The following is a 144,179-nucleotide window of genomic DNA, read 5'->3' as shown; positions in this document are numbered from 1 at the left end:
TACAAATGCAAATGTCAATGTCCCACTTTAGTTTCTTGCGTTCATACAATAATTAGTCACCAAATGACAACTGTCCTCTTTAAGTATACCAAGCGTCCCACATGCAATTCACAAAGCACACCTAACAAGTCACTGCCAAAAGTTTATGGATCCCACCGTTCAGTGGTCAAGACAAAACAAAACAATCGTCCTGTCTGCTAAAGACAAAATCTTTTCCACCATTAACAATGTGGAAACACCAGTCCTTCACTTTCCACCTTATGGAGACATACGAGCAGTCATCTTGTTTCATGGCTCCACAGTCCAGTACTAGTTAATAGTTGCTGGTAAAAAATTCCCGCCAGACTCCGCCGCGCATCGTTCATTCTGCCGTGGCGACGCCGCCGCGCAAGCCGTTCCGCAGAAATAAACCACCCGCTGTTGCCTCCGCAGGATACTGTCTCCAGTCGTAAGGGTGGCACAACTTATGAATGGCACCCCAGGCCGTTGACCTGCTGTAGCGGGCGCGTGGAGTGTACCCCGACCGACAGTGGAGTGGAGAGCGCCGCGGCTCTGTCGCCTCTCCCACGGCGACGTCAGCTTGGCCTCCCACTTTGTTTTTGTGTAGGTACGGGCGCGGTCTGCGTGGGCACCTCAGCGCTATGACACCCAATCCGTCAGACCCTTCTGTGCATCTCACAACATTACAGGCAAAAGGATATTCTTACAGTATTTAAATACTCATTGATTACATGTATGATCTATTAGATACATTGGTAATAAAAGAATCTTTGTTCTAAAAGAACATAAAATCATACACCCTAGTTTTCTACACATACAACATCAACATTTATCCCTTTTCTATATACAGCTCACACTTGTGCTATTGATTGTACCTGTCGTCTCTCATACAAAACATGAAAGTGTTCAAAAAAAAAAAAAGGAATAAGAAACAATCTATACAGCTCACAATTACAATATCAAATAGTAGACTACTTTAACATCCTATCACAGTGAAAATATTAGAAACTGTTGATTCTAAAACTACAATATACAATGAACCTTTGTGCTTGTGACAGACTGAAATTAATACCCTTTGAAAGTGTTCTAACAAAAAAATAAGAAACAATCTACACAGCTCACAATTACCTACCACATGATGTTAAATAGTAAACTACTTTAACATCCTAACACAATAAACATTTTAGAAACTGATGACTCTAAATCTACAACATACCATGCACCTTTGTGTTTGTGACAGACTGAAATTAGTATCTCTTTACATATTTTACCTTTTTATTATATATAACAACATTTCTAGGACATTTATGTACCATCTACATGATGTCAGATCCTGACCTGCCATCGAGGTTCATCCAAATCAAACAATAAAGCACAATAATGTTTTAGTTATGGATCGGTAGCATCCCCTTTACAGGAGTGTGCGCATTGATCACACTACTCTACGACTCTCACTCACCAGACATCACATTTTCCTTCTCATTCAATCCATTAATACACTAACAGAATAGGTCTAGAAGTCAGCTAACCTTAACACCACCACACTCACGACAACATACCATACCTTTGCTCCCTTATACTCAACCACATAACACATGAAGCTGTTTTGGAGATAGCATTCCAGTCTCCGAATTCGTCCTTTCACTCTGGCACCTCTCTCCATCGGCTTAACTCTGCATTCACTTTACCGATTATTCATCCTGCTAAATATCAACTTAGAATTGCAACATTTCATCTAAGAACAAAAAATACATAAATTATTCATCCTGCAAAATAACTGTACACATTCTTGGTAGCGTTTTGATTAGTTATACTGGTATCAGGCTTCAACAACAACAACAACAACAACAACAGTTTTTTTTTCATATTGCAAATGTTATGATAAGAATTAGATTTGCACTTACATTACATCTTACGTCAGTATTCCACAACGTTCATCATCTGGATCTCATACTCCCTTTATGTCCCTTCACGTTGTGCAGTTGTCCTCATCTCTTCATTCGTATTTCGGCTCTCCATCAGTCCATTACTCCACCATTTCCTGGTCTTCCTTCGCCATTCGCATCAATCTCGATTGCAGCATACACAGGCCTCTCTGTAACGTACATCTAAGAAATCTCCACATTACTAATTCTACTCACCTTTATTTACCACTGTTTCATCACGTCGAATCTCTCTTTATTAATCACACTGCTTCACGTCGCTTCTCTCCTTAAATACCACTTTTATCCACTACTATTTATCACGTCGCTTCTCTATCTACCATCTTTATCCACTCATTAATCATCACGTCATTTCTGCTTGATCCTTATTCATATGACAAAAAATACGTACATACACCACTCTGTCGACTCCTGTTCATGACTCATTCGACCAGTCTATTCCGTCATACTTCCTGACATCCCGCCTGAAAATTCTTATGTTCGATTTGCCCTGCACAACGTTACACACCACAAATAAATACACTGACTATCTACCATAAATTGCCTACTTTCGATCTATCCTTAACTTTTCCATAATTTGATGTTAGAAATGTGATAAAGCCCACGAGATTGTTTTCCCTTGATCGTCTCAATCAGTACAGCATTTTCATGGACAATCCGCCTCACTCTGAATGGTCCACTATACACCATAGAGAATTTGCTAGTTAGGAATCTGAGTTTACATGAAAATTAAATGTGTGCAGAGAGTATACAAGCTGGGAGAGAAGGGACAGCCCAAGTGTTAGAAACTTTGGTGCTAGTGGCCTCTTTCCCTAACACCAGATTCCGAACAACCATACGCAGCACCTCATTATAACTGTCACCAAGACAATGACATGCTATAGATCAGATGGCATCTAATTTACAAACTTCGATCACATTACTGATGTTACCTGTAACAGTAGTATAAACGTTCCCTATTCCATACAGATCACAATGTTGACTTTTTACATTACGTGTTAAGTACCTGAAATAGTCAAATCGCACTAATTAAACTGGACTCATTGGCATTATTACATAACGTTTTTAGCAACTGGTTTTTTTGAGGAAACAGTCCTTTTACTTTACTGTTCCAAATAAAAATTTGCAAATTTTGCTCTGAGAGACCAGCCTAACAGATTCCATTACTGGTGTTTTATTCTATGATCAGAAGTTAGGTATTTGCATTCCTACGTATCAGTAGAGTATGTCTCCTACATAGACAATTTTCAGTGCTAGTGGCATGTGTTTTAAGGCAAGATGCTAAGGGCTGATATGTTGGATTAGTTTCTCCTATCCATCAATCCATTATGACAAGAATGAAATGCCAGGATTCCATGCTCTTCTGTCATTCTGATAGTTTCTGCTGTTCCTATCCTCGACACTGTCTGACCTATGAGTCGTGTCTCCATTCACGATGTTGCTCTCATTACCCAATTCTTGTAACAAATACTGAAATGACGCAGAATCGTCTAAGCCTCTGCCTGCTATCGCTATATCTCTGCGCAATTTCACTGGCAACTTCGTTATACAGATCCTAATGAGCTCCCCAGGTTCGTATGGCACATCCAAATACCTATTTCGTCTCAGCATTTCCTGATAGCACGCCACTGGATCTCTTATACGACCTTCATTACAATTTGGCATCATCAATATGCTTTGCGTAACCTGGTCCTGCTTACTTTTCGACCAGAATTCATTTAAATAGCTACTACAGTCTTTAATAACTTCCAGCATTTTCGCTTTAGCCTCGTCCGTCAAATGGTTACACACAATCTTCATTTTGAGGAGCAGTCCCCACGATGAAGGCAATGAATCTTGAAATTGAGACAGCCTTGGACTATACCCAGTTGGGTTTGCCACCTATTTTATTCGACACAACCGTTCTTCTGACTCTCTGAATTCGTCTTCCTCTTTCTGCCTATTTTCCTTTTTTGAATTTATCTCACTCTCCATCTGCAATCTACCTGGTGGTGTGTCACCTTCGCTACTGCACGCTAATTTCAACTGTGCTAGTTCTTCCCTAAGTTTCCTACTTATTTCTAATTGCGCCTCTTTAAGCTGTAATAGTGATTGTATCTCCCCCTGGTTGGCATAAACCTCTCGCTGCGTACTGTAAGAGCCTGTCTCGCCTCTTATACTGATCTTTTCTACATCTGCACTAATCGTATTCATTCTGACCACTACCTCTTTGATTCGTTCATCCGGCAACACGTCCCTACGTTCTGTAGTATCACTCTCTACTGCAAATATTCGTACCTCCAAATTATTGGCTTTTTCTTTCACGGCGTCACATACTTGCTTCAACGCATCAAGATTCCTCTCCCCCTCATCTAACCGATTATTAACTACGGGCAGACGCTCATCGATAAATGAGATTAGTTTCCTCATTGCCTGTTTATTTCCCTTATCCATTGCTTCCAATCTTTCCTTATTATCTTTATCCATCGCTTCCAATCTTTTCTTATTATCTCTATCCATCCTCTGTAAAAACTGCAGTAGCACATTGTCATTTGCTACTTTTGGTGCACTCACCTTGTTCGCCTGAGAAACCGTAGCTTTGCTAAGGGTAGCTACACTTTCACTGCATACCTGACCTAGTCCCGGCTCGCCCACGTCGTTGGGAAAAGCCCCCGATTGTGGACAAAGCCCGCCGCTTAAAGGATCACCTAGTCGCGGTCCGCTGACCAATTCAGCCCCTTCCGAGTGTTTGCCGTTCTCGCTCATTAGCCCAAGATCGACACCTACTACCTGCTACACTGCTACGTTCACCACAGAATCACTATTCTCCATGGTGACTACACTTTTCAACTGCGACCTAGGTAATACGTACATTACACAAAAAAAAAAGAAATGCAACGATCTTCCAGCCTAGGACGATATAGCAATTAATTAAATAAAAAAAATAAAAGATCCTCACCAATCCAGAAAGAAATTGCAAACAAAAGAATTTTACTTCTTAGCGCTATCACAATATATTCCATCAAAAAGAAATCTAAACAGCAAACCCTAACAGCAAAATTCTGGCAGGGTCGAAATTCTGAGAGGCACCCACATGCCTTGCTCATACTGTGGCATCAAGCAGTCAGGCCTGCAAGATGAGTGGTCTGCCAAGCGAGTGGATTCATTCTTATTTATCGAGTAACATGAACTCTCGTACTCACAATTAAGTTACAAATTATCCTCCTGTATGAATATTACGCAACGGAAACGCACATCTGACTATCAGTAATTTACAGAACTCTGACTGTTCACTATACACTGGCAATACCACATTTTCTTTCTTATTTAACGGCTTTTATCAACACGTGGCCATCGCACTGAATATGAATGGCGCACACATTATAAATTCTGGATATCATGACAACATACAATTCGAAGTAAAAGGCCACCAATCTTTTTCTTTTCACTATCTTATTTATTCCGATAAATTCTATAACCTAAACACACAAATTCCATAACCTACAACAATAACACATGAGAAATTCCGCCCAGTGGGCATGGCTTTACATTGGTGATTCTCTATCTTATGGTCTCGTAATTATTTAATGCTACAGTGCACTTTCTGGATAGAATGGTGGATCTTTTGCAATATCTCACACTTCGACTCTCACAACCATCATCACGAAACTTTCCTCCAGACCGAGCGGTACAAAAGGAACATGCATAACCCTCTACCCCTGAAACTACCTTGCTACTCTCCCATGCAAACCACACATGCTTAAATTACATGACATACACCACACTGCAACATGGAATACAACACAAGGAATAGTCACAACATTATAATCACATCACTTTCAGCTTTCACACTTCAATTAGTATTTATCCCAGTTTCACACGACACTGCCCCACTTCGTAATTTTTCTTTCCTACTATGAACTCTGGAGAATATATGTACGTCTTCCTGTGCAATGCAAGCCAAGTGGCGTTGCTGGATAGACGGCTGACTCACCTTGCTTATCTCTCAGAGTATTATAGTTTGAATCAAGCGTCACACGGAAACATAACACGCAAAGTAATATTAAGAACATATTCATCACACACGTGAGTCCTCAACTGATACCATGGACGAGTACTTCTCTTTATCCTTTGTCTCATACACAGATTGAGACTCACACAGTACTCACCACGTGGAAGTACTCGTCTCTAATTTTAAGTCCTGCACACGCCATTTCTTAAATATTTCCAACTTATAGTACACATGCTAGTAGTTCAGCTTAACTTAAGCACTCGGAAGTATTTCAACTTATTGCTACACATGGTTTCATTGTGACCGTCGGTCACTTCCGAAGATTACTACGATCCCCTTAATATTACATGCCTGACATTTAATTCTCCCCACAAAACTTCCTGAAATAGAGAAATTACTATTCTAAACTACTCTTAAGTATTTCACATGCATACCACGTCTCCACTCTTTTGTCTTTATAGCGCACACCTAAGACAGGTCTTACCAACACTAGATCCAGCGGCAGAGTGCCGAAACATGGCCGTTCTTCAGGTCCTCTCGCACCTCTGCCGAAGTGGGGGAGCACCTTGCTACCGTATTGGTCAGCCACATTTCAGGCGCTCAAAACTCCGGTAAATTTTATATCTTTGGTTCTACCAAAGGTGACCAAAGGGTCATCTCAAAGATGATCATATATTCACATTCACTATCTGCGGTTAGCAGACGACCATACATTCATTCATTTCACAGATCTCACCAAACTGGATGTAGGGATTTATTTTGTGGGAGTGCACATGTGATCAATTAAATAAATAAATTGTCATTCTTTCCCAAACTGGTATCCAGCGTCGCTGTATTAATTGAAATTGAGTTATTTTTACAGAAAATGTGTTGTTCTGACAAGAATAATGAAGTATGTTGTACCTATTTTCAATGTCGGGCGGTACTCTACCCTTTCAAAGGACTCATTTCAGATTCGAAGCTGAAAGACTACACATGGTGGTGGCGCACATCATCTAATAAGTAGAAAAACAGATACAAAAGAAATGAAACATTTAGCAAAATAACTGCCACATTTTACTCATCGTAACAGAGGGGTCGTATATAGATAGGATGGATTTTTTAACACTGATAGCAACGAAGCAAGTATATTTTATGAATTAACGTCCATCGAATGTCGATATTTCGGTTTCTGGATGTCATTTCCTATGAGTATCGGAAATAAAATCTAAATACATAAATTATCTATATGTGCCACACAAAACCGTTTAGGATTCGTTAAAAAAATGATGTAAGTTCTTTATTTCATGCATCTGTATCGCTGTTCGCGCACGACGTGTCCCATAAACATTAGCAGTCTTTAAATTTTTCCAGGAACTGTGTCAGGAGGTTGGCACGACAATAATGTCGGAAGGTTGACACAACAGTCTTACACACGGCACAATTTGTTGGGTGGAGTGGCCGGGCAATTGGCTGTTTTTTGAGTGGCCCTTCCAACACCACCTAAAGGTGGACGACTACACACGTCCAATTTCTCGGTCGGTTGGCACGTGGATAGGGCCCTTTAACAACACTTTAGTATTCCCCTCCTCCAGCGAACATGCAATGGAAACAGATAAGATGGTGTCGGTAGCACCACAGTCTAAAGCCGTCGGCATACAGACCATGCAGTCGATCGTTGAGCGTTCCAAGTTGAACGTGCTGCTGCATGCTTAGAAATGACGGGACTTGTTTTACGGTACGTGTTCTCAACGGGACACACACGATCGCAGCACGCTCCAGCGGCAGTTGTCGGCTGTATCTGGCTCGCACATGAATATGTTTATGAAATTGATGGACTTAAAATTTCTACATTAGCTCTATTAAAATGCACATTTGCTCTGTCGTCCATGTGCTAGTTATGGTAATGTGTGTATGGTATACATAAACAAAAACTTCAATATCTATGGACATGCTATAAGGCAAAAACGATACTACCATGTCCAGTCAATAAGGACATTGGCTTACAAAAGTTCCATTACAAATAGTGCGATACAAATTCTTACCTTATCACTGGTCCTATTCAGCAGCAAAATCTTCACAAGATGTGAAATAAGAAACTTAAAACAAGAAAGTGCAAATTATATTACAGCGAGTACTGCAAGCTGTCTTTAAGTTACGTCAATTAACAAATTCTTTCATCAAAAGTAGCATACCTATACTTACATAATATCGGACATCAAATGATACACTTTTATTAAACTAATAAGACAGTATTGGAACCTATTAGAAAAAGTGAAGCCGAATAATAAAAATTTTTGGATCTAGTTAGGCTCGAAACAGCAGTACATCATAGGGCGAAGTTACAAATTGCGCTACACCGACCTAGGTGTTCAATAAACAGTTCTTGATGTTACTGAGCAAGTCATACAAATTTTTTAAAGGAACAAACCGCCGTTTGACTATTTTGTTGTTTATTTAAGTACAACCTAGATTTTGGCATTTTATGCCATTTTAAAGTATATGATTTTACGTATTTAACATTTATTGCAGGACACATAAAATGTTTGAGTTTGACGTGTTAAGTGTCCTGCAATATATCTTAAAGACATGAAATCAAAGGCTTGAAATGGCATAAAAAGCTGTAACTGGGTTGTACTTAAAAAAAACAGTCAAATAGCGGTGAGATCCTTTACAAAAATGACGTTCAGTGTCCATATTTTGCATCTTACCGTCTACTGAAAGCTTTAATCGTAGATATGTTACTAACTGACTTTCAATTATAAGCAACCATACGAAGAACACTGCATTTATTATGTATGCTTAGTGTGCCGTTGTCTTGAAGCGTCATACTTTCATAATACGCAAGTTACAAAAATACTTTAACCACCAAAATGACGTTTCACATCATTTCACTACAACAAATCATCCAGTTAGCGATGAATTTTTCGAGAGATGCTCAATTTGCTGATATTTAGAAATGGCGTATATTCGCATACATACGGCTTTCAAATGAAGTGCAATATAGCGTCTCGCAACTCTGCACTGTAGAGAGATGGCGTGGATATCACTTAGATGATGTTCTTCCATTTCGCTGGTCAACGTTGAAACACACGTTCAGAATATATGTCATGCTAGATATTGCCCTGCACGTTCGGAAATACTCCCCATCGTGCTTTTTTCGCGCCGTTACGTCAGAGACTCTGCACGCCCAACATTTGAATGCACGTTGCGTGTGCCGACAGCTTGAAGTAGCACAGCCAGGTAGTGAGGGTAACTGCCGTGGAGGGCGCACGCGAACCGTGGCAGGCAGCCTGGCAGGCAAGAGCTTATGCGGAGTTCAACCACCGCGATCCTCCTTCGTGTCGCGTCTTGACGCCGAGTGCTTAGCCCATAGCTGTCTGCGTCAGCCGGGTGCTGAGTTCCTTCCGTGTCCTTCTCTGTGTTGGGTCAGACTCTCTGCTTTCCGTAGACTGACTAGCACGGCGAGATCGTTTTCCTCACAGAGCGCTGTTGTCCAACAATTTATCGAGCCAATGTCAGCCCGTGAAGTATCCGCACAGACCGTGTAATGTAGCGGTGTTGCCACGCCTGTGCTAATACTAAAAGCATGGTGCAGTTTGTTGCTCCAGATGTTCAACCGTATCAGCGGGAGTGCTGTGCACTTCGATGTTGAGATGACCCCAGACAGAGGAGTTAGAGGGATCAATTTACAGGCTGTGCTCGACATATGCATCCAGGACCATTTTGGCGCGTCGAATAACGACTGATACGAGCAACAAAATGCGCCTGTGGCCAGGGCCTGCTCGAGAAAATGTCTCCACACAATCGACTTATGATTTTGTGTGGCCTCTTCTCCCTTTGGCCTCTTACACTTTCACCCGGTTTCGCCAGTAAATGCGATATGCACTGTATACAAATCTTGCACTTGGGCGCCCACCTCTGCTTGACGCCCTAAGGGGCCATTAATAACTGTGATACGTCTAATACAGAAATGTGGCTTCTCTGACCCCGTTTCAGCTCGAAGCCACACGCGGCGTGTTGTGTCGCTTGAGTCTGAATCCCGCGCAGGTGGCACTTGTACCCTCATGGAATCTGAGTACAGTCATTTTTATTCATTACAGAATTCTCTTGAATTTCTACAAACGAGTGTCTGCGACTCTAATAAACTGAGACGGAACGTCGCCAGTCGCGACAGGAAGTACTGCACCTTTAGCAATTAGTTTATATGAGGGTGGTTTAATAAAAGTCTGGTAAATTTCAACGAAAGAATGGAAGATTTTTGTTGTTCCTTCATGGTTAAAAAGCGCGAATATTCCAAGACTCGTATAAAGAATTTCAACAATTCACAGCATACAGTTCATTGAAAAAGTATTCCAATTATCGTATAAAGAATTTCAACAATGCACAACATACAGTTCCGTATTGACAGCCTTGTGAATTCATCAGAGTGTCGACTGGGATTAAAAATGGAGAAAACAGAGTTTCGTCCATTTTTTAAACATTTTCATTTGAGTGATTGGACTGACGCACAAATTAAAACAGAACTAGAAGAAGTTGACGCGCACTCTGCCCATCATTCAAGAACATTTACTTTTGGATTAATGAATTTAAACGTGGTCGGACAAACACCGAAGACAAAGCGCGCCCCGGCCGTCCAACTGAGGTCACCACAAAACAAACCATTGTCAAAATCCATGATGTGGTAAAGCAAGACCGCCGAATAGAAGTTCGTGAGGTTTATGCATCCCAACTGAGCGAGTTCATTATACAGGGTGTCCAAAAAAAGAGCCGAATACTTTGAGAGGTGGTAGTTCTCATCGAAACAAGAAAAACAAGTCCAATAAATTTGCGTCCTGAAACGCATACTTTCCGAGATAAACAGGTGTTTATAGGAAGGGCTGTCCGACGCTTGGTTGCGGCTATTAGCACAGTTGTTGCATTGGCGCTCCGTCAAATGAGTCGGTAGAGTATTATGATGTCTTACTCACAGTACTCTATCTACAATTAGGTAGTCTGCAGTCAGTTGTGTGGTTCGAGTCGTATTGTAGGCCACGTTAATATTCGTCATGTTTGTGTGCCTTATTGCAGAGTACTGTCAAACCTGAGAATGTGTCATGGTGCAAAAATGGTTCAAATGGTTCTGAGCACTATGGGACTTAACATCTGTGGTCATCAGTCCCCTAGAACTTAGAACTACTTAAACCTAACTAACCTAAGGACATCACACACAACCATGCCCGAGGCAGGATTCGAACCTGTGACCGTAGCAGTCGCGCGGTTCCGGACTGCGCGCCTAGAAAGGCTAGACCACCGCGGCCGGCTGTCATGGTGCTTTACCTTCTTCCAAATGCGGATTCACATACGTGTTTACTTTTTTTACGCTGTTTGTACGTACAAATGTTGTAGTACATATACATTTTCTCTCTTACACCACTTGTTGGCAATGGAAGCCTACTGCTCAACAAGTGGAATGGCGGATATGATATTCTGCTATGGCTTAGCAAATGGATGTAGCCCGCTAGCCCGTGCCCTCTACACTGAAAAACATCCACAGAGCAGAGTGCGCTCTGATAAGTTGTTCGGCAAACTTTTCCAGCGTTTGAGGAACACAGGTGCCTTTGCTTTTCGTAAGACTGACAGCAGAGGGCCCCGGGCAGTCCACACTCTTGACATGGAAGAGCGTGTGCTATGTTTTGCGGAATAAACTCCCGGGGCTAGTGTACGACGATTAGCAACAGTAGAAGGTGTGTCTCACTTTCTTATCTGGGGGACTGCCTCCTAAAAAATTGCTCTACCCATATCATGTACAGAACGTTCAAGCGCTAAGGCCACAGGGTCATCAGATGACATTTCTGTCAGTGGCTGTTGCAGAAGTGAGGTGCAGATCAGTCGCTCATATTTAGGATTTTATTTAACGATGAGGCAGGGTTCACGAGAGATGGTGAAATTCCATAACCAGCACGTGTGGGCAGACGCAAATCCACAAGCAATTCGGGGAAGAGGGCATCAACACCGATTCTCAATCAACCTTTGGGCTGGTGTACTTGGCGATAGATTAATAGAGCCATACGTGTTACCACGAAAGTTAACTGGGGGGGGGGGGGGAGGGCATTATTTAGACTTTCTCATTAATGTAGTGGCTACCTTTCTGGAGGATGTGCAATTACAGTAACGAATATAAATGTGGTTCATGCATGTTGGCGCACCAGTACACTTTCATCACAATGTGCGCCAACATCTGATGCAGGCATTTAAGGTTTTTTTTGGATTGGTCTGGTGGGAGGTGGTACATCTTGAACTGCTCGTTCCCCATACCTCAATCCCCTAGACTTTTGGGTTTCTACACCATGCCAATCAACGATGTGCGGACACTACAGGGTCACGTCCTAGACGCGTGCCAGCCGGTACAACAACAAGCAAGTACACTTCAAAGGGTACGTCATTCCTTATGCCAGAGGGAAGAGGGATGGATGCATTTTGTTTCTCGCAAAAGGTATGCATTTATGGACCCATGTTTGGTGGACTTGTTTTTCTTGTTTCGATCGGTACTACCACCTCTGAAAGTATGAGACACTAATTTTTTAATATCATGTATATTGCATAGAGAACTGGCTATGAAGAAGCTTCCCTCTTAGTCGACAAAGTCGCATCCAGCACAGCATTTCAGCACAATGAGTGGCGATGTTTAATCCCAATCTGCAAGGCGTTTTGCGCCAATTTGTGACTGCTGATGTAACCTGGGGGGCAACGGCCTTGCCGCAGTGGGTACACCTGTTCCCGTGATATCAGCGAAGTTAAGCGCTGTCGGGAGTGGTCGGCACTTGGATGGGTGACCATCCAGGCCGCCATGCGCTGTTGCCATTTTTCGGGGTGCACTCAGCCTCGTGATGCCAATTGAGGAGCTACTCGACCGATCAATAGCGGCTTCGGTCAAGAATACCACCATAACGACTGGGAGAGTGGTGTGCTGACCCCATGCCCCTTCTATCCGCATCCTACTCGAAGGATGGCACGGCGGTCGGATGGTCCCGATGGGCCTCTTGTGGCCTGTAGACGAAGTGGTTTTTTTTATGTAACCTGGATCCATCATGACACATCACAGTCAAAACGGCAATCAAAACAATGGACAAAGTGTGGTGAAGGTGTACTGAAGAAGGCAAAGACCATTTTGTCTGGTGGTAAGGTGATGGCCTCTGTTTTTCCCAAGGAATAAACGTCACAGATTGCTTGGAATAAGGCAGAACCATTACTGGAACCTATTATGCTTCATTGTTGGATCATTTTTAAACTTTCACCAGACTTACCCGCAAGTGAATTTTTCCTGTTCCTCAATTTGAAACTTTTGCTTGCTGGGAAGAAATTTTTATCAAATGAGGAATTGATAGTTACAGTCAATGAGTATTCTACAGAGTTTGGCAGAAACTCTTTTTTCCCATGGGATTGGAAAGGTAGAAATCTCTGGAACACGTCCTCAGAAGAGAGAAGTCAGGTGAGATGTTTACGGAATAAAAATTTTTTCCAGTATTTTTGTCAGACTTATCAAACCACCCTCATATATATCTTTGGTTTTCTTAGTTGTTACTGTGTTCACTGGAAATTATGACGATTCCTTGGTGCGACTGCGATTTCGGGGCTTATCTGTAGTTAGGACGGACAGAAACCTTTACAGAACGGGGCCTAAGTAATGACGTCAGTTTTATTCTGTCCCATTCTCGTTCAGTCCTTGCCGAAGAACAGCTAGGAGCCGGCCTAACACCCTTGCGCACGGATTCCGTCGCCGATCCCCAACACAATAAACATGGCAGCAGTGTATGTACCAAACCCCTGTCGTCATTTCTCGTACGGACGCTCTCTCCCCTTAATGCGCAACGAAATCACAACTGCCGTTTGCCAGTTGCCAGTGGAAAGAGTTTTAAGTGACAGCTCTGTCACGTGGTACACTAAAGAATACAGCCATGCTAAACCGTAGGTCTGTACATCTACATATCTTCAATCCCAAACGCCGGCCGAAGTGGCCATGCGGTTAAAGGCGCTGCAGTCTGGAACCGCAATATCGCTACGGTCGCAGGTTCGAATCCTGCCTCAGGCATGGATGTTTGTGATGTCCTTAGGTTAGTTAGGTTTAACTAGTTCTAAGTTCTAGGGGACTAATGACCTCAGAAGTTGAGTCCCATAGTGCTCAGAGCCATTTTTTCAATCCCAAACACATCAGTCGAAGAAAGAAAATACCATTTTATGCATTAGCGGAAAGTGAAAAAAGTTTGAAATTTCATTATCTTATAAGTGTGCTCACCAGGATTGGAACCTTCTCAATGACTAGGAATGCAACATTGCACCATGTGCAGTCACAGATGTACCAGATCTGCGAATTCTGAATTTCAGTTGACACGTTGCACAGCAAAAACTGGATAAGCGACGACTGCCTCAGCTCTGTCCTAGGCTGCTAAAAGATGTTTGCACCGGCCAATTCCAGGATGATTTCGGCAGGTTTCCACATTCATCTAGTCGTTTATTGGCCCTAGACTGCACTTCACCTGAACAACCCAAGGAATGTAGTTTTCAAAACACATTTCAGTTATACGATATTTCAGTGCCTTCGTTGTTGAGAAGTATGATCCCGTGCTCCTTCAGACATGCATGCATGTCTGGAGGAACCAGCACTGCGGTGACTACAGCCGATATGAAATTCATGAAACGTATTCGCAGTTGCGAATATGGACAACCATCCGCTGTATAAGGGAATGAAGACAATGAAAAGTTGTGCCGGTAGAACATGGCGACCACGAGAAAGCGCCTGGGAGCACAGCCGACCAAACTCCGGAGGCCCTAAACGGTCCACGTCCACTTCTTCGCATGCTCGCGGGCCACACGGCGCCACAAAAGCATCCACCCATGACTCAAGGTAGCGGACGTACCGGCACTTCCGACGAGAGTGCATTGCACAACCGACTGCGCTGGTACGCGGGCTGGGCAGTCTAGAGGCCGAGCATCGTGGTCTGCTTTACTGCTGGAAATAAACACTTAATGCTAAATTGTCTCACTGTACACCCCGGCGTAAATCAGCCCTCTCCCGCACCACTTCTCTCATTATTCCTGAGGCGTAGTGGCCGGAAATGGGTCAGGTCGTTACATTTTATTACTGATTCCGAGTACAAAAATACTGTATATACTTGATATAATTCTGAAGGACAGACATCAGTTTAACTTGTAACTTTGGACACACATCTGGCTTACAATACAAGCACTGACACATCTGAGCTAAGCTGAACCTCTAGTCTTTTTGACGACCACAGAGTGGGGGCCAGTGGCTGTGCTCTCTAATGTAAGTAGTCTCCTGGCAGCGGCGACGTATGGAATCTCTTGAGGGGTGTGTCCTTCCCGTCTACTTTCATGCGTGGCTGGGTCTGGCAGCGACTGTCTTTAGCTTATGGTGCCATTGTAAGGTACCAACTGTAGCCTGTGACCTCACTCTTTGGACGACACCACAGAAACAGCATTTCTCGCAACAGGAATTTTTGAGCAAATTTTTGACGCACCGTTGTTCATCCTCCTTCTTTATTTTCTTTTTAATTATATTATTAGTTAGTTTAGTCATTGCCGAGTGTCGTGACCTCATTCAGTCATTCATTTCTTAAGCAACTGAATCTTTGACTATACTGTTTGCACCAAAGTAGAGCAATAACCACGCCAGCAGTGCCTTGAGGGTCCAACATTTCGAACGAGACTGACTTTCGCACAATACTGTTGCACGTGTTTGTTGAACAACCTAAGAGAAGTTGCGCTATATATTGCGCATTATTATTGTACTATATGAAGACGGGCGCATTAGTTGTAGAACTGATTAGAACTAGTTGCAATGTAGTGCCGCAGTATGGAGGTAACGTTGTCCGTGTACCAAGGATGAGATGATGGACGCTGAGGCGCCCCAGTGGAGAAACGTAAACTTCTCGAAACACTCGCTCTACCTGTAGCGGGGCAGGTTGATCTCTCACTATCCTTTAAGTCATCAGTCCACCTACCTGGGTAGGTTTCAAGTTGTCTGCTCCTTCACTCTACGATGGTAGATACTAGTTTAGCCGACAAAAGCAGCGTTGACGAAAATTCAGCTAAATTGAAACGTCCCCTTTAGAAAAATTATACAGGACTGTGCTTAAACTGACACACAATATATTTTTTTTTTTAGCGCAACGCAATCTGACTTTCAAAATTCCCTACAAAAGAATGGCCCTGACTAACATTAAACTATACCTTTCACAAATCACTTACCTCACAAAAATCTTCGCTGCTCAAGCTACTGCAATACAGCGAACGCCACTACTGCCAGCTAAATAAAAGATTCAAACTATGGAAGGCACTAACTACTGATAGGGATAGTTAGCAAATGAAAGATATTAATAGAGAACAAACAATGTATTTACCTTGATATCATCATATATATAGCAGTTCATGACAAATTACAAAACTCCGCCATCTCTCTCCCCACATCCACCACTGCTGGCGGCTCACCTCCAACTGCCCAACGCTACGCGCTGTTCACAGCCAGCTGCCTAACACTACAATGGCAAGTATTACAACAATGCAAAGCAGCCACAGACTGCACACAGCACAGCCAGTGATTTTCATACAGAGGTGGCGTTACTAATAAAAAAACCTAAACAGCCTACTTACATAGCCCCCATGCTCCCCACAAAAAATTTTACAAATTTTGTTGGGCACTGGCCAATACATATTTGTTAAAAATTTTTTTCACAATTACAATAGCAAAGAAATCAAATGCACACACTTATTGATACAATGTTGGTCAAAAGCTAAAATTTTCTCACAGTCCATAAAGACAGTCCTGATCGTTGATCACACTAAAATTGCCGTGTTTTTCTCAAAGTCTGAGCAGTAAAAGACAATGCACACAGACGTAGTGGATTTCCATGCAGTCTTGAAGAAGTAGTGTTGTCCTTCCAACGGAAAGACAGTGCTGACTCGACATGCAGACAGGTAATGGGCCACAACAGAGCAAACCCACAGCAGAGTCAGTCGAAGTTTTGAAGAATATTGGTAGGTAGGTCATCACAGAGCAGACCCACAGTGGTGCTGGTAGAGATTATGGTAGTGGTGGGCCACCAGAGGCGCAGACCCACTGCAGTCCTTGCAGAAATAATGGTCCTGGTGAGTTAGCAAAGACGCAGACCCACTGTAGTCCTTGTAGAGATAAAGGTACTGGTGGGTCATCAAAGATGCAGACCCACTGTAGTCCTTGTAGAGATGGCCAGCAGCCATCTGTTGCGACTGTGCAGGTGCACAATCACCATCGTAGAGTCTTGCGGAGAATATAGCAAGTCCATAACCACCACTTGTGCACTCACAAAGTTTTTGGAATTGTCCTTAGAACCAGCAATGCTGTTATCCAGTCCCTTGCTGAATTATGAACACACATACAAACACTAACAGTCCCTACTTCTCACATATTGTCCATATACTATGACCAACAGAAACATGTGCAGTGAAATGTAACTTACAAGTTAATAATATGATGAACTGGTGACATGTACAATTTTATAACATAAGAACACAATAACAAAGGTACAAAACACATCATTCAAGAACATAACAATACAGATAACATTTGTAGTACAGGCTTTACAACAGAATAGAAATAAACATATACATCAATGCTACAGGAATTATGAGATAAGTAGATAAATAAAATAATGAGAATAGTTTTCGAAACATTAATTGCACACATGAGAAGTACCAGAAAAATTCTACAACATAAATCTTATCAGATAAACATATTAATACAGGAAAAACATAAATACACAAGGGAACACAAACACATAGTGGGATAACACAAGGAAAGGACAGGGTTCGTTTTCAGTGTAACTTTTGGTACTGCAGTATTTTGCGAACAAAACCTTTTTTGTTCTTGGAGATCTCCCATCGTTCTTCATTATTTCCAAAAGTCCTATCTATACCTGCTTTCTGTACTTTACTCGTATAGCTTCTCAATGCATTGCTTCCAATTCATCATAGTTAGTTTCTTATATATTCTACCCCCTCTTAAGCTAACTTAAATCTACTGAGCTCAGATGCTAAACTAAGGGACGAGGCAATGCAGCAGCAGCAATTAACATAAACAGCAATGACAAAAAAGTGCAGATTTGCAAAGGAAGCAGCATTTTATAAATTAGCGAAGCAATTGCAATATTACAACTAATCTAAGGCAATGTGCAGCAAACAATAAAAATAAATCATTAGTAAAACTGGCTTAACAGAATAAAACAAAGTCAAATTCAATAACACTATGCTTGGCAAACAGCAGCAACTTATACCTAAACATGACATAGCTCAAGCAGAAAAAAATAGTACACTAAAGATAACAATGCAGATAAGTGAAATGTATAATCACATCTTAATGTCTAAGTAATTGAAGTGGTGCACCACAGAAACTAATTCTACAAAAAATTACTCAGTAGTTGAAAAGAAAATTCCGTATGCAATTCCTGTGAAGGGAAATATCTTTTTACGCTCCTTCGTTTTTTTGAATAGATCATAAAATTATTTACTGGATCTGTAGGCATAAAATATTTATATTAGTACATCTATTAAATTTTATTTTAACCAATGCTGCAGTGCAGCTAGAAACTAGATATTAAACAAAATGAGTAAATAAATACATAAAGCAAGCCATGTGGCATTTCTCTCAATTCTCGTAGACAGACACTTGTCCTAATCAGGTGTGCAGATGTAAGAATATTTCCAAGTTATTATTAGCGTATCGTATTTACGATGCTTTCTACAAAGGAACGTCAATAGCGAGGATAATGACCTCCCTTTTTTTTTCTACCTGTGCCACTGGAAGGCTAATGGCTTTTTTTTTTTTCGGGCGGCTGTCGCCCAGGTGGGTGCCCTCGACACATTCGTGCAGGTGGTCACTTAACTTTTTACGTGCAGGTGGTCACTTAACTTTCGTAGGGAAATATTTACGACAGCAGTTTGCGCTACAGTGGCAGTCTCATATAAAAATATTTCACAGGTCAAGAATTAGCGTTGCAAATCTGTAGAAACAAAATCCTATAAATATAAGTGTCCAAAAAAATATTCGTCAGCATTGTGATACATTCACGCATTTACACACATTTCATAATTCTAAAAGTACGATTCTCGGTTTCCAACATATGTCTTCACAAGGCAGAGTTCCTAACCGCTACTCATTACTCCTTACCTTATTACACATATACATATTCATCGACACTTCTACAATATTTCATCTTAACAAATGCATAGCATAATCAAATTCTTCATATAACATCAGCTTATTAATCATAAACATACCTCAACAGCATAGTACACATCGTCGTCGTAAAAATAACATCATAACATCTCAGTCAAATCTCAAAATCGTCGTAGCTTCCTCCAATAATTTCAAAACCTAGAAAAATTCTTTGCTCATTTCAGTAGTGTCATCTACCTCAAACGTACTTCAAAAATCATGATCTCATACCAAATACATCATTCAAAGCTCACGTAGTATCACAATGGTTCTGAAAAAATATGAACAGTTTACAAAGTACAGACAAAATACAGTTTCATAAGTGTGAAGTTATCCAACTGTGTAATTGCGTAAACATCTGTCACTGACGTAGTAAAAAGAATGTTTGTTTCTCTGTCAAATAATCAGATAGCTGTGTAATTCTGTGTTAGAGAAATATGGTACCGATGTGTAAAGTTGTATAAGCAAATACCATATTAGCTAGGGCTCCTTGTGCGTGCCAAACACATGGTACACAAAGTAGGCGTGTACCCCCCTGAGGAATAATGTAATTATACCCTCAGGAGTTACAGATTACAGCAATAGTGAAATGCTTTGCGTATAGATATCGTAGTTATTACGCTTATTGGCGTGATGAAGAAAGTACTGTACAGTAACGTATTGTTGTGCCACGAAAAAGGCTGTCTCATTGTTGCTATACCACAAAAGTTACTACTAAAACATGTTTTACTTTCCAGAACAATACAGAAAAACTGTGCAGATATAAAACAGAAACACTGCAACAGCAACATTGTAAACTGTCACTCATTAGTAGCGTCGTGATAAAAATCGTGTAGCTGTCACATAATCTAACCACTGTGTCATCTGGTATCTCACAGAAAGTACTTTAAATCCAGAATGTATTTTCAAGTGAACCAAAATGTTGCATTAAATCTCAAGTTAAAAAAGCACATTATCTCTCAATAAACGGTTTTACATGTGAAATGTGGTGCAAACCTTTACTCTTCCTAGTACTCAGACTTTCAACTGAAAAGCGATTGTCATGTTTTATACATCGGTAAATAATGCTAAAATTTTTCTCAAGGCTAGCGTCTTATGTTATTTTTCTCGGAGCCAGCGGGCGCACGCGGCTGCCTGCTGTGTGAGTCATTGTCTGTCTCTTTGTTGGCGCGCGCCGTTATTGGGATTAGGAGACCTAACTTCTACAAATTCACTCTGACGAGAAGGCCCTGCCCTGTTTAAATCCCGCCAGTTCTGATGCAATTCAGGTCTGTCGTTACGAATATATCGTCTGTCGTCATGTCGGTAGGTTCCGTAGTTTCTTCCTTGTCCGTCACGTGGTGGAGAATTTCTCCCTGAATCGTAACTGCGTGCTGAACCGTTGCGTCTGAAATTATTCTCTCCCTTGATAATAATAGTTCTGATTCCCATATTGTCTGTTTCTATGGTTATTTCTGTCATATTCATTACTACGGAAATGCGATCTTTCTCTGTATCTATTATTCTGCCAGCGGTTGTCGTAAGGGTGGTGTCTGTTTTGGTCACGATTTGTGTTGTGAGAATAGCCTTGTCGTGTCCATTTATTATTTCTTTCATCGCGGAATTGCGACGGATGTGATCTGTAATTGTTGTGCTCCTGCGTTCCGCAATTGTCAGTGTCAATTTCCAGTTCTTGTAACAGTCCCTGAAAAGCCTCAGTGTCTTCTTTGCAACGTCCTGCTAAAATAATATGTCGTAAATGTTCAGGTAATTTGATTAAGCAAATGCGGATGAGTTCTGAGGGGCTGTATGGGTTTGACAGGTACTGATTCTTGTGCAACATGTCTTCAAAATATTTCACAAGACTGGAAAATTCAGATTGTTCGAAATGTTTCATCATTATGATGCTATGTTTTACTCGGTTTTGTGTAGCTTGAGACCAATATGCTGAGAGGAAGGCATGGTAAAATTCTCCTTCACTATGACAATCGTGAATGACCGAACGCATTCTTACAGCTGGTTCATTCTCTAAATAGCCACACATAAATTCTAATCTGTGTTCTAACGACCAGTTGGGAGGAAAACAATGAGAGAATTGATGAAGCCACGCTTGTGGATGAATGTCGTTGGCAGAATTCTTAAACGTTTTGAATTTACGTGTAGTAATGAACAGCTTATAGTCAAAATCATCGTGTCGGCGAGTAGCATATCGATCATTGTTACGTCGTGTCGGCGGTTCCATCTCAAAATTCGGTGTGCCTTGCCAATTTCTTTCATAATTTCCGAAGTGTCCTGTGTTATTACTTTGTGGTTGTTCCGTATTTCTAAGTCCCTCTTCCCGTATTGGGGCGCGAGTGTCCTCTGAAATACGTAATACTTGTACTACTTGTGCCAACTGATCTTGCACTTCCAGGATTTCTCTTTTGTACTGTGTATTGATTTGATTTTGATTTTGTTTGAATTTTCTAATTTGTTCATACTCTTCAGTGTCAGTGAAGGCTACAGGTGTTGTGTCATTCAGATCATCATCTACCTTTGTAGATAAGTTAGTGAACTGATCTGAAAGTTCGGCTACTTTATCCGATAGTGTACTTATTTCCTCAGTGTGTTTTTCTGAACCAAGTTTCAGAGTATCTACTGTGTCCTTTAAGTTTTCCTGAGTTTTTGCAAGTTGCGTAACCGAATCGGTAGATGCAACTGAGTCAAATTTAGCTTGCAAGGTCTCATGATTTTCATGAACAGTAGTTTGCAGTTCTTTTATGGCTGCTTCGTGATTCTGTAGTGCATTTTCATGACGCGAAAAAATAGGTTGGAAATGCTCACAAATTTGTGTTTTTACGTCATTACAGACTTTTTGACATTTCGATTCAATGTGATGTAACTCATTAGTTAAATCCTCACGTGTTTGTTCAAGAGTTTGCTCCAATGAGTCTAACTTTTGAAGATTTTGTCCCATTTGTTTCTGATTTTGTTCAAGCGTTGTGTCTAACTTTTGAAGATTTTGTCCCATTGCGTCTAACTGTTGCTGTGTTTGACTCTGATTTTGTTTCATTTGCTGCATTAATTGCAATAATAATGTGTTAGTGTCTGGAATCTGTTTCTCTACACTTTTCGGCAGTGCATTTGCACCGGCAACATTCACATTTTGACAAGCAGAAAATGTGTTTTGACTTATTTGAGAACACGGTGATGACCCAAAACCTGAATCTACAGTATTTGCGAAATTGTGTCCTGTCATTTCGGATTCCTGAGGCGAGCTGTTGCCCACCGACCGATCGATAATGCTTCCCTGCTCACTAATTGTTTCACTGTCTACGCCATTGTTTGCCGCCCGCTCCATTTCCCTATGCACAATTACCAAATTACTACTTTGAACATTAGTTAATTCATTACTCTGAGGCGCTAACACACTGCTTTCGTCTTCACTGTCATTTCTCAATTTAGTTTGGAGCCTAGTATTACGTTTTTCACACGCCATTATTGTCACAGTATTTCACACGACAACACAGAAAAGCACAATTTGAAGAGCAAAAATAAGAGAACACATTAACATAACACTGAAAATAATATGTAGTTAATTGCAAGCGCAGCTGCGAAATACTTGGTGCAAATCTACATGCATGCCACAACTGTTTTACTGTACAACAATGAAAAACTACAACTACAAAGGAGATTCTCTCTACAATTACGCGCTAGCAATAAACAAAATCTACACTAATTACACAAACTACAAGAAAAAAATCAGAAGATTCCAGTGAGGTATCCTAGGCTAAGGGTCGACATATGAAACGTCCCCTTTAGAAAAATTATACAGGACTGTGCTTAAACTGACACACAATATATTTTTTTTTAGCGCAATGCAATCTGACTTTCAAAATTCCCTACAAAAGAATGGCCCTGACTAACATTAAACTATACCTTTCACAAATCACTTACCTCACAAAAATCTTCGCTGCTCAAGCTACTGCAATACAGCGAACGCCACTACTGCCAGCTAAATAAAAGATTCAAACTATGGAAGGCACTAACTACTGATAGGGATAGTTAGCAAATGAAAGATATTAATAGAGAACAAACAATGTATTTACCTTGATATCATCATATATATAGCAGTTCATGACAAATTACAAAACTCCGCCATCTCTCTCCCCACATCCACCACTGCTGGCGGCTCACCGCCAACTGCCCAACGCTACGCGCTGTTCACAGCCAGCTGCCTAACACTACAATGGCAAGTATTACAACAATGCAAAGCAGCCACAGACTGCACACAGCACAGCCAGTGATTTTCATACAGAGGTGGCGTTACTAATAAAAAAACCTAAACAGCCTACTTACAAAATATCTACCATGCAAAAGCCACAGAACTCCAGTCCGTGGGCAGTAGTAAACTATCGAGCGTTCGTGTTTCTTGCATGACTCGTTTTAAAAAATGTCTAAAATTTCCTTTAAGTTGGTTTATTGTCTTTAAAACATGGAAAATGGCTATCTAGTCCGTATCTAATATCCCAACATCTATCATGCAATGTTAGTATGTCTGTTCCAAGTTCACATCCGAAAAGAGCTAGATGATATTTCGTTCTACCCCATATTTCAAACGTCCTAAACAGTCACTGACCCACGACTACTTACGAGTTAACACAGTTGTTCAGTGGGCTTCTTGTAAAGAAGTGCTCGCCATAATATCTCGTAATCTGTGCGAAACACGCCACGCGGTTTTTGTGGACGACGTGAAATGTTCACTCGTGAATATCTGCTAAAATAAACCACTCACAAAGCTCAAACTTTCACAAAATACTCAACACTACATCCTCTTTTCGTCAGCGACACGAGAACCGATCAAACGCGCGAATTTCTTCATTTTGGTAAAATCTGATCAGCACTATTTAACAGACGTATTTAGCAGAAGACTGCTCCCGAGCGACTATCTCGACTAAATAGATATGAGGCACAAAGCCCTACTCAAACGCGAAGGAAATGCTGAATTCCTACTGGCTAGTATGTTCAGCAGCCAATCAGATCATGTCGAGCACTTCTATACTCGCGGTATTTCTAATGCCAGCCAATCAGATTACCACAAGTAATTTAGACTAGAAATCCCATAATTACGAAAATAAATATAAGTTAATGAAAAAATACGTTTCCTTTCCGAAAAATAAATTACTAATAAATTTAATCCTCAATTCACCTTCTGGTTGCCTTTCACAAAATCAATCTCACTAGAACACACGTCATAAATTCCCCTACTGCACAGCAACTTTCTCATGCATACATTTAGATAGTTCTAATAAAATATCACATTCTCACTTTACGTATGTTCTCCATTCACTCTCAGTCTCTCCAGAACACTAACACAATCAAAACACGATGAAATAATAATTTTCCAAAGTACTTTTAACTACGTCAAAAATCTGTGGTAATGAAACTAAAGAAAATTCCAGAAAATTATATTACATGAAACTAACCTCTTGGTTGTAGTTTCAGTTGATACTATATTAAATACATTACAGTCTATAACTCAGTTTCACAACGCTAGCACGGTTATTATGTGCTTTAAGTAAAAATTTGTATCTTCAAAAGTATTGAAGTTACTGATTTGAAATATTAACAATACGGCTGTATTATAAACAGAATTTGGTGTACTAAGTATGAAAAAGATCGATTAATATTCGGTAGTACTTCTTCAGACTCATAGAGAGCGTGTGTAACGTACTGCACGCAGTGTTAGAGAAGTACACGGCTCGCTCGGCCCAGTGGCCACCGTCAACTGTTTTCCTCCCGACTCCACGGCAGGTTCGCTTTCAATGCAAGATGATAAGTTGTAATAATTTGCTACGTTACGTACCGAAACTTGCGATTAGTCGACAGCGGCACAGAACATTGTACTATTAGAACTGACCTTGAAAGCCTTCATGCGCTACATCTGCAGTGACCCTCTGTTTGACCACGATGGTGTTTCTTACGCACAGTTCGGTTGGTTGCTGCGATGCAAGTTAAGTGACCCCCACATTATGTCTACTTAGTCTACTCCTCAGTGCCCATGCACCGTAGCATCTCGCAGCAGGAGTTAAGTACCTGTCATCTCGTCATAATCGGAACACAAGATCTCACGTAACTATTACCATAGCGATGCCAAACCATAAAACAAAAACATTCGCAAATTCCTCTGTTGCTGGTATCTGCCCACAGTTAAATACTGTCGTACTTTTAAGCACAAGCTAAAGCACTTCCTCCAGTCGTCCTCATAACGTTTCCCCAAAATTCACACGTATCGCCAGTTTTCCCTTCTGTCAAACAGTAAAGCAAACGATCTCATCTATTTATGTTTCTTCCTGTTTCATTTCTCAGTCAGTCACGTCGCTTTCTTTTCCCCTATGTTTTTCTTTTCCTTTATTGAGATTCGATTCCCCCCGAAGGGGGCGGTCTGGCAGCAGCTTAGTACGCCGCTCTTCAGCCTACAGAATTAAAAAAAAAAATGAAGATAATAAATAATAAAAGCAGGCAATAAAATCGGCGACTTAAGCGGTAAAATGACGGAAAATTGTGGAACATAAAACATAAAACAAAGGGTTGGCGATGCTAATAAAATACACAGGAAGCAGACAGGTAAAATAATAATCAGACAATTAAAAAACATGGTGACAGTCTGGTTTCTGTTCGCAAGAGATATAAAAATCACACCTAGGGACAGCATGATTTCTGTTCGCAACACTTTGGATAAGAGGCACAACACTGAACACTCACTTGAACACTACACTAAAAAGTTGGCACAAATATGACACATCACAGCCGAGGGCAGATGGGGGGAACCTGGACAGATGATGGGAAAGAAAAGGGGGAAGGAGAGGAAAAAAGAAGTGGGGGGGAGGGGGGTTTTGTGGTCACCGCCAGACACCACACTCGCTAGGCGGTAGCCTTTAAATCGGCCGCGGTCCGTATAAGAATACGTCGGACCCGCGTGTCGCCACTATCAGTGATTGCAGACCGAGCGCCGCCACACGGCAGGTCTAGTCTAGAGAGACTCCCTAGCACTCGCCCCAGTTGTACAGCCGACTTTGCTAGCGATGGTTCACTGACTACATACGCTCTCATTTGCAGAGACGACAGTTTAATATAGCGTTCAGCTACCTCATTTGCTACGTCCTAGCAAGGCGCCATATTCATTTACTATAAGTTGAACCGATAATATTGTGAATCATGTACCGTCAAGAGCGACGTTCATAATTAATGGATTAAAGTTAAGTATGAAAGTAATTACGCCCGCTTTCTGAATTCTCATACCTTGTCATGTTCCAGACCTCAAGTCAGTATAGTTCTTCCCTCCTCACGCCAGCCTGCGTGAGCTAAAACGCATGTATTTGGGCCTCCCCTCGTAACACAGTGTTGGCGCTTCTGCCAACACGTTTCCCCTATGTTCATTCAATGTCTTTTATCAACTTCTTTCTCCACTTCTTTCTCCGCTTCTTCCACCCTTTCCCCTAAGGTCCATAGTTGCTACCGCTTACAGTTTGAAAGTACCTCTAAGCTGTCTCTGTTGTATTCGTGAACGAATATAAACTTTGTTTATTCTTATTCCTCTTTCTGTACTACAGTAATTGTGAATTCTTTTACAACGTTATATATTACACGGTCCAGTCAGATTACAGTGACCACCACCTATGTTGGACGACAACGTGCAATAACCGCTCACAGACGGCAGATGGCAGCACTAGCAACGGAAAGTATATACAGTGTGTCGGGGAGACACGGAAAAGAGTGCAGTAGTCAAAATGCGAAAACAGAGTAATTCATCTGATTTCCAAACGGGCAAGACTATCGGCTTTCTGGTGAAGTGTGGAACCATTTCCGAAACGGCGAAGTCTGTAAACTGTTCACATGCCGTCCTGGTTACGGTATATAAAATATACCGTGCTTGGCAAACTGTTGCTATGCAAAACTTGCACCTAGGCAACCTTGGTGCACCACGGGCCGTAGATTGGGGCGAAAGACGGTTGAGCATCTGATCACCCAGATAAACCAAGGGGCTACCAACAGTGTTTTCTCAACCAGAGTTCAGCGAACATCTCTGCGTATGAGCCTCCACATCAGGCCTCTGGTTCATGCACCCATGCTGACTGCTGTTCATCAGCGACGAATGTCTGGAATTTTCACGCCAGTCCCCCAACTGGACTTCCACTGACTGGCGACGTGTGAATCACGTTTTATGCTCCATTGGACAAACGGTCGTTGGCGTGTACGGCATGAACCACCTGAAAGCAAGCACCCTGCAAGAATCGTCGGAAGGGAAATGTTTTCGAGGCATTCCCTGGGTGACATAGTTATCCGAGAAGGCATATTGGATCAACAAGAATCCATCCTTGGGGACCACATCCAACCCTACATACATTTTGTTTTCCCTCGGCACGATGGAATCTACCAGCAGCACAATGCAACGTGTCACACAGCTCGAAACGTACGTGCGTGGTTCGGAGAGCACCAGGATGAATTTACCGTACTCCCCTGACCACCAGCTCCCGGGTTAAAACCCAGTCGACAATCTGTGGAACCTCTTTGTGTCGGCTGTTTGCACTATGGACCTTCAACCGAGAAACTCAGAGCAGCTTGTCATGGACTGGAGTCGGCCTAGATCCATATTCCTGTCGGCACCTTACAGAAAGTCATTGACTCTCTCCTTGCACGTCTCGCGTCGGTCCACGCTGCAAAAGATGGTCATTCAGGCTTTTGGCGAGTGGTCACATTAATATGACTAGACAGTGTCCATGCAACTTACAACATGCTTGCCGTAATGAATGAATTTCAAAATGTATTGAATGTTTAGTTAAATGTAAGAGTGTGGTTCAAATGGCTCTGAGCACTATGGGACTCAACTGCTGAGGTCATTCGTCCCCTAGAACTTAGAACTAGTTAAACCTAACTAACCTAAGGACATCACACACATGCATGCCCGAGGCAGGATTCGAACCTGCGACCGTAGCGGTCTCGCCGTTCCAGACTGCAGCGCCAGAACCGCGTGGCCACTTCGGCCGGCTGTAAGAGTATGCCTGACGGTTAAGTGCGTTTATGTAGGACCTTGGGATGGGACCTCCCATGAAGCCATGAAATGATGTGACAACTGGTCTAAAAAAAAAATCGCTTCAGGCAAATGCCAGGATGGTTACTCTTTCAAAGAGCACTTCCGACTTCCTTCCCCATCCTTCCCGAATCTGTTGGGACTGATGAACTCGCTGTTTGGTCCCCTCCCCCAAATCACTCAACCTACGTAACGGCATAAGGTATATCCGTAAGCGCCCTGCATATATCATTCCATAGTTAACACAGACAGATATGGTCGAGACGTATCATGGATTTTGTATATGCCATTGAAGTGCATCTTAATAAAGTGTATTCGATATCTGAATTGGACGTGGTTCAAAGCTTTAGAGAGATAAAAGAAAGGGCATCTCGCTTCGTAATGACAAATGTTACAGCTGAGGTAACGGTAATTTTTTGTTTTGTTTTAGAAAATAAGGTACGGATACCAGTACTTTTTCAGTTTTTTATTTCACATCATTATGTTACTGAATGTTTGTTTTAATAAATTATACTGTGGCGGCGTTGCGAAACTGCTTCGTAGAATGTCAAAGTTGCAGCGCCCGAAAAACTCGATTTGGAGCTATGGCATGCAGAAAATTTGCGATTTATCAGACTTACACATTTAAGGACGAAAACCTTCCGTTATCACTTTGCAGGATAATCTTCTTAACATTTGTTCACCCGTAGGGAAACTTAAATATTAATCACACATAGTTGATAATAGTACACTTCCATAATGTGACTGATTTAAAATACGAATAGCTTGGAGATCTGTATGAGCCAGAGGAAATGAATAAGACTGTCACATACAAGTCTTATCTGCATGGGAGCACTGCTCTAAAACGCGCCACTTACAAGAATGATAACCAAGATTGATCTGTGTGGACTTACCTTTGAAAAGTCACTTTCTGTCATTCGGTGTGCTTCGATTTGCATCCCTAACAGCAACAGTTATTCGTCATTGCTGTTATCAACAACAAAAACGTGTGGAATGTGGGCAAATACGTGTAATCTGAAACCTCCAAAGTACAAAAAAGCAACATTATACGAAAGTCAGGCAGTGCTCTGCTTTGCCCACGCACGTGAATCCGTGAACATGTAAAATAAGCGTTTTACAGCTACGGCTTCTTCAAAATTATCGATACTTGCACTTTGCACCGAAGATTATGAAACGTGGTACGGTCGAATGTTTGCATTTCATCTATTCACTATGTGCATCTATCATACTTCAGCTGACAAGCAGAGTACTGTTCGCCCCAATCCGCTCATGAGATTACTAGATTCTGCTCCTGATATTAGAATTAGTACTGGCCTCAGCACAGTACGTTGAACATCTAAATGCTGTCTTTATAACAATGTGTTATCCCGAATAGGAGTCCTTACCTTAATTTTTTCGACCCCATAAATTTATACATTGTCATGTTGGAAGTCAGATCTGGAAGCTGGAGAGATCTGTAGAGATTGAGTAAAAGTCTCTAACCGGTCTTTCCACGAACCTGTCGCCCTTCTAAAGTTGAGTCCCCCAGCGCAGAAGACAGCTCGTCAATCGTGGGATCTTCTTCGTCGGAGGCAGCTATGCTGTCATCTCGAACTTGAACTTGTGTTTCCGCTTTTTTTTTTTTTTTTTTTTTGGGATGCCACTTGCCCAGGTTAGTCTCTGTATCTACAGAGGGCAAGATCTGTACTACTGACAATGATGGTAGGGGACACCTCTCATTAATGTATCCCGCTTGTTTATTTTTTAAAATATCACATTTTACACTGTCTTCTACAACACTCGACATAGCTTTCTTAATAGTACGGTAACTTTTCTGACAACTTCCGATATAGAGTACGACTTGTCCTTCCAAAACAGAGATACGCGTCCGGCTCCGAAGAACATCCGAAACAGAGTGACTAGCGTAGCCGAAGTACTTCGTCTCCCAGGCGCACCAAAGCGTCTCGAAGGTGTCCGAAGCACTTCCGTTGTAATATCATTACTCTCACGTTTCTCAAAACTAGTGAAATTTAATAACCAAAAACGGTAGGCTCGTAGGGTAACCATGAGAGATTGTCATACTGAAAACTGGGTTAAATACAATGAAAAGTATATAAATAATTAATAAGAGAAGTTAGACGTTTTGGCCCTAACGCCCGACCTATCAGAAGCAAGTTCAGTACAATTGGCGGACTCTCCCACGGGAATGGTGTACCACACTCACACTACTTCACGTGCATCACGCTGCATCAAGGCGAGCTTCTAGCAAGATAAAATACTGGCGGCCATAGCCAGGAATATCATAATCCTCCTGGCCATTCCACGACAATGCGTCCATACTTCAGCAGCGCCTGCACTACGGCAGCACCGATGCCGGAACTGGCGACAGTAACTAGGGTCATGCGTACCTAGTATTTCTCGGTGTCCATCACTTGGCAAACTCCGCTTATTGGCTCGGTTGTGGGACTTGTTAGACGAGTCCACGAAGACTGCGAACATTTCTGCCAGTACCGGCGATTTGCCGATGTAACGATAACGGTATTACGTCACGTGTCAAGGCCACGTGCCCGGTTGTCTCGGAAGCATTGTGTCGGTATCGGCGATTTGTCAGAGTAACCATTGGCGATAAGCGTGTTACGGCACGCGACAAGGTGAATGGTTCGTCTGTCTCTGGAACTCTGTGCAGCCAGCAGCACAGTCCTGTACACTGCAAACTCTTATACATATTTGAGTTGCAATTATTCTTGTGTCAAGAGAAGTTCTTTTTCCATGTCGCTGAACAGTAGTTCAGTCACGACCTAGTAAATGACTTATGCGATTTATCATTGGGTTAATTGGTTTTTTTTTTTTTTCTTTATTGTGATTTCATTCCCCTGCCCCATACGGGCAGGGGAGGGCTGTCAGCAGCACAATCCGCCGCTCTTCAGCCGAGTGATATGACAATTAAAACAAGAATAAAATAATACATACATAAGGAGGTAAAAAGGGGGAACATAAAACAGAGTAAGGGGAGAAAATGGAGGTAAAAATACACTGACATGTAGACGTTCATTGGGGACAGTTAAAAAAAAGTCACCAGAAAGTTAAAAAACACAATTGGTGATTCGTAAAACACATGGAAGTCACTAGATGCACAGGCACAGGTTAAAAGTCGGCCACAGTATTAAAAACACTCCGAAACAACACACTTAAAACCCACTCGGAGCACACACGACGAAGAATAAAACTACCAGGTGGGACCTGCCGAGGGAAAGGGCAGAGAGGATGGAAAAGGAGGGCAGAGCATGGGGCAGCTGGGGAAGCGGCGGGAGGACGGGAGGAGGGGTAACCGTGGGTTCACGAAGAGGCAGGAGACACATGGGGCGGGAGAGGAAAAGGGAAGACAGGGCAGGAGGGAGCGCAGAGACACTGAAAGAAGGCACAAGAGATGGAGGGGGAGGGGAAATCCGCTCAGAAGGAGGGAGGGGGAGGAGAGGGAGCCCTGAGGAGGAGGCAGGAAGAGGGGGTTAGAGTTGGTAGGAAGGGTAGATGTCAGGGCGAAGCTCATCATCCGGGAGCGGTAGATGGTGGAAGTTGTGTTGGGAAAGGAGATGGAGGGTGTGGAGATGGAGAGAGGGAGGGACACAACGGTAAAGGCGCGGCAACTGGTCGGGAGTGGAGAGGAAGGGAGACACCAGGGGGTGAGGGGGATCAAGGCGACGGACAACATAGAGTGTGCGGATGTGTTCAAGGAAAAGGAGAAGGTGGGGGAAGGGGATGAGGTCATAGAGGATGCGCGTGGGGGACGGAAGGCGGATGCGGAAGGCGAGGCGGAGCGCATGGCGTTCGAGGATTTGGAGGGCGTTATAGAACCGGGGAGGGGCGGAAATCCAAGCGATGCTGGCATAACAAAGGATGGGGCGGATCATGGATTTGTAGGTGTGGAGGATGGTAGAAGGATGCAGACCCCATGTCCGGCCGGACAGGAGTTTCAGGAGGCGGAGGCGGTTGTGAGCTTTGTTTTGGATGGTAAGGAGATGGGGAGTCCAGGTGAGGTGGCGGTCGAGGGTGAGGCCAAGGTATTTGAGGGTAGGAGTGAGGTGGATAGGACGGCCATAAATGGTGAGGTAGAAATCATGGAGGCGGAAGGAACGGGTGGTGCGGCCTATGATGATCGCCTGGGTCTTGGAGGGATTAACACGGAGGAACCACTGGTTGCACCAAGCGGTGAATTGGTCAAGGTGGGTTTGGAGAGTACGTTGGGACCGTTGAAGGGTAGGATAAAGGGCTAGGAAGGCGGTGTCATCAGCGAACTGGAGAAGATGAACAGGAGGGGGAGGTTTGGGCATATCAGCAGTGTACAGGAGATAGAGGAGAGGGGAAAGGACAGAACCTTGGGGCACGCCGGCAGAGGGGTAGAAAGTACGGGAGTTGGAATTGTGGATAGTCACATAGGAGGGACGATGGGAGAGGAAGGAAGCAACGAGACGGACGAAGTTGATGGGGAGAGCATAGGTCTGGAGTTTGAAAAGGAGCCCGGGATGCCAGACACGGTCATAGGCGTTCTGGAGGTCAAGGGAAACAAAGATAGCAGAGCGACGGGAGTTAAGTTGGAGGGAAAGAAGATGGGTAAGGTTAAGGAGCTGGTCGTCAGCAGAGAAGGAAGGCCGGAAGCCACATTGGGTAAGAGGAAGGAGGCGGTGCTGGTTAAGGTGGCAGGGGTTAATTGGGTTTTAAGGAGATATATAAAGGTTTTTCACAAGTTACGGGATGTACGAGGGCCGTTCAATAAGTAGTTCAAATGGTTCAAATGTCTCTGAGCACTATGGGACTTAACATCTATGGTCATCAGTCTCAATAAGTAGTGCAACAAATGTTTTTCTCGGCCAATTTCTGTTGAAAAAATGCAGAATTTGTTGTAGGACATCGTGGAATATTGTCACTTGAGACCCTGTAGTTCTATAAAGTTCCAATAGGTGGCGGCGATATACGTAGCTTTCAAAATGGCGTCTGTAACGGAGGTAATTTCCCAGCAGAGAGCTGATATGCTTTGGTGGAAAACAAGAGCATTGGAGGTACTCATAGGTCCTCGAAGAATGTCTACAGAGACCTGGCGGTGAACAAAAGCACGATGACTCGTTGGGAGAGGCGTCTGTCATCATCGCAGAAATGTCGCGTAAACCTGTCCGATTTCCTGTGTGCCGACCGGCCGCACACAACTTGCAATGATGGAATGTGCAGACACTCTCATTCGCTTTCATCGACGGATCACAATCAAACATCTCGCTGCTCAACTGGACCTCTCTATTGGTAATACTGACACACTCGTCCAGCTATTGGTGTACTCAAAGCCGTGCGCCCGCTAGGTGCCTCGTGGCCTAACAGAAGACCGTAAAGAACAACGAAACACCATCTGTGCAGAATCCCTTGCGTGTTACGAGGCTGATAGTGACAGTTATCACTCCGAACCAGAAACAAAATGGCAGTTCTAGGAGTAGCGGCAAACGACCTCCCCTCTGAAGAAAAACTTCAAAGCCGGACGCTCAGCAAGTAAAGTTATGGCGACGGTCTTCTGGAACTTTGAAGGGGTTGTTCTATTTGATGTCCTCCTTCATGGTACAAAGATCAAATCGGAAGTGTATTGTGCGACCCTCAGGAAATTGAAGAAACGACTCCAGGGTGTTCGTCGCCGCAAAAATGCAAACTAACTGCTCCTTGTCCATGACAACGTAAGGCCTCATGCAAGTCTGCGCGCTCGAGAACAGCTCACAGAACTATTGGACTATGCTTCGTTATCCACTCTTCAGCCCGGATCTCGCACTTTTCGACTTCTACCCGTTTGGAAAAGCAGTAAGTGGACGATGGGGAGGTTGCTCATCTAGCAACACAATGGCTCCCACGTCAACTAGTAGAGTGGTACAACGCGGACACGCAGCTTTCCCAGTAAGGTGACGTAGGCCGTCGCACTGAACGGAGAAAATGTTGAACAATAGGGTTTTGTAGCCAAAAGAGTGGGGAATAATATGGTGTATTGGAATCTTGAACAAAACTAACCTAATCTCAGGAAAAAATGTGTTGCATTACTTATTGAATGCCCCTCGTATTAATTGTAGTTAAAGTTTGTGATCTCTGTTACACTGCTCTTTATTTTCAATTAGTTATTACTTACATTTTTCGTTCTGGTGGTTCTATCGTTCCTATGTTCTTGGACGCAATTCACTCAAGAAAACAAGTAAAATTTTAGGTACTTCGTGAATTGTAAGACAGAACTGCATATTGTTCGTAAAGCTTTTTATTTCAAAAAAATGGTTCAAATGGCTCTGAGCACTATGGGACTTAACAGCTATGGTCATCAGTCCCCTAGAACTTAGAACTACTTAAACCTAACTAACCTAAGGACATCACACAACAACCAGCCATCACGAGGCAGAGAAAATCCCTGACCCCGCCGGGAATCGAACCCGGGAACCCGGGCGTGGGAAGCGAGAACGCTACCGCACGACCACGAGATGCGGGCATTTTTATTTGACTACAGCATTTTTTGTCCATATTTAGAATTCGGAAGAACAATACTAGAGAATTATATGAATTGTCAAATTAATTTTTATTTGGCAGACTTCCAGGGTCATCTAGTAATACACTAATTTAAATTTGTTTGTAAAAGAAAGAGAAGTTTCCATAACGCATTTGCAGTCACACGAGCTGTCATTGTATCCTTGTTGCTCCTATTCTTAATTACATTAGCACCCCTGCTAACGCAATACCTGACGTTTTTGATTTCCTGTCCCATTACTCGAGAAACATTGGCGCACGAAAATTCCTTTCTTTTCAGAATACCTTAGATATGCTTTCCTTTTTCCTTCAGTCTTATCACTGGTTTGATGTGGTCGGCCATGTACTTTTCTTCTGCACCAAACTCATAAACTCCTTACTAGGAGTAGTACTTACACACAATATCTTCCATTACTTGTTTGATATATTCCAATCTCTTTCATCCACTTCAGCTTATTCCCTCAAGTACCACAGAATTTATTCTGTGATGTCCTATGATCTTTTTTTTATTTATTCGTTCTGCATTTACAAGGCAAATACTAAAAGAGATTAGAGCATAAAATAACACAGAGTCAGTACTACATAACACAAAATTTTACACAATAAGACTTATTTTTAGGCCACTCGATGGCATTATCCGGAGTTAATGTGTGCCCTCAAGTTCACCATTAAAGCCATGCAGAGTGCACTCGATCAGGTCGTCCATCGATTGGTTGAGTTCACGCTGGCACTGGAGGACGTTCGAGAGTCTCCGTATCGTCATAATCTTCCTACCTTCTCTGACGTCTGTCCTCAAGCGGTTTACGGTATTCCATACTCTTCCCAAAAGGTTAAAGCTCTCTGCTAGTATGTTTGTATCGTCAACCAGGCTTCTATTCTTGACTTTGTGTATACTCCACAATCTTTTCCATTACTTTCCTGGATCGCAGGACAACACCTCTTCACCTATTTTCCATATGGTCAGGCCCTAGCGTTGGGAAGAGTTGGATTCGACAGTATTTTACTATATTGTCTGAATAGTAACTGATTTTCTCTGATTTCAGGTGGTCCTACTTTAGAAAGGTTCTCTGAAACTAGTATACAAACCAGACTGCGGTTTTAAGACTCGACGGAATTGATAGTAAGGCAGAACTTGGGCAAAGGTGCGAGACATAGTTAGAGCGTAGCCCTTGTGTCACTCTATCTGTACTATGAGCGAGCCGTTCAGGATACCAACGAGAAATTTGGAATGGGGATTAAAGTTTAGGGAGAAGAAATAAAAACTTCGAGGTTAGCCAATGACACTGTAATTCTGTCAGAGACAGCAAAGAACTTGGAGGAAATGTTGAAGCGTGAAGAGTGGTTACAAAATGAATATCAACAAACATGAACGAAGATTAATGGAACGTAGTCGAATTAAATCAGATTATACTGAGAGAATTAATTAGGAAATTGCAACACTAAAAGTAGTAGATGATGTTTGCTATTTGGGCGGCAAATAAGTGACAACGTGAGAAGAAGAGCGAATATAAAATGTGGACTGGCAAAAGCAAGAAAGGCATTTCTACGAAGCAGAAATTTACTAACACTGAAGTAACGGGAAGTCTTTCCTGAAGGTATTTGTGTGGAGGAATTGACAAGTGTACGATTAACGGGTGACTCCGATAACTAATGAATAAGTACTGACACAATTGGGAAGAAAAGGAATTCATAGATAAACTTGGGTAAAAATAAGGGTGCGACTGACAAGATATGGTGATGCATCAAGGAACTGTCAGTTTGGAGCTGGAGGGAGATGTCGGTCGTAAAAAAAGGGAGACTGCGGTTTAAATACTTCAAGAAAGTTCGAATATTCGAGGTTGCAGTAGCCACACAGAGATGAACAAACTTGTTCCGTTAGTCTAACGCGAAAAGCTACATCAAACCAGTCTTCAGACCACAAAGATAACAACAACAACATATGGAACACAAAAATATGAAGTACCTACTCAGTGTCTGATAAAGTGTTTATGTGTGAAAAGAGAAAAATCGACTGTTTGTTCAGTTCCTGCCTTGTACGTACTTGTGCAGAAGTTATAGCTAAATTAGTAGCTATATTTGGCACATTATACTAAATAACACTTGCAAAGTGTTAGCCTGCGCTTATCAATGTGGACCTAAAAGAGCACTGAAAACTTGAACCGACAGTTTTAGAAATTTCGGCTGTCGTCCTATAAACATTTTTTGGGTCTACTGATGAAGCAGCTTTCACTCATCTTATAAAATTTGCCACAGAGGGACTGGAAGTCCAATATGTCATAATCTAGGCATGAAACTCATCGATTACCTACGTCCTCTTGCCTTGAAACAAGTTTGAACGACATAAGTTATCAAATACAATGTACAAACTCGCATGATGTAGACGAACATTCTGAAATGTAGTATACTTGTACCTATTTGTGGGAAGTCTGGCTGGGTATAAAAAAATAACGCACAGAGACACACTATTTAACAAGGAACTATTTATTGTATAAAACATTTCCAATTATAAATAGTAATATAGCATTATTGTTCTCACATCAGCACTAAGAAATATTTGGTGCTATGCAATCTTTAACAGATGGATACAGGATGTATCTTTATCTTAGATCGGTTGGCCTGTTGGCAACACAATTACATCGTGCACCTGCAACAAGAAGTGAGAATGGTGTTAAGGTCTTGCAAATGATTAAGTTTTATACCTTTATACGCTCAAACAACTGAAGAAAAAGGACTGCAATTTTATAAAAAAATTTGCCCTCTCTATTTTATGGAAGTGGATCGGAAGTGAATTATTGGTATTGAATAAATAGGAAGGAAAACAAATACAAGAAATAAAAATGAGATTTATTAGAGCGGCGAAGGAATGAAAAAGAATAGATAATACACGAAATGAAGATATTTTCAGGAGTGCAATAGAATAGGAACTTTAAACCAAAAGGAAAACGAGATCCTGGCAACCCAAGAAGGAGTTGGAACCCGTAACAGACCACAATTAGCCTAATACTAAAAAACAGCCCTAGTTTTTACAAGACAGTCCCAATTTTTTTATAATAACCTCCATCATATTTGTTTCATGTTTTTATCAGTGGAATCCACTCACTATACCATTTTTCTCTTCAGATGTTTTCTGATAACTGAGCATATTAACAATTGCACGACCATAGTAGCCCTTTGTTCATTGAAAATTACTCACCTTCCAGACGAGTCACTGTATAAGCGATGCATAGTCACAAGCAGCAATGCCTGAAGACACAAGACGTATGACCTAGAATTTTTGGAGCCTGTTACAACTAAATATAAAAGTAAATACTTGATTGGTAGCGCCGAACATTATTGTGGCTAAGGAACCAGCTGTCAGGTCTTTATGTTTACTAGATGGCTATGAGTACCTGCTGTGAGTCTTGACGATCTCTTTTTAGTGCGCCGAAATTTTCCTTCCAATGCACCTTCCTCTTTGCTACTAGAATTGTGACAACCTACGAACATCACTGCAACGAAGAGTGGTTTCGTCGTCTGAAGCAGGTGTGGTAAAAATTCGGTTCACTAGCTGTGTCTTGGTGTGTGTGCCATGGCGCTCAGCCTTGATGCACACTTCCCCCACCAGCACATCACGCTGTCTAGGCATTAGGAGGGGGAAAACTGTGAGCACACTGCATTTCAATGGCAAAGCAGTCACACTGCAAATGACTTAGTTTTGAATTTCACATTTCTCAAATACAAAACAAATTTTCTGTGTTATTTAATTATTTTTGGCATGCTGAATACTTAATATAATTTTTATCTGGTACAAACTGTCGGCTTGTAGGCAGACGCAGACGATTTGCACTCAAGTTGCGATGTAAATCTGACTTACTTAGATTCATAATCGAGAAAAGGCCTCTCACACACATATGGTGATCGAAGTATTGTATCCCTTTTGCAATCTAATTACGGAGATGTGGAAACTGCACTTGAGGAAAACAAGTAGACGTCCTGCAGAATTTTAGCATAAACGGATTTGTCTATGAAATGGGAATTACGCTGCAGACCAGCCAGTTACATCTACAAACACACAGGGCTGCTTTCAACTGAAAAGGCAAACGGTCTCGGAAACAGCTTGAAAACAGATGTGGGATTGGCAGTGCCGTCAAAAAGTTTAGAAAAATATCCTTGTAATTCTTTCAAGGCGACAATGGATGCTTCAGACCTCTAGTTTTGAAGTCGGTGAGCTTAGCGATCTGGTGTGTGTTTGTCAGAATTTGTCCCATCTACAATGCGAGGTCTGCAATCCATTCTGGATGTTCTCATTTTCACACTTCTATCTTTGTACCCACTTTGCTGCAAGGGAAGAGAGACCCTCAAGTTAAGTTTCACAATGTTGTTTCAAAGTCTAAATTGCTCTGTTATTGTTCTACAACAGTGAAAAACGCATGTGCCTCTCTTTATGGATACTGTGGCTGTAACTTATGCGTTTAGTTACACATGCCGACTACAGTAGTTCAAGCTTTGCACCCCACATGGTATGGTGCACATAAACCCTCAAATACAGTGCTAAAATGTTAGTTCCAGATCTAAATTGTCTGTATTATTTATTATAAAGTCGCCGTAGTCTGGATAAAACTGAAACATCACGTATAAGAGTCTGATGATCAAAGTGCATGCAACATGTTTGTTGATCGAAGGTTCCGCCAGCCCAAAACATGGAAGCCACATATACCACACACAGCACTTGCAAATACGCTGTCTATGAAACGCAACACAGTTCAATGGAAAGTGACAGATCTGTCAGTAAGTACGTGATGCGGAATACCTGGATACGCTACAGGCAACAACTCACGTAAGGAAAGTTTGGGAAATACTCGGATATAGTGGTGAAACTGGGACCCCACATATTTGGTAACATTGTTTTTTGGCCTTATACCATGAAGACAGCCAGCAATTTCATTACCGCCATGAGACTTGGTAGCGTCAGACGCATTGTTGTAGAGCAAAATAATTTGTTAGATTTTTGTAGTTGTTTACGTTATTTCGTGATGTTTGTATTCAGTAAGGGACTTACACAGTCGTATTACAAGTAATATAATTAGAAAGACTTTTTAACAGGTTTTATGAACGTATGCCATGTTAACGATTCTTCACCTTCTTTCTTATGCAGAAGGAATTTTGCAGATAAGGTACAGCAGGGGTAAAACGGGTAGGAGCAATGGTGTAAAACCGGAACTATCTGATACATTACCCCATGACTTCGTTACATATAACTTATATTTGTAATATGTTAAGTATATGCTTTTAACGGCGTAGTAGTTGTATGTGCACGTCTTAATAACTACAGTTTAACAATTATATCTAGAGTTTACATTATTTTGCGCTCATTTGTAGATTAATTTTGTCACTAATAATTTGATTAACTAACCATTATTGCAGAGGTATATTTTAATTTGAGCTGGGACCATTAAGCGCTTTATACGGTCAGGAAATTGAGACTTGGCTTATTAGTCTCGTGGGAACGATGGTAACCCAGTACCAGATAGCTCAGTTGTTCGGACTTGCGTATAGGAGAACAGCAACAATGCAAAATGACCTATTTGGATTTAAAGAGACGAGTATTTTCCCGCTTAATGTAAATCCATTTGGCAATGAGGAATTTGCACCATCAGATACAACAGAGAGAATAATGCCAGATTCACAGAATACGACAGAGTCAGTTACTGCTTCTTCTTCACATCCTGATCCGTCGACTGATATACGAACACTGTCCTAATTCAGTGTATCACCGCAGAGTGTAAGGCCAGTTCCTCATTACGACGGACCATGACCAACCAGGTGAAGAGGAAAATGCGCCGTAGTCACAGAGTCTCCCAGCAAAACTGAACTCAGTGCAAGAAAAGCGTCTTCCCGCCGGGTTAAAAGAAATTCTGGAGGACTCCGGATCTATAACGTAAAAAAGGGTCAGAAGAGTCTGAAGACGTGTAAGGCAAGCAGCTCTTCTGAAGATGGGAATGAAACACCTTGTCTTCTTAGCAAAGAGACCATCTCGTCAACAAAAAATTCATATGTTGGGTAAAATGTTTATAAAGTGTGACCATGAGGCTCGCACAGGCTGGATCGAAGATGACTTGTGTACGTATCGGTGGTCTCATGCCTCAGACAGAAAATGGAACATCGCCCGTTTGTTCTCCACAGAGTACTTGTGTATGTTGCATAAGGGTATATTGCATAGCGCTGAGTTATGTCAAATATAATTTAGTCCATCAAAATATGTCCTCATAATTCATATGTGTTGTTCATGCCTTGTTTATCTATCACTGAAATTAATTAGAAGTCCCAGCAATGAAAACTGTCATTGTTATCTACCTTTCTCCTTAGCTACCCGATCATACCCCAGTTTTCCCTACGAAGCCTCCTAGCTAAGCAACATAAATCCATGGTAATCTTTATGGAAAGTCACAGAAGTGCCTGGATTTGTGCTGTTGGATTCCTTAATACTAGATAGTTACCCTATAAACATCTCACTACCCGACATAACTAGGAAAAGATGGACGAAATCCCAAATTATTTTAGTAAATTTCTATTAATGACAATGTGTTCTTCATACTGTTTTGTGATAGACAGTGCACTAATTTGTTAATTGATCTGAAGATGACTGATTGTTGAGCTCAAACCTGTCACCAATAACTGTTAAAATATTGCCATCTTGACTGTTAAAGTATTTTATATAAGAAATTGTTAACATTAGGCAAAGTTATCAATCCACAAATAGTATGCATACAAATTTGCAGCCTACTGATTCTATATTGTATGTAACACACCTGAACGCGAGGATGCTGGGACAACATGTAAACAACGGCTTCCGCTATGTCTCCTGATTCCAGGGCTGGCATATCCTTGAATTTGTCAGCCAAATCCTTTGGAATAACAGCCATTTCGTTTGACACACCTTCAGTTTGAACTAATCCTGGAGAAACTTCCTGTAATAAGAAGACGTGTTACACAAAAAGTAAGTACAGTCACAGAATTCAAATTATGAAAATTCAAATTTCCTCTCTCTCTCTCTCTTTGACACACACACACACACACACACACACACACACAGAGAGAGAGAGAGAGAGAGAGAGAGAGAGAGAGAAAGCCACAAGCCACGCACGCACGCACACACGCGCTACACACACACACACACATATATGCCCAAGCTTACATACAGAACACAGATAAACTAATCAATATATTGTCTCACTACGCCACTATTAGTGGGTATAATTTCAGAGTGTAAGAAAAATGTTAATTTATGAGTAATTTAGCATTCAATCGTGTTTTGTGGACTACTCTCTGTGAACTATTCGAAGATGTTTTTGTTTTACATTCACTTTTTCTGTCATAGGTTTTTTATGGTAGTCATCACATACCTGACAGGGAGGCGCTGATTGCAACAGCATGGCCCTTCCGCCATTTCTCAAATCCAATCAGTCACAGAGAGTAACATGGATAGCACACATGGGACACATAGGGCACGTGGTTCTGAACGCGGATATGGATTTGTCTGGTTTTTTCCCGGGACTTGTAACCAGTGCTACGGGACTTTGTATGTCCATCTTTTCAGAGAGGGTTGGAGGACTCGGCTGTTCAGTACAGAATGTCAAATCAAGCGCACCTTTCAGCTGTCTAATTTCCGAACTGTTATTTTATTGGGCTATCAATTTCGGTGATTTACTAGCTATCTTCAGACCCTTGTCCGCCTGCTTAGCTAGGTGGTAACGTGCTCGCCTCCCATACAAGCGACCCCGGGTTCAATTCCGGGTCGGGTTGGAGATTTTCTCCGCTGGGACACTGGGTGTTGTGTTGTCCTCATCATCATTTCATCCTCATCACCGGCGCACAAGTCGCCCAATGTGGCGCCGAATGAAATAAGACTTGCACTTGGCGAAGGAACTTCCCCGAATAGGGGCATCCCGACCAACGACGCCATACGCTCATTTCCCTTTTTTTTTTTTTTAGTTCCCTTACCGGCATGTAGGAAGATACCAACCTCGATTCCGGCTAAAATGGGGGCCAGCATTCAAAGACTGGTATCTATAGATTTCTGATTAAAATAGCGATCATTTCAATCATCATCTGCTGACTACTGATGATGGTTGAAGTGGTCACTGTATCAAGCAGAAATCTACAGATGCCGATCTTTGAATGCTGGACCCTATTTTGATCGGAACCGAGGTTGGAATCTTCCTACACGTCGGTAGGGTGCCTGAGGATAGCTAGTAAATCACCGAAACTTATAGCCCAATAAAATAACAGTTTGGAAATTAGATGGCTGAAATGTACTTGATTTGATATTCAGTGCTGCGAGGGTCCAAGTTTATCACGACGACAGCGCCGTAACTTCAGACTCGCCTATGTTGTCCTCATGGACTGTGCTCCAGCATACGTGAAAGGAGGTGTACAACTCTTCTAGTAACGTCAGAGTCTGAGTTCTGTTGACAGGCACAAGCGGTATGGCAATTATAGTTCCGGTGCGACTTCCAGTATGAAACTATGCTGCAGACGTTTAAACCGTCATACACGGTGCACTTCACGTATATTACATTACACCGTAAAAGAACTGAAAAGGGGAAATAAAAACTCTTCGGAAATATTGCTTTAAATGAAAATTACCTTCAAGGCGATTTCTCGCTTTGTTTTCGATCTTTGCAGCCTTAGATCTTGATCTAATGTAAAAAAAAAAAAAAATACAGCTTTTGAATCTCGTTGTACAGAAGAACAAACATTCACGAGGGAAAACTATTAAGGAAGAGACTAAGCAGTAAACAAGAATCTGATTTTACTTGGAAAATTTTAGTAATTTCCGTCCGCTATTATTTACATGTCGGTTGATCCTTATTATATTACTGTATATGAAAAATTTCGCAAAATGTGACATTTTTAAGCGATTTCGTTCACATCTTTTCCCCAAGCACGTATCTCAGAAAAAAGTACAGTGTTTCCAGAAACTGTTTCAACATTTCTCCGTGACTTGCGTTGCTTAGGAAAACATATTCACTGTCATCAAATACTAGTGTTTGAAACAGATGTTACCTGTCAACAACACAGTTGGAACAAATATGAATTAACACTGCTGTTTATCTCACTTGCACTGAATTCATCACCACTGGCTACAAGTACTTTACATTTATCGCACCCGATTTTGTGTTTTAATAAATAATGTAGAAGAGCACACTTGTGTCATTCTTAATTGAATCTGTTTTACTTCCGTTTTCCTTATTCGTCCTGTAATTTGCCTTACAACTTGGTACATAACAGGTACGCCCCATTTCATTTACCTAGATCAAGTAAGAGATAGATTTATGGTCTTCAAAGGCAAGAAAAAACAGATAAACAAGGACTACTTATATAAAGGAAAAAGTAAAGGATTGTGCATACCATACACAAATCTAAAAAGATATAACTCTGACGAATCTCAGACACACCATATGGTTCTCGCACAGACTTTCATCACTGACTGAGGGTATGAAGCGCTCAACCGGATCCTTTCGGACATGTCTGAGAGAACAAACATCACATACGTAATTAAGGTGAGGCTGGCCAATGATCCCTTCAGGTGCAGATGCACACCACCCTCGAACTCTTGCAGGAATCGGATAAACGCAGGGGTTAATGAGGATAATGGGGGGGGGGGGGGGGGAGGTGACACTACGTCAGTAATGTATGGATAAGTTGAGAATTTTGGCCTGACGGGAGGCGTGCCAGGGTAGTCCATACAGTTTCGAAGACCACTGTGTCCGGATGGCTTGGTGGTCAGAGCATCTGCCTAGTGCGCAGAAGACCCGGGTTCACATCCCACTCCGACACAAATTTTCAACTTCCGCATTGATGTAAATCAATGCCTACTAGCATCTAAATGTCATGAATTCTTTTGTGTCCGTATCCTACGGGGTTAGGATTCGGCCGTAGCTTACAGGATTCCACATAGGTCTCACTGGGGCGAGGCACCGACTTCGGGAAGTCACGAGTGCTAGCTGCCAGTTGTCACTGGCTCTGTATCTCACAGGATACGACTGTGACAAAAATTATGACAGCCGAAGTTGCAATACGCTCTGTGAACAACTGCTACGGCCCTGGCTACCTCCACATTCAGAACTGTCTGTGCTGCGACAGTTCTGCCACAGTTTCTTCACAGATATTTACAACGAATTTTCTTCTGATAATAAATACAATTTTAACGCCTACAATTATTTTTACACAACTTCATTTCTACGAATAAAAACTGGACTGCACTCATGTGGATATTCATTTTGGAAAAAAAAATGTCAGTAACGTTAACTCTCGTATACGTAAAGTTATTAACAACGACGTGAAGTGTGTGATCACGATGTCAGTTCTGCGTAAAACTATCATACGTAAACCAGTAACTCTACAGCCTGTTTGTGTCATTTGTAAAGTGAAATCGTTTGTTTGAAACAAGGATGGCACTTGGTGTCCTGAAAATGTGGGAAGGCGAATGTGAAATCAACTGATGGAAAGGTGTCAATGTCTCATTAGCTGTGTGATCTGCAGATAAAGCCATTGGTATACAGGAGACAGGTAACACGTGCAACTGGAAAAGCTGTCAGATATAGTCACTTTGTGGATGGTGGCAATAGTTTCTCATCCAGAGCAATTGGATTGGAAACCTTAATCGACTACAGTGCACAGAGATGAGATGTATACGAGGTGATGTGGGAAGAATCATAGAAGAAAACAGTAGACTCCCTACAATTTGCCGAGTGGACTGCAAGTCAATATAGGGTAGGGTGACCAAATTATTTTCGGTGAAAACCGGGACACATTCACCCAGGTGTCAATGGACACCTCATTCCACATGTACCCAGGTTTCTTAATTTTAAATGTTATAGTTTTGTTGATACATTTTGTTAACCCGATTATTATAACTAATAAGAGGATACAAAAGATTGATGTAATCTAGATTATCTGTATAATTAATGACATTTAATAAACGTATACAGCAATAAAGAAATGTATTACGATTTTACCAAATTTTACAGCCACTCAACTTTTAATCAATTAATATTAACATGAGATTTAATATTACTGAGCACTTGTAGATGGAATTGACTGTCCTTGGAGAAAAGGGTATTTTTCACTGCCTCCAGCCTTCTTGATCATGTCTTTGTTCTTTGAGACACAGTGTTAAAACTCGGCACTATCCATTTTGTAGTTGTACAGGATCTGCAGGATTGCTTCAAGAGAGTCCACCTCCATTCTGTTTCTTCCATCAGTCCACTGCATATTCATGAACGAAAATATTCTTTCCACATTGGCATTATGGGCTGGGATTGCAAATAAATACCTTGCAATTATTGCCAACTCAGAGTAATGCTGAAGACAGTCACAGCTTTTAAAAAAACTCACCCACCTCTCATGACATTCCAATGGTGTTTTTTTTTTTTTTTTTCATCATTCCACTTGTGAAGACTTTCTTCAACAAAATTTGTCAGTATGCCGAACTGATCAAAGAGAATGGAATCATCGATTTCAATCTCTTTACTCTTCAAATAAGAAACTGTCTCTTCAACACTTTCCCATTTTGGCACTCTCTTCAGTAACATCCAATCAAACACCGGCGATGAGGGTAAAAATGAGGCGCTTCACTTGCCGAGATATTCTACACAAGTGTCAAAAAACTTGTTAACTTCTTCTCTAAAACTCCTTTTCGCTGCTTCTGATACTTCTGCTCTTTTAAGGACAGATTTAACATTAAAAGAAATGAACTGCTGTTCTCTCCTCTTAGTAATAGTTTCCAGAGTATTTTTCAAAACATCATTTACCTCTATTACACTTTTCGTGCTTCCCTTAATTTCCTCTATCCCATGCTGCAAAGTGCTATGCTGACTGTGAATGAACCATAAGTAGGCTTCACTTAAAGGGTTACTGAAAAACTGAACCAATATTTTGGGGGCTTTGTCTTCATTTAGGAAAGAATCTTTTAACGGTTCAAACAGGCAGATTACTCTTTCAACTGCTGGAAACAGTGATAACCAGCGAGTTTTCGAGTGACACATTACATTCATATATTCAGTTCCCATATAATCACAGAACTCCTTAAGCCTCTCTGTTCTAACAATATATATGTAAAAGTGTGAGTATACCTTCATGACGATAGTCTCAACATCACAGCTTAAACTGTCAGCAGATGTCTGCACGCTATTGTGTAAAACATGTGCAGGGCACCCTATGCCTTCAATGTTATCATGCAATGTTGCCTTTAATTTGGTAAATACGTTGCATTTGCCTTGCCTTTTTAAACCACCAAAGTTTGTGTTGGTGTTGTCTCCACAAAATGGCACACATTTATTTTTCTCGAGATCAAACATTTCGATAGTATTCATACAAAATCTTGAAATTTCGTCAGATGATTCATTAGGTAGGGAACTCACCTTAAAAAGTTTGGTCTGAATTCCCTGATTAATATCGAAAAACTGAACAACAAACGGAAATGTGAATTTGAGCGTTTGAACAACAAACGGAAATATTTTAGTGGCCTTATGATTGCTGGCATCAGTGGATATCCCGTAGAAAGAAGACTTTTTGATGTATTCAAGGCTTTCCTTTACACTCAGTGGAGCAATAACTCCTTTCACTGAGGCTGACACTTTACTTCTTGCTGAACTAAACTTTTTTGCGATGGAAGAATCATCAAACATAATGCTGTTAAGCTTATTAATACAATCACTAGATCTATAAGTTTGGTGATGTTTTACCGTGTGCCGGCCGAAGTGGCCGTGCGGTTAAAGGCGCTGCAGTATGGAACCGCAAGACCACTACGGTCGCAGGTTCGAATCCTGCCTCGGGCATGGATGTTTGTGATGTCCTTAGGTTAGTTAGGTTTAACTAGTTCTAAGTTCTAGGGGACTAATGACCTCAGCAGTTGAGTCCCATAGTGCTCCGAGCCATTTGAACCATTTGTTTTACCGTGTGGTAGGCTAGTATAAGCTCGACTGCCCGAACTTTCGTCTCTTCACTTGACTGACGTTGTAGAGTTTCACTGCAGCTCGGTGCACTGTATCTGTTAATGTGTTTCTTTGACATGATGTGATCAACTATGTCGGAACGTCCACTATGACTCATACTAATAAAACAGTTACATACGGAACACTCTGCTTCGTAATCAAAACGACCTTGCTTAGTGAAATTCCATTCCTTGGAATAACAGTCACTGAATTTGCAGGCACGTTTCGGCATTGCGTTTCACAGTACTGCAGCAATAATACCACTAATGTGAGAAAAAACTACTGCAGTTTGCTGACAAAACATCAACTACTACACTGTTCTGACAATGAGTGTGTGTAAGTGGCGCGACAATCGGACAGTTTCGTAGCTCTGTTACAATAATACAACTTACTACTTGTTGGCCAAAGTACCGCTCAAAGTAAATTATTGCCTGAGTGTATCAATACTGATACTGTGATTACTAGAATGGGACAACGGAGGTTTTAGACAAATAAGCTAAAATATATTAATTTCTTGTTTTGATTTCCTTTAATATAGCGAAATCACTAAAATTTGAGAAAGTTTCACGAAATGTATTTAAAAACTGAATTCCGGGACTTCTGAGAGTCCCGAAACAAATTTTCGGAACACCGGAACACAGGGATGAAAACCGGGACAATCCCGGTTTTCCGGCACGTTTGGTCACCCTATATTATAGGAACAAAGTTTCTTGTGACGACATTATGTTTAAGATATTTTCTATTTTCTTGCTGCATCAGATTAGAGTATAAAGATAAATTTTCGACCATTACCTCCATCACCTTCATCAGAAGTAACTAGCTGCTAATGTGCCAAGAATGCTGTGAATATTTTATACACAACATTGTTATAGTTACTGTTGTAAACTTTGATTTGGTCCAGTGATCGGAGAACGTGAGAGAGTCCTCTTTGATTTGGTCCAGTGATTGGAGAACCTGTGAGAGGTGTCTTTACTATGACCTGCTAGATTTTGCGATATCGTCCTGAGCAAGGATTCACACAAAACTGACCCGACATTTTTATTCTCTAGTACATTAGTACTTACAACTGAGGCACCACCTGGCTCTTTAGCAGTTACACAAAGTCACATAACTTGTTTGAAAGATTTAGTAGCTCGAGTGAAAGCAATTTGCACCGAAATAATCAACTTAGTCCGGAATTAAGTTCTTTACTTTACTGTTACGGCGTTGGTTGCTGTCATTCTGAGCATAACAGCACACATCTATCTTAAATTGCACGATAAAAGACTGAGTTACAATATCTGAGCAAGATTTATATACACTCCTGGAAATTGAAATAAGAACACCGTGAATTCATTGTCCCAGGAAGGGGAAACTTTATTGACACATTCCTGGGGTCAGATACATCACATGATCACACTGACAGAACCACAGGCACATAGACACAGGCAACAGAGCATGCACAATGTCGGCACTAGTACAGTGTATATCCACCTTTCGCAGCAATGCAGGCTGCTATTCTCCCATGGAGACGATCGTAGAGATGCTGGATGTAGTCCTGTGGAACGGCTTGCCATGCCATTTCCACCTGGCGCCTCAGTTGGACCAGCGTTCGTGCTGGACGTGCAGACCGCGTGAGACGACGCTTCATCCAGTCCCAAACATGCTCAATGGGGGACAGATCCGGAGATCTTGCTGGCCAGGGTAGTTGACTTACACCTTCTAGAGCACGTTGGGTGGCACGGGATACATGCGGACGTGCATTGTCCTGTTGGAACAGCAAGTTCCCTTGCCGGTCTAGGAATGGTAGAACGATGGGTTCGATGACGGTTTGGATGTACCGTGCACTATTCAGTGTCCCCTCGACGATCACCAGTGGTGTACGGCCAGTGTAGGAGATCGCTCCCCACACCATGATGCCGGGTGTTGGCCCTGTGTGCCTCGGTCGTATGCAGTCCTGATTGTGGCGCTCACCTGCACGGCGCCAAACACGCATACGACCATCATTGGCACCAAGGCAGAAGCGACTCTCATCACTGAAGACGACACGTCTCCATTCGTCCCTCCATTCACGCCTGTCGCGACACCACTGGAGGCGGGCTGCACGATGTTGGGGCGTGAGCGGAAGACGGCCTAACGGTGTGCGGGACCGTAGCCCAGCTTCATGGAGACGGTTGCGAATGGTCCTCGCCGATACCCCAGGAGCAACAGTGTCCCTAATTTGCTGGGAAGTGGCGGTGCGGTCCCCTACGGCACTGCGTAGGATCCTACGGTCTTGGCGTGCATCCGTGCGTCGCTGCGGTCCGGTCCCAGGTCGACGGGCACGTGCACCTTCCGCCGACCACTGGCGACAACATCGATGTACTGTGGAGACCTCACGCCCCACGTGTTGAGCAATTCGGCGGTACGTCCACCCGGCCTCCCGCATGCCCACTATACGCCCTCGCTCAAAGTCCGTCAGCTGCACATACGGTTCACGTCCACGCTGTCGCGGCATGCTACCAGTGTTAAAGACTTCGATGCCACGGCAAACTGGCTGACACTGCCGGCGGCGGTGCACAAATGCTGCGCAGCTAGCGCCATTCGACGGCCAACACCGCGGTTCCTGGTGTGTCCGCTGTGCCGTGCGTGTGATCATTGCTTGTACAGCCCTCTCGCAGTGTCCGGAGCAAGTATGGTGGGTCTGACACACCGGTGTCAATGTGTTCTTTTTTCCATTTCCAGGAGTGTAGCTGATCTCGGCTGGTATTGGGTAGCTTTCGCTTTTTTTACTTAGCGTACACGTCGTCGGCCGTATTACACACTCAGATGAGAACAGTCATGAGATAGCAATAAGTATAATGACAAGAGTGTGCGGAGAATACCAAATTTCAGGCACAACGCAGCGGCTGACAACCTTAGCAGTGACGTTTGCATGGAGTTCTCAGCGCTAACAGACAAGCAACACTAACAGCACATTGCCTGCAGCGCCTCTCCTGGGCTCTTGAGCATATCGGTCGGGCCCTAGACGACTGAAAAACCGTAACCTGGTCAGATGAGTCCCAATTTAAATTGATAACAGCTGATGGTTTCGAGTGTGGCGCAGACCCTGCGACGCCATGGACCCAGTTTGTCAACAAGCCTCTGCGCAAGTTGGTGGTGTGGTGGTGGCTCCATAATGGTGTGGGCTGTGTTTATATGGAATGCACTGGGTCATTGATTGGAAATGTTTATGTTGAGCTACTTGGAGACCATTTACAGACTTCATGTTCCGAAACAACGATGGAATTTTTATGGATGGCAATGCACCATGTCACTGGGCCACAATTGTTCGTGATTGGTTTGAAGAACATTCTGTACAATTCGAACTAAAGATTTGGCCAGATAGATCGCCCGACATGAATTGCATCGAATATTTATGGGACTTAATCGAGAGGTCAGTTCGCGTACGAAATCCTGCACCGACAACAGTTTTTTACTACTGGGCGGCTGTAGAGGCAATATTTGTACAGGGACTTCCAATGGCTTGTTGAGTCCATGCCACGTCGAGTTGCTAAACTACACTGGAGAAAAGGAGGTACGACAGGATATTAGGAAGAGTCTTATGATATTTGTCACCTCAGTGTATTTTAAACTTCATTAACGTTTGTCGGCTTAAAAATCTAAATAGATACGTGTAGATGAGCTTGCTCAGTTTTTTCTCATGTCTGAAGGCATTTTTGCCTGTAAAAAGTGTGCTGAATGTTTACGAGATATTATGTTAGGGCTTTACGTAAAACTTATCCGCGAGAAAACATTTTAGCATCGACAATGATCTCTTCTGCTTTTTTTGCACCCGATGCAACTGGTGCTCACTAAGCGTGAGAAACTCCTTCAGGCGTTTTTCTCACGATCGAAAATCTGTGCCAAAACTATGTATGTTAGACTGCAAGCTACAGAAACAACATAAATACGCAACTGAATAAAATTAAGATATATTCCTGGCATAGGGCCTGCCACAAGCTCACCTGTTGATATGGATGATGAAGCTGTCCTCGACGCCCCTGCTCAGCATGTCCTGCACGGCCTCTCTGGTGCAGATGCTCAGACCCAGCACGTTCACGTCCAGGATACTCTTCCAGTCTTCCGTCTTGCCACCTGCTCACAAGAATAAAAAGAATTTTTACTGTACTAGCTTAAATGCGATGTCAGCTAACTCATACAACTGCTTTGGCGGACGCTACAAGACAAACTTACTATTAATATCCAGAGAGTATAGGTTCAAAGAAGGGTCAAACAACGTATTACTTCCTGCCACATAAACTCTGTGAACCGTCTATGGGCAGAAATTTCAATGATACAGAGGCTCACAGACGTTTGTTCTTTCTGTGCACCATCTGAGAATGGAACATCAAGTCGGGCAGATGGTAGTGATGCCTGCCGTGCTCTTCACCTCACTTCGTAGGATGGCTTGCAGAGTGCAGCACAATTAAGAAGCCATGATCAAGATGTCCATCGACCAGTGTGATTGAGCACCGCAGGATATTTACACATACATGGTGGTCCATTGATCGTGACCTGGCCAAATATCTCACGAATTAAGCGTCAAACGAGAAAACTACAAAGAACGAAGCTTGTCTAGCTTGAAGGGGGAAACCAGATGGCGCTATGGTTGCCCCGCTGGATGGTTCTGCCATAGGTCAAACGGATATCAAATGCGTTTTTTTATATACGAACCCCCATTTTTATTGCATATTCGTGTAGTACGTAAATAAATATGAATTTTTAGTTGGACCACTTTTTTCGCTTTGTGATAGATGGCCCTGTAATAGTCACAAACATATGGCTCACAAGTTTAGACGAACAGTTGCTAACAGGTAGGGTTTTTAAATTAAAATACAGAACGTAGGTACGTTTGAACATTTTTTTGGTTGTTCCAATGTGATACATGTACCTTCGTGAACTTATCATTTCTGAGAACTCATGCCGTTACAGCCTGGTTACCTGTAAATACCACATTATTACAAATGCTCAAAATGATGTCCGTCAACCTCAATGCATTTGGCAATACGTGTAACGACATTCCTCTCAACAGCGAGTAGTTCGCCTTCCGTAATGTTCGCACATGCATTGACAATGCGCTGACGCATGTTATCAGGCGTTGTCGGTGGATCACGATAGCAAATATCATTCAACTTTCCCCACAGAAAGAAATCCGGGGACGTCAGAGCCGGTGAACGTGCGGGCCATGGTATGGTGCTTCGACGACCAATCCACCTGTCATGAAATATGCTATTCAATACCGCTTCAACCACACGCGAGCTTTGTGCCTGACATCCATCATGTTGGAAGTACATCGCCATTCTGTCATGCAGTGAAACATCTTGTAGTAACATCGGTAGAACATTACGTAGGAAATCAGCATACATTGCACCATTTAGACTGCCATCGATAAAATGGGAGCCAATTATCTTTCCTCCCATAATGCCCCACCATACATTAACCCGCCAAGGTCGCTGATGTTCCACTTGTCGCAGCCATCGTGGATTTTCCGTTGCCCAATAGTGCATATTATGCCGGTTTACGTTACCGCTGTTGGTGAATACGCATCGTCGCTAAATAGAACGAGTGCAAAAAATCTGTCATCGTCCTGTGATTTCTCTTGTCCCAGTGGCAGAACTGTACACGACGTTCAAAGTCGTCGCCATGCAATTCCTGGTGCATGGAAATATGGTACGGGTGCAATCGATGTTGATGTAGCATTCTCAACTCCAACGTTTTTGAGATTCCCGATTCTCGCGCAGTTTGTCTGCTACTGATGTGCGGATTAGCCACGACAGCAGCTAAAACACCTACTTGGGCATCATCATTTGTTGCAGGTCGTGGTTGACGTTTCACATGCGGCTGAACACTTCCTGTTTCCTTAATTAACGTATCTATCCGGCGAACAGTCCGAACACTTGAATGAGGTCGTCCAGGATACCGAGCAGCATACATAGCACACACCCATTGGGCATTTTGATCACAATAGCCATACATTAACACGATATCGATCTTTTCCACAATTGGTAAACGGTCCATTTTAGCACGGGTAATGTATCACGAAGCAAATATCTTCCGCAATGGCGGAATGTTACGTGATACCACGTACTTATACGGTTGTGACTATTACAGCGCCATCTATCACAAAGCGAAAAAAGTGGTCCAACTAAAACATTCATATTTCTTTACGTACAACACTAATACACTCCTGGAAATGGAAAAAAGAACACATTGACACCGGTGTGTCAGACCCACCATACTTGCTCCGGACACTGCGAGAGGGCTGTACAAGCAATGATCACACGCACGGCACAGCGGACACACCAGGAACCGCGGTGTTGGCCGTCGAATGGCGCTAGCTGCGCAGCATTTGTGCACCGCCGCCGTCAGTGTCAGCCAGTTTGCCGTGGCATACGGAGCTCCATCGCAGTCTTTAACACTGGTAGCATGCCGCGACAGCGTGGACGTGAACCGTATGTGCAGTTGACGGACTTTGAGCGAGGGCGTATAGTGGGCATGCGGGAGGCCGGGTGGACGTACCGCCGAATTGCTCAACACGTGGGGCGTGAGGTCTCCACAGTACATCGATGTTGTCGCCAGTGGTCGGCGGAAGGTGCACGTGCCCGTCGACCTGGGACCGGACCGCAGCGACGCACGGATGCACGCCAAGACCGTAGGATCCTACGCAGTGCCGTAGGGGACCGCACCGCCACTTCCCAGCAAATTAGAGACACTGTTGCTCCTGGGGTATCGGCGAGGACCATTCGCAACCGTCTCAATGAAGCTGGGCTACGGTCCCGCACACCGTTAGGCCGTCTTCCGCTCACGCCCCAACATCGTGCAGCCCGCCTCCAGTGGTGTCGCGACAGGCGTGAATGGAGGGACGAATGGAGACGTGTCGTCTTCAGCGATGAGAGTCGCTTCTGCCTTGGTGCCAATGATGGTCGTATGCGTGTTTGGCGCCGTACAGGTGAGCGCCACAATCAGGACTGCATACGACCGAGGCACACAGGGCCAACACCCGGCATCATGGTGTGGGGAGCGATCTCCTACACTGGCCGTACACCACTGGTGATCGTCGAGGGGACACTGAATAGTGCACGGTACATCCAAACCGTCATCGAACCCATCGTTCTACCATTCCTAGACCGGCAAGGGAACTTGCTGTTCCAACAGGACAATGCACGTCCGCATGTATCTCGTGCCACCCAACGTGCTCTAGAAGGTGTAAGTCAACTACCCTGGCCAGCAAGATCTCCGGATCTGTCCCCCATTGAGCATGTTTGGGACTGGATGAAGCGTCGTCTCACGCGGTCTGCACGTCCAGCACGAACGCTGGTCCAACTGAGGCGCCAGGTGGAAATGGCATGGCAAGCCGTTCCACAGGACTACATCCAGCATCTCTACGATCGTCTCCATGGGAGAATAGCAGCCTGCATTGCTGCGAAAGGTGGATATACACTGTACTAGTGCCGACATTGTGCATGCTCTGTTGCCTGTGTCTATGTGCCTGTGGTTCTGTCAGTGTGATCATGTGATGTATCTGACCCCAGGAATGTGTCAATAAAGTTTCCCCTTCCTGGGACAATGAATTCACAGTGTTCTTATTTCAATTTCCAGGAGTGTATGTGATAAAAAATGGGGCTTGCTATTAAAATAAAAAACGCAGTTGATATCCGTTTGACCTATGGCAGCGCCATATAGCGTGGCAACCATAGCGCCATCTGGTTTCCTCCTTCAAGCTAGACAAGCTTCGTTCTTTCTAGTTTTTTCGTTTGACGCTTATTTCGTGAGATATTTGGCCCGGTCACTATCAATGGACCACCCTGTATAAACTGACTATGACATCCCTCAATACAGTGTAAGTCGCCATCTTAGTGAGACAGGATGACAAGATGAACGTCGTAATATGAGGATGTCCCATGTGCTTTCTTGTTTTTCACCATACCAGTGTTGGATTTCTTAAATGCCACTGATATTCTCACTCCATTCGTTATTACTGCCGAAAACGTGTCGCTGTGGAGTGACTGTAGCAGCCAGACTTTTCTCGTGACTGTTGCAGGTCAACATATACACTCCACGCACACGTCACGAATGTACTTTCCACTCGCCTTTTGTCATCTAAAGTTGTGTCCCCTAACCATAGTCACTGGTCCATTGATAACAGTCATCTTCTCTTTAATGAAGATCGCTACAAGTTTCATGGCTGTTGGGAATGTGTATTTAAATAATTCGTTAGGAACCTGAAGATAATTCTTATTTATCATAAGAACAATTCTTGCGGAATGTGTACTGTTGGCTTGTCGCCAATGGACGCAACAAAAAGAGCTGGAGCGCTGAGACAGTTCCCAATTGGAGCCATGGGTGGCGCTTTGAACTTCGCAGCCAACCACAAGTCGGCCCAATCAGCAACCTCCGCGCAGCCGCCAGTGAGATGGACTTTCGCGTCGTGATACGTGGCAGCCACAGGTAGCAACAGACGGTTCACGTTCAGCGTTGACGTACGACAGTTCCAGTACGGATTTCGAGGGTTGCAGTTGGTAACTTCAGATCATAGTGGAGAACAGCCTCAGATACTTAGTCTACAAGTGGAGTCACCTATAGCCTTCATATAGGGACAAATGTTTACTATATTGATTGACAGTGTGACGCCCAGGGCATAGCCTTGTTGACATACTGAGTAATGTATGCCTTGACAGGTCACTGCTTATTTATATCTGTCTGCAGGCACATCCAAAGAGTTGTTGTACATCTTAAGTATTGCAGTGCAATAAAGCGTATATTTGTGTGTCGCTACTTTGTTTGCACTGTCACAGTCTCTCCATCCATTTCGGAGCTCTTAAACCAAATACGATGTGTGCGAACTGCTCTACCCAGACGGCCCGTACACTTCGTATGGCGAAGAGAGTTCCAAACTCACTGTGGCGCATCATTTATTATGTCACTTTGCTATTCCTTGCTTGGTTGTTCGTTAACTTTTCGTGTTTGTGGAAACGTTCTGTTACAGATTGGTGCTCTTCGTTTTTGCTATGTAATTGCTGTGCTGTGGTAGTTTATAAGTTAGCTTTAGGATTTCTTGTGTGTCTGTATTAGCATTTGTTTACCATGTCAAACCCACCGTTCCAAACTCCTTATTTGCCTGCCTCACAATTAGCGGCGCCACAAACGCAACCGCCTGTGGCACCGCCGCTCCACCTACATCAGTTTCTTCAGTTACAGATGCAGTCAGTGAATCAGCTTACGCAACTGATGAAAGGGTTCATCCAAACGCAGATGACAGCAGATAAGATGCGCAATCAGACCGTCACCCACTACACCGCCACAAGTAACACAATCTTCCTTCCTACCTGAAGCACACCTGGCTGCTCACCAAATTCAGGATACTGTGCAGTAGTGTTTTACTCTGTCCACCGTTGGTGTCACCGTTTACCGCATTTGTGCGAAGTTATTCCCTACTACGAGGCCAGAACTAGTTACCTATGAGAAGCTTGTTCAAGCACCGAACAAATACTACGACGATATCAATGTGGGGGCTGCCAGATTTAAATTCTTTTGGCTCGAGAAACAACCACGTCAAATGTACAGGCAATTGGTGAAAGATCTGCAGGGGCTCAGAAGAGAGTGCAAACTTAAGTGTGAATGTGGAAAATTCTATAGTAATTTGATGATTTGAGACGCTATTACTCAAAACATGGCAGATAGTAGAATTCGTGAACTAATTTTAAAATGCCCTGACCTCACGCTGCAACAAGTTCTGCAGATTATTAATTTTCAAAATTCGTGTGACAGTGCAGTTGATAGTTTTAAAGCAAGGAACATTTGTGCCGTAGCCCGAAGAGACAACATTGTAGCGGGGTAGCCGTGCGGTCTTAGGCGCCTTGCCACGGTTCGCGCGGCACCCCGCGTCGGAGGTTCGAGTCCTCCATCGGGCATGGGTGTGGGTGTTGTTGGTTGGTTGGTTGTTTCGGGGAAGGAGACCAGAGAGCGAGATCATCAGTCTCATCGGATTAGGGAAGGACGGGGAAGGAAGTCGGCCGTGCCCTTCGAAAGGAACCATCCCGGCATTTGTCTGGAGCGATTTAGGGAAATCACGGAAAATCTAAATCCGGATGGCCGGACGCGGGATTGAACCGTCGTCCTCCCAAATGCGAGTCCAGTGTCTAACCACTGCGCCACCTCGCTCGGTGTGTGGGTGTTGTTCTTAGCGTAAATTAGTTTAAGTTAGATTAAGTAGTTTGCAAGTCTAGGGACCGCTGACCTCATCAGTGTGGTCCCATAAGAACTTACCACAAATATCCAACATTGCGCAGCAACGTAAGCAGTCCACTTCGAAGGCAAATACACAGCGTCCCAGTCGGGTACGCCACAGCTCGCCACGTAAACAACCTGACCGGAAATGTACCGGCGTGAAATCTTGCCTGCGCTGTTCCAGTCCCACAAATGTGACCGATGCCCTTCGCGTTACGCGACTCTTTTCGCATGTGGTGAGAACGGGCACATTCAAGCTGTTTGTCTGTAGATGACAAAGACTTATGCTCAGAACAAATGCTCTCATAACTCGAACTTTCAAGTGCATGTTTATTCTGAGCCGAGCTGTGATGCTAGTGTAGAACATAGCTGTGAAACTGTGCAACACAAAGAATCAGTAATTTCTTCAGTGCAATGCCACTCCAACAAACTTTTGGTAGATATTATTGCTGGCCAAAGTGCTCTGTTTCAGTTGGACACGAGTGCTTCGGTTTAATTACTAAATCGCAATACTTATGATCTGCTTGGCAAACCCAAGTTATAGAAGTCAACAATTAAGCTGACAGCGTACAATGGACGAATATTCCAGTATTAGGATCTTTTAGCTTCCTGCCGTCTACCAAAATTTACAAAAGACTGTGTCATTCCTGGTTTTGCGTTCACGGGTCAGTGCTAATATTTTTGGCTTCGATTTGTTTCATTTCTTTTGACTGCTTATAGAAGCCAATGTGTTAGCAGTTACATCGTTTGACCCTAGAGACAGTGTTGCTCAGTTGTGTGACGAATTTGAAGATTTGTTTGCTGACGACTTAAGTAAACACACCAGTTTTGTTGCTCATGTAAGGATGAAAGACAATGCATAGCCCCGCTTTTGCAGAGCTCCTGCCATACCATACATACTTCGTGAATATGTTGCAAAGGAACTTGCACAGTATCAAGAAAATGGCGGAATTTCACACATCACAACCAGTTTATAGGCATCCCCGTTAATCTTCGTGAAGAAGCCTTCAGGGAATTGAGAATCTAAGCAGACTTTAAGGCGACAGTGAATCCTTGGACAGTACTTCATTCATTCCCACTGCCGCGACCTGATGAGCTTATGGGCCGCTTAGGAGCGGGTAGCTACTTCTCCAAGATCGATCTGCGCGATGCTAACCTACAAATTCCATTAGATGAACAACCACAGGAAGCGTCTGTGAGTAATACACACTTGGGACTCTACAAATTCGTTAGCTTACCTTTCGCTAGCGCATCTACACCAGCGATCTTTCAACGCTATCTGGAGCAGTTAACTGCATAGATGCCTCCATGTACAAACTACTTGGATGACATTGTGGTATCAGGCTGCACAGCAGAAGAATACGTTAGTAACTTACATACCCTGTTCAAAGTGTTGTCAGAAGCAGGGCTAAATGTAACAACGACAAATATTTGTTCTTCCAGACTGAAACTGACGTGAGTACTTAAGTTATGTGATCAATTCCCAAGCCGGCCGAAGTGGCCGTGCGGTTCTAGGCGCTGCAGTCTGGAACTGCGAGACCGCTACGGTCGCAGGTTCGAATCCTGCCTCGGGCATGGATGTGTGTGATGTCCTTAAGTTAGTTAGGTTTAACTAGTTGTAAGTTCTAGGGGACTAATGACCTCAGAAGTTGAGTCCCATAGTGCTCAGAGCCATTTGAACCATCAATTCCCAAGGTGTTCATCCGACGCACTCGCAATAGCAGGCTATTCTTGACCTCAAATGTCCAAGAAAACTCTCTGAACTGGAATCAGTACTCGGAAACTGACCTGCTAGCGACGGTTTGTGGTCAGTGACTGAGTAGAATTTCCCTCAATACAGGTACTGGTAAATTTAGTCACTCCATAAATTATTGCAAGAGCCATCTTCTCTACCTGCGAATAATTGGTCTGAGCCTCGTTGAGAAGTTTGGAGGCGAAAGCTTTTGGTCTGTGTGCAGAACCAATTCTGTGCGAAAGAACAACAACAATGCTGTATGAAGATGCGAGCGTGACCAAGACAACTGGTTTGCCAGTGCAACAAATCGCTGAGCAAACCGTGCTTCTATTTCTGAAATGTGATGTCACATTCATGGGACCACACGAAAGGTACATTCTTGCGTCGAAGACGATGTAAGGCTGCCGCGATTTGAGGTGCGTGAGGAACTGCGTGAGGAACGAAGCGGATGTAGCAGGTCAGTTTCCGAGTACTGATTCCAATTCAGAGAGTTTTCTTGGACATTTGAGGTCAAGAATAGCCTGCTATTGCGAGCATATAAATCCCGTGCTGAGCAAACCTTAAATCGCTGGAAGGTCGCCCAGCAACGGCAGCGGATCTGGACTTGCAGATTTTGTTGCGCTACGTCCTCACAGGTTGGCCTCGCTCAGTGCAACAAATCATTAGCCCAGCGATCCGCCGATACGTTGCACGTCGGCACGACTTGTCAGTGCTTCAGGGTGTTATTTTCCTATGCAATGAGTCTGGCCGGCCGAAGTGGCCGTGCGGTTAAAGGCGCTGCAGTCTGGAACCGCAAGACCGCTACGGTCGCAGGTTCGAATCCTGCCTCGGGCATGGATGTTTGTGATGTCCTTAGGTTAGTTAGGTTTAACTAGTTCTAAGTTCTAGGGGACTAATGACCTCAGCAGTTGAGTCCCATAGTGCTCAGAGCCATTTGGACCAATGAGTCTGAACAATCACGTGTGGTGATCCCAAAGGCTCTCCAGAGACATATATTCATCTTTCTCCACCAGGGTCTCTGGGACATGGTCTGCATGACACAATTAGCCCGCAGACACTGTACTTGCTTTGGTGTGGCACTCAAATAGAACAGACGAAGGCACAGTGCCATTCTTGGGCAGAACACCGGGTAGCCGCTCGTCAACGCTTCTCTGATTGGCCAAAAGCAGACTTGCCTTGGCAGTGCTTTCATTTGGACTTTGCTGAACTGTAGTGCAACATTCGTTGACTGGCTTTCGTCGATACATACAGAAATTTCCTTTTGTCTTGTCCATGAACTCAACATCGACATGTTGCACACTCCACTCGCCGGCCGCTGTGGCTGAGCGGTTCTAGGCGCTTCAGTCCAGAACCGCGCTGCTGCTACGGTCGCAGGTTCGAATCCTGCCTCGGGCACGGATGTGTGTGATGTCCTTAGGTTAGTTAGGTTTAAGTAGTTCTAAGTCTAGGGGACTGATGACCTCAGATGTTAAGCCCCATAGTGCTTAGAGCCATTTGAACACTCCAGTCTTTGCAGTCCATATTTTGCACTGAAGATCTTCCAGAGTTGCTAGTGACTGAAAGCAAACTTCAATTTGCGTCGGCAGAATTTGAGAACTTTTGTGATACCAACGGTGTACGTCACATCACCAGCGCACCTTTTCACGCTGGATCAAACGGAGAAGAGGAGCGCTTCGAGCACCATTTCCAACAGCGGATGGGCAAGCTACGCGCCCACCATACATGAGAACAAGCTTTGCTGCTCTTTCTCCCGTGTTACCGCTCCCAGCCCCACAACGGCCCTTCACCAGTGGAACTCCTCCGTGGACGGCGCTACCGCATACCCACCATGGCGGCTGGCGCCAACTCCGCCCACTATGCAATGTATGAAGCTAATCAACAATTTGTTGTCAGAATGTATGGCAGAGAGAAGACCTGGGAGCGTGACAGTATTGTAAAATCATTATGTAGGTCCATGTTTCTTGTGCAGGGTCCAGGGGGCTTGCAGCAGCAGCACTAGAACCAACTCCGCCCTTGTAATTTGCATGATCCTACCACCTAGTCTTTGTTTACAGATTATTTGCCTATCCTGACGAGGCAGCCTACACTCCGTCCAGCGACCACTATCAGGCTCCAAATCCATGGACCTGGACCCAACACCTCAGCCAGCATTGAATGGACAACAGACATCTTCCGGGGATGGTCCACTCCACGCCGCAGCCTGCCACTGGGCCACCATCCCACACCACGACGCCGATGTGGGTCAACACCATGAAGATTGCACTCCATTGTCACATGCAAGAGTGTGCCCTCTGCCTCGTTTCTTGGCTGGCGTTCGAGGACGGTAGCAAGGCGAATGTCACGGCATGAGCAGGGGCTTAGCACCAGCTACAGACTTGGCTCCTGTTCCCTAATCGCTCGCCGCATCCACACCTCTCCCCGCCATCACAGCAGCAGCCGATGCCACACGACGACTGTGGTTTGTAGAGGAAGGAGTGTTGTGTAGCCAGTGGACGCGGCCGGTGCTGGCGCCACGGTCGGTACTTTGAAATTCGCCGCCAGCCACAAGCGTGGCCCAATCAGCGACCTCCGTGCTGCCGCCAATGAGATGGATTTCTGCGTTGTGATACGCGGCGGCCACAAGCAGCAGCGGACTGTTCATGTTCGGCCTTGGTGTACAACAGTTATATCAAGGCGTTTCGGGATTGCAGTTCGTAGATACAGTCCATAGTCGAGATTAGCCTGTGAAACTTAGTAGCCTATAGCCTTTGCGTAGGAACAAGTGTTTATTACAGTGATTGACAGTGTGGCGTTCGATACAGTTCCGCACTGTCGCCTGATAAACAAAGTAAGAGCCTACGGAATATAAGACCAGCTGTGTGGCTGGATTGAAGAGTTTTTAGCAAACAGAACACAGCATGTTGTTCTAATGGAGAGACGTCTACAGACGTTAAAGTAACCTCTGGCGTGCCACAGTGGAGTGTTATGGGACCATTGCTTTTCACAATATATATAAATGACCTACTAGATAGTGTCGGAAGTTCCACGCGGCTTTTCGCGGATGATGTTGTAGTATGCAGAGAAGTTGCAGCATTAGAAAGTTGTAGCGAAATGCAGGAAGATCTGCAGCGGATAGGCACTTGGTGCAGGGAGTGGCAACTGACCCTTAACATACACAAATGTAATGTATTGCGAATACATAGAAAGAAGGATCCTTTATTGTATGATTATATGATAGCGGAACAAACACTGGTAGCAGTTACTTCTGTAAAATATCTGGGAATATGCGTGCGGAACTATCTGAAGTGGAATGATCATATAAAATTAATTGTTGGTAAGGCGGGTACCAGGTTGAGATTCATTGAGAGAGTCCTTAGAAAATGTAGTCCATCAACAAAGGAGGTGGCTTACAAAACACTCGTTGGACCTAAACTTGAGTATTGCTCATCAGTGTGGGATTCGTACCAGATCGGATTGACGGAGGAGATAGAGAAGATCCAAAGAAGAGCGGCACGTTTAGTCACAGGGTTATTTGGTAAGCGTGATGGCGTTACGGAGATGTTTAGCAAACTCAAGTGGCAGACTCTGCAAGAGAGGCTCTCTGCATCGCGGTTTAGCTTGCTGTCCAGGTTTCCAGAGGGTGCGTTTCTGGATGAGGTATCGAATATATTGCTTCCACCTACTTATACCTCCCGAGGAGATCACGAATGTAAAATTAGAGAGATTCGAGCGCACACGGAGGTTTTCCGGCAGTCGTTCTTCCCGCGAACCATACGCGACTGGAACAGAAAAGGGAGGTAATGACAGTGGCACGTAAAGTGTCCTCCTCCACACGCCGTTGGGTGGCTTGCGGAGTATAAATGTAGATGTAGATGTAGACATAACCTTGTTGACATTGTATTCAGTAACGAACGCCTTGACAGGCTATTGCTTGGTTGTATCTATCTGCAAGCTCATCCAACGATTTGCTGTACGACTTCAGTTAATTATCACAGAGCAATAAAGTGTATATTTGTGTGCCACTAATTTGTTTGCACTGTCACTGTTCCTCCATCCGCCTCGGAGCACCTAAAACTGATACGAAGCGTGCGAGCCATTCTACCCAGACAATCCATACACATAAAGTACCACTCGCTGTCACAAGTGGAGTCTCTGATCTCAAAAAGTGGCCAATGAGAGAAAAGAAAAGCTACATTACTTTTTAAGGGTATGCTCCAGACAGCCATTGGGAGACAAGAAACCGCATTTATCAGTCGTTTCCCTTCTTTAGGAATTTATTTTTTTCATTTGGCCAGAAAGGTTATCACCTCAGGTTCAGATAATATCCAACCACTTTCTAGAAAAAAAAAAGCACGCAAAAATCATTGTTGTCAGCAGTGATAACTTCTGTTTCTGTTCAGCTCACACTGAATGTCGTGGTGTCATGCTTCGTTAGTGGTTTCCATTGTCATCACCTCTTGCACGATCTCTGAGATAATATCATTCTTATCACCACTAACCACTATCCTCCCTCACAAACACTTTGACACGGTTAACTGTTGGTCCAACAAGAAGTGAACATTTAGTTGCACTCAACGATTAGTTGTAACAGTTGCACTGATAAGCCGAAACATTATGCGAAATGCCCACCGCTACGTTGGATGCCGCCTTGTGGTGTTGCGAGCATGTGACGCGATAACGAAAGTATGTAAGCGGATCTGGCACGGACGGGGAATCACCTTAGAGGTGATACGGGCTACAAGTGGGGAAATCCTTTGAATAAGCGAATTGGACAAAGGGCAGATTATTATTATGCAGAAGTTGTGAACGAGTATCTCGATAACGGTGAAGCTGGTCGAATGTTCACATGGTTCTGTCGTGAACATCTACGAGAGAGGTAGAAGGACAGTGAAACTCACACTAAGTGCCTGAGCATCTACGGAAAGAGGTAGGATAGTGAACCTACCACTAGGGGCTAAATGGTTGGACGTCCACGACCCTTCACAAATCGTGGAGTTCGGAGGCTTATTTGCTCTGTAAAGTAGGACAGATGGTGATACGAGGCACCTCTGCCGAAAGAGCACAAAGCTGGTGCTCGCAAAAGTGTTTTGGAATTTCTCGTACATTGTTGGATATGGAACTCCGCAGCAGACACCCCCTATGTGTTCACGCTCCCTGCATACCTTCATTGTTGATGTCTTCCTCTACGGCGATGTCATCTTTCTGCAGTGTAACTGTCCGTGTCTTGGAGCCGGAATCATGCTGCAGTGGTTTTAGGAGCATTATGTGAACTCACATTGACGTCCCAGCGACCAAATTCGCCTGATGTAAATCCCATGGAACCCATCTGTGTCGTTATCGGGCGCCATCACCAAGTACGCAAATCAGGGGCCCGTTATTTATGCGAATTACGTGACCTGTACGTAGACGTCTACCGCCACACCCCTCCAGAAACCTACCAACAAACTGTCGGATGCCTGAAACGCAGAATCAGTGATGTATTTCGTTTCAAAAACGAACAAAGACGCTATTAAATAGATGGTGGTAATGTTTTGGCTCAATAGTGTACAACGAACGCTCAGATTTAATATCAGTTTCTACATGGAAGACAAACTAGAAGCTTCATTGTAGATAAGGAACAGTGTTGTATGCAGGGTTTCATTTGCGACCAATACCTATTTTTCGCCGAAAGCCGGGCTTAGGCAACCACATAATCGCTCGCTGGGTGTGCTGCTTCGTGACTGGCGCCATGGGTCCCTGGTCGTTCGATACAAAAGTAAAATCCTTTGTATGGGTGATTTACGGAGTTCATTTAACATGTGAAGAGTTTTTGGAAATATGTTTAACAAGTGAAAAATTATTTTTGAGGTGAAAAGACGCCTCACTCTTTATGCAACGTACATAAAGTGATGGACGATTTATATCAGCATCAGAGACAATTTTCGGCTTACATAGAGTGCTCGGGAGCTAGGAGATGCTGCAGACGGCTGAGTCCAAAGTGGCTCAAAAGCTCTAATTTCTTGACGACATTCCAATACTGTCATTAATTCCTTGTGACTGCGACTCCAGGATTTACTTGAGATTAGTGTTGCTGACTATGTTCAGCTGACCTGCTGAGTCTTTATTTAAATCGGAGTTCCATGATTGTCCCTCGTCTGTGAAGGATGGGAAGTCATTCATTTCCGTGTCCGGTCAGCATTTCCAAAAAATAGCAGTTGCGATAGCTTTGTCATTTCCTTCATAAACTTCTTGCATTGTTCACGGGATGTCCACGAGGAGGCAAACAAGTAGGTGGCTTGGATCTTCTTCAGCCCCGCAGTCGCAAGAAGTGTCTGCGCTCGCTGGAAGGATTCCCCATTTCTTCAGATTGGTCTTGCATAGGGGGACGCCTACTCTTAACCGGTTGAGGTACCTCCATACAGGGTATTGTAGGTTTGCGTCAAGAGCTAGTTTTTCTTTTGGTGATATGTTTACGGGCAGTGAGCTCTTCCACGTTGCAAGGCGAATTGCCTCTGGTGCTCCCTCCAGTGGCGCAGTCCTAGCAAGGAAACTCTTGCGCGATTTAAGATCGTGCTGCCTGATGACCATACAGAGGACGTTGGCGGTCATTCTCCTACTTTGTTCTCTCATTGTCTGCAGCAGTGGCCCTCCGGATATTGGTTGGGGCAGGATGGGAAGTGATACGCTGGGAGTCTGTAAGTGGGCTTCTCCGCCACCTGCATAGGCTATATTTTTCTACTGTCTCAGCTCTCATTGTGTATCTGGTTGCGATGTGACTACTGTTTATGCTTCTTGTTGGCAAACTGGTGCTACCTGCGGTGCAACGGCTTTCTCCAATTGCAAAAGAGCACAAGGCAAAGACATACAGGAGCAAGTCTGGGAATCACGAACAGAAAATCCACAGCGTCCAATAATCCATTGTTTATTCAGGGAAAGCGGAACAGCTCAGGATCATTCAAGCCATGCTGTTGCTGTTCCAACAACGTCAGGAAGTTGGGCTCCCAGCAAGACACTGTGACCATGAACACACTTCTGTGCCTGCTCTTTTCCTGAGCTTGTAAATAGGATGAGCTTTTATAGTTGGTAATTTTTCTATGTTGGAGGGATAGAGAATAATGATGATATCATGTCTGGCTGATTGATTTGAATGGACGCGGATGTGTAGTACTTGTATTTAGTTTGGGGACGTAGGATATTGCGCGCATTTCCGTCGAATGGTCAAAGTACGCTCCTGTTGCAGTAACTCTGGTCGTTCTGTTTCTACATGGAGTGCTGAATGTGTTGGGTATGTGTTTCTCCGATTTCTGCTCAGTTCCCACTTAAATTGGAACGTACACTTGTGGTAAGCTGTAGAAATGGGTGCGACTCCAAGATGTGTAGGGTGTCACTAATAGGAGGTTGTACTTTTCCTGTAGCAGACACGTTCGAGGAAGGTGGCTCATTTAGAGATATGAGAGTGCCTGAAATATGATTCACTTGTGGGTGTGACGCTATGCAAGTATGTGCTTGAATGGAAAACCTGATTCCAGATGATGGACATAATTTCTAACATATAGCGTAACACTAGAGATCTGAGAAGCTAGTGTACATTTTCCCCCTTAGGACTTCAGTCGACACATAATCTACTACTACTGTTTGTGCTCCTTGTCAATCAGTCATCGCCTATAGCTCAGTGGGTATATCGTGAAACCTCATCATCTCAAGACAGAATGCGATGGAAATAGTATAGAATTATAAGTTTGAGGGAGTCGCAAATACCTCTTACATACCACATTCCTTAGCCGAATCACTTTCAAAGTTCATTGATTTTATCACGAGGTTGCATCGTTGGCTGTGCGGCTGATCCCGGCGGAGGTTCGAGTCCTCCCTCGGGCATAGGTGTGTGTGTTTGTCCTTAGGACAATTTAGCTTAAGTAGTGAGTAAGCTTAGGGACTGATGACCTTAGCAGTTAAGTCCCGTAAGATTTCACACACATTTGAACATTTGCATCATTGGCAGATAATACGTATTCGTACGGTCACTGTCACGGTATTTGTCCGGAAAACACCACCTCATTCAGAGGTAATGTCGTACCTCGATTTGTAAAGCGGGTATAGCGTTTAACATGGATACTTGTGTGCAGCTGTAGAACGAAGACTGCTTGTGACAGTAACATGCAGTAGCTGTTGGGATAGAGCTTTTTCTTTAATATCTCGTCGATTTCGCCTATGACATGGTGGTAGGACTAGCAAGCAGAACGTAAGAGACATTCACACGACTCGTTGATTTTGGGTCAGGATTATTTCGTATCGTAGGCAAACAGTTATTGACGAAATTATTATACTTAGTGTTAGTGCTGGGTGCGTGATACATTCGCATTTGAGCATCAGGTTTATAAAGTATGTGTGTTTGTGCAAACGAAATGACTATGTCCAGTCGATAGGTGGGTATGGATTTGACCTGGAGGACTGTGATAGCAACGGGAAGAGTATGTCCAGTCGTGAGGCAGGTACAGATATTTCTATTTCCAGAGCCACCGCCTTCGGTGGGGTGTATTTTACGATATGTGGCTCATTGTCGAATGACGTTCAATTGAGATCGAGATCATAAGATGGGAGCTTTCGTGATCAAGTGGAAATCTGAGAAGATGGTACGTTTGCACTGGACCGTTATTCCCTCCCACGTAAATTGTTCGGTTGACTGCTTCTGCACATTTCGCGCCAATATTTAGTTGAGAGAAGATCGATTGTGGTGTGTGCATCTGACATATGGAAGACACGTTTGCCTGTTGTCTAGACATGGGAAACACCTTAGTTGGCATGTAAATAATATGGATGATTTGGAGTATTTTAGATCAGCGAGATCGGTATTCGCGGGTGGAAATATGATTTTTAATGTGTTTCTTTCTAGTTAGTCAGTGGTCTAGAGCACGCTCCACTTAGCTAAAGTTTCATGTTTGTAGAGAAATGATTTCGAGACTATATGTCGGGAATTAAGTTGCGTTAGCGATCGGTAGGACGCCGCTTAGTGCTTGATATGGAGAATTACCGCGAAAATTGTATAATATTATGGCGAAAATAAGTGTGTTCTTCTAATGGCTGAGTCTCGATATGAGTATAGAAAAGCGAGCAGGGGAGGAAGCAGAGACAGTAACGCGTTTGTGTCGAGGGGAAACGATCGCGAATTTGAAGAACAGTTCTGAGAGCGACTTCGGCCCACTGATGTAAAAGCAATGATCTGTATTGTGGGGGATATGAACTGTGTTTGCTAGATCGACACGGTACTCGCTGATATATTGCAGGGATGGTGATCGGTTTCACGCTCCAATATTCTTGCGAGTCTGGTATGTATTTGATGACCTGTAGACAATTTTGCGAGGTTTAGTTGTCGGTACGAAATAGTCAGTCATCAGTGTAAAATAGTCTATTGCGGCTGAATGTCACATCCGTAGAAAGAAAGAAAAGGTGGACGGTGCTTTCCTAGAACTAGGGAGTATCGTGACACATAGTCTGTGTGAGTGTAGGCATAAGATAATTTTTTCGGGTGCTCTACAGATATAAAGATAATTGCACTGTTTGTCTAAAATGTTTATATATTGTATCCTGAAATTACTATGGTTTATGTTATGGCATGACTAGAGAGGATGACTGTGTATCCTATAGTGAGGGAGGTATAGACTGAGCACTTCGATAACGGCGAGAGATTTTTTTGTGGAAAATTATATGCGCTATAGACACTGAAGCAGAGTAGTCAAGAGGTGACATTAACTTAACATTGATGGATGTCAGACTATAGCATGAGTAGTAATATTTAATTGTAGTTACACTGGTAGATATGTTCCTGGCTTCCAATATCATTGTGAGTATGGTATGTACACTCCTGGAAATTGAAATAAGAACACCGTGAATTCATTGTCCCAGGAAGGGGAAACTTTATTGACACATTCCTGGGGTCAGATACATCACATGATCACACTGACAGAACCACAGGCACATAGACACAGGCAACAGAGCATGCACAATGTCGGCACTAGTACAGTGTATATTCACCTTTCGCAGCAATGCAGGCTGCTATTCTCCCATGGAGACGATCGTAGAGATGCTGGATGTAGTCCTGTGGAACGGCTTGCCATGCCATTTCCACCTGGCGCCTCAGTGGGACCAGCGTTCGTGCTGGACGTGCAGACCGCGTGAGACGACGCTTCATCCAGTCCCAAACATGCTCAATGGGGGACAGATCCGGAGATCTTGCTGGCCAGGGTAGTTGATTTACACCTTCTAGAGCACGTTGGGTGGCACGGGATACATGCGGACGTGCATTGTCCTGTTGGAACAGCAAGTTCCCTTGCCGGTCTAGGAATGGTAGAACGATGGGTTCGATGACGGTTTGGATGTACCGTGCTCTATTCAGTGTCCCCTCGACGATCACCAGTGGTGTACGGCCAGTGTAGGAGATCGCTCCCCACACCATGATGCCGGGTGTTGGCCCTGTGTGCCTCGGTCGTATGCAGTCCTGATTGTGGCGCTCACCTGCACGGCGCCAAACACGCATACGACCATCATTGGCACCAAGGCAGAAGCGACTCTCATCGCTGAAGACGACACGTCTCCATTCGTCCCTCCATTCACGCCTGTCGCGACACCACTGGAGGCGGGCTGCACGATGTTGGGGCGTGAGCGGAAGACGGCCTAACGGTGTGCGGGACCGTAGCCCAGCTTCATGGAGACGGTTCCGAATGGTCCTCGCCGATACCCCAGGAGCAACAGTGTCCCTAATTTGCTGGGAAGTGGCGGTGCGGTCCCCTACGGCACTGCGTAGGATCCTACGGTCTTGGCGTGCATCCGTGCGTCGCTGCGGTCCGGTCCCAGGTCGACGGGCACGTGCACCTTCCGCCGACCACTGGCGACAACATTGATGTACTGTGGAGACCTCACGCCCCACGTGTTGAGCAATTCGGCGGTACGTGCACCTTGCCTCCCGCATGCCCACTATACGCCCTCGCTCAAAGTCCGTCAACTGCACATACGGTTCACGTCCACGCTGTCGCGGCATGCTACCAGTGTTAAAGACTGTGATGGAGCTCCGTATGCCACGGCAAACTGGCTGACACTGACGGCGGCGGTGCACAAATGCTGCGCAGCTAGCGCCATTCGACGGCCAACACCGCGGTTCCTGGTGTGTCCGCTGTGCCGTGCGTGTGATCATTGCTTGTACAGCCCTCTCGCAGTGTCCGGAGCAAATATGGTGGGTCTGACACACCGGTGTCAATGTGTTCTTTTTTCCATTTCCAGGAGTGTATTTGATGATCTGTAGACAAGTTTAAGGGTTTAGTTGTAGTGCACTTTAGCGATCTGTGCAAAATAATGTTACCGCTGAAAGTCCCAGAAAGAAGAGGTGGATGGTGCTTGGATACCGGCGGAATCATTAATTCGGCGAGTAAATTCGATAAGAGCAAATCATAATGTTGGATTGATTAACATGCTTGGTGCTGGGATATGGGAGCCTCTACACAGCTGTGCGAACATTTGCGTATGTTGAGAGCAGGGCTGGTATAACGTGATGGGGTTAGGTCCGCGAGGAAGACTACATTGGACGTTATTGTGCGTTATTTTCGTAAAGAGGTTCTGTTACGGCAAGAATTTCCGTGCATAAAAGCTGAGAGAAGACGAAAACTAGTACAAAAGCGCACGTTAAGTATTTCTGGAGGACTATGGAATTTACTAGAGTTAGACTTGGTTATTATTTTAGATAACAATGTGACTTGAGTACAAGACTCATAACGTTGTTAGATGTGTTTGCGATGGTATGTAGCTGCGAAGTGTCAGTCAAACGTCACTTATGGTCCGTTAAAATCGCTAAGGAGACAGCATGTTCTGCTATTCTGGAATGGATTTCTGCAGCGACAGCAGTTAGAGTGAGGGTAGCAAGGAACGCCCCACTTGCGCGGTCCTGCTTGGAGTACACGCTCTGTAAATAAGCCCCCGCCCCTGTCCGGTCGCGTCATCAACGGCACCTACATACAACTTTCGCCTGCATTCGGCTGCAGCTCTCGGCTGCGTTCCCGCCCGATCACGTCAGCACGTGTGCCTAGGTGAACACGTATTTGCAGGAACATCTCAGAAATGAAGTATGAATGAGATCTCGCCGCCTCATGCTTGTGGGACCCGGGTGGGGAGTCCGTGCGTGGTTTGACAGCTGACAGCCGCACAACGTAGTTGGGCTGGCTGGCTCTGAGCACTATGGGACTCAACTGCTGTGGTCATCAGTCCCCTAGAACTTAGAACTACTTAAACCTAACTAACCTAAGGACATCACATACATCCATGCCCGAGGCAGGATTCGAACCTGCGACCGTAGCAGTCGGTTGGGCTGTCTGTGCGCTCTACTGGAGAGGGTTTGGCGGAGGGTGCTTGCCTGCGTTGGTTGAATTATTTTGCGAGCAGGTCTGTAGGATGTGCTATTAGTTATTTGGACAGTTTAGGAGTACTTAGCGTGTCTAGAAATAACTGTGCTGAATTATTTAGGAGGAGTTTGAATGTCTATACTTAAATTATTTGCTTAAATTAGGAGTTTTCTGCGTGTCTGCAGACTGCGTATTGTGAGCGCAAGCATAAGATGAAGAGTGTTTTGCCTCAGTGGGATAAATACATTCGACCTCTAAATAAAATATTCGAAAGTAAATAGAGTGGACTCCTTCCTTACTCTCCCCAGCAGACTAGCGGAGCCTGAGTAATTTTTGCATAATTCTCGCCCCTAGAGATCACAATCTGGGATTAGGTCATAGGAGGGATGACAGGATGATCTGATGGCAGTAATGTGTACTATGTCATTTGGAAAGTAAACCTCGTGGTGGAGACACCACCTGCAAAATAAAGACTTGTGTTCAGATCTGTTTTCCCGGCGTGGTGCTGGGTTGAGGATCGTGGATGAGAATTTAACTATTTGATTCCAAGTCCAGGTGGGTGTGGCATTGGTGACAATTGATTCCAAGTCCTAGGTTCTATGAAGTCGAATCACATGACTAATGCAGTAGCCAATAGGATTGCAGTATTCTAGGGGTGGGGGGTGCTAGGTCATGAATGAACACCGCGCTGATAGTGGGAAAATGTGGCACTTCTTATTTGATCATTGAATATTGGACTTATAAATTGACTTAATGAATATGATTAAAATTGAAATGTAATTAAGTACTTAGGTAATTGATAGGTTAGATGCGCGATTGGTGTTACTTTAGTTAGCTTATTTGCAGAAGACTATGTCCAGCGCTGGTATAAAGGTGCGGGCTTGAGGCTGTGATGTAAGCGGTCGCTCGCGGGCCGCTGACGCGGCGCGTGTCCGGTAATAACACGAGCGAGCAAGAGATCAGACAATCTTGTGTCATCACCCAATTTTACCGTAGCACCCTCTGGTGGCCACGATATGAACTAAGTCAGTTGGGATCTGGAGCTCGCGGTGAACACAGTGGGTGCCGTCATCTTGAATACCATTATTTGCGTCATGATCTGACATCAGGAGAGTGCCATCTGGTGGCACCGATATGAACTAAGCCAGTCGGGCTCTGTAGCCCGTGGTGGATACACCGGGTGCAGCCACCTTGAATGACGGTACTTGCGTCATGATCTGACGTCACGGTGGCGCTCTCTGGCGGCTGCGATATGAACTAAGCCAGTTGGAGTCCAGATTCAGTGGCGAACACATCTGCTTGAAATTGGTTAAATAATGAAGACAAGTACTTTTTTCCTGCCATCTTCCTTTCTTAGTATAGATAACAGGGGTGTGACGCATTATCATGTTGGAATTTGAACTTCCCACCATTTTTCTTGGGGAGGGGGGTTAGGTTATTGGAGGTAGGCCAAGTGACCTATCTTCTCGCCAAAATTCAAACTTCTCGCCAAAATCCGCCATCTTGATTGACGTCATCGCCACTATCTTGGATGACGTCATCGGCGCCATCTTGGATAACTGTACTTTGAACTGGTGCTCGCCTTGTTCCAATACTATTATGGACGCACAACGGAAATTAACAGACTCTGAACGTATAAATGAGTCAAGGCAGCAAACGACCTACGTTAGTTTCTTTGCTAACAGCACAACATCGCCTGCAGCGCCTGATCTGGACTCGTGACCATATGGGTTGGACTCCAGACGATTGGAGACCTGTGGGTTGGTCAGATCAGTCCCGCTTTCAGTTAGTAAGAACTGTTGGTAGGGTTCGAATGTGGCGGAGACCCCAGGAAGCCATGGACCCAAGTTGTCAACTAGACACTGTGCACACTGATTGTGGCTCTGTAATGGTGTGGGCTGCGTTTATATGAAATGGGCTGAGTCCTCTGGTCCAACTGGCCGATAATTCACTAGAAATGGATATTTTCGGCTACAAGGAGACCATTTGGAACCATTTATGGACTTCGCATCTCAAACAACGGTGAAATGTTTGCAGATGATAATGCTCCATGTCACCGACCCACAATTGTTCATGATTAGTCTGAAGTACATTCTGGACAGTTCAAGAGAATCATGTGACCACCCAGATCGTCTGACAAGAACCCCATCAGACATTTATGGGACAGAACTAAGTTTATGCACAAAATCATACACAGGCAACGCTTTAGCTATTATGGACGGCTATAGAGGCAGCATGGATCAGTTTTCCTGCAGGAGACTTCGAACGGCTTATTGAGTCCATGCCACGTCGAATAAATGCACTACCTCGGGTTAAAGGAGGTATGATACGATATTAGGAGGTATCCGATGACTTCTGTAAAGAGTTTATTAGAAAAATTTTATGTAGTATTGTCTTATGCTGACTCACGCGAGAAAAATCGGAATACACTCGCGTCATTCGTTCTTCCATTGGTTGCTGTTCCCACTAGCGATAAATCGTCAGGCCTCTAGTTTTGGACGAGCAGGAATGGCGTTTCTCATTCCCGTACCTGTTTTCGATATTTTATATTCAATTAAATCACACAGTTAGTTAAATTGCCCCACACTCATTCTCATAATTCTCTTGTATTCTAGAGAATCCTGCTCGGAAACTTCCCGAAGTACTGTAGACGAAGCTCTCAGCTTCGCACCCAGTCTTTAATCCAGCACGACCTATTATTGGTTTATATTTCTTGAAGCTCTTCACTAGCACAATGTTCAGTTTCACCCTCTCAATCACAGCCTCATGAACAGCTTCCTCTTACTCATCAGTCTCCTGCATGTTCTCACACATCCTCACACAAACTCGCACTTATTACATCCGTACACAAACCAGCTACTGCCTATTACTAGAAAAGTTTCACTGGAACCCATTCCTGTCTTCTTGTGTAAGCCCACTGTCCCAGCCAGTTCACTGGGTGCCAATTCTGGTTGCTAGTGTTGTTCCTGTGTACAGTGGGCTTTAGAACAGTATGACGAAATTTCGCGTTAATGGGCTAAGGCAGTAGACGGCCAACGCGACTGCCTTTGCCAGCAGCACGTTGTCTGCAGCACCTCTCCTGGGCTCGTGATCATATAGTTTGGACCCTAGAAGACTGGAAAACTGCGGCCTGATTAGATGAATTCCGATTTCATTTGGTAAGAGCTGATGGTAGGGTTCGAGTGTGGCGCAGACTCCACGAAGCCATGAACCCAAGTTGTCAACTAGGGTTTGTGCAAGCTGGAGGTGGCTCCATGTTGATGTGGGCTCTGTTTACATGGAATACTAGGTGCGCCAATAAAGTAATGAGACTGATTTTCTTTGCAAGATGTGGCAACCCTGCAGGTTTGCGTAGGCACAATGCCTTTGACCTTGGTCTATAAGCTGCTTCTAGTCCAAGTGGCACGTCGATGCAACTGCTCAGTCGTGAGTTGTGCTGTAATAAGTTAACACGTGTTTCTGTCTCTCGTCACGGAAATGGAACCGCATAATATTTCGCAAAGGTATGCCATTTCTTTTTGCGTTAAATTGGGTGAAAACGCGACGACAACTTATAGTACGCTTCAGAAGGCCTTTGGAGAGGAGGTTATGTCAAGAGCTCAAGCTTTCCGTTGGTATAAAATGTTTAGTGAAGGCAGAACGAATATTGAAGATGAAGACCGCAGTGGACGACCATCAACCTCACGGTCGGATGTCAACTTGGCCAGGGTGTGTGAACTCGTATGATCTGATCGAAGATTATCCATGAAAATGATTGCAGAAGAACTGAATAGCAATCGAGAAACGGTTCGTCTAATAATAACTGAAGATCTTGGTACGAGAAAGATTTGTGCAGAAATTGTCCCCAAAAATCTCACACCACAACAGCGAGGAACACGAAAAAATGTGGCAGCCGAACTGTTAGAGCAAACGGAAATCAATCCAGATTTGTTGAGCCGTGTTATCACTGGTGATGAAAGTTGGTGTTTTCAGTACGATCCAGAGACAAAACGCCAAAGTCCGCAATGGTGCTCAAAGGAATCACCCAGACCAAAAAAAGCTCGCTTGTCAAAAGTCAAAAGTGAAATGCATGCTTGTGAGCTTCTTTGATTCCAAGGGAATTCATTATTCATAAAGAGTGGGTGCCTTCTGGACAAACAGTTAACCAATATTACTACAAAGAAATCTTAGAAAGACTTCATAAAAGAGTTCTTCGTGTCCGTGCCAACATTGCTGATAATTGGATTCTGCATCACGATAATGCGCCATCCCATAATGCACTGTCAGTACAGCAATTTTTAACCTCAAAACAAATTTCAGTACTACCACAGCCACCTTATCCACCAGATATTTCTCCGTGCGACTTTTTTCTACGAGTCAAGAGACACCATTTTCAAATAACACAAGATGCCCAAAAAGCTGTGACAAGGGTCTTCGAGGATATTACAGAAGATAAGTTCCAGAAATGTTACCATCAATAGCAGAAGCGCTGGAAAAAGTGTGTGCAATCAGAAGGGAACTACTTTCAAGGAGACACTAAACTTGACTAAAACGTTAAGCAATATTTTTTTTGTATCAGTCTCATTACTTTATTGTCGCACCTCGTAGAAAGCGTCCTCTGGCTCAACCGAGACAGCTGAGACAATTTGCAGCCGATCATGGACTTCATTTTTCAAAAAAATGGTTCAAATGGCTCTGAGCACTATGGGACTTAACATCTATGGTCATCAGTCCCCTAGAACTTAGAACTAGTTAAACCTAACTAACCTAAGGACATCACACAACACCCAGCCATCACGAGGCAGAGAAAATCCCTGACCCCGCCGGGAATCGAACCCGGGAACCCGGGCGTGGGAAGCGAGAACGCTACCGCACGACCACGAGATGCGGGCGGACTTCATTTTTCCCAACCACGGAATTTTTATGATGACAATGCGTCACAACTGTTCGCATTTGGTTTTAAGTGTATTCTGGACAATTCTAGCGAATGATTCGACTACTCAGGTCGCTCGACATGAATCCCATCGAACATTTATGGGGCATAAACGAGAGGACAGTTCCTGTACAAAATCCTGCACCGGCAAAACGTTCGCGGTTGTGATCGGTTATAGCCCCCTATATATATAGGGGGCTTCCAGCGACTTGCTGAGTCCATGCCACTTCAAGCTGCTGCACTACACCAGACAAAAGGATGTCTGACACGATATCTGAATATACCCATGGCTTTTTTCAACTCACTGTACGTCCCACAGAACGACATTTGAATATATCCCATGGCTTTTTTCACCTCACTGTACGTCCCACAGATGGCTGCGACCACACATGGCATCCGGTGTCTCTAAGACACACACTACCTTGTATGTTGGTATGTTGGGTCCCATCCAAGTTGCATCTTTGATTTCATGGTTTAATGTATCCAACCTGATGATGTGGTTTGTAGGCTATAAAACCAGTGATTAAATAAATTAATTACAATAGCTGCCAAGCGGTTATTACTCAAGATGTCTCTAACATAATCTCTACTAACGATTAGTGCAGTTGTAAATGCATCAGACTATACAAGGTAGTGAAAATGCTGTCCAATGCAGTGTGAAACTGTTGTCCAATAAAATGCAACTATGCGTGCATAGCTCTCTCATTGCAAATATTTGAATCTACAACATCGACACAATGTAAAAAAGACGTTATTTGTTTAGTCTAATTGTTGCACAATGATAATTTATATTTTCATATTTGTCAGTGACCATGTGCTTCTTACAGGGGCAGCTGTTTTTCTATAATAGTGTTTTATTGATCACAGTACAGGCAACTGTAATGAAAGGAGGTTTCATGCTTCATTGCAGTAGAACTTGCCGCTCACAAGTCATTGGTGGTAACTGACCTCACTGTAAGTGAAATTATAGTAGATCTGCGACACAACAGCTCCGACAGAAGTCCAACATGTTTTTTTCCATTGACGCTGAAAATCTTCTGCTGCCGGCAACTTTAACGTCATGTATTCATATGCGAGTCGATAAACACATGTACGTCTCGAAGAGCCTATAATGAATGGTTCCATCTGCTAGAGTAGTTTTATCTGTGGGTGGGAATTGCATGGCGTATCTCTAACGTACCAATCGTACTTTTTTTCGTCTTTCTCTCTCGTCAATATTCTGACGGGTTTCATTCAGCCCACCACGAATTCCTCTCTTGTTCCAACCTCTTTATTTCAGAATGAACTTGCAAACTACATCCTCAATTACATGTTATATGTAATCCAGTCTCTATTTTCCTCTTCTTCTTGTCACTGTTTTTCATATGTACCTTTCATCGCCGAGTTTGCAGAGACCTCCTCATTCGATACTTTATCAGTCCACATAATTTTCAACGTTCTTCTCTAGCACCACATATCAAATACTCCGATTCTCTTCTTTTCCGGTTTTCCCACCACCTATAGTCCATGATTCACTACATACATTGTTGTGTCCCAAACGTACATTCCCAGAGATTTCTACTTCGAATTAAGGCCTATGACTAATACTAACAGCCTTTTTTGGCCAGAAATGCCCTTTTTGCCTGTGCTATTCTAGATTTTACGCCCTTACTTCGTCCGTTACAGGTTATTTTGCTGCGCATCACAATTCCTTAACTTTCTCTAATTCGTGACCAACATTTTTTATGTTCAGTTTCTCGCTATTCTCATTGCCGGTACTTCTCATTACCTCCGTCTTCTTCGGTTTACTTTCAATCCACATTATGTACTCATTAGACTGTTCATTCCATCCAACATATCCTATAATTCTTCTTCACTTTCACTGAGGATAGCAATGTCATTTGCGAATCTTATCATTGATATTCTTTCACCATGAATTCCAATTTCACTCTTGATTCTTACTTTTGTTTCCGTCATTGCTTCTTCTATATATATATTCTTTTTAATACAAGCTCCCCTTCCGTCGTCTTCCAATCTCACTGCTCCCTCTTGGTTCGTGTACATACTGTATATTGCCTGTCTGTCTAGTTTACTCCAATTTTTCTCAGACTTTCGGTCAACTTGCACCATTTTACATTACCGTACGCTCTGTCCTGGTCGACAAATCCTACGACCGTGTCTCGATTTTTCTTTAGTCATGCTTCCATTACCAAGTGCAACGTCAGAACTGCATTCAAGATGCCTTTACCTTTACTAAAGCCAAACTGGTCACTGTCTAACAGATCCTCAATTTTCTTTTCGTTCTTCTGTATATTATTCTCGTCAGCAACTCGAATGCATGAGCTGATAAGCTGATTGTGTGATAGTTCTCCTACGCATCAGCTCTTGTTGTCTTCGGAATTGTGTGCATGATGGTTTTTCCGAAAGTCTGGTGGTATGTCGCCAGTCTCATAGACGCTGTACTCCAATCTGAATAGTCGTTTGGTTGCCACTTCCCCCAGTGATTTCAGAAATTCCGCTCGAACATATCATTTCGGACCATGATGTAGTCCAGCTGGAATCTTTCCGTGTCTTCGGATTTTGTCCACGTGTACCTCCTCCTCTCGTGATTCTTGAACAGAGTATTCTCCACTACTAGCTGAAATTTATTGCAGAACTCAGTCTTTCTGCTCTCTCATTCCTACTGCCAAGCCCCTATTCTGCCTTGACCATTTCTACTCCTTACCGTACAACTATATTCGAATCCGCCATAATTATTAGGAATTCATCTCGCTTTACGTTCTGAAATACTCGTTCAATATCCTCGGATACTTTCTCTATCTTTTCATCTTTTGGTTGCGACGTCCGCATGTATATCTGAACAGTTGTCGGAGTTGGTTTGCTATCGATTTTGATGAGAACAGTTCTATCACTGAACTGTTCACTATAACTCATTCTCTCCTCTACCTTCCTACTCATAAACGAACCCTACTTCGATTGTGACATTTTCTGCAGCTATTGATATTACCTCTATTCGTCATGTCAGAAATCTCTGTCTTCTTTCGATTTCACTTCACTGACATTCACTTTACCCAGTTATAGCCTTAGTATTTCCCTTTTCAGATTTTCTAGATTCCATACCAGGTTCAAGTTTCCGATATTTCACGCCGCGGCTCGTAGAATGTTACCCTTATGTTCAGTATTGCGTCTTTTTCTCATAGTCACTTCCCCTTTGGCAATCCCCTCCTGGAGATCCGCACTGCTTAACGCGCCTAATTTCGTTAGCTAGATGGGCGTGGTTGAGTGTACAGACACTCTCTCGTCTTCCGACTGCCGCTGTGAAAAACTTTCTTCGCTTCCTGCCGTGAACGTGCTGACTTGTAAAAAATAAATACATTGTCTTTTGATATTGAAATAGGCACACTGAAGCTATATCGTCCTGGTTTTTTTGTGTGTTGGTTGCTTGTTCACATTCCACTTGGGTAATTATGTATTATGGATTTCTTCTTCAGGTTTATTTATGTGTGGTACTCTGCAGTTGTATTGCCTGTGAGCATTGCTAGCTGTTTGTTCTAATACCCATCTTGATTAGTACACTTGGGGGTCAAAATCTAATCTCCCTTGAGGATGCAAGTCGCTTATTCCGTTATTTCCCCACTCATTAAATAATGTTTCAGGCATTTGTATGGATATGAGGTTATTTTTCTGTCTTGTATAAAAATACAATTAATTTTTGGGGAGAGAGAAAGGTATGATGGTAATACAGTACTCAGCAGCACCAATTAGCGGGTGAAGTTTATTCTTTTACACAAACACCATGCAGGACTTGACGACAGGTATTGCTTTCAATCTTGTGCAACATGAATTAGAAATGATTAGTCTTCAAAGTTCTCTTCCTATTAATGATAATCACCTCATAGTGTCGATGACGATGCGGCTGTCGTCATCTTGAGGATTATTCCCGTGCATCCGAAGATTTTCTGCAGTGGTTCATGGTGTGTACAGAGGGGAACAAGTGTTCTTGAAGCTCGTAGAAATAAATTACTTTTCTTTCACGAGCTATCCGCTTTTTAATAGATAGTCACATAGCGAAAAAATTCCTCCGTACAGCACGATGGACGAGAACAGAAGAGCGTTGTTACTTGCATTAAAACAGCAGAGGTGCTGTAAAACATCTGAAAGTATATAATTTTTAATTTTTCCGTCGCCCTTTAGATTACATTAATGCCGCGTAATACGAATTAATATATCTTTGGTGCAATTAACTGGCGTCTGTATGATTTAATACATCTCACTTTTCTATGCAGAGAAAACTTATAGATACCTATACAGTCACTTGTAAATGATGTTTCTGGAAAGAAACATGGTCTACCAAACGATATTTGTACGTATAATTCATGAGACTTTGCAGCCACCCTCGTAACAATATAACAATTTTTGTTTAATTTTCATATAATTTGGTTTTGTTATGGTATTATTTGTCACTCCTCTGTCATTGTACAGAAATTCTGAGATGTGCTCACTTAAAGCAGGTTGGTGAAAGAACCACACTCGAGCGCATCATGTTCAAATAAGTGAGAACGTGGATTGTCTTCAGCAGAGATAGTCTTTCTTATTTTAAATGAAATTTTCAGTTAACAAGGGAATTGTGGGTCGCAGTGCATTTTCAAGACACGTATTTTTGCAAAAACGAAGACCTCGAGATTTTGCCACTAAATGAGTAATTTTGAATTAGAAAAAAGAAATGTTTCGTGTGCTCATCTTCACTGCGTATATCCTGCAGGAAATTGACAAACATTTGCAACACCATTCGCGAAATCTGCAGCCTCCCCCTTCCCCTCCCCCCCCCCCTCCCCCTGGAAGAAAGAGGCCGTATTCATCACTGCTTCACGGCATACATTCAACTTTCCCAACGGGTATCGCTAAGAGGTTTTACGGTAAAGTGTACATCTTCAAAATTCCCCGTAGATGCAGAAAAAAATTGGAAACTTCTTGTATTGTTCTCAAAATGTTGAGGGAATCATTCACGGCAAGATTAAACCAATTACCCGCACATGGAATGAAATATGTTGGAGGATTAAGGCGTTCAGTTCTTTTTTTAAACTCATATTTTTCCGTTTCATACTCGAACCGTTATCATATTCTTGAGCTTTTTCAAAGCAATCTGCCGTCTTACCAACTACTTTAAGACAACGCCCGTTAGACATTCAGCAGTTGTAGTTGTAGCTGGCATAATGGCAATAAAATGTTCTTCGAAAATTATTTCTATCTGAACAAAACGAACGGCCATTCACACGCCGGGACGCACGCCAGGAATACGTTCTAAAATAACTAAATAGCATGTTACTTTATAAAGTTCATTTAAAACGAATCCTGGAATACATGGTCATAACGCGGCGACGAATTCAGGCAGTGAATACTGGTTTCATGAGAACTCACTCTTCGCACACCTGCGTGCCCAAGGAACTGTGCTTCGCAAAGCAAACGTTTTGAAACTTCATAGCAATGCTATTCTCGGCCGGAATAAGTTTCTGATTTTCTTCATAAAGCATTTTACTAAGACGCAAATGCAATTGTAATACTCACTATGACTGGTATGCATTCATATGGTTTGAGATTTTTTCGTGTCAGCGTTGACATCGCGACTTATAATTCCAAGCTGAAAGCCCTGACATGCCAGCAAGTGACGTACGAGCAGTTCCAGCACTGAAAAACTTGCAAAAAAAAAAAAAAAAAAAAAAAAAGAGTCATTCTTTGAAGATGTTTTCGAAGTTAGGTTGCCACAGTAAATCTTCTACGTAACTTACCCTGCAGGAAACTTAAACATCAACTACTTGAAAAAGGCCTCGTTCTACATGAGTCTGTCGTGAGTCATCAGTTATTTCAGCTGACTATTGAGTGCAGTCAGCCGATAGGTTAACATGTGTGCAGTGGATTTAAATGCATTATAAAATATAGTTTTTAATGTGTTAAATAAACTGATAAGCAGTTCATACACCTATCAAAGAGGCGAAAAAATATGTTCTGTGCACAATGGAAACCAAGGCAGTACTTTCAGATCCTTTTACAGTTGCCTGTCCTAAGGTATGACACGGAACAGGAATAGATTTTGGTATAACTGTGACTTTTTACATAGTCAAAGAGTGAAATAATTCCAACAAGTGGTTAAAAGTCAGTTTGTCTATTCACCGAATGTTAACATGGCAGTAACCATAAGGCTCGGTGCGTAATATTTCATTCATCAGATTTTCACAGTTATAGTAATCTCTTAACTTTATTGATTGGCGACTGCAAGTTGTCTTGTGCACTACGACCAGATAACAGGTATACTTGAAAAAAGAGACAGCATTGGTCGTATATTTATTACTATTGCAAAATCGATTTTCTGTCACTGAGTGACCATCTTCAGTGCTAGAAGTTAAAAAAAAATTTTCACATTACGATCAGAGAGTACAACATAGAAAATCACAATTACATCTGCATATGAACATAACACTTGTTAGAAACAAACCTATATTGTATAACTTAAATTGGGATGCACTGTCACTAAGCTTACGGCAATCACATAGACTGAGGTCGCTATTTACCTGCACTTGTTCAGCAGACCTCGGTGTGACGGGGCTTGACACGCCCTCTATGTGACATGTGTCACGTGAAGACATAGTATTATTGGTTTTGCGAATTATTAACACTAAATAACTCTTGTACTTTTGCGAATGGTTTTTTTTTTTTTTTTTACTTTATTGTTATTTTAATACTTGTACAAAGCAAGTAGGCTGGCAGCGGCACACTACGCCGCTCTTCAGCCACAGCGGTTTACAAAAGTAGAAAAACGGAGAAAGGCAATGAAACAAAGTGACGGGCAAAAGAAAGATGTCACATAGACACAAAAAACACGGAGTCGTTCACACGTGACGATAACAACACTGATAACACATTGGCACGGCGCACACAACACTGACGAATCCGACGGCACAAGTGAACGTAGTAGTGGGACGGCGGACACCAAAAACACTAAACGGCGGCACACACACGAGACACAGAAGGCGATGATCTCCGGCGCGCGAATGTTCACTAAGCGTGTGCGAGTCCGGGGACCTGCCAAGAGAGGAGGAGGAGGAAGTGGAGAGGGAGAGCGAGAGGGGAGAGCAGGGATGCCATGGGCAAAGGAGAGAGGGGGAGGGAGGAAGGGGGTGGGGAAGCCCGGGGGAGAGGGGAGGAGGGAGGGGGGAAAGGAAAGAGAAGGGAGGGGATAGGAGGGAGGGAGGGTGCCTAAAGGATAGGACACAGGAGGAGGGGGGGGGATCAAAGTTGATAGGAGGGGTAGATGGAGGGGAGGAGGACATCATCAGGGAGAGGGAGCTGGCGGAAGCCACCTCGGGAGAGGGTAAGGAGGGTGGAGAGATGGAGACCGGGTGGGACATGGGAGTACAGGCGCGGCAGCGGGCGGGGGTGGGAGAGGATCGGGGAGACGAGCGGGTGAGGAGGATCGAGTTTTCGGGAGGTGTAGAGGATTCGTATCCTTTCGAGGAAGAGGAGGAGGTGGGGGAAGGGGATAAGGTCATACAGGATCCGCGTGGGGGAGGGGATGCGAATGGTGTAGTAATTCAAATTTAAAATGTACGTACAACACATAGCAGACGCAGGAGAATATCTAAAATACATTGGCATATTGTTTTTTATAAACTATAAAACATAAAATAGATCGATGATAAGTTGTTAGAGTGCAGAACATATAAAAAGCAAAAGATAATGCCAAAAAATAGTAAATGAACAACATAAAAAGAGGCGCAACACAGGTCTTTCTTAAAAACGTAACACCCACCATCTGGCGTGGGAAGTCAAAAGTACAACGTTCGTAATTTATGTAACAAACGTTAATACCAAGGAGTCAATACATAAAAAATAATAACGTTAATACCAAGGAGTCAAATATATAAAAAATAATCACAGTACGAAACTGCCGTTACTTAATAATTAAAATGCTGTGCAAATGTAAGGTGCGAACAAGTAGTATACATCAATCATCGAGAAACCATCATGAGGAAGGACAAGTAATAGTGTCACTTATACCAACATGTACATCGTACTTTAGAGAAATAAAACATAGACTATGCACGATATCAAGCACTTATTCAAATAGCAAAAGAATTGTTAACATACATTAAAAATAATTACGTAAAGTGATAACCGGTTTGTATTACTTTGTGTCAACGCCTACGAGATGTCGACTGTCGTAAAATTATGTTCAGTAGGCGTCCATAAGTTCTGTAAATTACAGAACAAAAAAGAAAGAAGCATCTTTTAAAAAACCGAAATTAGTAATGTTATTAAAACAAACTGAAAACATGTGTGTCAATGTGTTGAGATAGTTGAAATAGCGGCCATTATACGTGTTCTCGTAGCGACTATGACTGAGGCGTTGTATATAAGGGATAACAAGCAGCTGACTATGAGCACCTTCTCCTTTTCCTTGAACACATCCGCACACTCTATGTTGTCCGTCGCCTTGATCCCCCTCACCCCCTGGTGTCTCCCTTCCTCTCCACTCCCGACCAGTTGCCGCGCCTTTACCGTTGTGTCCCTCCCTCTCTCCATCTCCACACCCTCCATCTCCTTTCCCAACACAACTTCCACCGTCTACCGCTCCCGGATGATGAGCTTCGCCCTGACATCTACCCTTCCTACCAACTCTAACCCCCTCTTCCTGCCTCCTCCTCAGGGCTCCCTCTCCTCCCCCTCCCTCTTTCTGAGCGGATTTCCCCTCCCCCTCCATCTCATGTGCCTTCTTTCAGTGTCTCTGCGCTCCCTCCTGCCCTGTCTTCCCTTTTCCTCTCCCGCCCCATGTGTCTCCTGCCTCTTCGTGACCCCACGGTTACCCCTCCTCCCGTCCTCCCGCCGCTTCCCCAGCTGCCCCATGCTCTCCCCTCCTTTTCCATCCTCTCTGCCCTTTCCCTCGGCAGGTCCCACCTGGTAGTTTTATTCTTCGTCGTGTGTGCTCCGAGTGGGTTTTCAGTGTGTTGTTTCGGAGTGTTTTTAATACTGTGGCCGACTTTTAACCTGTGCCTGCGCATCCAGTGACTTCTATGTGTTTTAAGAATCGCCAACTGTGTTTTTTAACTTTCTGGTGACTTTTTTTAACTGTCCCCAATGAACGTCTGCATATCAGTGTATTTTTACCTCCATTTTCTCCCCTTACTCTGTTTTATGTTCCCCCTTTTTACCTCCTTATGTATGTATTATTTTATTCTTGTTTTAATTGTCATATCACTCGGCTGAAGAGCGGCGGATTGTGCTGCTGACAGCCCTCCCCTGCCCGTATGGGGCAGGGGAATGAAATCACAATAAAGAAAAAAAAAAAAAGCTGACTATGAGTTGCAAATTGTGATAAATGACCACAAGTTGACTTTATTTCATAGTAAATCGGAGAAGCATTCCCAAAAATGTGTGCTTCTCGATATCGTTTGATCGTTAAGCAGCGTGATATCTGGAGCTTTATTATGACAAAAGATCTCCATCTCTTCCATAAGGTCGAGAAGGCGACCTTTTTTACCCTTGTGCAACAATTTCAATTGCGATGTCAAATCTGGAGTTGTATGACCAGTTGCTACCAGATGGGCTGCGAAATTCGATTTTTCAGCAATATCTTTCCTCTCAAGTGCAACGTGCTCACGGAACCTTGTTTCTAATTTTCGTCCTGTTTGCCCTATGTAACCTGCATTACACGTGGCACACATAAGTTTGTAAACACCTGATTCATGTAAGACTTTGCGTTCATGAATGTTATTCCTTAAAAGCACGCCCAGTCTGTTCGCCGTCGAGAAACCTACATTAATATTTCTCTTCTTGAATACACTGGCAATTTTATTGCTAATGGGACCATAGAAAGGCAATGCGATAAATTTTTGATTTTTTGTTTCGCTTGTCTCATTCCGCCTTAAATTGTCTTTACTATATTTTTTGGATGTCATCTCATAAATGTTCATGACATATTTCAACGGGTAATTATTATTTCTTGCAATTTGTTTAACTATGTTTAATTGGAAGGGAAAATGGAAAACTTACATTTGACATTTACAGAAAATCAACATTCACAGACATCATCTTAGATTATCGTTCACAACACCCAGACCAACACAAAAAAGCGTTTTTCCTCTTTGCAATTTCATCGTATGTTCCGATTGCCATTATCTAAGGAAAACCATGAGAAAGAGTTAAACATAGTTAAACAAATTGCAAGAAATAATAATTACTCGTTGAAATATGTCATGAACATTTATGAGATGACATCCAAAAAATATAGTAAAGACAATTTAAGGCGAAATGAGACAAGCGAAACTAAAAATCAAAAATTTATCACATTGCCTTTCTATGGTCCCATTAGCAATAAAATTGCCAGTGTATTCAAGAAGAGAAATATTAATGTAGGTTTCTCGACGGCGAACAGACTGGGCGTGCTTTTAAGGAATAACATTCATGAACGCAAAGTCTTACATGAATCAGGTGTTTACAAACTTATGTGTGCCACGTGTAATGCAGGTTACATAGGGCAAACAGGACGAAAATTAGAAACAAGGTTCCGTGAGCACGTTGCACTTGAGAGGAAAGATATTGCTGAAAAATCGAATTTCGCAGCCCATCTGGTAGCAACTGGTCATACAACTCCAGATTTGACATCGCAATTGAAATTGTTGCACAAGGGTAAAAAAGGTCGCCTTCTCGACCTTATGGAAGAGATGGAGATCTTTTGTCATAATAAAGCTCCAGATATCACGCTGCTTAACGATCAAACGATATCGAGAAGCACACATTTTTGGGAATGCTTCTCCGATTTACTATGAAATAAAGTCAACTTGTGGTCATTTATCACAATTTGCAACTCATAGTCAGCTTTTTTTTTTTTTTTTTTTTCCTTTATTGTTATTTTAACACCTTATACAAAGGCGGGCTGTCAGCGGCACAATACGCCGCTCTTCAGCCTTGAGTTTGGCAACAAGTAGTACAGAAAGGTGGCACAGAGCAGACAGTAAAAACGGTGGTCAAAAAAGGTAGACACTAAAAATCGAAAAAACATGGAGCCGTTCACGCTGGACGAGAAACATCACTAACACTGGGCGACACGATGCACAGAACACGGATGATGATGGCAACGGCACGTGAACGGTGGTGGCGTGACGGCGAACAACACTACACACAAACGAAGGCACACACACGAAACACTGACGGCGATGATCTCCGGCGCGCGAATGTTCACTGAGCGTGTACGAGTCCGGGGACCTGCCAAGAGAGGAGGTGGAGGAGGAGGAAGGGGAAGGGGAATGGGAGAGGGGAGAGCAGAGATGCCATGGGCAAAGGAGAGAGGAGGAGGGAGGAAGGGGGAGGGGAAGCCCGGGGGAGAGGGGAGGAGGGAAGGGGGAAAGGAAGGAGAAGGGAAGGGAAGGGAGGGAGGGAGGGTGCCTAAAGGATAGGACACAGGAGGTGGGGGGGTGGATCAAAGTTGATAGGAGGGGTAGATGCAAGGAAGGAGGACATCATCAGGGAGGGGGAGCTGGCGGAAGCCACCTTGGGAGAGGGTAAGGAGGGTGGAGAGATGGAGACCGGGTGGGATATGGGAGTATAGGCGCGGCAGCGGGCGGGGGTGGGAGAGGATCGGGGAGACGAGCGGGTGAGGAGGATCGAGTTTACGGGAGGTGTATAGGATTCGTATCCTTTCGAGGAAGAGGAGGAGGTGGGGGAAGGGGATAAGTTCATACAGGATCCGCGTGGGGGAGGGGAGACGGATGCGATAGGCAAGGCGGAGAGCATGGCGTTCAAGGATTTGGAGGGATTGATAAAAGGAAGGGGGGGCGGAGATCCAGGCTGGATGGGCGTAGCAGAGGATAGGGCGGATGAGGGACTTATAGGTGTGGAGGATGGTGGAGGGGTCCAGACCCCACGTACGGCCGGAAAGGAGCTTGAGGAGACGGAGTCGGGAACGTGCCTTGGCTTGGATTGTCTGGAGATGGGGAGTCCAGGAGAGGCGACGGTCGAGGGTGACGCCAAGGTACTTAAGGGTGGGGGTGAGAGCGATGGGACGGCCATAAACGGTGAGATAGAAATCAAGGAGGCGGAAGGAAGGGGTGGTTTTGCCTACAATGATCGCCTGGGTTTTGGAAGGATTGACCTTGAGCAACCACTGGTTGCACCAAGCGGTGAACCGGTCAAGATGGGATTGGAGAAGGTGTTGGGAGCGTTGCAGGGTGGGGGCAAGGGCAAGGAAGGCGGTGTCATCGGCAAACTGGAGAAGGTGGACGGGGGCTGGCGGCGGCGGCATGTCCGCCGTGTACAAGAGGTACAGAAGGGGGGAGAGGACGGAGCCTTGGGGCACACCGGCAGAGGGGAAAAAGGTGTAGGAATCGGCGTTATGGATGGTGACATAGGAAGGACGGCGGGAGAGAAAGGAGCCGATCAGACGGACGTAGTTAATGGGAAGGGCGAAGGTTTGGAGCTTGAAGAGGAGACCGGAATGCCATACGCGGTCATAGGCACGTTCGAGGTCCAGGGAGAGGAAGATTGCGGAGCGACGGGAATTAAGCTGTTCGGAAAGGAGATGAGTGAGGTGAAGGAGAAGGTCGTTGGAAGAGAAGGACGGCCGAAAGCCACACTGGGTAACGGGAAGAAGGCGGTGCTGGCGGAGATGCTGGTGGATGCGGCGGGTGAGGATAGATTCCAGGACCTTGCTGAAGACCGAGGTAAGGCTGATGGGGCGGTAGGAGGAGACGGCGGACGGTGGTTTGCCGGGTTTAAGGAACATGAGGATACGGGAGGTTTTCCACAGGTCGGGGTAGTAACCGGTGGACAGGACTACATTGTAGAGCCTGGCCAGGGTGGAGAGGAAAGAGATAGGAGCTTCACGAAGGTGGCGGTAGGTGACACGATCGTGACCAGGAGCGGTGTTGCGTTTCGTGCGGAGTGTAGCAATGAGATCCTGGGTAGTGATAGGGGCATTGAGTCCTGTGTGTGCAATGTTGTCCAAGTACTGGAAACCAGGAGCGAGGGGAGGGGAAGAGGTGTCAGTTCGATCGCGGATATCCGGGAAGAGGGAGTAATCGAACTGGGGATCATCGGGGATGGAAAATACATCGGAGAGGTAGGAGGCAAAGTGATTGGCCTTACTGAGGGAGTCAGGGAAAGGGTGATCATCATGGAGAAGAGGATAATAGGGGGAGGGTTTAGTTCCGGTAAGGCGACGGAAGGCCGACCAGAACTTGGACGAGTTGATTGGTAGGGTAGCATTTAAACGGGTGCATGTCTGCCGCCAGTCCCGGCGTTTCTTAGCCGCGAGCAAATTACGAATGTGTCGCTGGAGTTGCCGGTGGCGTCGTAGTGTGTCCGGGTCACGCGTGCGGAGGAAGGCACGGTAGAGACGACGGGATTCACGGAGGAGGAGAACGGCCTGTGGGGGCAAGGTAGGACGGTGGGGGTGGATGGCGACAGTAGGGACGTGGGCCTCCACGGCCTCAGACAAGGTCTGCTGGAGAAAGGAGGCGGCTTGGGTGACATCGTCCGGGTGGTGGTAGGTGAGAGGGTGGCTATCGACCTGGGTGGAAAGGGTATCCCGGTAGGCATTCCAGTCGGCGCGGGAATAGTCGTGGACATACTTAGGGGGAGGGTCAGTACGAGGGTCGGGGCGAGGGCGACGACCGTCTGAAACGGTGAGGAGGACAGGGAGATGGTCGCTACCAATAGGCTCCAGGACATCCACCGTTATGCGGCCAAGGAGGTTGGGGGAGGAGAGGATAACATCAGGAGTGGAGTTGGATTCGGGACGGGTGTGCTGGGGGATGGGAATGAGGTCACCTTGAAGGGAGGAGAGGAACCGATGCCACCGCCGTAACTGGGCGGCGGAACGACTATGGATGTTGAGGTCGGCGGCGATCACGTAAGAGGAGAAGGTACGGTCAATGTGGGAGAGGAAGTCGAAGGGAATAGGGGCGTTAGGGCGGACATGGATGGTGGCGCAGGTAACGGTAAGGCCAGGGAAGAAGAGACTAAGGATCAGGTGTTCGGTGGGGTCGGGAAGGAGAGGTTGGAGCCGAACGGGGATCTGGCGGTGGTGCCCAATGGCAACTCCGCCACGCGCAATGGGGAGGGGAGTGTCGGAGCGGTGGAGGAGGTAGGGCGAAGTGTGGACGGTGTGGTGGGGTTGGAGGAAGGTTTCATTAAGGATGAAGGCGTCCACGCGGTGGGAGGCAAGGGTATGGAGAAAGAGGTTCTTGTTGGCGGGGAGAGAGCGGATGTTGTTGAAAAGGATACGATGCTGTCGCGCCATGACAAGGATTTAAACGAGGGTGTCAAGGCGGGAGAAGGTGAAATGGGCCTGGTTATTGGAATAGGTGGCGAACATTTTAAGGTGGAATATGGAACGGGCGGCGAGGGAGATCTGTTGTAGGGTGTGGGGGCGCTGAAAGGGATGGACATTCTGGAGGACGATGGTGAGGAACCTGATGATGTCCTCAGCAGTGGGGGGGGGACGAAGGGAATTGCCAGGAGGGGTGGGGGCGTCCAGGGGACGGACAGGGACGGTGAGTTCAGGAGTGGTGGGAGGGGGTCGGGCTTTACATTTTTGGGAGTACGTGGGATGGGGGAGGTTGCAGGTATTGCAGGAGGGAGGGGATTGGAGATTAGGGCACTGCCGGAGGAAGTGCGCTTGCCGACAATGCGGGCAGGTGGGGGCCTCGCGGCATTCAGCTGTTGGATGCGCATTATAGCGCAGACACCGCTGGCAGCGCAGGGATTGAGGAGGGGAACGGGAGGGGTCGACCTTGTACCGCTGATTGAAGAGGAGTCATAGTCAGCTTTTTTTTTTTTTTTTTTTTTTTTCTTTATTGTGATTTCATTCCCCTGCCCCATACGGGCAGGGGAGGGCTGTCAGCAGCACAATCCGCCGCTCTTCAGCCGAGTGATATGACAATTAAAACAAGAAGAAAATAATACATACATAAGGAGGTAAAAGGGGGGAACATAAAACAGAGTAAGGGGAGAAAATGGAGGTAAAAATACACTGATATGTAGACGTTCATTGGGGACAGTTAAAAAAGTCACCAGAAAGTTAAAAAACACAATTGGTGATTCTTAAAACACATGGAAGTCACTAGATGCACAGGCACAGGTTAAAAGTCGGCCACAGTATTAAAAACACTCCGAAACAACACACTTAAAACCCACTCGGAGCACACACGACGAAGAATAAAACTACCAGGTGGGACCTGCCGAGGGAAAGGGCAGAGAGGATGGAAAAGGAGGGGAGAGCATGGGGCAGCTGGGGAAGTGGCGGGAGGAAGGGAGGAGGGGAACCGTGGGTTCACGAAGAGGCAGGAGACACATGGGGCGGGAGAGGAAAAGGGAAGACAGGGCAGGAGGGAGCGCAGAGACACTGAAAGAAGGCACAAGAGATGGAGGGGGAGGGGAAATCCGCTCAGAAGGAGGGAGGGGGAGGAGAGGGAGCCCTGAGGAGGAGGCAGGAAGAGGGGGTTAGAGTTGGTAGGAAGGGTAGATGTCAGGGCGAAGCTCATCATCCGGGAGCGGTAGACGGTGGAAGTTGTGGTGGGAAAGGAGATGGAGGGTGTGGAGATGGAGAGAGGGAGGGACACAACGGTAAAGGCGCGGCAACTGGTCGGGAGTGGAGAGGAAGGGAGACACCAGGGGGTGGGGGGGATCAAGGCGACGGACAACATAGAGTGTGCGGATGTGTTCAAGGAAAAGGAGAAGGTGGGGGAAGGGGATGAGGTCATAGAGGATGCGCGTGGGGGACGGAAGGCGGATGCGGAAGGCGAGGCGGAGCGCATGGCGTTCGAGGATTTGGAGGGCGTTATAGAACCGGGGAGGGGCGGAAATCCAAGCGATGCTGGCATAACAAAGGATGGGGCGGATCATGGATTTGTAGGTGTGGAGGATGGTAGAAGGATGCAGACCCCATGTCCGGCCGGACAGGAGTTTCAGGAGGCGGAGGCGGTTGTGAGCTTTGTTTTGGATGGTAAGGAGATGGGGAGTCCAGGTGAGGTGGCGGTCGAGGGTGAGGCCAAGGTATTTGAGGGTAGGAGTGAGGTGGATAGGACGGCCATAAATGGTGAGGTAGAAATCATGGAGGCGGAAGGAACGGGCGGTGCGGCCTATGATGATCGCCTGGGTCTTGGAGGGATTAACACGGAGGAACCACTGGTTGCACCAAGCGGTGAATTGGTCAAGGTGGGTTTGGAGAGTACGTTGGGACCGTTGAAGGGTAGGATAAAGGGCTAGGAAGGCGGTGTCATCAGCGAACTGGAGAAGATGAACAGGAGGGGGAGGTTTGGGCATATCAGCAGTGTACAGGAGATAGAGGAGAGGGGAAAGGACAGAACCTTGGGGCACGCCGGCAGAGGGGTAGAAAGTACGGGAGTTGGAATTGTGGATAGTCACATAGGAGGGACGATGGGAGAGGAAGGAAGCAACGAGACGGACGAAGTTGATGGGGAGAGCAGAGGTCTGGAGTTTGAAAAGGAGCCCGGGATGCCAGACACGGTCATAGGCGTTCTGGAGGTCAAGGGAAACAAAGATAGCAGAGCGACGGGAGTTAAGTTGGAGGGAAAGAAGATGGGTAAGGTTAAGGAGCTGGTCGTCAGCAGAGAAGGAAGGCCGGAAGCCACATTGGGTAAGAGGAAGGAGGCGGTGCTGGTTAAGGTGGCAGTGGATACGGCGAGAGAGGATGGCCTCAAAGACCTTACTGAACACGGAGGTGAGGCAGATGGGACGATAGGAAGAGGTAGCAGAGGGGGGTTTGTTAGGCTTAGGGAACAGCAGGACACGGGAAGTCTTCCACAGGTCAGGGTAAAATCCAGTGGAGAGGAGGACATTGTACAGGGTAGCAAGGACAGACAGGAAGGATGGAGGGGATTCCTTGAGGTGACGGTAGGTGACGCCATCATGACCAGGGGCGGTGTTGCGTTTGGAGCGGAGGACGAGTGTGATGTCTTGCATGGTGATGGGAGTGTTGATGTCGGAGGGGGGTAGCCGATCCAAGTACTGGAAGCTAGGGGCGAGCGGGGGGACCGAGGTGTCAGTGCGGTCAAGGACAGTGGGGAAGAGGGAGTAATCAAAATGGGGATCGTCAGGAATGGAGAAGACCTCGGATAGGTGGGAAGCAAAATGGTTAGCCTTACTGAGGTTGTCAGGAAAAGGGCGATCGTCATGGAGGATGGGGTAATGCGGGGTGGGATGGCTACCAGTAAGGCGGTGGAAGGCTGACCAGTACTTGGAGGAGTTGACAGGGAGGGTGGAGTTGAGGCGTGTGCATGTCTGACGCCAGTCCCGGCGTTTCTTTGCTGTAAGGAGGTTCCGGATATGTCGCTGTAATTGCCGGTGGCGGGTGAGAGTATCCCGGTCACGAGTGCGGAGGAAGGAGCGGTAGAGCCTGCGGGATTCACGCAGAAGAAGGACGGCCTGCGGAGGAAGCGTAGGGCGGTGAGGGTGGATGAGTTTGGTAGGGACATGAGCCTCCACAGCGTCAGTGATGGTCTTCTGGAGGAAGGAAGAGGCATGGGTGATGTCATCAGGGTGGTGGAAAGTGAGGGGGTGGCTGTCGACCTGTAAGGCAATGGATTCCCGGTAGGCATCCCAATTGGCACGGTGGTAGTCATGGACAGACTTTGGAGGGGCAGGGGGGCGGGTGGCTGCAGTGGCAGGACGTGTAGAGGAGATGGTGAGAAGGACAGGGAGATGGTCACTACCGACGGGATCGAGGACATCAACGGCAATGCGACCAAGGAGGTTGGGGGAAGCGAGGATAACATCGGGGGTGGAGTTACTTTCAGGACGGGTGTGCTGTGGGAGAGGAACAAGGTCACCATGGAGGGTGGCAAGGAACTGATGCCACCGCCGAAGGGTGGCAGGGTCACGGCTGTGGATGTTGAGGTCAGCGGCGATCACATAGGTGGAGAAGGTACGGTCAACATGGGAAATGAAGTCAAAGGGGAGAGGAGTCATAGTCAGCTGCTTGTTATCCCTTATATACAACGCCTCAGTCATAGTCGCTACGAGAACACGTATAATGGCCGCTATTTCAACTATCTCAACACATTGACACACATGTTTTCAGTTTGTTTTAATAACATTACTAATTTCGGTTTTTTAAAAGATGCTTCTTTCTTTTTTGTTCTGTAATTTACAGAACTTATGGACGCCTACTGAACATAATTTTACGACAGTCGACATCTCGTAGGCGTTGACACAAAGTAATACAAACCGGTTATCACTTTACGTAATTATTTTTAATGTATGTTAACAATTCTTTTGCTATTTGAATAAGTGCTGGATATCGTGCATAGTCTATGTTTTATTTCTCTAAAGTACGATGTACATGTTGGTATAAGTGACACTATTACTTGTCCTTCCTCATGATGGTTTCTCGATGATTGATGTATACTACTTGTTCGCACCTTACATTTGCACGGCATTTTAATTATTAAGTAACGGCAGTTTCGTACTGTGATTATTTTTTATATATTTGACTCCTTGGTATTAACGTTATTATTTTTTATGTATTGACTCCTTGGTATTAACGTTTGTTACATAAATTACGAACGTTGTACTTTTGACTTCCCACGCCAGATGGTGGGTGTTACGTTTTTAAGAAAGACCTGTGTTGCGCCTCTTTTTATGTTGTTCATTTACTATTTTTTGGCATTATCTTTTGCTTTTTATATGTTCTGCACTCTAACAACTTATCATCGATCTATTTTATGTTTTATAGTTTATAAAAAACAATATGCCAATGTATTTTAGATATTCTCCTGCGTCTGCTATGTGCTGTACGTACATTTTAAATTTGAATTACTACACCATTCGCAAAAGTACAAGAGTTATTTAGTGTTAATAATTCGCAAAACCAATAATACTATGTCTTCACGTGACACATGTCACATAGAGGGCGTGTCAAGCCCCGTCACACCGAGGTCTGCTGAACAAGTGCAGGTAAATAGCGACCTCAGTCTATGTGATTGCCGTAAGCTTAGTGACAGTGCATCCCAATTTAAGTTATACAATATAGGTTTGTTTCTAACAAGTGTTATGTTCATATGCAGATGTAATTGTGATTTTCTATGTTGTACTCTCTGATCGTAATGTGAAAATTTTTTTTTAACTTCTAGCACTGAAGATGGTCACTCAGTGACAGAAAATCGATTTTGCAATAGTAAAAAATATACGACCAATGCTGTCTCTTTTTTCAAGTATACCTCTTAACTTTAATCAATGACTGTCCCTGGACCAACATATTATTATATTATTGTTAATACACAATGCTAGATTTAATGTAAGTAATGTACTGCATGTATTAATAGATCTTTTCTCTTGTCAAAACAATGTAATATACCAGGACAGGATGAAGCAATGACATAGACAGAAGAGAACAATTGACTAAGTAAAGCCATGTTTAAAAACCTAACTTGTAAATTTGCGTGTTGTTAGTCAAACCTCTCAATAGGTAACAGCGATACTGACAGACACGAGTAATGGAAACTTTTTGCAGACTATTCCAACCAATTCCCCATAGGGCATGGGCACTCGTTTGCACACAAGGTTCGTGTCCGGTGAAAGTGTGGCTTGAGGTGGTTCGTCACACTCCCGGACCTAGACTCAAGAACCGAGAAACACTCCTTACCAACGTCGTTGACTGAGGACGATATAAATAACAATTTGCGGAAGCTCGTTGCCTTTTTTCATTGGAGACCTTTCTGCTTTTGACAAGCTGAGGTATCTACAGAACCTTGTACGTCATAAAATTCTCCGCAGTATTAGTTCATACACTAAAGACCAACGTACAAGAGACTTTAAGTTTTGAGCAAGAGACTTCAAGTTTTGAAGTCTCCTGTGTGGGTGAAATTTGAGCCCAGTCAGAAGGGGACATAATCGAAAAGTTTACATTTCAAACGTATGTATACTAAGTGGGACAACATTTGATTCTGAAGTCAGCGGCACCTCAAAAACACACATTCACATTATCTCCGAAATGGCTCATTTTCATACCAGTGTTTACTGGAATGTTTCTGATTCTGTTATAGAATACTTTCAGGGGGTCAGTTTTCGCTACTAACTGTGATACACTTTGTAAGTAGATCTTGCACTTGGACCCCTCTGGCACGTCTATCAACGTAGCGCCCCAAGGAGAACTTATGTCACTTGGGCCATAAACTAAAACATTTGCGACAAACTGCAGAAATATCCTATGGCCACCAACATATATCTCGCGAAAGGATGTCGAAGACAAGATAAGTGATACCATGGCTTGTAGGGAAGCATATAGACAGTCGTTTCTCGCTTGTTCCACTTCTGAATGGAACAGGAAAGCGAATGACTACCAGTGGTTCAAGGTACCCTCCACAATGCACCTTAAAGTGGATTGTAAAGTATGTAGATGTTGAGCACATCATTAATTTTAAACTGGTTGATTTTGGAAGTGCCCTTAAATAAATGAAATACGATACTCCAAAATGCTGCTCATACCTGTAAGACTAGTATTCGGGAATACACCAGCGTTGTTGATGAGGATGTCGACGCCACCCAGGTTGTCCTTGATCCACTTGAACGCTGTCAGGATGCTGGACTCGTCGCTCACATCCCCTGCGATCGCGTGCAGCTTACCTGGCGCGTCCTTGATGGCTAGCTCCTGTTATGAGGCACAAATACATTACTGTATATGAGAAAAGAAGAAAATAATGAAAGCAGTGTAGTCACTAAAGTTTTTCTCTGTAGGAGATTGCAACGTACTCATGATTACGTAAGATTTTCGAGAAGCACTATTTCCGTGATACTTTTAGGTCGTGGAGATAAAGCAAGAAGTTGTGTAAGGCCTCCAACTGGCCAAGTCTTGTCCAAATGCGCGTTTACAATGATTGTTTCGCGAAACAGGATATCTCATGAGACGCCCGCCTCGTCCCTTCATTGACACGGAGCGAAACCTTTCGCGGAACAAGCAGGGGAAGGATAAGTCAACAATTAGGGTTTGAAACTTCCTGGCAGATTAAAACTGTGTGCACCGATCGAGACTCGAACTCGGGACCTTTGCCTTTCGCGGGCAAGTGCTCTACCGTCTGAGCTACCGAAGCACGGTAGCTCAGATGGTAGAGCACTTGCCCGCGAAAGGCAAAGGTCCCGAGTTCGAGTCTCGGTCGGTGCACACAGTTTTAATCTGCCAGGAAGTTTCATATCAGCGCACACTCCGCTGCAGAGTGAAAATCTCATTCTGGAATTAGGGTTTGAAAACTAATTAGACGTACTCTGTCGTACCTCCAGATATTAAGTCCACGATGGCAGTCATGATGATGCTGTGCACATATTTCATGAAGAAAATGGAAACAAAATAAGGACGCCACTGGTGGAGCGAGGAATTAACCCATCGCCGATGTCACCATGGATACCATTTATGAGGAAAACTTCAGTGGAAATTATTGTAATTGTCATCAGTAAATTCATCTGCATCACTGCAGAATATTTTGAATGGTTTGTATAATTGATAGATAGGAAAACAGAAAAAAGAATCTCAGAGAAGCAATAACTGTTCGAGAAAGACTGGCTGTGGCACCGCGATTCATTCGAAATTTGATTCATGTTGTTGTTGTGGTCTTCAGTCCGAAGACTAGTTTGAGGCACCTCTTCACCTACTCTATGCTGTGCAAGTCTCTTCATCTTCGAATAACTACTCCAGCCCACATCCATTTGAATATGCGACTGTGGGCCAACTTGTATCTTGGTCTCCCTCTGCAACTTTTATCCCCCACACTTCCCTCCAATACTACACTGACGATTCCTTGACGTCTCAGAATGCGTCCTATCAACCGATCCCTTCTTTTCCTGTAGTTACACCAGAAATTTTCTTTCTCCCCTATTCTGTTCACGAGCTCCTCATAGGTTACGCGATCTGTTCTTCAGAAAAGCTTTTCTTGCCATTGCCATTCAATTTTTTTTCATCCCTTCTACTTTGGCCACCGTCCCCTATTTTATTGGCCAAATAGCTAAAATCACCTACTACCTTTAGTGTCTCATTTTCTTATCTAATTCTCTCAACATCGCACGACGGAATTCGACTGACTACGTTCAACTACTCTTGTTTTGCTTTTGTTAATGTTATTTTATATCCTCCATTGAAGAAACTCTCCGTTCCATTCAACTTCATTTACATGTCCTCTGCTGTCTCTGACACAATTACGTCATAGGCAAACCTCATTTGCTTTATTCCTTCTCCCTGTACCTTAAATTTTTCTCAAACTTTTCCTTGGCTTCCTTTACTACTTACTCAGTGTAGAGATTGAAAAACATCAGGGACAGACTACTACCCTGTCCTAGTCCTTCTCAACCACTGCTTCCCTTTCAAGCCCTTCAACTCTTACAACTGCCGTTTGATTTCTCTACAAGATGTATATAGCCTTTCTGACCCGTACGGAGCTTCGATATGAAATCTATAAAGCGCGATACCATCTCTCTGCCTATGTACCTAAGCAGCGAACTTTTTCGCGTCCCAGTGGGGGTTAAGCACGCTCTTTACCGTGCCTCCTTCACCGCTATGCGCATGAGCTGAGTCTCAGCCATTTTTCCACAGCTAACTGGGCGGTGGCCAACCAAGAAAACGAGGTATCAGGCACGTGGGACGTGGATACTATAACCAGTTGTCGAAGCTGAATATCACTCTTACATGCTCGAGAAGAACGTCGCTCGGATTTTGTGCAATAAGGTTTTGAAACTTTGTCTGCTGTTTAGTCTTTACAGAATTCACAAGAAAAGTGTGTTATTACTGAGCCGTAATCATCGTCGCCTGTTGGACTTCTTTTGTGAGCACTTTAGTGAGTAGACTGTACGAATAGTTCTTTGTAGCTATCCGCTGGGTGTTTTAGGTGTGAGTTGACCCTGACTTCATTTAAAGAATCTGTCGGCTCCAACGTGGGTATGATTTTATCCATAACGGATGTGAGGTCGTGGCTGTAAAAATCAATTTTAAAATGTCAGATCAACCAGCCGGCCGCGGTGGTCTCGCGGTTCTAGGCGCGCAGTCAGGAACCGTGCGACTGCTACGGTCGCAGGTTCGAATCCTGCCTCGGGCATGGATGTGTGTGATGTCCTTAGGTTAGTTAGGTTTAATTAGTTCTAAGTTCTAGGGGACTGATGACCACAGCATTTGAGTCCCATAGTGCTCAGAGCCATTTGAACCATTTTTGTCAGATCAACCACCTATTTACTCCGTAAAAACATTAGAAGTTATGCATTTCGAAGGTCAAGCCTTTATCTTGAGAATTACTGTAAATAAACCTCTAAGAGTGTCCAATATAAAACATAAACAAAAACAATAAAAATGAGAAAAAAGTGCCTATTTTCCTCGCAGCAGTGGCTTCCTAAGATGTATAACCACATTATCGTCAACTAATGAAACTGATTAACATGGCATGGCATATATTACGGCATATGTTATTGTGACGCTGCCAATACCTGTGGGCAACATATGCCACTCCATTTTAATCTATTTTTTCAGTTGACAGCGATGTGGCTGTTCATCTTAAGAAGACACGTCTGAAAGGAAGTGGTCAAGTTATTTTATTATCTTTATTGCTCGTATTTATATTTTTATTGGTCGTCCTTAGAGGTCTCTGCACAGTAACTCTGAAGACGAAGTGTCGATCTTGGAAACGCGTCAGTTCTACTGTTTTTTTCCACTGTGAATACATGGTTGAGCCTACATTTTAACATCCAACTTGGCTACATTGCATTGCTAAGAGTTTTCTGCCTGTTTATCCGGCTGTTATTCCTATCTATTGGATCTGAGCCCGCTTGTTAATTTATGAACATCATTTGTGCTGCTTTTGTGTAATTCATTTGGTATTCAGCATTAATGTAAGTTCAGTTTTATTACTTGATGTTTTAGCTGGAGTCTTGCGGGCATTGGGATTAATGACTTCGCCGTTTGGTAACATAAGGTCTTCAATTAATCAGTCGATCAATCATGTGGCTGTTCTTGTTTAAATTTTATTTATGAAGTCTTCTATAGAAATAGCTTGAGTTTTTTCATTTTTATTTAAAGAGTTCTAATAATATTTCCTTGATATACATAAAGCTCCCCCCCATGAACCATGGAACTTGCCGTTGGTGGGGAGGCTTGCATGCCTCAACGATACAGATAGCCGTACCGTAGGTGCAACCACAACGGAGGGGTATCTGTTGAGAGGCCAGACAAACGTGTGGTTCCTGAAGAGGGGCAGCAGCCTTTTCAGTAGTTGCAGGGGCGACAGTCTGGATGATTGACTGATCTGGCCTTGTAACATTAACCAAAACGGCCTTGCTGTTGTGGAACTGCGAACGGCTGAAAGCAAGGGGAAACTACAGCCGTAATTTTTCCCGAGGGCATGCAGCTTTACTGTATGGTTAAATGATGATGGCGTCCTTTTGGGTAAAATATTCCTGAGGTAAAATAGTCCCCCATTCGGATCTCCGGGCGGGGACTACTCAGGAAGACGTAGTTATCAGGAGAAAGAAAACTGGCATTCTACGGATCGGAGCGTGGAATGTCAGTCCCTTAATCGGAGAGGTAGGTTAGAAAATTTAAAAAGGGAAATGGATAGGTTAAAGTTAGATATAGTGGGAATTAGTGAAGTTCGGTGGCAGGAGGAACAAGACTTCTGATCAGGTGAATACAGGGTTATAAATACAAAATCAAATAGGGGTAATGCAGAAGTAGGTTTAATAATGAATAAAGAAATAGGAGTGCGGGTAAGCTACTGAAGCCCATGCCTACTACAGTAGTACAAGTTTATATGCCAACTAGCTCTGCAGATGACGAAGAAATTGAAGAAATGTATGAGATAAAAGAAATTATTCAGGTAGTGAAGGGAGTCGAAAATTTAATAGTCATGGGAGACTGGAATTCGACAGTAGGAAAAGGCACAGAAGGAAACATAGTAGGTGAATATGGATTGGGGCTAAGAAATGAAAGATGAAGCCGTCTGGTAGAATTTTGCACAGAGCATAACTTAATCATAGCTAACACTTGGTTCAAGAATCATAAAAGAAGGTTGTATACATGGAAGAATCCTGGAGATACTAAAAGGTATCAGATAGATTATATAATGGTAAGACAGAGATTTTAAACTGTAGGACATTTCCAGGGGCAGATGTGGACTCTGACCACAATCTATTGATTATGAACTGTAGATTAAAACTGAAGAAACTGCAAAAAGGTGGGAATCTAAGGAGATGGGACCTGGATAAACTGAAAGAACCAGAGGTTGTACAGACTTTCAAGGAGAGCGTAAGGGAACAATTGACAGGAATGGGGAAAAGAAATAGAGTAGAAGACGAATGAGTAACTCTGAGGGATGAAGTAGTGAAGGCAGCAGAGGATCAAGTAGGTAAAAAGACGAGGGCTAGTAGAAATCCTTGGGTAACAGAAGAAATATTGAATTTAATTGATGAAAGGAGAAAATATAAAAATGCAGTAAATGAAGCAGGTAAAAAGGAATACAAACGTCTCAAAAATGAAATCGACAGGAAGTGCAAAATGGCTAAGCAGGCATGGCTAGAGGACAAATGTAAGGATGTAGAGGCTTATCTCACTAGGGGTAAGATAGATACTGCCTACAGGAAAATTAAAGAGACCTTTGGAGAAAGGAGAACCACTTGCATGAATATCAAGAGCTTTGATGGAAACCCATTTCTAAGCAAAGAAGGGAAAGCAGAAAGATGGAAGGAGTATATAGAGGGTCTATACAAGGGCGATGTACTTGAGGACAATATTATGGAAATGGAAGAGGATGTCGATGAAGATGAAATGGGAGATAAGATACTGCGTGAAGAGTTTGACAGAGCACTGAAAGGCCTAAGTCGAAACAAGGCCCCGGGAGTAGACAACATTCCATTAGAACTACTGACGGCCTTGGGAGAGCCAGTCCTGACAAAACTCTACCACCTGGTGAGCAAGATGTATGAGACAGGCGAAATTCCCTCAGACTTCAAGAAGAATATAATAATTCCAATACCAAAGAAAGGAGATGTTGACAGATGTGAAAATTACCGAACTATCAGTTTAATAAGTCATAGCTGCAAAATACTAACGCGAATTATTTACAGACGAATGGAAAAACTGGTAGAAGCGGACCTCGGGGAAGATCAGTTTGGATTCCGTAGAAATGTTGGAACACGTGAGGCAATACTAACCCTACGACTTATCTTAGAAGGAAGATTAAGGAAAGGCAAACCTACGTTTCTAGCATTTGTAGACTTAGAGAAAGCTTCTGACAATGTTGACTGGAATACTCTCTTTCAAATTCTAAAGGTGGCAGGGGTAAAATACAGGGAGCGAAAGGCTATTTACAATTTGTACAGAAATGAAAGGGAAGCAGTGGTTGGGAAGGGAGTGAGACATGGTTGTCGCCTATCCCCGATGTTATTCAATCTGTATATTGAGGAAGCAGTAAAGGAAACAAAAGAAAAATTTGGAGTAGGTATTAAAATCCCGAGAGAAGAAATAAAAACTTTGAGGTTCGCCGATGACATTGTAATTCTCTCAGAGACAGCAAAGGACTTGGAAGAGCAGTTGAACGGAATGGACAGTGTCTTGAAAGGAGGATATAAGATGAACATCAACAAAAGCAAAACGAGGATAATGGAATGTAGTCGAATTAAGTCGGGTGATGCTGAGGGAATTAGATTAGGAAATGAGACACTTAAAGTAGTAAAGGAGTTTTGCTATTTGGGGAGCAAAATAACTGATGATGGTCGAAGTAGAGAGGATATAAAATGTAGACTGGCAATGGCAAGGAAATCGTTTCTGAAGAAGAGAAATTTGTTAACATCGAGTATTGATTTAAGTGTCAGGAAGTCGTTTCTGAAAGTATTTGTATGGAGTGTAGCCATGTATGGAAGTGAAACATGGACGATAACCAGTCTGGACAAGAAGAGAATAGAAGCTTTCGAAATGTGGTGCTACAGAAGAATGCTAAATAGCAAAACTCCTTTACTACTTTAAGTGTCTCATTTCCTAATCTAATCCCCTCAGCATCACCCGATTTAATTTGACTACATTCCATTATCCTAGTTTTGCTTTTGTTGATGTTCATCTTATATCCTCCTTTCAAGACACTGTCCATTCCGTTCAACTGCTCTTCCAAGTCCTTTGCTGTCTCTGACAGAATTACATAGTCATCGGCGAACCTCAAAGTTTTTACTTCTTCTCCATGAATTTTAATACCTACTCCGAATTTTTCTTTTGTTTCCTTTACTGTTTGCTCAATATACAGATTGAATAACATCGGGGAGAGGCTACAACCCTGTCTCGCTACTTTCCCAACCACTGCTTCCCTTTCATGCCCCTCGACTCTTGTAACTGCCATCTGGTTTCTGTACAAATTGTAAATAGCCTTTCGCTCCCTGTATTTTACCCCTGCCACCTTTAGAATTTGAAAGAGAGTATTCCAGTTAACGTTGTCAAAAGCTTTCTCTAAGTCTACAAATGCTAGAAACGTAGGTTTGCCTTTCCTTAATCTTTCTTCTAAGATAAGTCGTAAGGTTAGTATTGCCTCACGTGTTCCAACATTTCTACGGAATCCAAACTGATCTTCCCCGACGTCGGCTTCTACAAGTTTTTCCATTCGTCTGTAAAGAATTCGCGTTAGTATTTTGCAGCTGTGACTTATTAAAATCACGTAACTAATGAGGAGGTATTGAATAGGATTGGGGAGAAGAGAAGTTTGAGGCACAACTTGACTAGAAGAAGGGATCGGTTAGTAGGACATGTACTGAGGCATCAAGGGATCACTAATTTAGCATTGGAGGGCAGTGTCGAGGGTAAAAATCGTAGAGGGATACCAAGAGATGAATACACTAAGCAGACTCAGAAGGATGTAGGTTGCAGTAGGTACTGGGAGATGAAGGAGCTTGCACATAATAGAGTAGCATGGAGAGCTGCATCTAACCAGTCTCAGGACTGAAGACCACAACAACAACATACATAAAGCTTATATTTTAAGCTGGTTTATAGCTGATCGATGGCAGTTCCAATCCGCAGTGCTTATAGTTATGTGCTAACTAAATGTTGCGTAAAGCTTAAAATATTTTTTTGGGGGGGGGACACGTGTTAACTGAAATCTTTTATGTCTGCCCTAGTAGTGCCTGAATTTATATTGTGCTTTACCGGATTTCTTCTGAGACAGAACAATGTCAAACCGCAACTGAAAAGTGTTCAAAGTTCAAATATTGATGTTTATGGGAGTCTCTCTTGCATTAATTCGAGGTTGTCAAGTTTTACGTGTTAAAAGCAAATTCATAATAACAGATTGGAGAACTTTAAATAAATTTATCTTTTCTGAATGAAGTGTTATGTTTTTGGTAGCCTCACATCTTATCACTCCAGCTCCTCTCTTCTTTATGAATTTTACACTGGCTCACTGTATTTTACCACTGATACCTTCAGAATTTCAAAGATTGTATTCCAGTCAACTTTGTCAAAAGGTTTCTCTAAGTCTACAAAACCTATAAAGGTAGGTTGGTTTTCTTTAACCTCTCTTCTAAACAAAGTCGTAAGGTAGGCATTGCTTCGTGTGTTCCAACATTTCTCCATAATCCAAACTCATCTACCACAAGCTCAGCTTCTACCAGTTATACCATTCTGTAAATAATTCGTGTCAGTATCTTGCAACCATGGCTTATTAAACTAATAGTTCGGTAATTTTTCACACGTGTCACCACCTTTTTTCTTTGAAATTGGAATTACTACATCCTTATTGAAGTCTGGGGGTACTTGCTGTGTCTCACATATCCTGGACGTCAGGTGTAAGAGTTCTATGACGACTGGCTCTCCAAGGCTATCAGTAGTTCTGATGGAATGTCGTCTACTCCTGGGGCTTTGTTTCGACTTAGGTCTTTCAGTGCACTGTCAAATTCTTCTCGCAGTATCAAATTTTCTTTCTCGTCTTCGTCTTTTTTCTCTTCGCTTATTATAATATTGCCTCCAAGTTCATTTCCCTTGTACAGCCCGTCTACATGTTCCTTCTGTCTTTCGTTTTTCCTTTCTTTTCTTAGTACTGAGCTCTAGGTTTTCATACAGCATCTTCCCCATTATCTAAGGCTATTTAGTTTTCCTACAGGTGGTATCTATCTTTCCCTTAGTTATACATGTTTCTATACTCTTACATTTGTCCTTTACCCATTCCTGTTCAGCCATTTTGCTCTTTCTGTCAATCTCATCCTTTAGAGGTTTGTATTCTCTTTTACCTGTTTCATTTGCTGCATATTTGTATATTTCTCCTTTAACAAATTAAATTCAATATCTTCTATGATATCCAGTTTTTTTCTTCTACTCCTTGTCGTTTTATCTATTCGAACCTCTGCTACCTTCGCTGTTTCATCTGTCAAAGCTCCCATTCGTCTTCCACTGTATTTCTCTCTCCTGTTTCAGGAAATCGTTTTTAATACTATCTTTGAAACTCTCAACAATGTCTAGTTCTGGTTCTTTCAACTTATGAAGGTCCCATCTCCTTACTTTACCAACTTTTTTTCAGATCTTCATTTTTAAACTACAGGTCACACCCCTGTAAATGTCTCACAGTTTGAAAATCTTGTTCTGAAATCTCTGTCTTCCTATTATACAATCAATCTGCCATATGATATCTGTTTAAAATCTCAAAAAGTACATCGGGAACGAGAATTCAAAAGAATAAGGTACAAGCAGATGTTTTGATGTCATCGCTGCCAGTACCATTATATGAGGCTGTTTCCTTTCTTACTTGACTGTGTAATGAGGATTTTCTTTGGCCCAAATGGCAATATTTCTATGACTGAGTTGCGGTAAGTGGCACATTCATCTGAAAACATAGCATTGGGTCGGTTCACTGGATTTGTAAACTGAGTTAACAACGCACAGCATGCTAAAACGCTCTCATTTCGATCTGTATCCGATAACAGGTTCACGAACGTCGGTCGAAAAGGTCTGATCTTTACGTCTTCATTCACGTGATCTCGCATTGTTGTCCTCGGTGTATTCCCAAGCACGTGTATGTGTCGACTTCTTAGGAGGTTGTTCGGTCGTATTGCAGACTGGGGCACATGTTTCTTCTCGTCTCTTTTTCCTTCCACTCCGCGGCCTGTCTTTAACACTGCAAACACCAAAAGCACGTCTTTCCCCATCCAAAAGTGTTGCATTCCGTGGTGGAGCCTTATTAAATCTTTCCTGGAATGCCCTGTGTGCTGTCGTTCGTGCACGCCCTCGCTTGTCACTAAACACTCCTGACAAGGGAACCTCCCCATCGCACCCCCCTCAGATTTAGTTATACGTTGGCACAGTGGATAGGACTTGAAAAACTGAACACAGATCAATCGAGAAAACAGGAAGAAGTTGTGTGGAACTATGAAAAAATAAGCAAAATATACAAACTGAGTAGTCCATGCGCATGATAGGCAACATCAAGGACAATGTGAGATCAGGAGCGCCGTGGTCCCGTGGTTAGCGTGATGAGCTATGGAACGAGGCAATAATGACTGGCACAGCGCGGATGCTACAGCAGCACGACCGAGTGGTGGCTGGCACGAGCGAAGCCGACAATGCGTAACCTGTTGATAAGATACAGCGCGGAAAAGTCATTCTGGAGGCGAACCACGGCCGAGTTCTACCAGCAGTGCCTGAAAGACGCACTCGACGCACCAGCAGACGACCAGCAATACCTGCCGCGAGTAAGGAGAATCAAGGCAAAACTCCTTCAAATAAAGAAACAGCGAATAAGAGGCGTCCTCACCAGAAGCAAAACATATGGCGAGGTGGATGAAGAGCCACTCACCATGCACCACCTAAATAGGGAAAGGGAGAGAGCCGCAAGAAAGTGCGTAAGTGAGCTTCAGGACAAGCAGGGAAAGACGCTCACGACGAAAACGGAGTTAACAAAACACATCGAGGACTATTTCCGAGACATGTTCCGTCGAGAAGCGACAGACGACGCGGCAACTGCTGAAATCCTCCAGCAAACGAGGAGCGTGCTCACAGACGCAGACAGGGCGTTGCTGACAGAAAATGTCGACGTGGATGACATCAAAGAAATGATGAAGTCCAGCGCCAGAGGAAGAGCACCCGGCGCCGACGGCATCCCGCTCGAGTTCTACCTCGCATATTGGGACGTGCTAGGAGTGCAAGTCACGGAGATGGTGAACGAGATACTCGTTGGGGCGGAAATTCTACCTGGGCTGACCGAAGGGACCATAATCCTCATCACTAAGAAGAGAGCCGCCCGCCGCATTGAAGAGTTTCGTCCGATTACGCTCCTCAAAAAATGGTTCAAATGGCTCTGAGCACTATGGGACTTAACATCTGTGGTCATCAGTCCCCTAGAACTTAGAACTACTTAAACCTAACTAACCTAAGGACAACACACACATCCATGCCCGAGGCAGGATTCGAACCTGCGACCGTAGCAGTCGCGCGGCTCCGGACTGAGCGCCTAGTACGCTCCTCAACGCCGACTATAAAGTAATAGCGAAATGCATCGCAAACAACCTGAAATCGGCGATGAGGAATGTCATCAGTCCGTGGCAAACATGTGCGGTACCAGGGAAAAATATATTTGACGCCACATGCACCTACAGGGACATAAAAGCACAGGCAGCCACCACCAGAAGCGCAGGTGCCATAATTTCGGTGGACTTCAACAAAGCCTTCGACAGGATCGACCACAAATATCTCGTAGAGACACTAAACAGGCTCGGGTTTGGGCAAAAATTCATCACAATCATCCAGAAGATACTAAGTACTGCAAGATCGACAGTAATAATCAATAGTTGGAAAACAAAACTGATAAAACTGGACAGATCCGTGAGGCAAGGCTGTCCATTGTCAATGGCTCTATTCGCTATAGCACTGGACCCGCTGCTGCGGAAACTCACAAATGACATCAGAGGATTCTCCGTAGGAGACAAAGCAATAGCATGTATAGCCTACGCTGACGACCTAGGCATCTTTTTTGAAGACCAGGAAGATATTGGGAGAGTAGAAACCATCATGAACACATTCCAAAAAGCGTCAGGCGCCCAAACCAATCCCAGAAAAACAGTGTTACTGCCGATAGGGAATCAACGACTCAAACTAGACAGCCAGTGGTATAAAATAGCAGAAAGCCATAAAGTTCCTGGAATATATATACAGTCTTGTCCCCTTAGAATGGCCGCATACAACTGGAGGGACGTGCTACACACCATAAGAGGTCTCTCCAGACAGCACGCGAACCGGAAGCTAACAATCCACCAGAAAACAGAACTGATAAACACGACGATCCTGTCGAAAGCATGGTACCTGGCGCAAATCTTAAGCATCCCGACAGAAATTGCGCGAGCACTAACGAGCGCAGTGTACTACCTGTTGTGGCGTCGAAATATATTCAAAGTGGCGCAAGCAACGTGCTCGCTGCCAACGAAAGAAGGGCGGCTAGGTTTAGTTGATATAAAGACCAAATGTGCAGCCCTTCTACTGAAACGAACGCTCGCCATCCAGGACAAAAACCCTGACAGCGTCACAGCCAAGATAATAGAAAGATACAAGCCCGCATCACAAGAAGCGCCGGTTGATACGAGGCACATTCCATTAAGAATGCGACACGTCAGGCTGCACTACGCCAACAAAAGTTACGTTCTGGGTACCGTGGCGAACCCCAGCCACAGAACAGCCAAGAGAATATACTGGGCCCTCAGGGGGAAGCCGGCAAAAAACAAAATTGAACACAAACTCCTGCAATACAATTGGAAACAAATATTGGGGAACGTCTCGGACAATGTGTTGCCTAAACATGCGAAAGAGACATGGTACAAAATTGTTAACAGAACGGTACCAACCAACCAAAGACTGGCGGAGATAAAACTCGTCGCAAGTGACAAGTGTGACGTATGTGGCATGACCGACACCCTCGAGCACCGATTCACCTGCGGGAATGCCATCAACATCTGGAAAGCGTGCCAGCAGATGGTGGCCCATATCAACAGAACGGCACCGGGAAGCATCACAGTGGAAGCAGTCACCGCCCCAGACTGCAACCCATTTCCACGACCCGAGCGACTGGCGACTCTCTGGATCCTCGCCATGACGGCACACGCCATCGTAGCGCGGAGACAGACCGACCAGCTGGCCTTCCTGACGGATCTCTGGGAGGAGAACAAGACGGCCCAGCAGCACAGGCGCTACCACGAGAACTTCAAAAACTTCCTGCAGATTCCACTGCAGACAGCAGTCGCCAGAGTCCTTCCCAGCCTGTGACCCTCAGCACCGACACCAGCCACCTCACCACACTCACCACAAGAATAACGTGTGCAGTGATAGTGAATAAGTGCAACACAAAAGATAAAGTGATTTCTCCTCTCGCCTCAAATAGTGAAGTATAGTAGCATAAAGTGTTTCTTCTTAGTGAAATCAGTGATACAAAGTGCTTCTCACCAAACATCTGTCATGCTCGCAGCCAAAACAGTGTCAAAAGTATGCCCAGTAGTACTACCAGTTTTTTTTTTTTAATTATTTTTTTTCCATTATTTGGGCCGGCCGGAGTGGCCGTGCGGTTCTGGGCGCTACAGTCTGGAACCGAGCGACCGTTACGGTCGCAGGTTCGAATCCTGCCTCGGGCATGGATGTGTGTGATGTCCTGTGGTTAGTTAGGTTTAATTAGTTCTAAGTTCTAGGCGACTGATGACCTCAGAAGTTAAGTCGCATAGTGCTCAGAGCCATTTTGAACCATTATTTGTACTGTACTGACTAGGAGACAAGCATTACCTAGTGGAAAGTGCCAACTACTCATTATTATTATTATTATTATTATTTTTAAATGATTTCCTTTACTTTGTGCCTATAAAATTCTATTTTTTACTCACACTCTCCCTTCTGCTTCACTTATGTAATACGACAAAATTTTCTCCCTTCTTCAATTTAGGTATAATCTATAGTATATGTAAAAAAAGTTTCTTCCACTTCTGCTCCATCTATCATGGTGACGTTTCCCTCATACTGTCCCACTTAATAGTGTAAACTAGAGGAAGAGGTCAAACCAGAATACACAATGTGCCTGTGGCATCACAAGTGCATCACATAGAGACACATGAACTCAAAATCAATGTGTCGATGCTAAATATAAACTGTTATGCCTGTCCTGCAATGTCTACCCCCCCCCCCCCCCCAACACACACAAAAAGATGACAAATGGCCATGTAAAAGGGTTTAAGGAACAACAATAAGAGAAAAAGGAAAATATAAAAACGAAAACATATAAAATGACAGTAATATTAACCAACACTAGGAATATAATAGGTTAGTAGAATAAAATGTCTTTTTTTAATGTATCGTTGTTAATATATTTAAATAAATATATATGGTTACAAAAAATAGAGGTTCAAGTCTTCCCTCGAGTGAAAAGTTTAATTTTCTATTTTCAGTTTATGTGACAAACTCTTATGTTTTCATCACTTTTTTGGGAGTGATTATCAGATCCACAAGAAAACCTAAATCGGGCAAGGTAGAAGAATCTTTTTATCCATTCGCCAAGTGTACAAGTTAGGTGGATCGACAACATATTCCTGTCATGTGACGAACATGCCGTCACCAATGTCGTATAGAATATATCAGACGTGTTTTCCTGTGGAGGAATCGGTTTACCTATGACCTTGCGATCAAATGTTTTCGGTTGCCATTGGAGAGGCACGTCCTTTTCTCTACTAATCGCACGGTTTTGCGGTGCGGTCGCAAAACACAGACAATAAACTTATTACAGTAAACAGAGACGTCAATGAACGAACGGACAGATCATAACTTTGCGAAAATAAAGAAAGTAAACTTTTCCACTCGAGGGAGGACTTGAACCAACGCCCTCTCGTTCCGCATCTGGTCACGTTAACCACGGGACCACGGCGCTCCTGAGCTCATACTTTCCTTGATGTTGCCTATCTTGCGAATGGACTATTCAATTTGTATATTTTGCTTATTTTTTCATAGTTCCACACAACTTCTTCCTGTTTTCTCGATTGATCTGTGTTCAATTTTTCAAGGCCTATCCACTGTGCCAACTTATAACTAAATATGAGGGGGTGCGATGGGGAGGTTCCCTTGTGAGTAGTGTAACTATGACCGCTCCCATCTATCACGGCTACAAATTGAAACACGACTGCGATTGTAACTGCGGAAACACGTAAACAGTTATTCCAATAGCTGACTCCAACAAGTGATGAGAAGTAACATAGCTACCAACCAGCATAATAACATCTGATACTAGACAGGGGTTACAGAGGTGTGGAGTGTTCTCGTTCGCCCTGTAGTTTTATGTAACTCTACACGTAAGTATGTCCTGTGCCATATATCTCTGCCACCCCCCCCCACCCCCCCTTTTCCACGACTTCCCTTCCTTACCAAATCGACGGTTGTCAACAGTCCTCTTCTATAGTTAAGCTGTCTCGGGAAGTTATTTTCTCTCCGATTCAGTACCTCCTACTTAATTATCCTATTGTCGAATATAATTTTGAGCAGTATCCCCTAGCACTACCTTCTTCTACTCTCTTCTAATGTGAAGTGATTATTGTGCACTCTTCACTTCTGCACAAAGCTACACTCCTGTCATCTACCTTCAGCAAAGATTTTCTCTTCTTCTTGTTCTTTTGCTTTGCCACGCATCGACGCAAGGTCGGCATGGTTATTAACGGATTTGACATGGTTGGTTTAAGGGGTGGCCAGATGCCCTTCCCGTCGCCACAAAGCCACACCCTGAGACTGAATACGTGTACTATACCGAGCGAGGTGGCGCAGTGGTTAGCACAGTGGACTCACATGCGGGAGGACGACGGTTTTCCGTGATTTCTCTATATCGCTCCAAGCAAATGCTGGGATGGTTCCTTTAAAAGGACACAGTCGACTTACTTCCCGAATCCGATTGGACTGGTGACATCACTGTTTCATTTCCTTCTCCAAATCAGCCAACCAACCAACGTGTACCCCAACTGTCTGTATGTAGAATTATTTATGTGAAACAGAACGAAGTTTTCTAACTGTTTGCTAATCGTCTAACCGAGGCAGAACTTAGGTACCAGACCGGTACTCACCTAGCGCGATATGGGAAACCTCCTTAAAACCACATCCAGGCTGCCGGCACGCCGATCCTCGATTTGGGGCCGGCGGATCTTCCCGTCCCGGAAGCGGCGGTTGTCCCGGCGGATTTCAATAGAGACTTTCTAACATATATATACTGATGAGCCAGAACATTACGACAATCTGCTTAGTAGCTGTCTGTCGGTCTCTGGAATGAAATACCACACTGATTCTGCGTATCAAGGATCGGACAGTTTGTTGGTAGGTTTGTGGAGCTATGTAACAGTAACCCGCGTAAAAAAAAAAACGGGCCATTGATTTGCATGCACTGTTATGGCGCCCGACACAAACCCAGATGATTTCCACAGGATTTACATCAGGCGAACTTGGTCGCCGAGACATCAACGTGAGTTCTCTATAACGCTCCTCAAAAAATTATAGCACGTTTCTGTTTCCGAGACACGGACCATTATACTGCTGGAGGATGACATCGACATCGGAGAAGCCGGCCTGTGTGACCGAGCGGTTCTAGGCGCTTCAGTCTGTAGCCGCGCGACCGCTACTGTCGCAGGTTCGAATCCTGCCTCGGGCATGGATGTGTGTGATGTCCTTAGGTTAGTTAGGTTTAAGTAGTTCTGAGGTCTAGGAGACTGATGACCCCAGATGTTGAGTCCCATAGTGCTCTGAAGGGATGTAGGTGGTTCGCAGCTGTCAGCGTGTATTAGATTACTACCACCGGTCCAATTCAAGTGCAGGAGAATGTCTCCCACGGCATAATACTGCTCCAGCCAGCGTGCGCCCGTGGCGCGCTGCGTCTTTCGAGCCGGGGCTCACCTCGGTGACGGCGTTTGTGGAGGCGACCATCGACCTAGTGCAGCAAAAATCTGATTCACCCTGTGAGGGTACTGATGTGTAGTATCTGTAAGTGGTTGTTTTTTGGAGGACGACAATGCCCATTGGCGCAGAGAGTCGCAAGCAGAGGCAGTTGTTGACAGGCTGTGGAAGGTGTAGGCTGCGTGAGCCAAAGGCGGTTGCGTAGCGAAGGATTTATCTCTATGTTTAATAGTAGTGGCACACAGTTTGAATAATAGTGTGTTTCTGTTTGTGCAGTGTGATAAAGGAAAAAAATTAAATTTTACCAGTTCTTAATGCGTCTCCATCAGTTAGTACCACACCATTGCATTTAACAATGAACGAAGTCTCGATATACAAGGTCAACTACAACAAGAGTTAATTAACCCATATAATCTCCAAGGAGACGGGAGCTTATAGCCCGAAGAGCAGACACGTTTCCATTGATCGACGGTCGAATCGCGGTGGTCCCGTGCCCACTGAAATCGTAACTGACGGAAGTCATTGGGCCATCATGTGGAACCACGGGTTGTATGCTGCAGAGCTCCATGATCTAGGTACGATGAGCGGAGCGCTCCGAAACACTTGTGCGTGCACAAGCAGAGAAGCTACAGATCGTCTATCCTACTTCACAGGGTAGACAAGCGTCTGGACACCACGTTCTGTGAAGAGTCGTGGAAGTCCAACCATTTAGCGTCTATTGGTAGTTTCACTGTGAATCTACCTCTTTCCGTAGTTGTTCACGACAGTAGCACACAAGACTACCTTCGCCGTTTACAAGACACTCGTTCACAACTTGTGCGTAATAATAATCTGCCCTTTGTCAAAGTCGCTTATCTCAATGAATCTTCCCATTTGAAGCACATATCTTCTCCAGAGTGATCCCCCGTCCGTGTCTGCTCCGCTTACATACTTTTGTTAGACGTCACGTGCCCGCAACGCCACTAGGCTGTATCGAGCATCGCAGTGGAAAGTGGTCACTGATTTGGCTGATCATTCTTGTTAAACTTGTCAACAAGAGAAATGTGGCCGTCACTCATAAATGGTGATGCTGCTTCGAATGACAAAAGGTTAACAATTCACACAAAGATAAAACGCCAGTTCTGTTCGAATTTTGGTTGAAACCCATAACCCATCGTATTTTTAACTTTTTGATTGCTCCTTATATTTGTATTTAATAAAAAATTTATCCCCTTGCTATTACCAATCTGCATTTCATATCATCTCTACTTAAAACCGTGTGACATAGAATGAATGTTTTCGAAATACCCGAAATAACTTTTAAAAAAATTAGAGAACATCACTTAACACCTCCGGGCTGAGATGCCGTGGTCCATACATAAGACTCTCCCCTGACGTTTCGCCTTCGACTGCGGAAGGTGAAACGTCAGGGTAGAGTCTTATGAAAGGTGTTGTGTCTAGACCATACAGCCCAGACACAATGCTGTAGCCGATAGGGCACGCAAGGCTAACGCAGACGGGCGTGAAGTCTGGAACATGAGACTTATAAATGCACTAAAGAAAAATACGTAGCCTTTTTAATACTTAACTTTATTCTCTTGTTGGAATACATCTCTCCTGCATACTCGTAAGCTATTGGCACTGATACAAATGGCGCCTTGCTAGGTGGTCGCCATTTAACTTAGCAGAGGGCTATTCTACTGTCTATCTCTCGGCAAATGAGAGCAAGGCTTAGCACGTCCAGTCGCTAGCTATGTTGTCCGTACAACTGGGGACGAGGTCTCCTCAGTCTCTCGAGACCTGCCTTGTGGTGGCGCTAGGTTTGCGATCCCACAGTGGCGACACGCGGGTCCGACATGTACTACAGGACCGCGGCCGATTTAAGTTACCACCTAGCAAGTGTGGTGTCTAGCGGTGACACCACAAAAGGAATGGTTCAAATAGCTCTGAGCACAATGGGACTTAACATCGGAGGTCATCAGTCCCCTTGAACTTAGAACTACTTAAACCTAACTAACCTAAGGACATCACACAACACCCAGTCATCACGAGGCAGAGAAAATCCAGCCGGGAACTTATGAACGGACCACGGCATCTCAGCCCGGAAGTGTTAAGTGATGACAACACCTGCCGTGAAAGCCTTCATTCCATGAGTCTAGAGAACAGTTAATTAGTTACTTGTTTTAGAAAGTAAGGGATGGATACCACTACTTTTTAGACTTTGTACTGCACTTTACCTTTTTCTGAATCTCTTCTTCCACAAATTATGCTGCAGCGACCGTTTTGCAATAACTTTCTAAAACTACAAAGTGGAAGTGTCCAAAAAAACTTCGATTTGAAGTTACGACATCCACGAAATTAGCAATGTATGAATCTTATACGCTTAAGGACGAAAATCTCCCAGTTTTAATTTCCTGTATAATTTTTATAACCTTTGGCGTCCTTATCGAGTCATAAATACACTCCTGGAAATTGAAATAAGAACACCGTGAATTCATTGTCCCAGGAAGGGGAAACTTTATTGACACATTCCTGGGGTCAGATACATCACATGATCACACTGACAGAACCACAGGCACATAGACACAGGCAACAGAGCATGCACAATGTCGGCACTAGTACAGTGTATATCCACCTTTCGCAGCAATGCAGGCTGCTATTCTCCCATGGAGACGATCGTAGAGATGCTGGATGTAGTCCTGTGGAACGGCTTGCCATGCCATTTCCACCTGGCGCCTCAGTTGGACCAGCGTTCGTGCTGGACGTGCAGACCGCGTGAGACGACGCTTCATCCAGTCCCAAACATGCTCAATGGGGGACAGATCCGGAGATCTTGCTGGCCAGAGTAGTTGACTTACACCTTCTAGAGCACGTTGGGTGGCACGGGATACATGCGGACGTGCATTGTCCTGTTGGAACAGCAAGTTCCCTTGCCGGTCTAGGAATGGTAGAACGATGGGTTCGATGACGGTTTGGATGTACCGTGCACTATTCAGTGTCCCCTCGACGATCACCAGTGGTGTACGGCCAGTGTAGGAGATCGCTCCCCACACCATGATGCCGGGTGTTGGCCCTGTGTGCCTCGGTCGTATGCAGTCCTGATTGTGGCGCTCACCTGCACGGCGCCAAACACGCATACGACCATCATTGGCACCAAGGCAGAAGCGATTCTCATCGCTGAAGACGACACGTCTCCATTCGTCCCTCCATTCACGCCTGTCGCGACACCACTGGAGGCGGGCTGCACGATGTTGGGGCGTGAGCGGAAGACGGCGTAACGGTGTGCGGGACCGTAGCCCAGCTTCATGGAGACGGTTGCGAATGGTCCTCGCCGATACCCCAGGAGCAACAGTGTCCCTAATTTGCTGGGAAGTGGCGGTGCGGTCCCCTACGGCACTGCGTAGGATCCTACGGTCTTGGCGTGCATCCGTGCGTCGCTGCGGTCCGGTCCCAGGTCGACGGGCACGTGCACCTTCCGCCGACCACTGGCGACAACATCGATGTACTGTGGAGACCTCACGCCCCACGTGTTGAGCAATTCGGCGGTACGTCCACCCGGCCTCCCGCATGCCCACTATACGCCCTCGCTCAAAGTCCGTCAACTGCACATACGGTTCACGTCCACGCTGTCGCGGCATGCTACCAGTGTTAAAGACTGCGATGGAGCTCCGTATGCCACGGCAAACTGGCTGACACTGACGGCGGCGGTGCACAAATGCTGCGCAGCTAGCGCCATTCGACGGCCAACACCGCGGTTCCTGGTGTGTCCGCTGTGCCGTGCGTGTGATCATTGCTTGTACAGCCCTCTCGCAGTGTCCGGAGCAAGTATGGTGGGTCTGACACTCCGGTGTCAATGTGTTCTTTTTTCCATTTCCAGGAGTGTATTAATCTTACATCACCATTCTCTCCGTCAGACTGTACTGTTTCACGTTGTAACTGCTGTAAAAACGTATAATGGCTTCGAGATGTGCGTAATCCAAGGGAAATGACTCAGACTGTTACAAATAAAGCTTTTCTCTAGATGAACATTGATTGAAGTAGCTCGCCTTACGAGTGAGATAATCGTGATTTGACCTTTGTGGTACTTATCTATGAAAAGCAACTTTCGATTTGCACCAGTAGCAGCAACAATTACCTTTTCTGTTACCAGTAAATAAGTCTGTAAAAGCCGAGCAAATGCATGTAATATTAAAGTATCCGCCTTAGTGCAAAATATGAACAAACAGCGTTATACACAAAGCTCACATAGCAATCCCAGTTTGATGTTGGCATCATGCACACTACACTAATCTCGCACCATAGGTATTCCCACTCCACATTCCCGACACACGACAATGCCTGAAGACATAAAATCGACGTTGCTCTTCCCAATACTCCCTCTAAGGCTAAGCGCCAATTGAGACACGACACAGCGCGACGCGCACGTTCCGCATATGTCGCGCTGGTCCTGCAGATATTGCGACGCATACACACACTTCGCACGCGTCCGCTTGCTTAGCTGGGTGTTAACGTGCTTGCTGTTAACGTGCTTGCTGTTAACGTGTTTGTTTCCCATGCAGCGGGCCCGAGTTCTATTCCCGGTTAGGTTGGAGATTGCTTGTGGACTGAGTGTTGTATTGTCCTCATCATCATTTCATTCTTATCACCGGCACGCAAGTCGTCCAAAGTGGCGTCGACTGAAATAAGACTTGAACTTGGGCGGCCGAACTTCCCGGTTCAAAATGATTCAAATGGCTCTGAGCACTATCGGACTTAACTTCTGAGGTCATCAGTCCCCTGGAACTTAGAACTACTTATACCTAACTAACCTAAGGACATCACACAATAAAAAAAAACTGAGTTAATATATCAACGACGAACTGAAAGGGGTGTCTTGCGACGTCCGCCCCGAGCAGTTACATCGAAGTCAGGGAGGCCCTAGTCACACAACATTTAAATTTTTATTTCCACTTCCCACGCGCTGATTGGCGACGGTCTGCCCTGACAGAACCGCAGCGCGCGCACGCTGTAATCTCAAACGATTTTACAAAAACCATTCTGTGAAAATATTTGATTTTTGCCTTACTTGTAGCGTTATATGTCAGCTTCGTGGCGAAGTGCCCATCATCTCGCTAGTCTCATACTTATTGTGATACACACATTTTGGTAAATTACTACGCAAAAGTCGAAAAGTTTGCAATAAAAAATAGGTGTCGCTATGAATTAGCTTTCGGTGCGTATTACACCGTATGTTGCTGCGTATGAAATTTAGCTAAAATGTTGAATTTTTGCTTAGACTTGGAAGGAGGTCTCTGTCTCCAATCTCGATAAAATCGATCCTTTGTAGCTCGTTCATTCCCGACCTCACGCCCGCGGGAATGAAATATTCGCATCCCTCATATCTCCTAAGCTGCTCGCGATATGGAAGCGAGATTTTGGCGAATGATGGCACACAAGGAGGGAAGTATTTTCCAGTTGGCAAACACACTGAACTACCTTATCTATGACGTGACATGAGAAGTTGTACTTTCTATTTTTTTTCATTCCAATGACTGTAGTTTTATAAGAGTTATCGACAGCTAATGAAATAAGAGTTCCCTAGTATGACAGTAAACATGAAATTTATTCTTTTACGTCACCGCAAATCGACACACTGAGGTTTTTCGTAAGATATTGAGCTCTCTGGCCGTCAGTTACTTGTTTAATGTGACATACTCTTTCAGAATACTGTTGCAACAGCTGCTGCAAAAATGAATTTGTGGAAATTATACTGTGTTTTGGCAAAGGAAGTACAATTAAACATGTCAACTAGAGAAATGTGGCCGTTACTCATAAATGGTGATGCTGCTTCGAATGACAAAAGGTTAACAATTCACACAAAGATAAACCGCCAGTTCTGTTCGAATTTTGGTTGAAACCCATAACCCACCGTATTTTTAACGCTGAGCGACTGTAATAGAAACTTACGAAAGGATTTTATTCCTCTTCTGCATCTGAGTAGTATTAAAATGATGGCTCTACTCAAATGAGGGCTCTACTCAGATGCAGAAGAGGAATAAAATCCTTTCGTAAGTTCCATTATAGTCGCTCAGTGTTAAAAATACGATGGGTTATGGGTTTCAACCAAAATTCGAACAGAACTGGCGATTTATCTTTGTGTGAATTGTTAACCGTTTGTCATTCGAAGCAGCATCACCATTTATGAGTAACAGCCACATTTCTCTTGTTGACAAGTTTAATTGTACTTCCTTTGCCAAAACACAGTATAATTGCACAAATTCATTTTTGCAGCACCTATTGCAACAGTATTCTGAGTGTGTCACATTTAACAAGTAACGAACGTCCAGAGAGCTCAATAGCTTACGAGAAACCTCAGTGTGTCGGTTTGCGGCGACATAAGGGGAGAAATTTCATGTTTATTTTCATACTAGGAAACTCTTGTTTCGCCAACTGACGATAACTCTTAAAAAATTAGTCATTGGAGTGCAAAAAATCAAATAGGAGGTGTAGCTTCTGGTATATCGCCATTGATAAGAATGTTCCGTGTGTTCACGAATTACCAAAATATTCTTCTCCTTGTGTGCTACCATTCGCCAAAATCTCGTTACGATATCTCGAGTGGTCTAGGAGTTATGGGGGATGCTGTGAATATTTCCTTCCCGCAGGCATGAGATCGGGAGTGAAGGCGCTACATAGGATTCATTTTCTGGAGATCCCATGTCATACGTAGCAACACATGGTGTAATACGCACCAAACGAAAAATTATAGCGACACCTATTTTTCACGGCAAACTTTTCGAATTTTGCATAGTGTTTTACTGAAATGTGTAATCACAAAAAGTATGAGCATTAGCGAGGCGATGGGCACTTCGCTACGAAACTGACATATAACGCTACAAGCAAGGCAAAAATCAAATATTATTACTGAATAGTTTATGTAAAATCATTTGATGCAGATTACAGGGTGCGCGCGCACTTCGATTCTGTCAAGGTCGATCGTCGCCAATTGGCGCTGTAGTACCGTGTCACGTCACACATGATATACGCGTCTCAGTTTGCACGTAGCCTAAAATATCGATAGTTGCACTCTGCACCAAATATTATGAAAGGTAGTAAGTACCGTTACTGACCAGATGCTTGCACTTAACATACTCGCTATGTCGTTTTATTACACTTCAGCCTACAATCAAAGCACCGTTTGTCCCATTTCTGTTCTGAAATTACTAGTTCTTGCAGCTAATATTGCTACTAAAGAAGCAAAGTATTGTGTTACTGGAGCGTGTCCTGGAAGTACGGACGGATATTAAAGTGCTATAGAACATAAAAAATTTATTGAAAATGCAATGTATCTTTACAAACACATTAAGCACCTTCTCCCATTTATGTATGAAAAATTATTTCCTCCATATGATAACCCAAGGCCGCGCGGCAACGAGCAGTACGTTCATTGAAGTTCTCGATGATGCTTCACAAACATCTGGTGGGGTGCCTTTAACAGACCTTTTAATTTCATCCTTCAATTGGTGTATTTTTTGTGGTTTGTTCACATCCACTTTTGATTTCACAGATCCCCACAAAAAAAGTCACAAGTTATAAGATTGTGTGATCTGGCAGGCCATTCCTGGTTGGCAGACAAACAGATAATTTTTTGAGGAAACTTTGTGTGATCTGGCAGGCCATTCCTGGTTGGCAGACAAACAGATAATTTTTTGAGGAAACTTTTCATTCAGCAGAGCAATCGTTTCACGGGATGCGTGACACGTCGCACCATCTTGTTGAAACGAAAAATCGTCATTTTCATTAATAATAAAACATGTTTCGTTAACGGCCACCGTTCACAGTGACGGCAGCTCCCTCATTATTTAAAAAAACAACTACGGGTCGATCACTTTTCCTGCCCAGAATCCACACCACACATTCGTGCGCTGTGGGTGCATCTCATCTTCCAAAGCGCGCTTCATCTAAGAAAATTATTCCTTTTGTGACTTTCTCGTTCTCCGTTTGTCGAGCCAAGATCCGATGAGCAAACCGATGTCTGTTTCCATGATCTGTAGGCTTCAACTCTTGTGTAAGTTAAATCTTGTACGCATGTATTTTAAGATCTTCTGAAAAGATGTCAGGCAGTGAACTTGGTGATAAATTCAGTTGTTGAGCTCGTCGGAAAACCGATTTTCTGGTTCTTACGGTCACATTCTCAGGCATATCAATATTTTCTTGTTTTCGAAGACAACGCGATCGTCTTCTTTTCTCAACATTTGAAACAGAACCTGTGGTCTCAAACTTACGATTCAGTTTCCTAACTGATGATACGGTTGGCTCAGCCTTACGTCCGAGTGTCACAAGCAATTCGCGAACGGTTGCTGTGGGACTTTCACTGTTTTTTGAAACAACTTTTTATCACTTGGATGTTTTGCTCAGTTGTCACTTGCTCCATGATGAAAATAAACATCCAACAACAATGCTCATAACGTAAAAACTATCAGGATACTAATGGGAAGGATTACAGATAGCAAAAACGTGAAAAAACCACGGTTTCTAACCGTCATACGACAAAATGACGCAAAATTCAGATTCGTCCTCTCTTCCCGGATACCCATTACATGTTATGAATTAGCGGTGGCCTCAGCATGGCGCCTTGAGCTACATTGCCATCTAATAATTTTCTTGATAATGTAAGTGTTAACCCGAATATTTGACAGTGCTGGAGAGTTCTTACCTTAACTTTTTCGACCCTCCTGGCCATTCCCACGACGGTGAGTCCATGCTTCAGCAGCGCCTGAACTATGGCAGCACCGATGCCTGCACTGGCGCCAGTAACCAGGGCTACACGTCCCTTGTATTTCTCGATGCCCATTGCAATGTGGACTGACTTACTGGCGCTGCTGTGCGACTAGCTACACGGGTCTGCGGAGACTGCGAACATTCGTGCCAGTTCCGGCGATTAATGCACGTAACGATAAGCGTATTACGTCATGAGTCAAAGTTACTCATCCGTTTATCTCTGGAAATCTGTGTAGCGGGCAGAATGACCTTGCAGTAGGTAAACGCTCAAATAGATTTTACGCTGAAATTATTCCCATGTCAAACGAAGTTCCTTTCCTATGACGTTCCACAACAGATTTAATCAGGACTTAACAACTGATTTATGTGACATACCATCGGCTTACTTGTGTCGTAAAAAGTTGTACAAACCTTTTTGATAGGCAACAAAGTATACCAATGGTGCTTAAGGATTTTGATCTCTGTACACTCCATTTTCAGCTGGTTTCCAGGCCGATATTATATTGTCAAGCTTTCTTTGAAAAAGTTCCTTTGTCAAATAAAATTTGGTAGTGTAATAAGCAACTTTATCGAAGTTAGCCTAACGTCAAATTTTCTTTGATGAAATCTAGCGTCTCGCCTTCGATTTGATGAAGGAAAGCGTTCGTCGTCTGTTAACTGAATGGATAAATGTAACCGTTTGTAGTGCTAGCATCGCTCCAACTGTTTGCCATTTAACGTAGTGTTTTTAAATATAACCATAGCCGCAAATTCTGTGAACACACGTGATGTAGGCGCATGTGCAGTGTAGAAACTATGACGTAATATTTGATCAGAGTGTAAAACTCCGTTTTGCGCCACGTCAAAGAGCCGGCCGCAGTGGCCGAGTGGTTCTAGACGCTTCAGTCCGGAACCGCGCGACTGCCACGGTCGCAGGTTCGAATCCTGCCTCGGGCATGGATGTGTGTGATGTCTTTAGGTTAGTTAGGTTTAATTAGTTCTAAGTTCTAGGGGACTGATGACCTCAGATGTTAAGTCCCATAGTGCTCAGAGCCATTTTAACCATTTGAGTCACATCAAAGATCTTTGTCAAAGAAATATGGAGAATATGTGATCAAATTTCTTTGCCAAAGAAAATCTGATAGTGTAGTACCGCCATTAGTAACATTTTCCGTTCTGATGATTCTGTCGTTACAATCTTCTGACGCGATTCGGTATAGAACACAGGTAACAGGCCTCAGAAGAATTGTAAGGAAGAACTACATATTTTCCATAAAACTTTTTATTTCATTTGTTTCTTTGCCCCGAATATGCCAGGGAACAGTGGTAGGGAATTAAATTTGCTAGAGAACAGTGGTAGGGAATTATCTGACTACTGGAATTCATTTTAATTCACGAAACTTTAGAAATTATCTGGAAATACAATAATTAAAATTTTTGAAAGAGAAGGACAAGTTTCTGCAATACATTGCCAGATACATGAGGTCTTACTGGGGACTTGTTGCTCCTGTGTTTAACTATATATGGCATCCCCATCTGTTGTCACAAAATGCAGTTCGACGAAATTTATGTGAGATTGTATGAAATTAGCAGAACACGTCATGTAGATGTAAGGACAAACCTATTATCAAAAACTACTTAATTTTGTAAACCTTTGTACTGAATCACAGACGATATGTATCGTATAGATATATTACAGTAATTGTATTAGTGAGGATTATTGTCTAAGATTTTTCTATGTAAAGAGGAGGCAATGTATGCTCCCGTTGTCTTGTTAAACAATGTACTTTCCGCTTCTCTTGTTCGTCGTCTTGCTAGTTCTTTTGTTCTCGTAAATGTGACAACAGCGTTATCGTGTCTGTAACTGTATGTGCAATCAGTTAACTGTTAAAGTACACAATTGTTTAAAACTCATTATTCCATGCCTTTATTCCGCAGTTTTGTGTACCCTGTGTCAATACATAACTTCAGCAGCATTATTTCAGCGTTTATAGCAGGCCGACGGCAAAATAATCTACCAGCGCCTGATTGAGCAGATCGCCGCCATTAAGCGGCAAAATTGAATTAACCTTTTTCTTTCTAGCAACTCTCATATCGCCGCAAGTAATGCTAATACTTTCCTTCACAGGACTAGGCGCATCTGGCGCAGCCAAAATTTTATGTTTTTTTCCAAGTAGGTGGATTTTAAATAATTTTTTGTGTTGCTTGCTGGGCTATGCGTAACGAAGAGCCATTACTACTATTTCCTCAGTTAAATAGTATGAGACCAACTAAATGAGAACTGAAGTTAATCCAAACAATCACTGTTTGCTATTTAATTTCGGTGAGAGATTTCACAGGGAATTTTGTGTTATAATGTGTGTATACGACGTAATTGTTAGGACTAGTCACATATGTGTGTTACCCCCTGATTTTAAAGTCAAGCTCTCATGCTAGCTAAGACGGAAAGTATTGTTAACTGCAATAATTCATTACAAGACTCAATGAAATAACCCTGTGGCAAATTAGTAAACGACACGTTAGGTATATGGGCTCGAACCCAATGAAATTACATCAGCCGCAATTTCTAGTAATGAACTTCAACCACGGCAAACTTAAAAAGTTAAATAATAACTAAAAGTTTTAATCAATAGTCATTAAAACATTTTCCAATTAACTATAACTTTTTAGAGACATTATATTTGATGCGTCCTGCCACAAATTCCTCTCCTGTTACAACCTCTTCATCTCAGAGTACCACTTGCAACCTACGTCCTCAATTATTGGTTGGATGCATTCCAATCTGCCTTCTTCTAGAGGTCTTGCCGTCTACAACTCCTTCAAGTTCCATGAAAATTAGCCGGCCGCGGTGGCCGTGCGGTTCTAGGCGTTCCAGTCCGGAGCCGCGCTGCTGCTACGGTCGCAGGTTCGAATCCTGCCTCGGGCATGGATGTATGTGATGTCCTTACGTTAGTTAGGTTTAAGTAGTTCTAAGTTCTAGGGGACTGATGACCACAGCAGTTGAGTCCCATAGTGCTCAGAGCCATTTTTTTCCATGAAAATTATTCCCTGTTGTGACACATGTCCATCATCCTGCCCACTCTTCTTGTCAATGTTTTGCATAGGTATCTTTCGCCGACTATTCTGTTGGGATTCTCCTACTTTCTTACCTTACTAGTCCACTCAGTTTTTTACAAGCTTGTCCAGCATAAATCTAAATTCTTCGAGTCTCATCCTTTTCGGTTTTTCCAGAGTGCCTGATTCGCTTCCCTACTACGCTATGCTCCAGATTTCATCTTCTAAGACCTATGTCTGACACCAGTAGAATTCTTTTGCCTGTACTTATCTACTTCTCATTTCCTCCTTGCTTCGTCCGTAATGAATAATTTTACTTCCAACGTAGCACAATCATTTAACGTCTTCTATTTCGTGGTCTCCAATTTTCATGATAACTTGATCTTTAATCTCATTTCTGCTACTTTTCATTACTTAAGTTTTTCTTCGGTTTACTCTCAATCCGTTGCGTGCGCTCATTAGACTACTTACTACGTTCAAGAAGTTCTGCAATTCCTGACTTTCAGTGAGGACAACAGAGCCATCAGCGAACCTTACCACCTATATTCTTTAATCCAAAACTGTAATCGTACTCCTGAACGTTCTTATTAGAGGTCCGCATCCATGAACAAGCGGCTACAACGGATAGAACTCGAGAGAACGGGCATAGCCTGCCAACTGCGTATTTTTAGGTTCCCGTATCTCAGTCAGTGAAAACGGAAACCTCGTAGGATCACTTTGTTGGCCTTCTGTCTGTCACCCCAACTGTTCAAAACACTTTTTCCAGGAACGGTTAGATGTATCAAGTTGAAATTTATGTTGTATGTTGAGGTCTATGGTCCCTTGGCGATGTAAAAATGTGAAGCTTCTAAGTCAGTACAATCAAAAGATACGGCCATTTATGTCACACGTCTTGGTATTCGCAAACTCACTCAACGAAACCTACAGAGTACTTCCTAATGACTTAATCATGAAATCTGACAAGAAGAAAGGTGTCTCAGCACAACTAAAGGAAAAAAATCAGAGGATTATTAGTCTGTAATTATATCCCAATAACAAAGATATTTTTTATCATTTCTTATCCTACTTCAGATTCGAAAATAAAACATTCTTGAATGTCTTCGAATCCTTGGGATCGATATCTTGACAGTATCATTGTCGATAACAGGCAAAAATCGTCAGTATCCTCGATTCCAGGAACGGATGATCTGTCTATATACGGGGTGGTTGGAAATTCCCGTTACAGACTTCGAGGACTTGTAGAGGGGAGTGAGTACATCGTATTTTGAATAGGAAACCATGTCCGGAAACGTCATCCAACGAGACTACAGAGCGTCAAAGTTAAGGGCGCGGGCGTCTGTAAATATACGTATACACGGGGTGATTCCGCGATGATGTTACAGACTTTCTAGGATGATGAAGAACGATAAATGTATTAAATTGAAGTAAGGATCCCTGTACCGGAAAGGAACGAGTCGAAAGTTATAAACGAAAACCGTTCTGATACCTCTTACAGTTGAATACAAGTACCGGTTCTTGTGTTGCGAAGAGTTATGGTTGGTAACTTTCAGTGGTGGTAGTGTGGAAAAAAACGAGAAAAAGTGTCAAATAAACGTGGGCTCTAAAGTGCGTACCTTAACAGCTATGAACACTTGCTCAGTAGAGATGTGTTTCACATTAGCGAAGATGAACGAATGGCCTTCGCTCCTCAGGTATGCAATTTAGAGCCCACGTTTATTGGACATTTTTTCTCGTTTTTGTCCACACTACCACAACTGAAAGTTACCAACCCTACACTCTTCGTAACACAAGAACCGGTACATGTATTCAACTGTCAGAGGTATCAGAACGCTTTTTGTTTATAACTTTCGACTCGTTCGTTTCCAGTACAGGAACCCTTACTTCAAATTAATACATTTGTCGTTGTTCATCATCCTAGAAAGTCTGTAACATCATCACGGAATCCTAGAAGTCTGTAATGGGGATTTTTCGACCACTCTCTAAATAATTATATTTGTACGGAACCCTTAGTACTAGCACCTTGCCTAATTTTTCAGTCATTCCTCCTTTAGTTTCTACATTCAACAGTAGGGACTAAAGTGTACATCCTAATCTTATTTCCTTTCTAATCGTGGCACCTAGTTCTTTTCCTTCCACCCTCATTTTTCCCACTTGTTTCTTGTTTTATAATACCCGTCTTCTCCCATACCTTACACCTGTCATTCCGAAAATTTCGAACATTTCTCTCCGTTTTATACTGTTCTGCCTTCAACAGGAGTTTTGTAGGAGCGTAAGAAGTGCGCGTTGCACTACTGAGTAAAGGAAACTCTTCATTAATAGGAAAATAATGTCGTTATGATTAAATAACTCAACAGATAACATGAACAGTCCAAAAAAAAAGACTAAACAGTGCACTGAGATGGCTATATAGGACAGGGCTGTGCGTTCCTTTGCCATGTTTTGCTCAAGTCGCTGCGTTATAAATGTTAAACTGATCTCTAGATAAAGACGCCTTCTCGAATGCTTGATAATCTGATTTAATTTGTAGCACCACCTTACTCATTTCAGATATGTATGGTCGATATCACTTCCGGGTACTGTGAAGTGTTACAGTTTTCTCTGACTGCATAGTGAATGACGAATGTTGCACTGTATGTGCAAATCGTGTTTAATAAAAATTACACTACTGGCCATTAAAATTACTACACCACGAAGATGACGTGCTACAGACGCGAAAATTAACCGACAGGAAGAGGATGCTGTGATATGCAAATGATTACCTTTTCAGAGCATTCACACAAGGTTGCGCCGGTGGCGACACCTACAACGTGCTGACATGAGGAAAGTTTCCAACCGATTTTTCATACACAAACAGCAGTTGACCTGCGTTGCCTGGCAAAACGTTGTTGTGATGCCTCTTGTAAGGCGGAGAAATGCGTACCATCACGTTTACGACTTTGATAAAGGTCAGACTGTAGCCTATCGCGATTGCGGTTTATCGTATCGCGACATTGCTGCTCGCGTTCGTCGAGATCCAATGACAGCAGAATATGGAATCGGTGGATTGAGTAGGATAATACGGAACGCCGTGCTGGATCGCAACGGCCTCGTATCACTAGCAGTCGAGGTGACAGGCATCTTATCCGCATGGCTGTAACGGATCGTGCAGCCACGTCTCGATCTCTGAGTCAACAGATGGGGACGTTTGAAAGACAACAACCATCTGCACGAACAGTTCGACGACGTTTGCTGCAACAGTATGGACTATCAGCTCGCAGACCATGGCTGCGGTTACCCTTGACGCTGCATCACAGACAGGAGCGCCTGCGATGGTGTACTCAACGACGAGACTGGGTGCACGAACGGCAAAACGTCATTTTTTTCGGATGAATCCAGGCTCTGTTTACAGCATCATGATGGTCGCATTAGTGTTTAGCGACATCGCGGTGAACGCACATTGGAAGCGTGTATTCGTCATCGCCATACTGACGTTATCATCCGGCGTGATGTTATGGGGTGCCATTGGCTACACGTCTCGGTCACCTCTTGTTCACAATGACGGCACTTTGAACAGTGGACGTTACATTTCAGATGTGTTACGACTCGTGGCTCTACCCTTCATTCGATCCCTGCGAAAGCCTACATTTCAGCAGGATAATGCAAGTTGTAGGACCTGTACGGGCCTTTCTGGATACAGAAAATGTTCGACTACTGCCCTGGCCAGCACATTCTCCAGATCTCTCACCAATTGTAAACGTCTGGTCAATGGTGGCCGAGTAATTGGCTCGTCACAATACGCCAGTCACTACTCTTGATGAACTGTGGTATCCTGTTGAAGCTGCATGGGCAGCTGTACCTGTACACGCCATCCAAGCTCTGTTTGACCCAATGCCCAGGCGTATCAAGGCCGTTATTACGGCCAGAAGTGGTTGTTCTGGGTGCTGATTTCTAGGATCTATGCACCCAAATTGCGTGAAAATGTAAATACATGTCAGTTCTAGCGCCGGCACGGTAGATCAGCGTGTTCGATCAGAGGGTTAGATGCCCTCTGCAAAAAAAAAAAAAAAAAAAAAAAAAAAAAACTAACTGAGTGAATGGATCAATAACGAACTTCCATGGCCGTCAGGGGACGTCCGCCACGAACAATTGCAACGAACTATAACTAGCCGGCACGGTAGCTCAGCGCGTTCGGTCAGAGTGCTGGTTGGCCTCTGTAATAAAAAAACTGAGTGGAACGTTCAACAAAACGAACTTTAGCGGATGTCATGTGACGTCCGCAACGACCAAACACACCGATCAACAACGAACAAAACGCAAAACAAAAAAAAGAAAGAAAGTGTAATATATTTGTTCAATGAATAGCCGTTTATCATCTGCATTTCTTCTTGGTGTAGCAATTTTTATGGCCAGTACTGTACATGCAGCTGTAAAGCATTACTTGTGTGTATCGTTTTCTTCAGAAAGGTCGCAGCCGATTTCTCTCCATACTTTTTTACTCTACCTCTGATGAACTGAATGTCATTGGGACATTTAAATATCTAAACTTCGTCTCTTTCAAAATAAATAAATTGTATACAATCAAGAAAGTAATATTGTAATCGCTTAGATGAGAAAATGTCTTATCTCAACGTAATAAGAATACTGAGTAGCACTGATAACGGACCAAAAATCTTTGTTACACCATCTTCAGTAGCAGCAGAATTATTAAAAACAGCCATTTCACAAAAACTGCCGGATAAAGGACAGTTCCGAAATTACCGATTGAGGTAACTTAGTGGTGGACCGACAGTAGGAGGGCCGCAAATTCGATTCCCCGTATGGTCATTATCATTTAGTTTTTCTGTGATTTCTCTTTATCGTTTAAGCAAAATTGGGATGGCTGCTTGCAAGAGGACTGATTTTTCCATCCCTACTCTTCTTGCAATGCGAGGATGCAATCCGCCCCAACCTTTGTGACTCCTCCTTTCGGACTTCTCCGTGGAATATGGTTGTCAGATACACGCATCCAAATTGCTTCCTCATGTCTTATGTTGTCAACCCCCATTCTGCCAGAAAGTAAAGTCACCTCACTCTAGTCTTTCCTCTTGAAACCCAGCAGAGAACTTGCATGTCCCAATTACCATCCATTTGCCTAGCTACATATTCCGCCAAACATCCTTTCCATTCTAATTACAGTAACAATTTCACCTATCATCCCAGTCACTTCTGCGACCCATCACTCTGTTTCCTGTATCTTTTACACGTTCTCGACAAGTATCTCTTCATTGCTCACTGAGTCATATAAGTTTCTAAATAATTTACGGCACAAATCGAAAGTAGTAATGCACACAGGTTTTGTACTCTCCATTAAAGACATACCGGAAGCTCTGTTATGTAAACTGTAACCAAAAAATCGTTGTGTGCCGTTTCAATACCTCTTTGTATTTCTTTTCTCAGTCTTCCATTCCCTGTAATCAAATGCCCCAAACACAAAACCTATCAACTGGTTCTGTGGTTTCACTGTTGATTTCTACTCTTATCTTCACATTATGTTATTTTCCAGGAGTATTTAAAAACCCGCTACAGTAATTTCTTCCGTCACTGAGAGGCAAAAAATACAATGTCTAAGCTCCGCATAAAATTAAAACTGTGTGATACATCGAGACTTGAACACGAACCTTAGGCTTTTTCGAGAAAATTCTCTTACCGAGTGAGCTATCCAGAGTGACGAGCAGATTAACAGTTTTTACTTCTGCCAGTTTACGTCTTTTCCTACCTTCCACAGCTGTGAGGCGGGTTGTGAGTCGTGTCTGCAGACATCAATCGGCAATGGTATTTGCCCCGGTTCGAGTTCCAGTCCGACGCAGTTTTAAACTGGCAGGACTTATCAGGTAAGCACTCAATCAAAGGCAGAGTGAAAATTAATTCAGTGTACAATGTGAAGCATGTGTTTCAGATATACTCCGTTATCACGCATTTCTTCTTCGTTCCCGCAGTTACAGTATTTGGTAACTTCCTCTAGCGCTGCTCAAGTTAGTTTCGGTAGTACAGAAACTCCTTGTCATATACGTGTTTCAGTTCTAAAATTCCCTCTGCCATGATGCATTCTGATGAAAGCTGTGTATTGACGTGTGTATTCTTTCACTACACTGACAATGACATTGGTTGAACCAGCGAGTAATTTCTCAAGATCTGTCAATACAAATTTGGTCGACACTGAATATTCTCGAAACTTTTGAACTTCATATTCCCATTTTGAGATCTGAGAAATCTTTTGCTGTTCACTAAAATATGGATATGTTCAAATGAGCAAGATCTACAGGATTTTCATTTTACAGACTCTTTTGCACTGGGCACGAAGATTCAGTTACGATATTTCAGTGTGTTGAGAGTTTAAGGACTAGCTGTCGATGTCAGAGCATGTGTCCTTCCGTCTTACATTAGTCGCATGCAGTTACATATCACGTTGCAAACTTAGATCGCGTCGATTATAAACTAATAATAACTGAAGAAATGAGTATTGTATGATATGTTGAAAGTGTGTATATTCTTTAGCCTTATTTCTAAAGTCTCTGTATCGTTCGAGATATTGATATATCCAAACAAATCGTTGCAAGCGCCACGATTTAAATTCCGTCACCAATGGTTCATAGTCGGGCAGGTGTTTTCAGATTTTCTGTTTCTTTGAATCTGTGAAAGGCTATTTCCTGCGTCGTGATGTATTGTACGTTTCCAACTGGTATACTGTGGTGTTCTGGATATACATTAAAATCTCCAGGAAAGCTGTAAGCAAACGTATTGACTGTTCATCCACTATGCACTCTATCTCATTCAAAGACGTTTCAGCGTTAACTCGCCAGCAGCAGTATTACATTATACATAACCTTGTACCTAATCCAAACGCCACTGAAAATTATTCCTGCTCTACTAACAGTCTAAATTTCATGTGTTTTTAAAATAAAATAACGTTTTTTGTTCTAAAAGGCTTCAAATACAAATTGTTAACAATGGAAATAATTAATTTTTTCTCTTTTTAGTGCATTCACATTTATTTTCAATATTGTACATTTTATTTTTTCTGTTCCTTACACATCACTGATTTAACGACGTAATGTGCCTTTCTCGTATGCCATATCGTCCTTAAAATGAGTGCCTGTAGGAAATTAAACTTATTTTTGACATTAAATAATGTCTGTATTTCAGTATGTGATATTTAACTGCCATAAAAATGACTAGTTAAATGGGACAGTAAATCTATAGTTACGCATACTTTCAGTATCAAGCTGCGGAATAGCTGTTTCGAAGATTTTAAATATCGTGTGTCGGATGAACACATCTAAGATGGAGGCGAAGCGGGTTACGATTTAATAAATGGAAGTTGGAGAATGGAGATAGTTTCTGTTTATTCGTTTACATCTACATTTATACTCCGCAAGCCACCCAACCGTGTGTGGCGGAGGGCCCTTTACGTGCCACTGTCATTACCTCCCTTTCCTGTTTCAGTTGCGTACTGTTCGCGGGAAGAACGACTGCCGGAAAGCCTCCGTGCGCGCTCGAATCTCTTTAATTTTACATTCGTGATCTCCTCGGGAGGTATAAGTAGGGGGAAGCAATATATTCGATACCTCATCCAGAAACGCACCCTCACGAAACCTGGACAGCAAGCTACACCGCGATGCAGAGCGCCTCTCTTGCAGAGTCTGCCACTTGAAAAAATGGTTCAAATGGCTCTGAGCACTATGGGACTCAACTGCTGAGGTCATAAGTCCCCTAGAACTTAGAACTACTTAAACCTAACTAACCTAAGGACAACACGCACATCCATGCCCGAGGCAGGATTCGAACCTGCGACCGTAGCGGTCGCGCGGTTCCAGACTGTAGCGCCAGAACCGCTCGGCCACCAGCGGCCGGCCTGCCACTTGAGTTTTAAGTTTGTAAGACGCCATCGTAATACCTAAAATGTAGGAAAGCGTAATTGTTCATTATATAATGCACACCTGAGCAATAGAGTACTGTTACACATGTGCAACAAGTGTTACTTGGATCTCCAGTGATTATTACTGTAAGGGAAGCACCCGCTCTTAGGTACAGTCTTTGAATGATTGTACTTCCTACAACGCATGGAACTCCGGAATCTACACGGGATGCGCCATACTCATATGCGAGGCCATTTGCTGCGAAGGCTGACTTTTGTTGCAAGGTTGGATGACTACGTCTTTTTAGCCGCAGACCGGGTCAGGATGTGTGACTAAAGGCCTGGCCAGACAGAATGCGGCCTGGCCGTCCGGCCTGTGGCCTTGAACCGCAGCCGGCAGGCCGCACTGTTGAATCGCTCGTTATTGTATGGCGGCGGTCACACAGAGTGCGGCTTTGACGCACCGGCAGCCGGCCTGCCGCACCGGCCGCCGCCGGGTTGTCACAGATTACAGATTCGCCGCAAGCCGGAGCGGCTGCTTGCCTCTGTTGGAGCATTCAACTGCTCTGCTGTCACACTGGAAGCAGCGGCGTGAGGCGGTTTTTGTCTTGCAGCTCGTAGTGCATGCACACAGAAAGACTTGTAGAGGGGGGTGAGAGAATATAACTTTTTGTATCATACACGCGATTCTGATTTGGAGGTAGAATACATTTCTCCTCGATATACTCTTGATAGAAAGCTGAATAGTGTTGTCACTGTGACGTCCATAACTTCCAATATCAACTACTGTAAACTCGGTAATATGGATCAACGATCACCAGGAGAACTAGCGAAAAGAACTGTTTGTAACAGAAGACCTGGGATCCACTATCCTTCGTGCATTTTAACCTGATAGCCTTTCCGTCTATGCTTCCAAAGCAGTTCGGAAACCCCCAGTTCTATAAATCCTTCTTCAGATTTCTTCCACATCTCTGTTGTAGGAGTAGGAAAATACTTGGGCTGTAGAACAGTCCTTATTGGCTGGTACACTTGTTTCACAATATCTGAGACTGTTGAACGTCCTAACCGAAAAGAAAAAGCTATGGTCTGGTCACTGTCGCCTGTACTCAAGTATCTGGAAAAGATTAAAATCAATTATGCCGATAGAACGCATAGATAAGTTAAAGACCAAAGATATGTTTGTTTAAATTCAATGACAATGTTATGAATACAATGAAACAAAACAATCTAATAAGGTGAAAGTTCTCTCTAGCGGGACATACGGAACTAGATGTTACTACCGTTTGCTGTATTCGTAAACACTGCAGATAAATTTATCACTCCACTCGTAACTACGTTGTGGGATAGCACTTTCTTCCGCCGAACCTTTCATATGATACAGCAAAAAAGAAATGGAATAAATTATATGACTTCTGTTTGAAGCATAAAGAGGCCACAAACGGTAAAACTTACCTCAAACAAACGGCTTGTCTGTGCCTTGTATCAATTGGCTTTCCCCAGTTCGTTGTGCACTTCTCGGTGCTACCTTTTTATCAGGCGATGCATTTCCTCGAAACATTCTCGCGACATACGAAAATATTTGATGAACCTATCTTCGTCAGACTCTAGATCAATAAACAGACGATGGTATTCTCCTAAGCTTTCTCTCTTGTTATCAATGTCGTGCACCCAACATCTCCTCTTCTTGGTGCCATTTCGTGGCATCGCTAGTGCAAGCTACTCATTTCTGCAATTAAAAAACAAAACAAAAAAAAAAGAACTCGCACAAAGATAACGTGTCCCGCGTGAAGATTCCAAATCGTCTTAACGCAAGACAATCGAACTACGCATGCAAGCTTAATAATGGGTTTCGGCCCCTTCCACAGTGTAACAGCTGACGCATCAAGAGTCGCAGCGGCCGGCCGGCCGGCCGTTGCCTGTGTGGCGTCCGTGGCCGCTGACAGATCCGGCCCACCGCTGCGCCGTCCGTCGCAGCGGCAGGCCGGATTCTGTCTGGCCAGGCCTTAAGCCGAAGGGCGTAGCGGCGACATGGTCTTACGTCTCGCGCTCTCTTTATCAGCGCGTGATCTCTTCGGGTACGGAACGGAAGTGTTAACTTACAAATTTGTTTTATCAAATAACAGTAATTTAATCCTGGATAGAGATACACACAACTTCTGCTGTGACACGAATTTTATAGCCCTTTATTTCTAACCAAGTCCAATACAAATAGTCCTGCGGCATTTTCTTGTTCAAGTCTGTCTCTCAGATTTCTTCAATGGCACTGTTCACGAAATTTCGCAGACTTCCTTTAACTCCACACATTCAACAATCAATCACTTCAGGTAGGATTGTTAGACATTCATCTCTGGCAGCATGATTACTTAGTGACTACGAGGGCTCATTATCAACAACAGATAATAAAACAGCTGTGATGATCACGAAATGGAAGTCCTTAGTGCCTGAAGGTACGCGTGGCTACGTCAATGTGTAATAGTCTAACAGACAGCACTCTGCCCTTGAAGTAATTCGTACAAGTGGTGGCTCAGGTCCGTGGATTTGAATCATATTACTTGAACAAATTCCATTACTAGCTCCTTTTTTCAGTGTGACTATTTATGACAGGACACATTGCGTGAATTCAGCCATGTTCAATATTCGTAATACATCAATATCCTGAAGAGTACAACTATTTGTCGGCTGCATTTTAAAGGCCGCAGCAATCAGTTATTCAATAATTTGTAATCATAACACACACTATGCAGTGCACCGTTAGACACTGGTGTATTGTGCATTGGCGAATGCTGCAAATAAAAAAAAAAAAATAAAAAAATCTCAGGAAGTATATTTTTTCCAGATGATACTTAAAGTGTTATGAGTACAGAAAGAATCCTTTAATTTTTATTTGCAGTCATGACTACATCTTCCCTCCAAACTGTTGCCTATCACTGTTATTACTTTCCTGTCTCTCCCAGCATATCCTAAATCCACCTCTTCACCTATTCCATTGTTCTCTTTGGTAACCATTAGCCTATATTAAGTCCCTCTGAAAATAACACCGAACAGGGCAGTTTTGAGCTTATGATACTGAAATCCCAGTCGAAATGACAGTAATTCAATTCCCCGTCTGGTCATCCACATTAAAGTTTTTCGCGTTTTCTCTTAATCGCTTAAGGCAATTGCTGGGATGATTCCTACGAAACGACAATAACAATTTTCGCTCCTTATTATTATTATATTCCTATATATTATTCCTATATATTATTACTATTCCTATATATTATTATTATATTCCTCCCCCCATGAACCATGGACCTTGCTGTTGGTGGGGAGGCTTGCGTGCCTCAACGATACAGATAGCTGTACCGTAGGTGCAACCACAACGGAGGGGTATCTGTTGAGAGGCCAGACAAACGTGTGGTTCCTGAAGAGGGGCAGCAGCCTTTTCAGTAGTTGCAGGGGCAACAGTCTGGATGATTGACTGATCTGGCCTTGAAACATTAAAGAAAACGGCCTTGCTGTTGTGGTACTGCGAACGGCTGAAAGCAAGGGGAAACTACAGCCGTAATTTTTCCCGAGGGCATGCAGCTTTACTGTATGGTTAAATGATGATGGCGTCCTCTTGGGTAAAATATTCCGGAGGTAAAATAGTCCCCCATTCGGATCTCCGGGCGGGGACTACTCAAGAGGCCGTCGTTATCAGGAGAAAGAAAACTGGCATTCTACGGATCGGAGCGTGGAATGTCAGATCCCTTAATCGGGCAGGTAGGTTAGAAAATTTAAAAAGGGAAATGGATAGGTTAAAGTTAGATATAGTGGGAATAAGTGAAGTTCGGTGGCAGGAGGAACAAGACTTTTGGTCAGGTGAATACAGGGTTATAAATACAAAATCAAATGGGGGTAATACAGGAGTAGGTTTAACAATGAATAAAAAAATTGGAGTGCGGGTAAGCTACTACAAACAGCATAGTGAGCGTATTATAGTGCCCAAGATAGACACGAAGCCCATGCCTACTACAGTAGTACAAGTTTATATGCCAACTAGCTCTGCAGATGACGAAGAAATTGAACAAATGTATGATGAGATAAAAGAAATTATTCAGGTAGTGAAGGGAGACGAAAATTTAATAGTCATGGGTGACTGGAATGCGACAGTAGGAAAAGGGAGAGAAGGAAACATAGTAGGTGAATATGGATTGGGGCTAAGAAATGAAAGAGGAAGCCGTCTGTTAGAATTTTGCACAGAGCATAACTTAATCATAGCTAACACTTGGTTCAAGAATCATAAATAAGGTTGTATACATGGAAGAATCCTGGAGATACTAAAAGGTATCAGATAGATTATATAATGGTAAGACAGAGATTTAGGAACCAGGTTTTAAATTGTAGGACATTTCCAGGGGCAGATGTGGACTCTGACCACAATCTATTGGTTATGAACTGTAGATTAAAACTGAAGAAATTGCAAAAAAAGTGGGAATTTAAGGAGATGGGACCTGGATAAACTGACTAAACCAGAGGTTGTACAGAGTTTCAGGGACAGCATAAGGGAACAATTGACAGGAATGGGGGAAAGAAATACAGTAGAAGATGAATGGGTAGCTCTGAGGGATGAAGTAGTGAAGACAGCAGAGGATCAAGTAGGTAAAAAGACGAGGGCTATTTGAAATCCTTGGGTAACAGAAGAAATATTGAATTTAATTGATGAAAGGAGAAAATATAAAAATGCAGTAAATGAAGCAGACAAAGAGGAATACGAACGTCTCAAAAATGAGATCGACAGGAAGTGCAAAATGGCTAAGCAGGCATGGCTAGAGGACAAATGTAAGGATGTAGAGACTTATCTCACTAGGGGTAAGATAGACACAGCCTACAGGAAAATTGGCTCTGAGCTCTATAGGACTTAACATCTGAGGTCATCAGTCTACAGGAAAATTAAAGAGACCCTTGGAGAAAAGAGAGCCACTTGTATGAATATCAAGAGCTCAGATGGAAACCCAGTTCTAAGCAAAGAGGGGAAAGCAGAAAGGTGGAAGGAGTATATAGAGGGTCTATACAAGGGCGATGTACTTGAGGACAATATTATGGAAATGGAAGAGGATGTAGATGAAGATGGCTCAAATGGCTCTGAGCACTATGGGACTCAACTGCTGAGGTCATTAGTCCCCTAGAACTTAGAACTAGTTAAACCTAACTAACCTAAGGACATCACAAACATCCATGCCCGAGGCAGGATTCGAACCTGCGACCGTAGCGGTCTTGTGGTTCCAGACTGCAGCGCCTTTAACCGCACGGCCACTTCGGCCGGAGATGAAGATGAAATGGGAGATACGATACTGCGTGAAGAGTTTGACAGAGCACTGAAAGACCTGAGTCGAAACAAGGCCCCGGGAGTAGACAACATTCCATTAGAACTACTGACGGCCTTGGGAGAGCCAGTCCTGACAAAACTCAACCATCGGGTGAGCAAGATGTACGAGACAGGGGAAATACCCTCAGACTTTAAGAAGAATATAATAATTCCAATCCCAAAGAAAGCAGATGTTGACAGATGTGAAAATTACCGAACAATCAGTTTAATAAGTCACGGCTGCAAAATACTAACGCGAATTCTTTACAGACGAATGGAAGAACTGGTAGAAGCTGACCTCGGGGAAGATCAGTTTGGATTCCGTAGAAATGTTGGAACACGTGAGGCAATACTGACCTTATGACTTATCTTAGAAGAAAGATTAAGGAAAGGCAAACCTACGTTTAGCATTTGTAGACTTAGAGAAAGCTTTTGACAATGTTGACTGGAATACTCTCTTTCAAATTCTAAAGGTGGCAGGGGTAAAATACAGGGAGCGAAAGGCTATTTACAATTTGTACAGAAACCAGATGGCAGTTATAAGAGTCGAGGGACATGAAAGGGGAGCAGTGGTTGGGAAGGGATTGAGACAGGGTTGTAGCCTGTCCTCGATGTTATTCAATCTGTATATTGAGCAAGCAGTAAAGGAAACAAAAGAAAAATTTGGAGTAGTTATTAAAATCCAAGGAGAAGAAATAAAAACTTTGAGGTTCGCCGATGACATAGTAATTCTGTCAGAGACAGCAAAGGACTTGGAAGAGCAGTTGAACGGAATGGACAGTGTCTTGGAAGGAGGATATAAGATGAACATCAACAAAAGCAAAACGAGGATAATGGAATGTAGTCGAATTAAGTCGGGTGATGCTGAGGGAATTAGATTAGGAAATGAGACACTTAAAGTAGTAAAGGAGTTTTGCTATTCGGGGAGCAAAATAACTGATGATGGTCGAAGTAGAGAGGATATAAAATGCAGACGGGCAATGGCAAGGAAAGCGTTTCTGAAGAAGAGAAATTTGTTAACAACGAGTATAGATTTAAGTGTAAGGAAGTCGTTTCTGAAAGTATTTGTATGGAGTGTAGCCATGTATGGAAGTGAAACATGGACGATAAATAGTTTGGACAAGAAGAGAATAGAAGCTTTCGAAATGTGGTGCTACAGAAGAATGTTGAAGATTAGGTGGGTAGATCACGTAACTAATGAGGAGGTATTGAATAGGATTGGGGAGAAGAGAAGTTTGTGGCACAACTTGACTAGAAGAAGGGATTGGTTGGTAGGACATGTCCTGAGGCATCAAGGGATCACCAATTTAGTATTGGAGGGCAGCGTGGAGGGTAAAAATCGTAGAGGGAGACCGAGAGATGAATACACTAAGCAGATTCAGAAGGATGTAGGTTGCAGTAGGTACTGGGAGATGAAGAAGCGTGCACAGGATAGATTAGCATGGAGAGCTGCATCAAACCAGTCTCAGGACTGAAGACGACAACAACAACAAGAATTATTATTATTATTATTATTAGTATCATTGCTATTATTTTTTTAATCTTCAGTTGTCTGACTGATGCGGTCTGCCGCGAGTTCTTATCCTGCACCAGTCTCTCCATCTCAGAGTAGTGGTTACACGCAACGTCTTCGATTATGTGTGTGATATATTCTAATCTTGGCCATACCCAACACTTTTTACCCTCTACAACTCCCTCTATTTAGTACCAAGCCAGTTATTTACTGATGTCCTAACCAGTCCTATCATCCTGTCCCTAATTCTTCCACAAATTTCTATTTTTGTCGATTATGCAGAGAACCTCCTCATTACTTATCTTAACAGACCACCTATATTCCAGTCTCCTTCTATGGTACCACCACTCAAACATTACGAGTCTCTTCCTCTTCACTTCCCCCATATTTTGCTTCCATGCAGCGCTATACTCCAGACGTACGTTCTGAGAAATTTCTTCCTGAGATCAAGACCAATATTTAATTCTGATAGACTTAATTTTGCCCTGAATGCCCTCTTTGGCTGTGCCAATCTGATTTTTTTTCATATACCATCCTTGCTTTGTTCGTCATACGTTATTTTGCTTCCTTGATACCACAATTCCTTCGTTCCTGCACGTCTCCAACTTTGATGTCAAATTCATCATTAACCTCATCATTTTTGTCTGTCTTCGGTTTACTCTCAGTCCACATTCTGTACACAGTAGACCAGTGGTCGTCAAACTTTTTCGCTCAAGAGCCAATACTAATATTGTAGGGCGACATCTCCGGCCGCGTAAGCATTGGGGGGCGGGGGAAGAGTGCGGAAGAGAGATGACGGTAAAGAGGCCCATTAAAGAAAAATTCCATTTTTACCAAACCATGGGTATCGATAGAAGCTTACCACTTACAAGCTTTGAATCTAATGTGTGTGAATTCCTAAGGGACCAAACTGCTGCGGTCACCATTTCGTAGACTTTACACACTGCGTGAACTAACTCACACTAACTTATGCCAGTGGCGTAGCGTGGTTGAAAAAGTCGGGGAGACTCTGCAGTGATTATAGGGAGACAAATTGGTACAATAAACAATAATTTAAACAAATGAAATAAAATGTATCAAATAAAACAACAACAACAACAACTACTACTACTACTACTACCACCACGACCACCACCACTACCACCACCACTAGTAATAATAATAACTTGTTCAAGAAACGATGGCAAATTTGTAGAGCTCCAGCAGCAAGAGAAGAAGCACTTATATTTTCTTGTACACAAGTGCAATGTGCATGTCTGTTCTTTCCACGAATAACTCGGTCGACAAAGATCTGATCACTGAATCGCTCTCCAAGTAGTGCCTTTTCTATTAATAACATGCTCAAACACGACAGCTGGATGTTGGACATTGAATTCCTTAAATAATTCTTCACTCGTTTAAGAGTACTCATGCTTCGTTCACTGCTTGCTGTAGTTGCGGGTAGGGTCAAAACCAAACGCAGGAACTGTGTTATTTCTTCATAAACGGAGTTTAGATCATTGTTGACAATGTACTTTAAGAGGATTCTTGGAGATAGTGTCTTTTCTCATCAGCGTATATGTTCCACAGTTCATTTTCAAGTTGTTCTTGTTTGAAAAAAGGGTACTGTTCTAATAATTGAAGCAGTTGCAACTTTGGGAATTCTTTTTGATAGTTTGGGAAACACTTTTCGTTCAAAAGTTCAACAAACTGAAGTTGGGGAAAGTCTTGAAACCTTCTTTCCATCTGAACAATTTGCAAATCCATTATGTCGTAAGTTAGTGTTCTGAGAGATGTCTTTTGACTGTCACAGAATGATAAGTTGCCATTCAAACACAAGCTGCATTTAATGCATTCATCAACGAATGTTTCCGCTCTTAATTGTCATAAGTTTCTCAAAACAATTCTTATTTCGTCGTGGCAAGCAGTTGACTGAAGAACATTAAAGAGATGATCAACATAAACAAAGCACCCTCGGTAGAAGCAAAGCAAGTAGACAAACGTAGGATCATCCATCCTTCGTTTCATTACCACAGCACAGCTCACAGATTCTGGGTCCCACTGAGAGTCTGTAACATCAAATATATAATTAAAAACAGTATATAGCCCTGAGAAATGACTACATGTTGTTGAAACTGCCCTGGAACGAAAGTTCCGGCGAGTGTTGCTTGCATGTGGCAGTTTAAATCCTTTCTCAGTTAACAATACAGTTCATTTTGATGATTTGCTGAAAATCGAATCGAATGCAGTAAGATCACTTACAAACATGCGTACTTGTCGTATGATTTTGGAGGAATGTAACAGTACCAAATTCAGTTGGTGTGCGTAACAATGAATAAACAGCGCATAGGCACAGAACTGCTTTACCAATTGTTGTAGTCCTCTTTCTCTGCCCGCCGTTACTGAAGCGCCATCATGTTTGACTAACCACTTTTCCTTCCACATTCCATTCTTTCAATACTGCATGAATAATATTTGACAAACCTTCAGCAGTTTTATTTCCAGAAACATCGTAAAATCCAACGACTCTTTCCTCAATTTTGTCTGCAATACAGTACCTGAATATTGTACTCATTTGACTCTTGCAAGACACGTCTAATGTTTCATCAGCCTGAATCGAAATGAAATTGCAGTTCTGAATTTCAGATTTTATTTTCTCATTAACTGCCAGAGTTGTCATTTCTATTACATCATTCTGTATATCTGGAGAAGTTCCTTTAAAGGTTGAAGATGATGACAGATAGTCTCGGATTAAATGCTCTCTTTGAGCTAGTAAATCCAACAATTCCGGATAGTTACCTTTGATGCTGGACGATTCGTTTTCTCGATGGCCGCGAAAGCATAGTCCTTGTTTACAAAGAAATACAGTTGCCTGAATAAGACGAGCCAATACTCTCCTGCTGGATGCAACTTGTTTGTTGTATTTTATTGCTGTCAGACGAGCGGCTTCAGAAAGGGCGTGCTCAATTCTACTTTGCCTAATAACTGAAATGATTCTTTGTGCTGCAGGTGACGTTTTGATATCTGATGAATTTGTGCTTTCCTGTCAAAGTTCTTTATTGTACAAATGCCCTCATTGCATCATTCCTTTTCACCACCAAACAGAAGACATATTTAACAATATAATATATTATTGGCTACATTCGCAGTCAGCCAAGCACACTTTTCGTACCAGGCTGTCTGAAAAGTGCGTTTTTGTTTGGTTTCACTTAAAACTACACTGAGTATAGGAGTAGATCGTTTGTCCTTCCATTCTCGCTTTTTTTCGTGCGTTAATGTAGAAAAAGGCGTTTTTAATAAAAATTCTATAAGGTGTTCAGTTGCTGGCTCACTCATGTTGGCGACACAACAAAAATATGCACTAAAATCACACAAGAATGAGTATGAACACAAACTGCGCGACTTCACTTCCGCGTTACAAGCCAGCATAGAAGCGGCAGAGACTAGTCTCGATACCTGTTAGCAAGTGCAGCGCACCGGCCGTCGTTGAAGAGGTGAAGTGGAGGGGAGCCGAGAATGCTCAGGCGCACACAGCCAGGTAAGGGAAGGGAGGCAGAGACTGAGAGCAGTCGAGTCTCAATCAAGTAGATACACCAATACTCAGGGTGCGGCGGCGTGGGCTACAAAGCTGATGTCTTCGCACATTTAGTGCTCTCAATAGAAAGTTGTTTATATTTTTGTTATGAATTATTGTTGTATCTTTTTTAAGCACGAATACAGGGGAGACTAAGTCTCAAAGTCTCCCCTCACGCTACGCTACTGACTTATGCTAAGAACAACATACACGTCAATGCCCGAGGGAGGACTCGAACCTCGGCGGGAGGGGCCGCGCAATCAGTGTCATGGCGCCTCTAAGTATTAAAAGTATTATAAGATACCACACTAAATATATTTAAGTGAAAAAGAAAATAACATATAGGAACTAGACA

General features: G+C 43.7%; 1 protein-coding gene across 1 annotated transcript; it reads right to left on the bottom strand.

Annotated features, from left to right (window-relative positions):
• Positions 1–37,241: 37,241 nt before the first annotated feature.
• Positions 37,242–122,638, bottom strand: LOC126203726 (dehydrogenase/reductase SDR family member 11-like). Its single transcript, XM_049938098.1, has 5 exons — positions 122,459–122,638; positions 97,389–97,551; positions 51,664–51,793; positions 41,510–41,668; positions 37,242–37,365 (listed from the first exon to the last, which is right to left on the bottom strand). The coding sequence occupies exons 1-4, from the start codon at positions 122,594–122,596 to the stop codon at positions 41,650–41,652; spliced, it is 450 nt and encodes a 149-aa protein (XP_049794055.1). The 5' UTR covers positions 122,597–122,638; the 3' UTR covers positions 37,242–37,365; positions 41,510–41,649.
• Positions 122,639–144,179: the final 21,541 nt, after the last annotated feature.

The sequence above is a fragment of the Schistocerca nitens genome, chromosome 9 (assembly GCF_023898315.1).
Source record: "Schistocerca nitens isolate TAMUIC-IGC-003100 chromosome 9, iqSchNite1.1, whole genome shotgun sequence".
Taxonomy (NCBI): domain Eukaryota; kingdom Metazoa; phylum Arthropoda; class Insecta; order Orthoptera; family Acrididae; genus Schistocerca; species Schistocerca nitens.
The sequence above is the reverse complement of the archived record's forward strand: the minus strand, read 5'-3'. Positions and strand labels throughout refer to the sequence as shown.

Excerpts from the sequence above, each read along its gene's own strand:
- LOC126203726 (XM_049938098.1), bottom strand. The coding sequence starts at position 122,596 with ATGGGCATCGAGAAATACAAGGGACGTGTAGCCCTGGTTACTGGCGCC. Across the intron at positions 97,552-122,458 it reads GGAGGGTCGAAAAAGTTAAG|GAGCTAGCCATCAAGGACGC; the intron begins GTAAGAACTCTC and ends GCCTCATAACAG. Across the intron at positions 51,794-97,388 it reads CCCGAATACTAGTCTTACAG|GTGGCAAGACGGAAGACTGG; the intron begins GTATGAGCAGCA and ends TCTTGTGAGCAG.